At 42.9% G+C, this 128,398-nt stretch overlaps 11 protein-coding genes and 1 long non-coding RNA gene across 27 annotated transcripts; 6 read left to right on the top strand and 6 right to left on the bottom strand.

Annotated features, from left to right (window-relative positions):
• Nucleotides 1-366: 366 nt before the first annotated feature.
• On the bottom strand, nucleotides 367-4,021 carry c16h14orf28 (chromosome 16 C14orf28 homolog). The gene is made up of 5 exons (XM_037071950.1): nucleotides 3,706-4,021; nucleotides 2,958-3,482; nucleotides 2,482-2,571; nucleotides 2,266-2,400; nucleotides 367-1,985 (listed from the first exon to the last, which is right to left on the bottom strand). The coding sequence occupies exons 1-5, from the start codon at nucleotides 3,789-3,791 to the stop codon at nucleotides 1,802-1,804; spliced, it is 1,020 nt and encodes a 339-aa protein (XP_036927845.1). The 5' UTR covers nucleotides 3,792-4,021; the 3' UTR covers nucleotides 367-1,801.
• A 241-nt stretch (nucleotides 4,022-4,262) lies between these two features.
• mthfd1b (methylenetetrahydrofolate dehydrogenase (NADP+ dependent) 1b) lies at nucleotides 4,263-14,739 on the top strand. Its single transcript, XM_037071931.1, has 28 exons — nucleotides 4,263-4,431; nucleotides 6,731-6,815; nucleotides 7,000-7,059; nucleotides 7,167-7,220; nucleotides 7,470-7,606; nucleotides 7,720-7,820; nucleotides 7,938-8,074; nucleotides 8,382-8,493; nucleotides 8,584-8,711; nucleotides 8,992-9,089; nucleotides 9,275-9,448; nucleotides 9,640-9,776; nucleotides 9,870-9,916; nucleotides 10,003-10,110; nucleotides 10,207-10,281; nucleotides 10,372-10,474; nucleotides 10,584-10,660; nucleotides 10,899-11,039; nucleotides 11,126-11,194; nucleotides 11,499-11,610; nucleotides 11,777-11,916; nucleotides 12,341-12,382; nucleotides 12,642-12,742; nucleotides 12,870-13,047; nucleotides 13,264-13,371; nucleotides 13,518-13,670; nucleotides 13,909-14,022; nucleotides 14,117-14,739. Exons 1-27 carry the CDS (start codon nucleotides 4,394-4,396, stop codon nucleotides 13,996-13,998), a joined length of 2,805 nt encoding a protein of 934 aa, XP_036927826.1. The 5' UTR covers nucleotides 4,263-4,393; the 3' UTR covers nucleotides 13,999-14,022; nucleotides 14,117-14,739.
• Nucleotides 14,740-17,175: 2,436 nt separating this feature from the next.
• Nucleotides 17,176-19,136, bottom strand: LOC119004733 (probable H/ACA ribonucleoprotein complex subunit 1). Of its 2 annotated transcripts, none has more exons than XM_037071909.1 (6): nucleotides 18,976-19,136; nucleotides 18,831-18,876; nucleotides 17,765-17,772; nucleotides 17,609-17,680; nucleotides 17,483-17,500; nucleotides 17,176-17,380 (listed from the first exon to the last, which is right to left on the bottom strand). In XM_037071909.1, exons 2-6 carry the CDS (start codon nucleotides 18,838-18,840, stop codon nucleotides 17,264-17,266), a joined length of 225 nt encoding a protein of 74 aa, XP_036927804.1. In that variant the 5' UTR covers nucleotides 18,841-18,876; nucleotides 18,976-19,136; the 3' UTR covers nucleotides 17,176-17,263. The 2 variants fall into 2 exon arrangements, with proteins under 2 accessions (XP_036927804.1, XP_036927805.1); XM_037071910.1 differs by having other exon boundaries at nucleotides 18,969-19,130.
• Nucleotides 19,137-20,535: 1,399 nt separating this feature from the next.
• LOC119004594 (coiled-coil domain-containing protein 9B) lies at nucleotides 20,536-41,316 on the top strand. 9 transcript variants are annotated; one of them, XM_037071651.1, is made up of 15 exons: nucleotides 20,537-21,022; nucleotides 23,168-23,301; nucleotides 26,592-26,699; nucleotides 26,855-26,959; nucleotides 27,120-27,278; nucleotides 28,530-28,673; nucleotides 30,959-31,015; nucleotides 33,704-33,882; nucleotides 35,484-35,533; nucleotides 35,648-35,698; nucleotides 36,279-36,375; nucleotides 37,032-37,065; nucleotides 37,158-37,734; nucleotides 37,815-37,897; nucleotides 38,231-41,316. In XM_037071651.1, the coding sequence occupies exons 2-15, from the start codon at nucleotides 23,290-23,292 to the stop codon at nucleotides 38,255-38,257; spliced, it is 1,683 nt and encodes a 560-aa protein (XP_036927546.1). In that variant the 5' UTR covers nucleotides 20,537-21,022; nucleotides 23,168-23,289; the 3' UTR covers nucleotides 38,258-41,316. The 9 variants fall into 9 exon arrangements, with proteins under 9 accessions (XP_036927542.1, XP_036927546.1, XP_036927544.1 ...); XM_037071647.1 differs by lacking the exon at nucleotides 23,168-23,301 and having other exon boundaries at nucleotides 20,536-21,022; XM_037071649.1 differs by lacking the exon at nucleotides 23,168-23,301 and having other exon boundaries at nucleotides 20,539-21,022; nucleotides 27,123-27,278.
• Nucleotides 41,317-42,288: 972 nt separating this feature from the next.
• Nucleotides 42,289-49,731, bottom strand: LOC119004596. Its single transcript, XM_037071657.1, has one exon. The coding sequence runs from the start codon at nucleotides 48,376-48,378 to the stop codon at nucleotides 47,707-47,709; it is 672 nt and encodes a 223-aa protein (XP_036927552.1). The 5' UTR covers nucleotides 48,379-49,731; the 3' UTR covers nucleotides 42,289-47,706.
• Nucleotides 49,732-52,126: 2,395 nt separating this feature from the next.
• plcb2 (phospholipase C, beta 2) lies at nucleotides 52,127-70,224 on the top strand. Its single transcript, XM_037072249.1, has 32 exons — nucleotides 52,127-52,210; nucleotides 52,478-52,555; nucleotides 53,252-53,320; nucleotides 54,669-54,809; nucleotides 55,170-55,249; nucleotides 55,366-55,419; nucleotides 55,527-55,602; nucleotides 55,783-55,883; nucleotides 56,270-56,430; nucleotides 56,516-56,662; nucleotides 56,753-56,910; nucleotides 57,959-58,041; nucleotides 58,216-58,300; nucleotides 58,694-58,907; nucleotides 59,007-59,089; nucleotides 59,194-59,290; nucleotides 59,428-59,512; nucleotides 59,698-59,822; nucleotides 60,095-60,246; nucleotides 61,081-61,245; nucleotides 61,364-61,463; nucleotides 61,642-61,746; nucleotides 61,910-61,974; nucleotides 62,648-62,738; nucleotides 62,859-63,356; nucleotides 63,550-63,733; nucleotides 64,283-64,424; nucleotides 65,212-65,276; nucleotides 66,199-66,258; nucleotides 66,478-66,535; nucleotides 68,020-68,103; nucleotides 69,406-70,224. The coding sequence occupies exons 1-32, from the start codon at nucleotides 52,127-52,129 to the stop codon at nucleotides 69,574-69,576; spliced, it is 3,861 nt and encodes a 1,286-aa protein (XP_036928144.1). The 3' UTR covers nucleotides 69,577-70,224.
• A 10,610-nt stretch (nucleotides 70,225-80,834) lies between these two features.
• Nucleotides 80,835-83,948, top strand: LOC119004430. Of its 2 annotated transcripts, none has more exons than XR_005070199.1 (4): nucleotides 80,835-80,907; nucleotides 81,506-81,655; nucleotides 83,357-83,442; nucleotides 83,530-83,948. It is a non-coding gene; the product is annotated as an uncharacterized LOC119004430 (long non-coding RNA). The 2 variants fall into 2 exon arrangements; XR_005070198.1 differs by having other exon boundaries at nucleotides 80,870-80,907; nucleotides 81,558-81,655.
• Nucleotides 83,949-84,791: 843 nt separating this feature from the next.
• On the top strand, nucleotides 84,792-87,023 carry LOC119004426 (inversin-A). Its single transcript, XM_037071329.1, has one exon. It carries the CDS (start codon nucleotides 84,965-84,967, stop codon nucleotides 86,579-86,581), a length of 1,617 nt encoding a protein of 538 aa, XP_036927224.1. The 5' UTR covers nucleotides 84,792-84,964; the 3' UTR covers nucleotides 86,582-87,023.
• A 56-nt stretch (nucleotides 87,024-87,079) lies between these two features.
• Nucleotides 87,080-109,997, bottom strand: LOC119004425 (serine/threonine-protein kinase PAK 6). Of its 5 annotated transcripts, XM_037071324.1 has the most exons (10): nucleotides 104,964-105,423; nucleotides 100,043-100,126; nucleotides 96,686-96,933; nucleotides 94,259-94,921; nucleotides 93,187-93,720; nucleotides 91,305-91,438; nucleotides 90,132-90,258; nucleotides 89,922-90,047; nucleotides 89,648-89,782; nucleotides 88,488-88,655 (listed from the first exon to the last, which is right to left on the bottom strand). In XM_037071324.1, exons 3-10 carry the CDS (start codon nucleotides 96,887-96,889, stop codon nucleotides 88,488-88,490), a joined length of 2,091 nt encoding a protein of 696 aa, XP_036927219.1. In that variant the 5' UTR covers nucleotides 96,890-96,933; nucleotides 100,043-100,126; nucleotides 104,964-105,423. The 5 variants fall into 5 exon arrangements, with proteins under 5 accessions (XP_036927223.1, XP_036927219.1, XP_036927222.1 ...); XM_037071327.1 differs by lacking the exons at nucleotides 100,043-100,126; nucleotides 104,964-105,423 and adding an exon at nucleotides 109,395-109,997; XM_037071323.1 differs by lacking the exon at nucleotides 100,043-100,126.
• Nucleotides 109,998-110,132: 135 nt separating this feature from the next.
• Nucleotides 110,133-114,126, bottom strand: bub1bb (BUB1 mitotic checkpoint serine/threonine kinase Bb). Its single transcript, XM_037071330.1, has 9 exons — nucleotides 113,986-114,126; nucleotides 113,263-113,430; nucleotides 113,082-113,141; nucleotides 112,839-112,983; nucleotides 112,553-112,749; nucleotides 112,302-112,465; nucleotides 111,999-112,192; nucleotides 111,811-111,911; nucleotides 110,133-111,088 (listed from the first exon to the last, which is right to left on the bottom strand). The coding sequence occupies exons 2-9, from the start codon at nucleotides 113,403-113,405 to the stop codon at nucleotides 110,800-110,802; spliced, it is 1,293 nt and encodes a 430-aa protein (XP_036927225.1). The 5' UTR covers nucleotides 113,406-113,430; nucleotides 113,986-114,126; the 3' UTR covers nucleotides 110,133-110,799.
• A 49-nt stretch (nucleotides 114,127-114,175) lies between these two features.
• Nucleotides 114,176-118,701, top strand: zfyve19 (zinc finger, FYVE domain containing 19). 2 transcript variants are annotated; one of them, XM_037071332.1, is made up of 12 exons: nucleotides 114,176-114,387; nucleotides 114,483-114,604; nucleotides 114,688-114,741; nucleotides 114,827-114,993; nucleotides 115,118-115,260; nucleotides 115,380-115,488; nucleotides 115,588-115,806; nucleotides 115,941-116,017; nucleotides 116,250-116,351; nucleotides 116,446-116,609; nucleotides 117,047-117,166; nucleotides 117,721-118,701. In XM_037071332.1, the coding sequence occupies exons 1-11, from the start codon at nucleotides 114,334-114,336 to the stop codon at nucleotides 117,123-117,125; spliced, it is 1,290 nt and encodes a 429-aa protein (XP_036927227.1). In that variant the 5' UTR covers nucleotides 114,176-114,333; the 3' UTR covers nucleotides 117,126-117,166; nucleotides 117,721-118,701. The 2 variants fall into 2 exon arrangements, with proteins under 2 accessions (XP_036927227.1, XP_036927226.1); XM_037071331.1 differs by having other exon boundaries at nucleotides 114,177-114,387; nucleotides 117,047-118,701.
• Nucleotides 117,671-126,577, bottom strand: zgc:162989 (uncharacterized protein LOC100037351 homolog). The gene is made up of 4 exons (XM_037071333.1): nucleotides 126,102-126,577; nucleotides 119,940-120,020; nucleotides 119,599-119,631; nucleotides 117,671-119,458 (listed from the first exon to the last, which is right to left on the bottom strand). The coding sequence occupies exons 1-4, from the start codon at nucleotides 126,279-126,281 to the stop codon at nucleotides 119,390-119,392; spliced, it is 363 nt and encodes a 120-aa protein (XP_036927228.1). The 5' UTR covers nucleotides 126,282-126,577; the 3' UTR covers nucleotides 117,671-119,389.
• Nucleotides 126,578-128,398: the final 1,821 nt, after the last annotated feature.

Below are 128,398 nucleotides of genomic sequence, written 5' to 3'. Positions count from 1 at the left end.
GATGTTTGTGTCTGAAAGAAAAAAAAAATCCTTTGAAACTGATGTCAATGTTAGCCAAATGACCACTCTGCTTCTTTTACATTTCCCCCCATTGTGTGTCTGGAGTAAGGTGATGATCTTGAATTTTATATCCTGTGGATTAATACTGGAAGTACAAGATAACCTTAGGTGTAGAAACAGTAGCTTTTCACATTTGCTCATGTTTTGATTGAAGACATTTTACATACATTTTAGTCAGTTTGTGTGGTGCAGTTGTACCCGGTTTAAAATAAATGCCTGCCTTAAAAGGTTACCGTCTGCTTTTATGTGGCTCCCGTTGTACCCATCCATGCAATGCACAAGCTGTGTGAAAAAATAACACCAGTGTACTCCAAAATATTTGTATTTGCATTTCAAAGTCAGTCTCAGTGTAGAAAAACAGCAATTGAAAACTCATCATGATAAAGGATTTACATTTGACAGGATTTCCTTTCCAACATGTCCCTTTGCAGAGGCACTGAGGTTATATAAAAAACAAACATGCAAATACATATTCCCTGTGATAGTGACAGTGGTGTGCTGAGCTAATGCTTAAACTCAAATGCTCAGTGCTCTAGAAGCTAAACAGGTTACATTTAAGCTTGTAATGTCAGAAAAGAGACATTAGGGCTGGTCAATATACCAATATTATATTGTAATATTGGGATATGACATAAGTATCATCCTTTGATACTGATGATGATTTGATACTACCCACTTCATCATTATATCCCCATTACTGATAATTATTTATCAAAAATCTAATTACGTTAAAGGAGCAATATGTAAAGATTAGCTACCTGTTGAATTTGTACGGTCAAAGTAGCTGCCAACTGCCCCTAGCTGCATTCTGTTCCATGACTGTAGTCTCTGTCAGATAGTTAGCTTAGTTAGCAGTGCAGTAAGCTGGACCACCTGGGGAGTTTGGCTGTTTACACTGCTTGCACAGCAGTGCAGCACAGGGCTAGCTGGTTAGCATGCTACTTCAGTGTATATCTCTGCAACAAAATACATACACATTCTCATTGTAACATCAAAACTGTTATGTCTTCACATTCTGTTGATATTTTTGGTTAATTCCTGAATGTTTAAACCAATATACGTATTGCACCTTTAAAGTACAAACAGTCATCCCGAAGATGTTTGCAATTGCGTCCAAAATATTGATATATTTATATTTGATACCCAGTCCTTGCATTTATGAAGTGCTTTTGCTAAGACTATCGCCAAGCCCCATTTCAGACTGCCCTCAATCTTTGTATTTTAACATGTACTCATCATATTAAATGCTTGCCTACAATTTAAACATCTTCAACAACATATTAACCTGACATGAACCTTGGCCTTGTTAAGTTGGACTTCAGACCAAAGTGTAAATAGAAAAAGCACCCTTTTTTATTGTAGGAAAAGGCATAAATGTAAAAAAAAAAAAAAAGAAAAGAAAAGAAAAAAGTTAAACATCAAAATTTGACGGGAATGTGATAGATCATCTCTTGTACGAGGCTGCTTATCAGGTACTCAACTGTATATGCCAAAGATGTGCTTGATTTATGCAAATCAACCTAGAACTATTATAGTCCAATACATTCTTGGATTCCAAGCATGGCCAAAAAGAAGTTATTTCTTTTTGGCACAGTAAGATTTCTGCAAGTGTTCAGGTGGAACATAGGAAGCAATAGCTGACAAGAATTATATTATTTTCTTAAATCAAAATCATAACACGTAATTAAAAGGTATTGCTGTAACGAAAGATTTGTAAGAGGGGTGGACTAATGCTTTGAGTTCACTTGTCAGACGTGCGTATGTAGACCAGAGAGGACAGCAGCAGGAGCTCTGGCGGCTTGTGTAGCAGGATCAGATTGTCTCCCCTCAGACCGTCATAGTGCATCCAGCAGCCGTCTATCTGGAAGGCTGCAGAGTAGTGATGCTCCTCCTTGTTGAAGAGTGTGGCGCCCTCCAGTGAATATCTGTGGAGGAAAAAAGTTGTTTTTTTTTTTAATGCTGACAAGGAAACCAAAAGTAAGAGCATAAATAATAGTGAGGACATTTATTAGTTATAACACAATTTGTTACTGTGTATTTTAAAAACAGCTATACAATAAAGTTATCATTATTATTATAAAGATCAGATCATCCTGTTTTTTTTTGTTTTTTAAAAAATCTTTTTTATCTGTGTCCTGTGTCTGTTTGACTAAAACATGGTAATGAATACCGAGCAAACAGAAACACGACATGGAAGCCTCGTACCTGTGCTGACAGAGAGCCAGATGGTATGGGACATAGGACAGTTCCTCTGACTTCCACTGCTGCATGTTAAGAATGACAAAGGGTGGAGGTCCATGGCAGAAAACCCTCTGAGAGAATTCTCTCAGACCATCACACCTGTTAGAAGCAGATAATTTGTCACGAGGCGGAATAAGACTGAAATGCATTAGAAGATACAACATCCTTCACATGCCTCACCCCAGTTGTGAGCAGAGTACGAGCTTGGGGCAGAAGAACTCGTCTACGGCCGACTGAATGGGGTCTCTGTGAGGCAGCTCATGAGGAGGGCTGCGGGGAAAATATCAGAGTGAGATAAAAATACACAACAACAACACTCTGGTAACTAAGACAGACCTGCTATGTGAAACGAAAAATACCCCAGATTGAAACAATTCATGGATTCTCACAAATTAATGGGTGGAGATCTTTAAAGTTCAAGTCAAGCGGTGCCTAAAATAGAGCTGCACACCAGCTGACCTATATCCCGAGTGATGTTCCAAGTGCTGAAGAGGGCCAACTGCACCAAAGTCCACTAGGAAATTTGATATTTTTAACATCTGATACAGAAAAAAAAAGTAGACAGTTGTTTGTGTAACCCTGTCCTAATGTGAGCAGGGTGAAGTTCACTTTGTGGCACCGGGGTATTACATTGCCTGTGTGCAGTATTATAGTACCTGATGTTGATTGTAGTCTTGATGGACTCCTGGAAGCGGGTTGGGCAGCTCCAGTTGGTGCACAGGCTCTCCTGTATGTTGGACATGAGGTTCTCTAGGTTCTCTGTGAAGTTCCTGTGTTCATTACCAAACAGGTCGATCACCAGCGCTGCCTGGCGGATCTCAGAGCGGTACTGCCTTTTAGACATCCTGTCCCAGATCCACAGCATCTTCACCGTGGTGTAGTCACAGGAGTCCATCAGGTAGAGGAAATGCTCCACAAACGGTTTGCCGAGGAAGACTGCCAGCTCCCTGGGAAAGCCCTGGTTTTCCCGCAGGATCACATACAGGATCATGAGGAAGCCATCGATGGTGCATGTGTTTTTAAGGTTGATTTTCACGTACAGGGGGGTGCATGACAGGGCTTTGCGTCCTGCCTTAATGGTGAGGACGCCACCCCAAGGTAGCACAGGCCTCCAAAAGGAGCGGTCCTCTTCATCATTGCTGTTAATGGAAGCACGAATTTCCTCAAACAACGTCTTAGACCTGAAGCAAAGGAGCAGAAAAGCAGACAAGAGGTGGTCTGTTTAGTTTGGTGTATCGATGGACGTGGACAGTAGAGCCACAGAGGCTATGTAAATAAATGGAAGTTAGCTTCGATAACAAAACAAGTCACGCAATGACGAGTTACGTCCACTAATCCTCCGGGGAACAGACAGAGCCCAAAGAACATGTGTGCTCTACAAATTAGCAGCTGGTCTCGACTTACCTTTCGAAGTGGAGACTGTTCGCAGTGTTTGATATCAGCGTTTGGAAGTCTTCGTTGTCACTCAAAACACAGAGTGTACTCTCCATTGCTCTCTGTATTTCTTCATGTCTTACACCGGATGTAAAGCCAGATATGTAAGTATTGTATCTACTGCACTTTCTAATGAATATTACAATGAAGAAACTTTGTAAGCATGAGAACAAGCTCGATAAAACGTTAAGTTGTCCCTTTGAAAACACTACTGTTGTCTTTTTTTCCCCCCAAGCGGTGTGTAAATAGAGTGCTGCCCTCTGCTGATGCTCAGTGTCGCTCACGTCTGCTGACGTCCCGCCCACTTGTGGGGGTGTTGCAGAACTGGGAACGCCATTGGTTAAAAGGTTAAACTAGCGCGTTATAATAAGTATGTGATTGGCTTACAGAGTTGACAGTAGGCGTGTAAGCCCCGCCCTTTCCCGTCGCCTTGCCCACTCGCGAGGCTACGTCCTACGTCCGACGCTATTCCTGAAAGTTAATACGCAGATTTTCATCGGTGCCGTGGGGCTTTTGAACAGAGCCTGCGTTACCAACTTTGACTCGGCCGCCTTCTCGCTAAACTTAAGTTTTTGGTACGAATCACCACCACGCTCTTCTTCTTGTCAGGCAGCGAGCAGGAGATAACAGCACCCTACAACACTTTCAGCACCAAGAGATGTCGACTCAAATCATAAGCGGGAAAGAGGTTTCAGCGTAAGTTTAATATTTTATCCTGAACGGTTATTAATGCACAGATGGCTAAATGAATGCAACCTACCTGACGAAACATGTGGCTGTGTACTCGCTAACTAAGCAGCTAATTGGCTATCTTAACTAACTTACAGCTGAAGTTAACGTCACTTTTTTACATTGTCCCTGCCTTGTGCACATTTTGCATGCAGTTTTTATTCATAACAGATTCACAACAGTATCATACATTAGTTTGAATTAGTTGTACATGAATGACGCTGTCCACGTGAATGAAGTGTGTTAGCATGTCTAGCTGTTTATTGTTGATAACCAGCTGATAAATCCCAGGGGACTACTTCTAAAGTTGCATGGGGAATTTGTTTTCCTGACGGTTATCTTGATTAGTCCAACGTTAAATGTGTTCAAACTTCATGTACTGACATGTGACTCCTCACAATTTGATAGTACCCCATATGGTTAGGGCCACTGGAAACTTCAGATTGAATGACTGTAAATCCTGCAGCATTATGTAAGAAGCTGTGATGGTGGGATATGATCTTTGCCCTGTTGGACCAGTGACCTCATGTGGTTAGGCTGGCAAACAGCCCTCATAAAACAAGCAGTCATACACTTTTTGTTCTAATGTTTGAGTTCAGTCTGCAAATGGGTTTATTTATGTTTCATAGGCCAAATATTGACTGAATCCAAGTTAAGGCTGAGCTTGTGTATTTGGAAAAGAGACCACGAAGTGTTGGACATTCAGTTGCACGTGCTTGTCACAAGACCTGACAGCCTGCAGCCTGTTAACTTCTCCTCACCGTCCTCATTAGTGTAATTATTTTATGCTGCACGCACAGCCTCTCCACAGATCTGCATGCCTTCAAAATGTAGGCGCATCTAGATTCATTATCTCTGAAGCTCAACAAAAGATGACAGACAGTTCATCGTCCTGGACAAGTGATCCACAGAGACAGAGGTTTATTGATAAGTTAGGAGGAGCAGGTTTGCTATGGGCCCCTATCAAAATGTTTGTTCTTCAGAGGATTTAACACTGTGGCAACAATCAAAGCATGGCAGCACCAGTACTGTGTATTGTATGAATGTCCTTTGTTGATTGGTATATGGTCTTAGTTGATCAGTGACTAGGAAAGAAGATATCAGAACAGACAATTTTTATCATCCGTCATTGTGATGAGGATTGTTATGACTCTGAGTAAAACAGCAACACAGTGCACCTTATATGTCAAATGCTGTGTCAGCAAGTTTCAGTAGTAATGCTACTGTACATTTTTTCCACTATATTGATTAAATAATGTATTGTTATTGTTCCACTCTGCATCTTTGCCTTTTAGAAAAGGTAAGATGTTTTTTCATTTGGAACGGCTGATGTTCTAAATGAAGATCATCCAGAATTTTTTTAAGATTAATGATAACAATAATGATATAGCACTTAACTAAACAGGGATACAAAGTGCTTCACAAAGTGAAAAGAAAGAGCAACAACAAATGAAGAGCTGCAAAAAAACAAACACTAAATGATACAACTAAAAGAAAAACTAAAACATTGTGGGATTAGGTAAAGTTGAGTGGGAGTAAAATGATATTACTCTGTAATAACCCAGTATTTAAGAATTATTTCCTAATTCTTATCCTAATACTGTTTGATAATCCGTTGAACCTTTGGAAATTAAAACACTAATCAAACAAAGGTCACTAGGGAAACAGCACTGTGAGGCTACTTGAAAGGTAGTTCAAATTGGAGTCATGCATCCATATTTAAAAGTAATCAATATTAATCACAACTATCATCATGGCCAATTGAGCTCATGTGACGCACACTGTGTTTTAAACAGGATAATCTGCCTATCTGAGGATCTTTTTAAGTGATCACGTTCTGTCTCTCTGCCACAGTGGATGAGATCAATAAAGCTGGTTAGTTGTATGATTGATTGTGTGAACAGAAGCTAAAGTCCAGTCACTTTGCGTCAGTCCCTCTGTTTAGTCTCTGAGTGGTCGCCTAATCTCCCAATTGTATGGCATCTGATCAGCCACGACTGCCCTAACAAACCATGAAACGCATAAAGATAAAGCAGAGACCAAAGATTGATGGCTGTGGCCTGGAGAATGTTTACCAATTTTAACTGGGAGATATCCAGATGGCATTCATCTGAAAACAAAATCTGCAACCATTACATGGGAAAGAAAATGGATTTCGGCAGTTGGCTTGTGTACCATCTGGTCCTATTCATTTTCTTTGTTATGGTCCACCTGTCACTGCATACAGATTAAAACTCCTGTTGGGATTTTATTCTTCGGTTCACAGGCAGGTGAGGGAACGCTTGAAGAAGGATGTGGAGCAGATGAAACTTCAGGACCCCAACTTCAGACCTGGTTTAGTGGTTTTACAAGTAAGTGTAGAATGGGAAGTTTTTTTAAACTACTTTGTACTTTCTCATGGAGATAAGAAGGTAAGAATTAGGGTCTTGTGAGTGCCATTGTGTTCTTCTGCAAGGTCGGGCTGCACAGTGTGGTTACGAAAAAAATAATATTCCTTCATGCAGGCAGGCAAAGTGATGCTTTGTGTCTTTGCAGGTTGGAGACCGCGATGATTCGAATCTGTACATTAGCATGAAGTTGAAGGCAGCAGCAGAGGTGAAAATATCATTTTGTCGTCATTCCATATTTACACCGCGCTTCTACTTAACACTGCTTGTAATCAGTTCTATTACCCAACCTAATCTCTCCTTCTGTGTACACAGATTGGAATAAATGCCACACATATGAGACTTCCCAAGACTGCAACAGAGGAGGAGGTGAGGATGGATTTGAAATGTTACCATCTTTTGTTCTATTCTTCTGCATGACACACACACAAAATAAGACACTGTTTGATTTTGTTATAGTGCCCAGTAAAGTCTGCAGGTCCTTAAATTATACTGTTAATGATGTTTTCAGCACAGTTAGACTAAAGTGAAGTTTGGGATTTGCCATGCTGTTGGCGCCATAACAAGTTGTAAGGTTAACACAGTAACAAAACTACTTGACTGCATGTCTGTCTGCAGGTTCTTCACAGCATCACAGAGGTGAATGAGAACTCGTCTTTCCACGGCCTCATCGTGCAGCTGCCCTTAGACTCCATCCACAAGATCGACACAGAGAAAGTCACCAATGCTGTGGCCCCAGAGAAGGATGTAGATGGGTAGGCACAGACACTGATTAAAGATTGAGTTGCTTTCTCCTGTTTTGAAGGTTTCTTTGTGTCCTTCAAGTCTGGTTAAAAGAAAAAAAAAATGTGTTCCGGTCCATGCACAGGCTGACTAGCATAAATGCGGGGAAGCTGTCTCGTGGGGACCTGGGCGACTGCTTCATCCCCTGCACACCAAATGGCTGCATGGAGCTGATCAGACAGACTGGTAAACCCATAGCAATTAACACTCCAACACATCCTCTAAGAAGAAGAAAAAAACAAAAAACATCTGTGCTGTGAGGTGAGAATTAATCGATGGATCGTCCACTTCACACGTCTACAGGTGTGTCCGTGGCGGGGAAGAGAGCGGTAGTGATCGGCCGCAGCAAGATTGTGGGCGCACCGATGCACGACCTGCTGCTGTGGAACCATGCCACCGTCACCACCTGCCACTCTAAAACCGCTGATCTACCTGGAGAGGTACATCAGTCACACCTCCACCCCAGTCGCATTAGCCATTATGTGCCCACACATCAAAGCAAGCAGAGACTGTAATGTGAGCTCTGATGTTTTCATGTAGGCGTATTTTATCTGGTGTGAATAGGTTTAGTTCAAACACACCCAGACAGGGCTGTCTTTCCCAAAAAAGCTAACTTTTGAACAAAGACATGTTTCTGAATAGTTATTACTATTATTCTGAATATTATTGGAATTTTAGGGGCCATGTAAACACGGCTGTTGTTACATATTCCGTTCTCTTGTTGTCCATCGCTGTTTTTTCGTCTAGGTTGGCAAAGCAGACATCCTGGTTGTTGGTATTGGGAAAGCAGAGATGGTAAAAGGAGACTGGATCAAGAAGGGAGCAGTGGTCATTGATTGTGGAATCAACCACATTCCAGGTTGGACTTCCTCGAGCTATTCAGTCCACTTTAAAGGTCAGAGGTAACCTTTACGGTGTCTTCATCAGAACTTCTCTCTGTGGCTTTCAGACGAGACTAAAGCAAGTGGGAAGCGGGTGGTGGGGGACGTCCACTACGCCTCAGCTAAGGAGCAGGCCGGCTTCATCACCCCTGTGCCTGGTGGTGTGGGACCCATGACTGTGGCCATGCTGATGGCGGTAAGGTCCTGAACTACACAGTCCCTATTTGTCAGGTGCTTGTTGTTGTGTATGTCATATCAGACCACCTAATAGTGTTAACATTTTTGAGAGCATAACTGGATCTGCACTTTCAGTTATTTTTTCTTGATTTGCCACAATGCTGCAGAATTTTTTTATTGCAGCTAAATTATCTGATGCCTCTGTATTATCTTTGCCTGCATCCAGATTATATGAGAACAGAGAATACAAGATTGTAAAACAAAACAAAAAATGTTGATGTGTTTGTGTGTGTCTTTAGAACACAGTGCTAAGCGCAAAGCGTTTCCTGGACAGCCATAAATCAGGGAAGTGGAACATTTCTTACACCAAGCTCAACCTCCAGAGGCCCGTGCCAAGGTTTGTCTCCTCATTTTCCCTTTCTTAGTCATGTGCTCTGTTAACTTCTCACGGAATGATTTGTTAAATTTAATAATCCAAAAGCAAGATCAGCTGATCTTTTGAACTGCTCACTGAATGTGCTCTTTCAGTCTCTCCTGTTTTCCTCCTTTGTGCAAGTGATTTTGTGTTTTGTCTCCCTACAGCGACATTGTGATTTCACGCTCCTGTGTGCCCAAGCCCATCGACCGCCTAGCAAGAGAGGTGGGCCTGCTGTCCGATGAGGTGGAGCTCTATGGCAAGACTAAGGCCAAGGTCCAGCTGAATATCATAAAACGTCTGCAGGCACAGCCGGACGGCAAATATGTGGTGGTCACTGGGTAGGCAGTCAGCACTTTATCTGCTATACTGTACTTGGCTGTAGGATGCTAGGATTTCTGTCTGGGGAAAGTGTTGAAATTGTTTATAAATTTAGTCTCTGTTTGTACATAAAAATATGCTATTTGTATATGTAATACGGATGAGAAAGTAGACCAGAAGGGCCCTGCTGATGATTTTTTTCTGTCTGCAGAATTACCCCCACCCCTCTTGGTGAAGGAAAGAGCACCACCACCATCGGCTTGGTGCAGGCCTTGGGTGCCCACATGAAGCTCAATGTGTTTGCGTGTGTCCGACAGCCCTCTCAGGGACCCACCTTTGGTATTAAAGGTGAGCTTTGGAGTAAAGTACGTTCACTGAGAGGCTGTTGAAATGGGCGTTTTTGGTGGTTTATGAACCTCCAATTTTGTTTTCTACCTACAGGTGGTGCTGCAGGAGGTGGATACTCTCAAGTCATCCCTATGGAAGAGGTACTACACTGCTGTTTCAAGATAAAAAAAAAAGTTATTTGTTCACGGCCAAGATTGCATTTAATTAATGGGTCTGTTCATTTTAGTTTAACCTCCATCTCACCGGTGACATTCACGCCATCACAGCAGCCAACAACTTGGTGGCTGCAGCCATTGACGCTCGCATGTTCCACGAGGCTACACAATCTGACAAGGTGAGTCCTCCACCTTGTTATTTCTGTCATAATACACTATTTGCAGGTTAGTTAATGGATTGAGATGATTACATCTCTCTCTGTATAAATCCTCAGGCGCTGTATAACCGCCTGGTCCCTCTCAGTGGAGGACAGAGAACTTTCTCCCCCATCCAGATCAACAGACTTAAAGTGAGTGATGGTGTTTTAGGTTTCAGTTTAACTTAACACAGCCCAGAGAAGGACATACTTCTAGTATTTAAGTTTTCTTTATTCATTTAGAAACTAGGCATTGAAAAGACTGATCCCTCCACACTGACTGAGGAAGAGATCACCCGCTTTGCCCGCCTGGACATCGAGCCGAGCTCTGTCACCTGGCAGAGAGGTATGAACACTGAAGACATCTCCTAATACTCATGACCCTTACATTGTCTGCCTCATTAATCTATCTATCTATCCATCTATGCTCATGTGCTTGTTATGTGTTGATTTAGTGTTGGATACTAATGATCGCTTCCTGAGGAAGATCACTATTGGCCAGTCACCAACTGAAAAGGGATACACAAGAGAGGTAAAAAGATCTGTAAAGCTGTTTGTCAATAAATAAGAACCATTTTATGTAATAATAGAAAATCGGAATCAGAAATGCTTAATTGTTCCTGGGGGGAAATTGGGTCACTTTACAGTTGCTTCTGTTCGGTAAAAGAAAGACATATCAGTTTAGATAGATCCTATTGTATCATGTAATCCTCTTTACAATGAAAAATACAATACATTTGACATGCGCTATGTCTCTCTCTATCCTTCAGGCCCAGTTTGATATCACGGTGGCCAGTGAAATCATGGCGGTGCTCGCCCTCACCAGCAGCCTGGAGGACATGCGTCAGCGTCTGGCCAAGATGGTCGTGGCCACCAGCCGCAGCGGAGAGCCCATCACCACTGAGGACCTGGTTAGTGAGCTGGAGTCTCCTCTGTGACCAGACAATCTAAGTACTGTTAAAACAAGGCTGCTATAATGTGTGGTTTCTCTCTGTAGGGTGTGAGTGGTGCTCTAACTGTGCTAATGAAAGATGCCATCAAGCCAAACCTGATGCAGACCTTGGAGGTGGGTGAAACACGCTTTGCTAACCTATAAAACTTCCTTGAAAGAGCTGTACAAGCCAAAAGAAATGAGTGCGAGAGCATTAGAGTATTTTGAGGCATGTTAAAATCATGTGCATTTATAGTCTTAGAGTGCGTTCTATAGACTGATATACCAATCTCCCAATCTGCGATCCATTTGCTTGTTGTTGTTGTGGTTTAAAATGTCTGTTTGTATTTTAATAATCCAAACCTTCCTGCATGCCAGAGGGATGACATTGCCCTGAGTTATGGGTATTGTGTCACATGTGAGTCATCTGAATCTGCAGGGAAACCCTGTGTTTGTCCACGCTGGCCCGTTTGCCAACATCGCCCATGGCAACTCCTCCATCCTGGCTGATAAAATAGCTTTGAAGCTGGTTGGACCCGAGGGCTTTGTAGGTAAGTGGAGCTTAGAAAATAGCTGATAGCATGTTTGCATGGATTTTTCCTGCTTGATCTGGTGCTGCTACCGTGGATGGTTTCCAGTGCTGATTGTACTAATGAGGATGTAGTAGATGTTGTATTGCAGTACCATATCAAAACCATGCTCAATGTTGCCCAACAGTGACTGAGGCTGGCTTCGGTGCTGACATCGGCATGGAGAAGTTCTTCAACATCAAGTGCCGCTACTCAGGCCTGAGACCTCACGTGGTGGTGCTGGTGGCCACTGTCCGAGCCCTGAAGATGCACGGAGGAGGACCAACGGTGGGTTTGCATGAGTTCCCCTCAGCATCCTAATCACAAGATAATTATCTAAAAAAAAGGAAAAACTCATGCTCTGGCTTATTTCTTTTTTCTCTTTTTCTTCTTTTTTTTTTTAAATAAATTTGCATGATGTTGCATTTCTCCATCATGAGCTCTGAGCATCAGCACATCAACACAATCACAAAAAAATTTCCTTCTGCACACAAACAATGTCGCACCCTCCTTGAGGGAATGACAACAAACTGCTGGGATTGTAATTACATCTCCTGCAGTAACAGAGCACTCAAGCACACATTGATAGCATCTTAATAATCCCGAGGCAAACAACTGAGGGAAATCTATTCAAATCTGTCTCTGAAGATTTGGAGATCTCAGTGTTCGAGTATTTGAAGAACTCACTGAATGAAAAAACATTTTCTTCCAGGTCACTGCCGGGATGCCGCTGCCTAAAGAATACATCGAGGAGGTAATGCATAACAACAGCCAACCAAAATATGGTCTTTATTTGTAAAGATATATTTCTGTTGATGAGCTGTAGAATAATGTCAGATATTAATCATTGTGTATTTAATAGATTCTATCTGGACAGCATGGTATGGTGAAAACATTATACAACTATACTATACAGATATTCAAGATAAACAGTCTTCTCTTTTTTAAAAGCAGCTACATTAAACATTTATGTTGACCTATTTAAAAGTGTGTTTACGTGTACTTGCATGTAGAACCTTGAGCTACTGGAGAAGGGCTGCAGCAACATGAGGAAGCAGATAGAGAATGCACAGCACTTTGGCGTGCCCGTGGTGGTGGCTGTAAACAGTTTCAAGTGAGTGATCAAATTGATTGTGTATACTGTAAACAGTCTCTCTGTTGATGAGAGATGACAGAATTATCAGAAAGGTCCTTTACCCTCATATCTCAAATGTCTTCTGTCATCCTGCTTCACACTTCAGGACAGACACTGAGGCTGAGCTGGACTTGGTCTGCAGCATGGCCAAAGCCGCCGGAGCCTTTGACGCTGTGCGCTGCTTCCACTGGGCTGAGGGTGGAGCCGGTGCGGTGGCTCTGGGTCAGGCTGTCCAGAGGGCCTCTGAGGCCCCCAGCAACTTTAAGTTCCTCTATGATTTGGAGGTATGGACCCATCACACCTGCTGTTTTCTTTTCTGTAAATCCCTTGGTTGTTGGAGGTCAAGTACATGGATTAATTTGCCAGAAAATATATATAATCAACAACACTGAAGATAAAAAATAATGTTCTCATCTGGTCTGGTTGGAATTACTGAGTCATCAGATCAACTTAAGACGACTTGACTCACGGCAGTGTGTATACTTCACATTCCTCTCCAGCTCCCCATCGCTGACAAGATTCGAATAATTGGCCAGAAGATCTACGGAGCGGACGACATTGAGCTTCTCCCAGAGGCTCAACACAAGGTGGAGCTCTACACCAAACAGGTCAGCGCCTCTCCTCGATGTGTGTCTGTCATCTGTCTTGTCGGGCCTGTTTTCTGGCTTGTGCTGGCAGTGTAAGTCAGCATTACTGGATGAAGAATCCCTTTGTGTAAGATCCAATAAAGTTCTGTCTCCTTTTCTCCCTGCAGGGTTTCGGCAATCTGCCAATCTGCATGGCGAAGACTCACCTGTCGCTCTCTCACGAAGCAGACAAGAAGGGTGTGCCCACAGGTTTCATCCTGCCAATCAGAGACATTCGAGCCAGTGTGGGCTCCGGCTTCCTGTTCCCACTGGTCGGCACGGTAAGCGTTCTTGTGCGGCAGGTTCATCTCAGGGAAGCCTCAGGGTGGGACTGTCACTGCTCTGCTACTACAAATCACATCATGATATGCACACTTTATTTTGTAAATTTAAGTTTTTGTGTCTGTTTGTTTTGCTACATTATATATGTCTACAATATAACAGCACACGAATGAGTAGAATCAACCATATATAATTGTCTGTGATTTAAAAACGGTATTCCCTCACTGTTTTTCTCAGATGCCCACGATTCCCGGCCTGCCCACCAGGCCTTGTTTCTACGACATCGACCTGGACCCTGAGACTGAGCAGGTTAACGGGCTCTTCTGAAGCAGTGCTCTGCACTGTGTGATGGTGAGGAAGGTAGTCAGGACACACACATACCAGTCTTATACTGGACCAGGCAGTATGACTGTTAATATCTTGCCCTTCTTGTTTGTTTTTATAGATGTGGCCCTGCAACCCCCCCACTGAGCCTTAATGAAATGTGATGGACTAATAACTGGAAGCTCCTTGAGCTGTTTTTGTTTATTGTTTTCCACTCATAGACTGACTTCTGTAAATAATTCATTTGCTTTTTCCAGAAGGCTGCCGTTGGGTAAATCAAGAAACCTAAGTGATCAGAGAACAGTATGTCCCCCCCTGAGAATATGTCCTATTGACAATCCTTAAAGTTACATTACTGCACATGAACAAGCCTCGCTTGTTTCTCCACATTCCAGAACCCCCAACGGCAATAATAAGTCAACTGTTAAGTGACATATCTCAAGTCTTATGTATAGTTTGTGTGCACTACACCGGGAGCGTCTCCTCCAGGCAACAATCCTCTGAATTTCGTGTCTTTGGTTGAATTAATTATTAAAAAAGAGATCATAAAAATAATGCTTCCTTACAAAATGTTTTATAATTTTCATAATTTTGAGCAATCTCACCTGTTCCTGTTTGGCCTGTCCTGTCTGAATGTTTCTAAAATTGTCTAACTTTGCTGCAGCTTCTGCCACTACTTTGTCCTGATGCCTTAAATCCACTGTTTCGTCAGGAAATAATAAAGTGTCTTGATGGAAAGCCACATACTGTAGCAGCCTGATTTATTTGCAGCAGATAACAAGCAATTTTGCATGCATACATTTTCTATTCAGCTGTTAAATTTGAATGGATACAAAGCAAAATGGAAACAGTCAAAATGTATAACTTTCCCATGAGCATTTTCTTTCAACTGAAAAATTTGAGCAAATGTAATGTAGTCGTGTGTTATTAAAAATACCCTCAGGCTCCACTGGGCAGTCACGTTTTGGGAACATTTTATTGGATATGAAGATATTGCTTGTGCTGCCATAAATATTTATCAATGGATAAATATGACAGCGGGGTTGAGTTGGGTCCGATCAGCGTTTTGACTGAAGGAGAGTGACTCAGTGATGCACACACTGTCTGCTGTGAAACAATAACAGATGGCATGTCAGTGTGACAAACTGCACAGAGGACATTAATTATGTAATTTTAAATGTGGGGGAACTAATATTGACAAAAGCTGACTTTTACTGGGAAAATCAAACACAAAAGGCTAAGAGGCGCTTTGAGCTATGCGGCCACGTTGGGTCAAACTACACATGTAATGTAGAATATATAATATATAAATGAAAACTGCAGTAAAACAAAACAAAAACTATGGTGGGAAGAAGCCACAGTGTGGGTGAATATCATGTTTTTACAGACACACCAAAGAATGTTGTCCTGAACACTGTTAATGTTGGGAACAAGAACGATTTACAACAACAACAAAGAATGAACGCTCCTGGTGTCATCTCAAACAGAAGTGCATGCAGTGATACGGGACGAGATCGGCAGTATTCAGCAGTGACTCACTGACAGTTCACCATAATGCTGCTGCAGAAAAATGCCAGCAGGCACTGACACAGATGTTGTTGCTGTTATGGATCCTCTCTGAGGATCAGGTTGTGCCAGTAACTGCACTGAAGCAGTTTAAAGACAAGGTGCTGGACACCTATATGGATCACTATGCGTGGCACTCAGCAGGTCATTATGGAGAGAAAGTTAGGAGATAAGTCTAATAAAGAATTAAGACAAATGTTTTTTTGAAGATGTCACATAGATGCACAAAGGTGACAAAAGGATGGTCTTAAAGGGATGTACACATTTTTTGTTTGATAAGAAGATTGATACCACTCATATACGCCATCAGATATGAAGCTACCAGCAGTTAAATCAGTTTAGTATTAAAAACTAGAAACAGTTGAGAACAACTAGCCTGAAATCTGTCTACTGGCACTGATAAAGCTCATTCATTCACATACTACATAATAGAGGACTATTCTATTCTTCTGAATGGTCATGCACACTTTTAGGCTGCAGGAAGTCCTCTTCACAATTAGGTTTTGTTTTGTATGGTAAGCATCGAGACAAAGACAACTCTGAGCAGCAGTTCAAAAAGAAAATGAGAAATCACAAGCCATTTTAAAAGAAACTGGAAACTCATAATTGGTAGGTTGTTTTTATCCACATTCCAGTGTAAACACCTCATTAAACTGAACAATGAAAAGATGCTGCTATCCACAGACTGTCATCTACGACCTTTATGCAAAAGCGTGTGTCTGCGTACACAATGACTGCACTATACGATTGGATTTGACTAAATGGAAATTTAACGAACTTTCCAAAAAAGAAAATGAAAGCTTTAAACAGGAAAACATCCCGGGGTCAGGTGAGCAGTACTGCCATAAACAAGCAGATATTAACATGCATGTTGCTTCACCATAACTGCGCTTAAAAGATAGGAATTATACAGCAGAGAGAACAGGAATGGCAAGTTCGTCCAGGATTCATTTGAAGAGTGGCAACAGAACACGCTATCAACAGGAACGCATTAAACCAACTTCAGGACCCTCAGTTGTTTATCAGGCTTTGACTAAATTTTTATGTCAATCCGGTCAGACGCTGTAAAGATATTCTGCTCTGGATCTCCTAAATGTTTCCGAAGTTTGATGGGCAGATGGTCATGATGCGCACTGAGCACACTCACACCCCGAAAAGTGCTGCAGACAAACAGAAAGATGACGTTTGAACACAGCACCACCCTTAGGACAGTAATCAGCCCCACTGCAGGTTAGATGTGGTTTTGTGTGTGTATTTTGAATGATTCATTTTATTCACCACAATGATCTGTAGCTCTCCTAGAGCCTGCAGAGATACATTATCCATCCATTGCGTCTTGAGATTATGTAATTGTTCAGTGAGTTGGGTTTTTTTGTTGTTGTTGTTTTCTTGCTTTTTTTTTAACCTTATTTTTGCTTTTATTTCACCAGCTGCTCATCCTATGCAGAGGTTCTCAAAATGTTTGTGTGAGTGCCAGTCAACAATCAGCTGTCTTACAGACTGGTCCTTTAATACACAGAGCTGTGAAAGTGCATCTGTTTTGGACACATGTGTTAAGTGTGGAGTCAGACACTGAAGTTGTATTCATGCGTATAAACAATAAACCAGTCTTGGTTTTCTTTTTCTTGATTTATTTGATAGAGATCTATTTCATTCTTGACAAGCATTATCGAAGAATGGTGGTTAAGTCACGGCCAGGACCTCATTTGCCTCCACGACCTCCGCCACCGCCTCCGCGACCTCCTTCACCGCCTCCATGTCCTCCATGTCCTCCATGTCCTCCATGTCCTCCACGTCCTCCACGACCTCCGCCTCTTCCCTATACAGCCATCAGATCAAATATTGACAAATGTTATTAAAAAAAAAACAGAGATTACCTGCATAGTTTGTTTTTTTATGACAGAGGTAGTAATTCTCCTACCTTTGATTTTTCCCTCCCCTGTAAAAGGTAATGGGAAATAAACACATGAGCAGGTCAAAATCACTCAATCAGCCAGTGAGGCAAAACAGTGTGAAGCACTCTTAAGGAAGATGAAAAATGCCTCACTTTGCCTTTGCTTTCCTCTCCTGAGCCCTCATCTCCTGAGCCCTCCTCCCCTGAGAAATCCTCAGCTTGCGCCTAAGAGAGGGAAACAGCTTCATAAGTACACATTTGCTGTGAAGTCATGGGTCTAAAGCACAGCGAGGATGTAGGATGACTCACCTCTTTGGCTGTGATGGGACGAGAAAAAACAAACAAACAAAGACAAAGTCAGAGATGTGCAGATTAACATAAAATATGGAAATTGCCCCCTACCTAAAAAAAAAAAAAATCATAAAATGCCTCTGCAAGCTACACGAAAGCTGTTTTTCTCCCGTATATATTAATTGTTAAGCCAACTGTTGCTGGTGTTCATGTCAGCAGCAACACTGAACCCAACAGCTGTGAAATGCTGCTCGCCAGGTTGGGCGTTTCCACCAATTAACTGAAGCACAGTGCTCTCACAGTAAAGTAATAATTATTTGCTGCACCCTTGAAATATTTTGGATCGCCTGCCAAAACATTGATTGAGCACAGAAAGATGGGCGAGAGGACTGTTCTATTCTTCTGAATGGTCATGCACGCTTCCAGGCTACAGAAAGTCCTCTTTACAATTAGATATTGATTTGTATCGAAAAGCATCGAGACAAAGACAAGTCTGAGCAGCAGCTCATGAAGAACATAAGAAATCACAAGCCATTTTAAAAGAAATTGCAAACTTATAATCTTCACTGTTATCATCTTTTTTTTCTGTTTGTCTTCTGTTTCTGGATGCATGCCATTCTTCATCTACATGAAGAGATGCTGATATCCACAGACTGTCCTCTGAGACGTTTACGCAAAATCATGTGTCTGCGAACACAATGACTGCGCTGTACGATTGGATTTGACGAATAAGGAAGATAAAAGAAGTTTAAACATTTAAACAGTAAAACAGCAGTAATAACATAATTAATGTAATAATCACTGATTGTTTCATTTTTGGCCACCTACACTTTTCTGTCAAAGACAATTGAAAATCAATCAACCTAATCTAAGTTTTTATCTTTTGGAGCCAATAAAACATCTCAATGTAAATAACACATTTTGTGTCTGAGATATACGTTTGTATCTGTGTTAGAATAGCAGCCATTGAAAGAGGAAAAACATCAATACGAGAGATGACTTCAAACTTTTGAATGGAGCTCTACACAGAACAGTATAATAAAGCATTCTCGAAAACATTTAAAAGTGAATCAAGAAGACTTACGATCACTCATTTTTTCTTGTTGACAAGAGCGGTTGAAAGCCTTTTCCTAAGGGAGAAAGAATAGTTAAATTAAGGATCTTAAAACTGGAATCATTATGTTTCTCGCAGTCATTACAAATAAGCAATAAGCATACTCACTACGTACCTGGTGCAGAGATCAAAATGACTCCTGTTTAATGAGGGTGTACGTCTGTTATTTATGTGGTGCCAGTTGCGATGAAGAATGTGGGTGTGTTTGCTTCATCCATTCAGATGTGTCTGTTTGACGGTTGTGGACAGGTAAGATTTGGGTGAGGCCAGAAAAACAACTGCCAAATGTTTTCTCTCTGAGAGTGATTGACAGATTCTCCTCCAACCCTTAAACGCCCTTCACAGGACACCTAACAGCAGGTGTCCTACCAGGTGAAACCATCCCTGCCTTAATATCAGGGGCCATTTCATGTACACTGGTTCACCTGTGTGTCACACTGATGTCCTGCTGAAAGAAATGATTCTTGCATCTCCTATTTATCTGTCACAGTTTTCTGTAATAGAATGCTGTGTGCAGGGTGTGATGTGTCCTCACAAAAACAAATGCACACAAAGAGAGAAGTGACGTCACTGAGCATAAACACAAAAGCAGCACCACTTGTGACTGAGGCGATCCTGCCAGTGGTGCACGCATGTTTTTTGTTACTTGACTGCATTAACCACCTAGTCAAACTGGAATAAACCACCCTCTGTTTTTGGTATTCATTTACACTAATTATACAGATCACAACTTTTGGACACGCCCGTCACTGTTTTATTGGATTCATAAAAAACTCGATCAGAAACGTCACATGGGGTGATCCAGGTATTGTGCTCCACAGGAGTCAGACAGGTCTCTGACGCGAGATGGCTGAGGTATTTCATTACGTCTACATTCTTATTTAATGAGCTGTCCATTGTTTGGTAAACTGGAGACGTGCAAGAAAATGTTTTGTCTTAATTTAAGTCTTTTAAGCAAAGACGATTACAGACGTTTTTGGATTTGTGCACCAACTCTGGCATACTGCGTGGCTCAGCGTGTCCAAACCTGTCAGACACACACTGTCAAACCATATTAACAGGTGTGACAGATTCTTAAAGTCTGTGCAACAAGTGGAAACAACAGGACTGCATGTGTTTTAGTGTACATTTCTCACAACATATTGCACCTTTGTGACTTTGATGATATTTTTTCAGTTGATCAGGTTATGAAATAAAGTCAAACCAGCAGAATCATGGTCGTGATCAGCGGTGCTCGGATCCCACACGGCTGAGACCATGCAGGAGTGGCTGCGGTACAACTCTGCGAGTGTCTTTAAGTTAAATCATGATCTGTTTAATCACAGACAATGAGCAGGGACCCCTGGTGGTGAGGGCAGCTCAGAGATGACTGAAAAGTTAGGTGAAGGAAACTGATTTTCTGCTTATGTAAAGCAGTGATGCCTGAACATTTGCCGTGCAAATGCTGTTTAATCATATTATACTCACACTTTTGATGATTGTTTGTGTTCTTTGATTTCATCATTATTTGAGATTTATCAGTGCACTGTTGTTATTTACTCCAATTAATCTCCTGTAGACTAAAAGAAAACTTTTCATTTTGAAAATGTTTTTCGCATTCATCGAATACATGTGTTTTAGAAAGTACCCCAAAGTCTGTCAAGCAAAATCAAAGATGTCTTGTTAAAATATTACTTTTATTATGCTGAAAGTCACACATGCAAATAGCATTTAATGACTTAACTGCAATTAGTAATGTAAAAGCAAATAGTACATATATTTACATGTATCACTGTACACAGTCAACTGGTAATCACTTTGACTAATTCTTTACATTCCAGTTACAGTTACACTCTATATTTGATTGTTTAATGGTAATCTATATTCATCCAAACATGCTTTATTCAAAACTAATCATCTTTGTTCATTAGCTTTATATTTCTTCTGTAGTGATACTCTGTAGCTTTCTGTAATTGTTATGGCTGCAGTATTTGCTCGCACACCTCCTCAGTCAGTGTTGAGGGTAAGTTTCAGGAGAGCATGCTGGGAGAGAGGAGGCCTCCTGAGCTCTGAGTTCACGGCCCAGTTCTACAGGGGAGTTGGCGCCACCATGTGGGCACGACGCGGTACTGCACCCTGCTGCTGCTGTTAGCTTGGTGATGCTAGGCGCAGCTAATAAGGAGGTGAGTACAGTGATGCTGTCTGTCTGTTTGATGTTACCTTTGAACTAATTTAACTATGTGGATATATACAACGTAACTGTAAATATGCACAATTTGTAACCCATTTTGACTAAAAATGGATCAGGGTAACAACTTGAATGTTTTGGAGCATAAAAATGGAGATTGGACTTTGCCCCTTCTTGGCCGTCACGGATCAAGCTAATGCTAATGGGTGTAGTGATGTATGGAAATGGAGAAAATTAATTTGCTATTTAGGTTAAAACAAAACTGAAACAACCTATAACCATGATATAAATTAAATTAATTATAATGATAAAAAGTAGCTTACATTAGGAGAAATCAAACTTCATTTGTAAGGAGAATTTAATAATTTTAGCCTGTTAGCTATAACATTAGCTTTAGCCAATTTATGACCAAATAACTAATTAGAATTGAACTAACATTTACAGGTATTTGCAGAGGCATGCCACAATATGGACATTTCATGTCACGATTATAATGGCTAAAGTAGTTGCAATTCATGGTAATATCCAGATAAAAATCAAAATATGCTAAACACTTTTTAAATGGCACTTAAACACAATAGAATCTCTTAACCTTACACTTCCTGGGAAACAAAGATTTTTCAATAATTTTTTATTGCATCGTAGATGAGATGAGACACACATCTTTTTTTTGTTTTTTTTAGTAATGGTGAAAAACAATAAGACACTCTTTAATGAAGTATTTCTAAATCATACATGAAGGAAGGAAGGACATTAGTGGGCAGGGAACCTCATCTACCTGTTGTTCAACTTATTCTGACGTTTTTTTTTTTTTTATCGCAATCTGTGATAAAAACCTTTATATTGTCCCTTTCTGATTCAACTGCAACTGTAGATCATAACTCTAATCACAAGGTTGACAATTATCTAACCACTACTTAGGTCACCATTTATCTAGCACAGTTATTTGCAGGCATTAGTATGTCAGGGGTTGACTCGACATCAGACACAAATATTTCTAGGACATTTCTTATATTAATTCTAAAATAACTGAAATGCTTGTGGGCTGAAACGTTTCGTAAAGAGCTTTGGCTCATTAGCAGGTTTGATCCATGTAGAATGTAAGCTATGGGGGCTCGTGTGGCTAAAAATGTAGCTCAGACTGGTGACTCTCAAAGATGTGTTTGTTTCCATAATGCTCTGGAAATTGCAGAGCACTGACTCTGAGTCTCAAGTGACTGACTTCACCTCTGCTGCTCTCCTTGAGAAGCCTGTGGCATTTGTCCGCCGGGCCGCCTGTGTGCTGCATGTCATTAGCTCTCAGACTTGGCTTTTGCAAAGACAGCACAGCCATGCAAGAAGAATTGTGGGAAATTTGGCATGCGACCCCTCCTCCCCCACTTCACTCTTTAGGAAGCTTCTTTAGTACTCTACACATGTAGACTGGAGCTTGTAGGCAACGCAGCTGTTGTGAGAACAAACAACACAGACATCTCATTTATGATGTCTAGATTTATATAATTTTATATACGAGGATCTCCTATCAGATTGGGAGGGATTCAGAAAGCTTTTTAAAAATGTGTAATTTATTTATTTTGATTAATTAGTTTTGTCCTGTCTCATGTGGTTGAGAAACAAGTATATAAGCCCCCACGCTGTAAACAGACAATACATACCAGTTAATTGAATTTCTACATCACAAAATGAGACAAAAGCATCTGGTTTAGAAAATAATAATAATCAATAAATGTATGGAATATGGACATTGAAATGCTGAAATCATTACACCAGTGAAGCATTTTGATTTGTAAAAAAAGAAATAAGAAAAGGAACCTTATAAATTAGCTGTGGCTGCACAGCATAAAAAAAAAATAAATAAAATCCATTGTCAGTGAAGTAACAGCGTTAATTTACTTCAAAATTCGCGGAGTGTGTGTATTTGGGGAGGGTGACGGGATTTAACCAGCATGCTTTGAGCAGAGGACAAGTGAGGAGGAGAAAGAGCAAGTGCTTTAGAGAAGGCGAGAGGGAGTGAGAGAGCATATGTGCAGGAGGGTGGGAGGGTTGGAGAGAGAGAGGGGGAGAGAGAGAGAGAGAGGGAGAGGACAAGCGGATGGGTGCCGTGAAATCCGTTAACAGGGGAGCTCTGTGCATTTGTTAGACGTCTTGGCCGCCTGCCCAACTTGGCTCATTGTAATCGAGGCATGATCGTCGACTCCAGGCAGCCCTCTCTGCCGCCTCGGCTGCCTCGCGCCTGGACCCAGCCCAGCTCTCACCGCTGACATGGAAAGACCCGTGAGTGCCTTCTCTCTCCTCTCATCCCACACGCCTCAGTGCTCTCTCCCTCTGCTATTAGGTTCCCCCCTCTCCTTCCTCTGCCTCTGTCGCAGATTTAGCTCTGGCTACATGCAGCGTTTCAGTTGTGCCTCTGGATCTTTCTCTCCCCTGCTGACGCTCCTGTAGGTGGCAGGAACGCTGGGTGGGGAGGAAGCCTTGGCAGCTCTCTATCTGCAGGGCCCCCCTCCTCCTCTCTGCCTGCCTGTCCGGGCATGGGTGCCGTCCGCTGGCAGACCCACAGCGTCTCTGTGTGTTTTTGTGTTTGTGCGTGCTATGTGTGCATGTTAGCCCTGCTGCGGCACAGTCACAGAGCCGGCTGGGCTGAACCCAGAGGGGTACCGTGTTCCCCCACTTTGGTCTGAGGAGGCCGTCGTTCGCTTCAAACTCCGCCATTCGGCCTCGCTAAGATCCGGAGTCGGCAGCGTGTCTCTCTCCCTTGCGCCTATTCCTGGTGGTATGTCCTCATGGTCTGTTGTGTTTGGATACCCTGACAACTAGAGGCTGTGAGGTAGCCACTTTGCTGCCTGCTGCCTCTCCGAGTGAGTAAGAACTTTTTTCTCATGCTCATGTTGTCTTTGCAGGTTTGACTCAACTACCTTCAGGATGTGCGGTCTTTGTTGTTCGACCAAAAGTCTGTGCTGATACCTTGCATTTAAACAGGGTTCGATGCCTGTGATGAAGAGTTTTGGGTGCTGTTGTCCGACTCAAACTGTTCAACAACATCTCAGTGGCAGCCAGTCTTTGCAGGCGTAACAGTGGCGCAAATGGAAAAAGCACGAAAGAATTCCTTGCAGTCCCAATGTGATGGTCATTGTGTGCTCGCGAGCCGTGAGTCATCATTCTGTACTAGCAAAATCACATGTAAGTAGCCTTGACTCTCTTGTCGTCACTGGGGCAACAGTGGAGGATGCCTGATTCACGTTGGCATGTCTACTTCCTGAATCTGTCAGGAATGTTTGACCCCTCCGAGTTATTTATACAGCGTGGAGAAGGGGACACTTCAAAATGAATTATGTTTTTCGCAGTTTAAACGAGCTGCAGAGGCAACTTTTCTATTTGACAGCATAGTTGTCACCTTGCCACGGCTGTGAAAAACAACGGATGATGCCAGCATTGATGCAAAATTGGAAACAGTTACGCTGATTGAGCTGAGAGCTCCTTTTTCGACAATGATTGTTGTTTGTTGAGTTTTATCAGAGCACTGTTGTTTGTGTGCTGAATGAAATCTTAGAGACGATATGAAGATGCATTCCCTCAGGTGCTGGTAAGAAATAAGAAAACATCAGATGCCTTTAAACAGCCTCAAACTCCAGCTCTAATTCTGATCCTGTCCTTTTAAAGCTTTGGCACATATTTATCTATCCCATCATTTTCTATCATGGATCCCCAAGAGTTATTATTCTTAAAACCTCTTCAATCTTAAACCACAAGCAGAGGACACAAGAGCATTTTCCTTGAGAGTAGAAATGTTTTCTCTGCTAGTATCATTGCCTGGAGTGCCCTTGAAACAATATGTTACATTTTATATAAGGCAGGAGCTACCTTGTGACTTGCAATGCTGGTATTTCATTTACGCTGGTGGACCAATTTAAAGGAATAGTTCAACATTTTTGGCACATGCATATTAGCTTTCATGGCAGGTGCTAAATGAGACGGTCAATATCTGTATTTTAAATATCAAGCTAAAGTCAGCTGTTGGTTAGTTGAGCACAAATTGCAAATCCGTCTAATAGCTCTTAAGACAAATCCCAGACAGTTCAGATTTGCGGTCAGATGTCCTGCACTTTAGTGCTCAGCACCAGAGTCCTCCAGGGCTGTGTTCTTATCCCCCCTGTTCACACTGTACACCCATGACTGCACTCCCCACATAGAGAGAACTCTGTTGTGTAGTTTGCAGGTGATGGACACCATCATTATTACAAATATCAATGAGAGTTCATATTGGGAAATCGACAACATCAACATCAACATCAACAAAACCAAGGAGCTGATTGTTGATTTTTGAAAAAGGAGGCCCAGAGACAGCCCGCTGTCTGTACAAGTTGTGGTGAAGCAGGTGAACAAATGTGAAACAAGAAGGAGGAAAAAATTCCAATGCTTTCTAGTTCTTGTGAACTTTAACAGGGGAGCAATAGAAAGCATCCTGGCATGGTTCACGCACAGCCCAGGACGGGAATGCTCCACAGTGTGTGATTAAAACCACCTTATCAAGCCTTAGTAATTATTAACCCATCTATATAATTCTCTCTTTTTGTGAATAGCATGTAGGTACTACAGACTTTATTTCATCATACATCACTTTTTGTGAAATGATAAAAATAAATGCATCTTCAATCTTTCAAGTTCACAAGTAGACATTTTTGTTAATTCCACATAAAAACTACTTAGAAACATGTTAAGAATATGTGTGCTTCCTGGTAACTTCCTGGTATCTAATCTAAGTTAATCGTCTGCAAGCTGTAGTTTCATATTTACCCACAGACATGAGATTGATATCAGTCCTCTCAAATAACTCTTGGCAGAAAAGTGAATATGTTTCCTTCCAAAATGTCGTACTGTTCCTTTAAAACAGGCTATAAGTACAGTGGGTTTTATTTAGCTTCTTTCATGGCATCATGGCATGTCTCACACCTGACCTGAAACTCTGGTGATATTGCAGTTTGAAGAGGGCGTCATACTCTCCTAACTCTCGTGCTGCACGGTGAACCACGCTATACCCGCTCTTATCCCTCAGCACCAAAGAGAGACTGCACAGGCAAGACTGGAGAGGGAACATTAAGTTACTGCAGGCTAAAGGAAATGAGATATCCGTGTTGGACATGGTTGATGCCTCCTCGTTATCATTCTGTGATATCCTAATTTGGCCTCTTTTGTGTGTTTGAGCACATTGCTTCCAGTGCAGCAGCACTCTGGTACGTGTCTGCAGTTGTTACAGCGAGTTAGAGAGACAGATTTTCTTAAAAGGAAGTGTTAACATACAGCCAGTTGATGTTACATGAGAGCAGATGGAGATTTTTTTTTGGTATGAGGCCTCTTGTCGTGTGAGGAGGCATGCCCTGCTGACCGCGTTGGGACGTTTTGGATGCTCTGCATACGCATTCTCTCTGTGTAACTGAGCTTCATAATGAATGCTCCATCTGTGGTGGGTGTGAGGGTGTTTTAGTGTTGTGTGTAAATGCAGCACACAGAGTGGTGAGGACTTTAGGGTACTTTTTATTTTACCAATGATGTGATCTTTCTCTTCCCAGACCCCCAGTGACGTGATGCCCAAGAGGGATCATGAGAGGGACCTGGAGCTGGACAAGAAGATCGAGGCCCTCCGCAGGAAGAATGAAGCTCTCATGAAGAGGTACAAGGTAAGGACAAGCGCTCGCAGATAGAGAAGTCCAAACTTTCACTGGTTATCATCAGCTGGGGAAATGCCAGTCGGGGACATGTTTCTTTCATATGAAAGCCTGCAGCTCTCTCAGGCTTCCTGATTAGTTTGTTCTCTTCATTGAGTTGTATCTAGGAGGTGGAGGAGGACAGGAAAAGGGCAGAAGAGGAAGGAATGGCGCTGCAGAGCCGGAAGGGCAAAGCTGATGATCTTACCATCACAATCAGCAAGTCAACCAGTGTGAGTTTTTCAATAAGAGGTGACAGACTTAAACTGTGCTAATCAAAGGCTATGTAATGCCTCACAGGAGAGCATTGTTAATGACCACCCAATTAGTTTCTGAGGATTAGATGCCCAAAACATAATACTAAATATTTTATAATATGTTCTCTTCGGTTAGCAGGATAATCGTGTGGTGGTGACGAAGCCATTTAGCGGTGGGTCGCCAGCTGGGAAAGGACAGCCGGAGGCCGGGCCCGACAGGGGGGAGGAAAGCCCGTCGCCTGGTGCTGGCCGAGGCCACAGGAAGCAGCTAATGGTCACCATGGCTGGCAAAAGGGTAAATACGCTGCAGCGTCAATTTGTGCTCAATACTTTACCTATATCTGCTACTCAGCAGGTGCTTGCCTTCAATTTTTTTTCCAGAAAAGTACTGGTAGTATTTTTGATACTGATTCTGATACCTTGACTTGGATACTGGTTCCTTAACAATGATAACAATTTTATGAAATACATTCTAACAAAAGATTACACTATGCATTTACGTGGTGAGCCCTGTGTCTGGGCGTTACTTGGTGTTTTTATTGCTTTACCTTGAGATTGCTAATCCTGGTGACTGCTAGATCCTGGCACAACAAGCATGCTGCATTCGTATTGGCTCACTGATGCTGATGAGGTTAACTCCTGCTGTAGTGGAAATCGAATGACAAGACATTAGTTGGTATTTGATCGACTGAGGCAGTTTGGTCGGTCCCAGAAAAAGTTTGATACCCAGCTATATTCATATTAATGTTAATATTAAGCACTAAACACAATATTAATTACTTAACATCGTCTGTCTAATACTGCGTCTGTCCAACAAATGTAATTTGTATACTTATCGTGTAATTGACTTAATATGATAATGATATGCTTAATATGCCAGTTTGCGGCATTAACATGCTAATATGCTCTCAATAACAATGCAAAAAATACTGCTGTTTAGAAATGTTTAACATCTTAGTTTTTCACGTTTGCTTCTCAAACCAAAGTTGTTTACTAATTATATTAAAAATGAATTTGCTGGTGGCGCTGGAGAAGTCTGGAGATCATTAGATTACATTCTCAGGGCTCCACTGATATCTTTTCTGATATTTCATGAATATGCGTTCAACCTGGTTGAGCAGGAAAATGGCACATTTAGCATATTTTTATTATATTCAGTCAATTACATAGTTGTTAGTGTTAGACAGACACCTAACCTGCTTTGAGGTCTGTCAGTCTGACAGGCACACTGTGAGCATGGCTTGAAATGTGCAGCTGTGTGAGGCCCAATATGTAATCTTGTTCAATCAGAAAGCTGCTGGATAAAAGCATCAATTTGAGTTGAATCAAAATCATTTCTCCGTCCAGAGAATTTTCTGGCCAGTGGGTGGCAGGGGTACATGTTTTGATTTTTTTCTCATAAACTACTGTTATTTTGCATTACAAATTAATAATTGTATCCTCAAGGTAATTATTATTGTGCACAATTTGGACACGATGAGGGACTCTTATGACACTGCACATTGCCACAGTTATGAAACTCTAATATGTGTAACTGTCTCTCCAGGGTAAGAGGGTGGTGAGTGAGAAGCCGGAGAAGAGGTCGGACGTCAAGAGCCCTACAGATGATGGACAGGCGAAGCGTGTGGTGGAGTCAGCGGGGAGGGGGAAGCAGCCACCTCACATGACCAAAAGAGACACAGCAGCACAGGTGTGAATCAGACACTCTGGACACTCCAGTGATCATACGCTTCAGCACCCACCCTCCAGTCTGCTTCCACTCTCACACTCCCGCCCACCCCTTTGTTCAGTCTCTTCATGCTGCACCAACCCGTTTTACATAGATGTCAGACATGTTGGCTGGACACACCCATCCAGTGATGGAGCACAATAGCTGGTGGACAGGAGGTGGACTGCTGCTGTGACTGACTGGTGTGGGATTAACAAAGGCGACTGCTAATAGAGCTATTGGCTGGGTAGACGCTTCGAAGAAACCAAATCTTAACAAATATAGGAGTCCAAAAAAGGCGTGGATTAGTTTTTTTTTTCTGTGTGTGCAATCCCACTCAGGTCGGATTTTTACATTTTTTTCTCCCTCTGTGAAGCCTTTGTTGTATTTCTAGCCAAAGAAAAATCCCTCAGGTGCTCAGATAGATGCTTTAATAGTGCTCATCCCAACAAAAGACCTTGTTAACATCGACAGCATGAGATCATAGATGCTACATCACTTAGCTCTACGCTGTATTGTAGGGTTCAGATCTCATGTTTAACACAGACAGGCAGAGATACATGTGCACATGCGGTACCCCCGGCTGGGCTGTGAAATGCCACACTGTCACTGACCTTAGGCCTCACTGGTATGCAGAAACTCTGAAACAGCTGCTCTGCCTCAGTCTGACACACACACACATACATCAATGCACTCCACACACGAGCGGCTCAATCAATAAGCTGATGCACTGCACACTGCACAGCTGATCTCCACCACTGTAAACACAGACACAGACTGTTTGTAGGAGGGGTCCCCTAGACACAAAACCAATGGAGCCTCTTCCTAAATTATGTATATGTATTATACATCTGCCTCTGATTGGCTGATCTGAGTAAATGTGCACTAAATGTACGGGCTGAACATGCTGTCCCATTGACTTTATTTCTGGTCTGCCTGTTCTGCCCCCCTTTATTTATCATGTGCACTGAATCAGCACTTGAACAGTAGCCAGCGCTCCAGTGCACCAGTCATCTGTGAATCCCAGAGACCTGGTTTCTGTGTGGTCGCTGTTTACATAACCAGTATCATTTAAGGTTGTTGATGAGAGCGGCGGGGAACGCGCTGCAACAGAGTGTTGAAGGGAGCGGAGAGTGTCATGGATCTATCTGGCAAGTGTAAGAAAAATATTTTTACTGAATAAGATCCACGATAACCTGCACATTGCCCTGCCTCTGAGATATTTTCTAATGAGTGTCTGTGTGTTGGAAACCCTGGGAAACAAATAACGACTCTGTGAGAGGGGTGTGGTTATTTGGCAGCATCCCAGGCAGATTGTAATGCCTGGAAGTAACCCATGACGAGACTGTCAGTTTGCACTCATGAGAGGGGGAGAGAGAGACAAGAGAAAGGAAATGTCGGCTGAGGGAGAGAGGGGAAAAAAACAGCAGGAGAGACATGGGAGATACTCCTGGCAGTCTACCATCTGTTTCCAGCCTCCATTTCTCCTCTCTGGAACCTTAAGTGGCCCGCACTCCTCTGGCACGATTGTTTCCCCATTCCCACCACCCTGAAAGGGCCGATTTGATCTAATTAACATTCGACTGCCTTCTCACTCTGAAAAGGCTCATTATGCTGCCAAAGAGACAGACCTGGCGAGGTGCCAGGAGAGGGGTCAGAGAGGGAGAGGAAGAAGGAGTGAGAGGAGAAAGAAGAAAAGAAGCGAGGTAGTCAGGGGTCTTTTGTGTTTGCCTATAAACCAGACTGTATTCTGGTGTGTAGGAGAGGAGTGTGTATGTGGGTGTCATTGTCTCGGGGTGCTGTAAACCACTCTATTCACCAGTTATTGGCCCCACCATCCACCCCCCTAGCTGTTTAGTGAGAGTGTTGCTGTTAATGGCATCACGGCTCATCCACTGTGCTCACTGGACCACACCTTGTCAGGCAGGGACTACTGAGACACTAAAATTCGCTCAGTTCTTCCTTCATCAAGATAAGCTTCATTTTCCAAACCACTGAAGGTCACCCACCATCAGGGAGCTGCTCTGATGACCTCATTGCAGACCGAAGATTAAAACCCTATGAGCCACATTACGGTGTAGCACCACGAGTCCACTTGGGGGCAGTGTAGGCTTCTTAATCTCAGTGTCTCTCACTTGATTTGCTTTTACTGTTAATGGATGCTGTAATTTGACCCTTTACAAGCATGTTAAACTGGCTGGCAACATGTTGCTGTGTCACCTTTGTTGTTGTTGTGCTCATCTTCCCTTTCATTCCCTTTCTGACAGGATGAAGTTAAACAGAAGCACACTGAGGAGCATCACATGCTTTCAGAGCAATGCCAGGTACAACAACCATACATCTACATCAATGTAGAGATGCATCGATCAATCGGCCAGAGACCTGAATTTGCCCACTTTATGTAATTTGGCTTATTTCTATACCGTGTTTTGCTGTCATTTTTGGTTGCCTTTCTCATTTCGTCTGCTGCTTGTCTGTATTACTTAAATTCACTTAGACTACTTTACTAACTGGGCACTGAATGAAGTAGCTGCAATTCATTTTCAGTTGGATGTTATTTGTGCAAAAACAGTAACAGAGCAATTTATTTAAAGACATGTTTGAGTGAGTGTGAGAGAAGGTCCTGCAGCCTGGGGCAGTTTGGGAGAAGATGTAATGTAATGTTATTTCATACTTTATGTTTAATTTTAAACATAAAAATGTAAATTGTCAAATATAGTTTTTTGAAATTAAGTTTGAATCAGCTAAGAAAATTGCTATTGTTGGTCTTAGATATTCTTACATTTGAATGTCTGAGGTCTTAAACAGTCAAACATATTTATCTTATTGCATTTATCCATCTTTTAATTTCTTTATCTTAAAATCAGTGAAGGTGTTCTGTGTAAAATTCCACTTTTACAATTTTACAAATCGTTAAACCTACTACTGACCCTAAAACACTGACCTGTTGGCAAAATGTAGATTAACAACCATAGAGCTACAGAGAACCTTCCACTGCGATTGACCATATATAGACTGCATACTTTTATACCTGCCAAAGAAATGACTGGTCCAAAGATCTCTCTTAAATTTGGTAAAAAAATGCACATTAACATGCATAATGTCACTATCCCTAAAACAAGCCTTTATTGGGATCGCGGAAAGCCACAGAGAGGGTTTTATCTCAAGCTTGCAATCACATGAGTCACTGAAATGAAAACAAATGTGAAGTACAGGCTTTCTATATGACGGCGCCACTACACAGAGAAATGCAAATACGGCCTCTACCCTCATCACAAACACTCACATGCAGACAGGCACCACACGTTGCCATGCGTCCCCCCCCTTCTCTATTGCCTGTCCCCATCTGCCTCCCGCCGGCTCACGTGTAAACGTTGCTGGAGTAGCTCAGAGCTGTCTCATAGATGAGGCGTGCGATAAACAGGCTAACTGGGGAGGCAGGGAGGACGTGCTTCAAAGGCCTGCTGAACACGCCACATGACAAGTGATGCTGTTCATGCCTCTGTATGCTTTCCCCGCTTCGCAGTCTGAGTGCTCAAGGAAAAACCGTGCTGAGTTAGTTTTTTGGAGGTTGAGGATTCTTGTATGGGGGGGGTGGAGTCAGACAGCCCTTGGCTTTGTTAGCTGTTTTGGTTAACAAATAAACCTCTTCTTGCATTTTCAGGCCTAAACAAGTACAGCTTTGGAGGGTTAAGATGTTCCGCCCTCCAGAATAAGAGCATGATCATTCTTTCACCGTCTACCGATCTTTAATCTATCAGTCCAGCTCTGTCTCAGCTCTGGCTAGACTCATCCACCCCACCTGACAACCTCCCTTCGAGGCCTCACACAGGCGAGAAATTGAAAAGTGCTAATTAGCAGGGCGGCAGGGGTGGCAGCAGCACACGGCCTGTTGGAACATGCGAGAAGCGTCCTCCCTTGTGGCCCCGACGTCCGCCGGGGGGCCAGAGGAGAGGGAGGGGAGAGGAGATGGAAAACAGAGGGATGAGCACAGATGCCATGTTCTCCAATAACTGTACACAGGAAGGCAACATGTTTACTTGGCTGTGATTGGTCCACACCTGAGGCGAAAAACATCACACATCATGGTTTCTTACTGGCTCTGTGCTGTTTTTCTCTCTGGCCAACACAATGTGCAGAGCAGCGTGTAGATTTTTCTTTCCACTTTTACTCAGAAATCTCGCACAATTTTTATTTTTCACAGCAACATCATCTCCCTCCTGCTGCATTGAACACCAGCACTGATGATCATTTTCTTCTCTGAGATTGCTGGTCGTTTTCTCATGATTTCCCCTCGAGCACAGCAGTGTTTATAGCCCTGGTTTGCTGCAGTGCTTTGTAACTAGAGCACACATCCTCTACCCAGCCTCTGTCCCCTTTGATGTGTTAAATAGCCTGCATCACATCTCAGTTTAGTGTTACAGTACAAAGCATTACTTCCTGCTCTCATCACAGTAATCAATAAACAGGTTATGAGGGGGATGGAGGAAGTGGGCCTAATTGCATTGGTTGTCCACTGCAGTTTTCCTGGAATATTGTCTCAAAGAATTTGATTGTCTTCATGGCAGCCAAACAAGAAGCACAAATGGTAGCTGACTGGATTGAATCAACAACCAGAGGCCACTGTTAGTATTTACATTCAGGCAGTGTTTGGCATTTTCCCTAATGTATGAAAATACCAGAGGTCTCCTTGTTTGTTCTCTCTCTGGTGAACCCCTCTGATCTGTATATTGCGCTGTTCCTGTTTAATTATGTGTTTAGAGACGAGAAACCACTCTTGTTTATGACCACCCATGCTTAATGCGTGGCTATTGTTACGCTTGTTCCCTTTGCTGCTCTGATTACTGTGTAGAGTGATGCTTCGGATGTAGTAAAGTGTGACACTGAGCCATGCTGGTGTTTAATTCAGTCACGTTTCAATGCGAGTGCTTCGTGAGTGATAAGTGGACAGTTAGAAATCTACATTAAGAGCTTGTTTTTATGCTTTGAAACACACGTTCCCCTCTGCCCAGGAGCCTGAGAGCCCGCAGGCCAGCACAGACCTCAACATCCCCACATCAAAAGAGGAGCAGGAGGAGTATCTGCGGTGGAAGAAAGAGCGTGAGCAGATCGACCGCGAGAGAGTGGCACGCCACAAAAATGCCAAGGGCCAGTGGAGACGGGCGTGGGACGTGGACAAAACTGACAATATGTAAGACTTCCTAGCAGTCAGGCTTCCTCACACACTTCTGTCATAAATAAAGTCACGTCATGTCAGATTGATTGTCATCTGCAACAGTAATTGTTAAAAGATGAAGAAGAACAACTCCTGTGATCCCACACTACTTCATAACATCATCAAACTACGATCCTTTCGTCATTATTTTGTTTGAGAAACTCCTAGTGGAGAAAATGAAGTTGAGCATGTTTGAATAGTAGGTGCAGGTAGACAGATTTTTTCAGACAGATCCAAGCTAGCTGTTATGCTAGCTCTCTCTGCTAAGTTAAACTGACTGTATTCTGGCTGTAGCTTCATATTTAACAGACAGAGAGTTAAGAGAGAGAGACTAAGATCATAGTTCCCCTTTCACACTGGCACCCAATGGCTTTTGTTTTTAATGGGAATGGGCAAAATCGGCATTCGCCTCTGTGTCAAATGACTCTGTTCTAATCATGGTTGTTTATCGGCTCCAGCTCTGATCATCTGTGACAAAAACACCCCAATAGACAAGCTCACTTTCGCCTCTTAATATGCTATTGACATGTTAAGGTTTAGTCGGCGTGGAGTTAAAAAAGTTGCGAGTGGCTTCCCTGTTTGTACCTAATTCTCGCCAGCTGCCTGATTATTGCTGTGCATGTGCAACTCTCACCGGAGATGAAAAGGAAGCAAGATGTCTCCCTCCCTCCATCTTCAGCTCCAGAAAAAAATCATGCATACAACTTCATTGTAAAAGAAGTTTAATGTCTTCTTGATGCAGTCAGTTTCTTGGCATGTTTGTTATGAGTGTGCAAGAAAAGAAAAAGAGGAAAACGTGTCCACTTTTATTTTTATTTTTATTTTTTTTACTTTTAAGGGATTTATTAAAAGGCTTCATTCACTTTTAAAACGAATGTGGATATTGGACAAACTGTTTCTTTTTTAATCAGCTCATTCATTTGAAGAATCCATTTGTCAAGGTTTCTGAACTACATGAGCTGCCACATGATCACAAGACAAAATTTCATCAAGTCACAGGATGTTGCTAAATCGTTACATCACCAAATAATTATGTTTCCCGGGAAATTCTACCACTGTATGAACAGTGTGTGTCGGTATTTCACTGTAGTCTGGTACTCTGAAATCTGCTTCCCTGTTCATTCTAAGTGTTTGTTAGATTTCAAACAAACCATGCTTGAGTACAAAGAGTGACCAAACTGCAGAGTAAATTAATGGGCTGTTTAAGGGAGCATCAAAATGTAAAGAGACAAGGGAGGAGTGGCTATTTTTAGCTCGGGATAAGAGATGAAATGCCTTGCCTTATTTGGTGAGGCTTTAACAAGGCCCTCGGGTAAGAATAGAAAAGGAAATGTGTTTCTGATTCAACAATTTAGATGGCCTCACTGAATGTGAAACACAACCTCTCACCGCTTCTCCAAAATGTCAAATTTCGGGCATAATAAATGTACAAGTGTGACACTTGAATGTAAGAACAGTCTGTTAATGGGGGTGGATATGGTCTGTTATGTCAGCTAAACAGAAACTGATGAATTATTTTGAGACATGACCAAGACATCGGTTCGTGTTTCTGCCTAAACTGTGAGCTCTCCTTTCAGGTTTTCAGACAAATCCATCCCTGATAGAGACTGGGGACCCTCCAGCCGAGGTAAGATGTTCACACAGTCCAAACCAAGACTGTGGGAGGAACAAGACCTTTTACATCAACATATGATCACAGTTTTCCACCATCAATATTGAATCCCCCTTTTCTTTTTCTCAGGTGGACGAAATGCTAGAAGAGGACAATCCAGGACAGCTGGTGATTCAAGAGGTATCGCACTCTTAGATTGTATTTATCTATGAGCTCAGTGTCCTCAAATCGTCATTCTTTGCTGAAGTCTCAGTGAGTCACTTGGTAAACTGGTGGATTATCATCCAGGAAGAGAAAGGCTGGCAATGTTGGCACTGGCCTTAAAATCATTGGTCTTCTTTTGGAAATTGAAAGACACTTAGAGGTCCAGTATACAGCTGCAGCGATTAATGATATGATCGTTCAAATGAAAGACAATGAACTGCCAACTCTTTTGATAATAAATTAATTGATTTAGTCATTTTTCAAGCAAAACAATGTTCTTATGTTCCTATATTTAGTTGGTTGCCATGTGCAACCATATCGCTAACTGCCATCTCTTTAATGACAGATAATGCACATGTAAATATATATGTATACAATCTGTATGAGTGTACACCCTGCCTGTATATCTCACGATATTTTCGCACAATGCACATTTACATGAACATTGCACAGGTATATCCACACAGATCCAGCCATTGTGGCATTTCTAAACTATTCTATTCTATTTTTATTTTGTTTTAATTGTGCCTTAACTTGCGGCGTTCTTCTGTCCTAGGTCACGAGAAGCGAGGCAAAGACAAAGGAGCCAAGAACGTGCAAGTGATGAGCAGTAAAGCAAAAGGCATAGATCGTCTGACTGGGAGAGCGAGGAGGTCAGTAACAGCTAAACATCACCTCCATCAGTGCCAAGCACAGCCTGATGCTAAAGTTGATTCAGCTATCGAGGTTGTTTCTCACCACAGCCTGTGACTAATGACATATGTGCAGTCAGCGTGGGAAATGATGTTGTTTTCCTGCACTGTGCCCTAATGTACAAATTCCCCTGGTTTCGACAAAGCTTCATTTGGAAGCTGTGGCAGCTAACTAAATAACCCAGAAGGCCTCATTCATGTCTCATTTTCTTTTTCTGCCCGAGCCTCCCTCTGTTGTGAAACAAGCTACTACTGTGCTGGGTGGCAAGGAGGCTTTCAGGCTGTTACACAAGCATTGCTCATAATTTCAAAAAGCCACGAGGCCACAGACCTGGAAGTGAGGCAGTATAGCCTCTCAGTGTGAAAGTGTAATGTGCCAGATGATTTTCTCTCTGATTGAAGTATGTAAGGGTAAGAGGACAGTGCAAAACAGCATTCAGATTGTCCAGACACATTGTTGTAACCATGCTGCCGTACCAGCTGGCAATGGATTGTAAAATAGTGCTAAGCTTTCTATCTGCACCTCTCTCAGCTGGTACTTTCTCTTACTTGACGCTTACTTAGTATGTATTCATTGTTACAGAATAGGCTTTGATAAAAGTCCCTGTATTTTTTAGATGGCAGGTGAATGAAGACGGAGAGAGCCTACAGGTGAGATATCAAACCTGTCTGAGTCTTAACATGGATTGAGTGATGAATGTTACTGAAGAAACAAAAACACCCGATTTGTTCTCATCCTCTAGACTTCTGACACCACATTAGAGGAATTCTTGGAGGAACTTGACGCCCTCACAGAAACTGACCTAGATGATCCGAAAGAGAGGGATTCAAAAATGAAGCTGTCGCCAAGCCCAGACTCACTGAGTGGATCCACTGCTCCTGCGTCAGCTGATACACTGAGAGAGGACTCCCCTACTCAGCTGAAGGCCGAGGTATCATCCCCAAAGAGTTCGGAGAAGAAGGTGCGCTTCTCAGAGGAGCTTGTCCAGGTGGCTCACACGAGGCAAACCACAGGCTCTCAGGACTCGAGCGCGAGCTCTTTAAAAGCTGCCTCACCTAAAAAAAACAAAGGGCCGCAGCAGCCTCTTGAAAGTGCCAAGCAGGACGAGGGCAGTCCTGGTCCTCAGGATCAGGGAGGCGGTCCGTCTGCTCCTCCTGTCGCCCAGCAGCAGGCATCTGAAACTGAATGTACCAGAAAAGACAGCACCCTCCCCACAGCTCCCAGCTCCCCCTCCCCTGAAAAAGCCTGTGCCTCTTTACAGGAGAGCTCTGTCCAGCCTGTAGAGCTTGCCAAGTGCAACATCAGCAACACAAACACAGGTAAGCAATAGCTTCAACAGCCATTACTTTTGTCTGACTTGATGGTATATAAATAAGCTAATGTTGGTTTCCTTTCAAAGAGGAACTGATAGACTCCGGTCTGTCTGTCCTGAGCCTGGAGTCAGGAGAAACACACCCGACACACTCCACCAGCAGTGACAAGGTCAGTGCGAGAGACTGGAGGAGGGATGGGAGAATCAATAGATGTGTAAATGGACTGATGGAGGGGAAGTGCAAATGGATGATGAGTTAAATGGATTAAGGGCGGGGGGGGGAGAGAGAGAGAGAGGCAGTAAATCCACAGCTGTGTAATATCCCATTTTGGTTTAAGTGTATTCACCAACTGTGAGGCCTTTTGGAGTGGAGAGAGAAAACAGTCTCATGAACAAGATAATGTGTAACTGCCTGCTGACATCTTTCATATAGAGAAGTGAATTTAAGCAAAAATATCAGTTGTAATTAATACTTTTCTTTATGTTTTTCTTTTTTTCTGCAGGCGAGAGAGCATGGAAAGATTGTTTGATCGTCCTTTTCGCCATGTAAATACTGAAACCAAATCACAGAAACGCAGAGCCTCACCTCTTTGTATTTGCATCATTTCGCTTCAGGTTGCTCATCTGAGGTACCCTGTGTATGGCTTACACGCTAGACCATGGTTTCATTTCACTGCTGCGTGTCCCAACCTGTGGAAGTTCTTAAATCTCTCAAATTTGACGTAGGAATGGTGACCGTTTTTCCCTGCTCAAATATTTTTTACATCCAAGCACTTTATGAGTATAAAAAGCATGTGTACTGACAAATTATTCTGTGTTAGTATGCGACTTGAGTGCAATATCATTGAATGTTTACATTTTTATGAAAATGTCAAGGTACATATCAGGAGGCTAGCTAATCAGTTACACTTGGTAGCCCCTTGAAAATGGACTTCAGCCACAGTCAAATTATCTAGTGCCTGATTCTGCCTTAGAGGTGTTTTCAATAAATGAAATACAGTCTGTAATATATGATGATAGAGTAGTAACAGACCTACAGTAGAGTCTGAGTTTCTACTCTCAAAACTGTGTGAGTAGGTATTATTTATTAACTGCTTCCAGCATCAGTCAATGGCCTTGTACAAAATCAGAAATCAATACTTCTTGTCTTATTGGCCTTAATGTTTTTATTATCAAGGTCATTTAAAGGGGCACTCCACTAATTTTGTATACAAAGCTCATAGTGTCATAGTGCTGTCTGTCACTACCCGATCTGTACCGGTTGCCCGACCTGTTCTGCACATGCACAAATTGGTCCTGTTGGTTTAAAGTTACCGCAAATGTGCCTGTTCACAAATATTTACTGTGAGCAAAACAAAAAATTATTAGTAATATTTTCTGTTTAATTTTGTGTCTAGTCAATACAAGTAATTCAATGTTTTTAACAAATACGTGTCTAGTTTTCTATTTAATTCAGACATTGAATATTTCTCAATGTATCTTTTTTCTGTATTCTATACTTTTTCTGACTACATTTTTACTATCTGGTTGGTATGAAAGCACCTCTGTTTCTCTCACTCCCTGTGGACTTTATATATCACTGGTAGAGACCAATAGGGTTTTTAAAAAATGTGTAATTTCAGTAAATTATTTATAACACAATAATTAACTATTAAATGTGCAGTGATTTTAGATATTTGTGTAGAACAGATGGGGCAGCTGGTACAGATTGGGCACTGACAATATTATTCAAGTCATCTCAGTTTGGAAATCACAATATTATGACAGCAAGCCCACGTTACAAGCTGGGGGTGTGATGTTTGCCGAGTAAGACGATAATGCTAAGAAATTTGTATCAAGTTGGATTATGGGAAATTAAGTATCCAGTATTTGGAGTTGAGAGAATAAAAGTCAGAGTATCTTGGCTACTGCAACAGAGTTTTAGAGGAATCTTTTTCAAATTTTTGAAAGTAAAGATCAAAATTGCTGGAGTGCCCCTTTAATGTAGAGCTAACATTCAGCTAGTAGCAAAATCTACATTACTAGAAAGCAATCAGTGTCACTGTAGAACTCCGCCTTGCCCTTTGACATATTGTTATTGTGTTGGCACAGTTTCACAGCTGAATCCTAATAATCTGGTCTTCCACATTATTTATTATAATATGTTTATAAGCAATTAATATGAAATTGATATCTGTACTTTTAACAAATATGAATTTAATTTAAACAATAGACAGAACAGACATGAAATACAAAAATAAAACAAATCAGAAATCACTTTGGGAACTAAAACATTGCTTTCTTTAATAGTTCCCCATGCTGTTTTCAAACACATTGTGTTACAGAGTCCTGGTACATAACAGTCTCCACCCTCTTTCTCTGTTGAGGCTTTTGGCCCCTGTGGGACCAACAGACTGGAGATGTTGATAATAAACCATCCAGATCTGTGAGGGCTCAGCCTTCAGTCCACAGTCAAAACACTGGGATTCAGCTGTAATTGTTTTCTTTTATAATCACGAAAGACAGCTGATATTTTTGAAAAAAAAAACTTCATTAAGAATGGCGCCAGCTGTTGTGCCTTGCATCTTGGCTTCTTCAAATACTGAAGGTGCACCTTCATGTCCTGCTTTGTATCAGAACATACAGTAGTGCCAAATGTACTGTACTGACAGTGCAGCAGCAGTATTGATTTTATTTATTTGCCTCTCCATTTGGACAACAGAATGTTAACTATAACCATCTAAAACAGTTTCGAAACAATGTCTACGTGTATTATAGTAGCTGTTTTTTCCTCTGTGACATGTATGAATTTGTTTTCTATTTATTTGACCGTCTGTAATTTTATTTTTGTGGCAACTATTATAGGAGAGGCCTTAAAAGATCTTTGTCCTAAAAGAAGTCTTTGGCTTTCGTCGACGTTACAGTTATACTGTAGTAAACGATTATGTAACCTTAAGTAGAGAACAAAGTAGACATGCTCTGAGCTGCAGAGCCCTGTCAGCTTCAACTGTGGTTACATAAAACACAAGTCATCAGGAATCTAGTAGAAGCACACTGGGAAAACTCTGAAGCGAGTCACAAGCTTTGAGGCCAGTCAGACCACAGGGAACGCGAATGTGCTGTTTTTGACTGGGGGCCTCATTCTATCTGATGTATGGAATTTGAACGGAAAGGAAACATCTGTTTGAAAAGCAGGTCATACAGATTACCTCTGAAATATAAAAAAAAAAAAATCCTGTGGGATTCAATTTAGTAAAAATTTAAATTTAGGACCTATAACCATAGAGCAGTTGTACATTTGTCCTTGTTTAGCACTTGTCCATTTAGTTATTAGACCTCTGCATTAAACGTCAGATTGAAGAGGTGGTTTTGAACATCTTGCTCCACCCGAGCATCCACTGCTCTCCTCCATGCACACTCATAAGGAAGGAAGATTTGTGAGTGCCTGTGTACGAGTGTGTGTCAGTGTGTTATCCCAGCTTTTTACTGTTCAGATTGCTCATGCTAATTTAAATCTGTGTGCAACATAGCTTCATCTACTGTAGAACAATTTTGGAAGGAGGCGTATGGAACACCAATAAAGTTTTTTTCTGTATTTCAAACTCTCAAATCATGACTGGCAGTTGTTTTGTTGCACTGTCACCCTCCCTCCCCCCTGCATCTCACTGATAGGTGACCCTGCAAGAACACCACAAATATGTATGAATCTCTGGAGAGTTTGTATGTTTGTACAAAAAAAAAAAAAACAAGGCCACATTTAAAAATCTAGGGCACACTGCAGCATCAGCCATCTATATAGTTGCTCCTCGGTCCACTGAGTCTTCCTCCATGCTGGATTTGATTAATTTCAGATGAGCTCTCTGCAGGGCTGTCACACTGGAAACGGCTCCCACACAGCCCTACAGGTGGGACCTCCCATAGGTGCTACCATTTTAATTATCTCCTCCCAAGGCTATCTCCATAGCAGCCTCCTGCCACAGAGGCTTTTGGGCTTGTAACCTTCTGCGCAGCGAGTGCAGCGGCCTGACTCTCCTTGAAAAATATGTTTTTTCTTTTTTGAGCACAGGCCTGAAGCTTTTTCACTCCTGCAAATGTTATTATAGTGCACAGCCCATTACACTCCAGGTTCCCTTTGGTGCTAAGCTAACTAATAATTTGAAGGGTCTGACGCAATAGTACACTACAGTGGGGGTGTTGATATTATGGAAATAAGTCCTGTAGGCTGTGTTAGAGGATTGAAGTGCAGTGTAGGATTATGTCAGCTGCACTCTGCAGCAGAGAGAAGCTTCAGAAGCTCGCCTTCCTCAGGAAAAGAAAAAAAAATCAAAAACAGAGCTCAGATTTTTGGTCTTTAAAGCAGTGTGTACTAAGACCTGTCATCGCAGATCACAGAGGATCCTGTTTGTGTGAGCAACAAAAGACTTGTTGTTTGTTGTGCTGGGTTTTGAAATGTGTGGCTTGGAGAAACAGTAGTTATCTCTCAAATCAATGCTCCAAACTAAATCAGGCTATGATGATGCTCGGGGTGAATCTGAACTTTTTACTGCAGCATTCTCTTTTTGGAATCAGTGTAAAACATTGCTCACACAATTAAGTGCAAGATGTGTTGGATGAACAAATTCCCATACATGTCTGGTAAATTTGAAGCTACAGTCACAATAGCGCTTTAGGTTTGTAGGTTGGGCTGCAAAAAACACCAAGTGCCAGGATTTAACAACCTGATGATGGGACTCAATGATCAACTGGCTTCCAAATTGCCCCTTAGAGCTAATGATACATTACTGAGCGCTAGCAACATGTGTCTCGACAACATGACAATAAGCCTCCAGGAAGTCAACACATCCGGGCAAAAATTAGTCCAACACATAACCTCCAGTAAAAACCACAACCTGTGGATTTTACATGTCAGGTTACACAGAGTGAACAACCAAGATATACTGTGTTAATAAGTGAGCTTCAGAGGTGATGGTAGGCGGACTTAGACGCCGCAAGGAACAGCTGAGGTAGACACTCTCCTTTGCCTCTCATCTTTGTGCTAAGCTAACAGGTCTCTAGCTGTGATCTTGTCTTCACCAGACAGATATAACAGTAATATCAATTCTCTCATTTAGCATCGGCTAAAATCTGAATTGCTAAAATGTTCTTCACAGCTGACTCTCGAGGAGGTGTTTCATTACAGCTGATGGATGTAGGTTAAGTGGATGCGAGGTCTGGCCCGGCCCTTCGACCCTGACAGCGCCTCACGCAGGCAGGTTGGCGGTCCCCACTGAGCGTGTGCGTCATCCCCGCAGCCTTGTCATGGCTCAGGATGTAACAGCCATGCCTCAGCAGCTGCCCTGATCGAGGGGGGAGTGTGTGTGTGTGTGTGTGTGTGCGCCCCCCCCCAGCCAGGAGACAGGAGGCAGGGCTGACAAGGTGTCACTGTACTGTCTGACATATTGATCTGCGGTCGGTCTTTTTCTTTAGCGTCATTTAATTACCCCATTCGAATGCCTGTTAGTGTAGACAAAGCTGTAATGTTGGGGATTTATAAATGTACAAAAATGTAATAAGCAGACAGACAGTGTTCTTTCACATCCTGGATGTTGATCACTGGTTTGACATTGTAGACAATGCAAATGAATGTAAACGGAAATATTCCTGTTTGGGATTTAGGTTTTTGCAGCATAAAAGTGAGTATATTATTATTAACGATCATAACTGCTGCTAGCTTGTGACTTCACTTCATGTTCTAAAGAAAAGCTGAATTAGTCGACAATTCTTAATAAGCCAGACATGATGTCACACCTCACAGATACACAGTATAGCCCCAAAGTCATGTAGTTTTCCACTTTAGACCCATTTCGATCTACACAGAATATAATACCATACCCATACCATGCCCTGTGTGTCTTTAACATGTCCTTATGAATATGTGTATGATGCACATCTTCATCACCTATGTCATAGATATTCACAGTTATTGTCTATCCATTGACGACCTGCGTGTCCAGCACTGCAAACCAGCAATGAGAGGAAAATGAACGCTGTGTGTTTTTTCAAAGTTTTGAGACGACATTAATACCAAACTCCCTGAAAGGTGACAACACAACACCTTCCTAGCATACACACACACAGACAGCTACACTTTTGTTTCACCGTAAACAACTCCGCACTTTTGCCCTTCTGTTAATTGAAAAGCTATTGTTCGCTGCCTTCATATTGTTCTCCTGCACTGCAATCATTGCATCATGTTAATATTTCATAACTTTTGAGATGGCGCCTCGCCTCAAAGAATGGGATGTTGAAAGGGCCCGTGATTCCTCCGGCTTTGTTGCAAAGGTCCCTCAGTTGTAGTTTGTCAAATCTGATGGAGAAGTAGTTTCTGAAAAACAGAACTTCATCCCCCTCCATTCAGAAGTATGTTTTTGTTTATTACTTCTGCCATGGAAGTAATGTTTTTGCCTGTATCTGTTTGTTGGTTGGTCGGGGTATGGGCCCAGAATAGACCCTCTTATCTTTTGGTGCAGATCCGGATGAAGGGATGGATCCAGGAATTTCCTCTCACATTCTTTAGCATTGTGAGATAAGGCGTCCCGCCCAACATTTTTGTTTATTTCTCACAGAGTAATGCATGGATCTTGATTAAAAAAAGGGTTTTTTGGTGGCTTGTATCTTTGAGTGAATACAATGTGATGTGGATCCAAAGAAAAAATAAAGCTTTTAAGGCATTTGAAAGAAAAGATGTTTGCATATTCATGGATTCTGGGTCCTTCAATGAGGACAAAGAAGACAGAAGGATGTAAATTGCAGAATCTTAGGCAATTGAACTTCTCTGCATCTTATTCTTCTGATTGGGATCCTCATGCATTGTCATGCTTAGCCTCCTCTGCATTTTCATTTCCGTTATTAGCAGCACAAATCTGAGCGTGTCTTACATTGTCCCACTTTCGATTTGTCTGGATGATGGCACATTTTGCTTAGCCTCTTTTGACAAATCTGGCATTAAAGTGAGCAGAACAGCAGCAATTACCACCATTTAATACCAGCTGTGTCATCAAAAAGAGCAGGGTAAGCAGCCATGACAACTGGCTTTCATATTTTCTTCATGATTTTATGATTACAGTGTGTTCTTTACCTTACCCATTTCTAAGAAACCATGTGAGCCAAAGCCTGGCAAACAAATCCTGTACTGAATTGTGCTGCAACACGTGACTGATTTCACATCAGATAATGCAATCATCTGCCTCGGTCACTGGGTTCAAGAGTCACAGGGTCAGATGCCGTGTCCTGACTCTGACGTGGCCTCCGGCGCTAAGTGTCAGCACTGATGAACTCCTCCATCAATAGGTCGGTCATCACCCCTGTCATATATCACGAGGAGCCATAAGAGGCACTGCAAACACATCTGTCAAGGCTGTCCTATATACAGTGGCCACAGCCGCATTGACAGGCCTGTCATTACGCACGCCGCGTGTCACATTTATCCACTACACACGGCTTGTGTTGTGACAGCAGGGGATGGTTGCGCCTGGTGCTGTCTTCCCCGATGAGTTCGACTTCCTGTTTAGCTCACCACCTTTGGTTCTGAAAATCTGTCATATTGCCACAACAGTGCACGTCAGCACCGCTTAGATCACAGTGAAACAGTACCGAGGCACTAAATGCTCAGGGCCCCCCCCCTCAAAAAAAAAAGAAAAAAAGACTGGCATTGAATGTTTCTGCAAACCATGGATAGATTAAGGCAAGGCCAGCAGGAGTAACAATGCTGAATGCTTCTTGACGACACGTAGGGACAACATGCAGCCAAAAGCGTTGCCATTTTAATGATACGCCGGGACGATTTGCAGCAATGTTTGAAGCAAAACCAGATGTCAAGACTTTTCCCAGCTGTGTTAATGGTTAACAAAGACCAGTAATTCTGATGAGGTGTCAGAAAAGCCTAAAACCAGGTCTTTTTAATGAAACAACGGGATGTTTTCCAGCCATGTTTGCTGCAAAACCACTGGATTTTTCTCTGAATGGGACGTCAGGACATTTTCCAGCCATGTTAGAAACAACAAAGCCTGATATTCATGACGAGATGTCAGGACAACAGCAGTGCCAGACAAGGTATTGTTAATGAGTCATCAGGACATTTTCAGCCATGTTCGTAGTGAAGTCGCTGGATTTTTAAAAATGTAACGTCATGACATTTTCCAGCAGTGTTAGTGACAACAAAATTGGTTGTTTTTGATGAGGGGTGTTTTCAGAGAGACATTGGGACAGTTTGCATCCATATTTGTTGTGACACACTCAGGTAAGCCAAAACATGATCCTTTCCTATCCCTAACCAAGAGGTCTTTTTTTTTTTGCTCAAACCAACCCTTACCATGAGCACAGCATTGTCACAACATAACTTTTAAAACTCAACATAAAATACTTAAAGTTGCACTGTATCAAGTGCAAGGATTCAACATATCCTCGGTTTGCAGAAACCTACACGGCCAGAATGCATTCTGCCGATTGGGTTGGGATGCTCAGCATTGGTAGACCAAGCGGTTTTATTTTCAGTGTGATAGTGAATGATGCTTGTCACCGCCGGCATAGAATCCAAACCTTTCAGGCAAACAGCCCTTCTTTCAGCGAGAGCTGGATCAAAAATAGCACCAAGCGGTATTGTGTAATGTGTTCCTCTCTGTTTTGTACAGTGCAACAACAGAGCTCTTAAATCGATACGCCTCCCTCACATGCTGCACGGGGTGTTTGGTCTTATTCCACTTTATGGTTCTCCACATGTGACTGTGTGAAGAGATTTCAGTGAGGGCTGCAGAGACTGAACCGTGGCAGACGACGAGGAAGATGAATGCCTCTCTGTCCGCCACGAGGAGCAGATAGTCGCTGTGATAACACACTGGACAGCACATTCAGGTGCTTTAAAGGGCCTTCCGCTGAGATGTGATTAAATGTTCAGACCACGAGAATGACCGTAAACTGTAAACTCTTTGCACGTTCTGGGATTTGCACATTATGCATCCCTCTGTTAGCCTCAGCTGACGTAAATTCAACCCGACTTTTCGTTTTGCAGGACAAAAGGTAAGATGTTAGGGAAAAAACCTAACATTCATTTGAATATATATCCGTTCTGGTTCGGAATGGATAAAATATCGGTAACATACAGGATAATGTCAGTGATCGACTCACACTGATCTACTATAAAACCATAGAAATAAACCAATTTTCTAAGGATGTTTATTTGTACCTTGTGATATAGTTATACCTATTATACATACTGTACCTTTAATAAAAATCTAATTACACTAAAAGTTCATCTAGGCCAAAAAGATGTATGCCTGCCCTATATGTACATAACCAAATACACAATACATTTACATGGTTATATGCACATACCTGAGCATAACTCAATAACGCAGGTTCTTCTACTCTGAATCCAGGTTTGATCCATGACAAGAAAACAGCCTATGTTAAAATGCAATCAAATGCAGTATTGATTTTAGACCAGCCGATGAATGGCAGTGATATTAAGCGCTGTATGCCTCTGAGACATATCTGTGTCCTGCAAAAACCAAAAGCATCTCTTGGGCCTGTGTCCCATTCATTTCACAAAAATATCTATGCCAGTGTTGTCCACGCTTACAGGCAGGTTTATGCTGTCCGAGGTAAAAGGAGTCACACATTGATTTAAGGCATACAGAACAAAAAAAAAAAAAAAAAAAAAGGAAAGGAAAGAAAGGAAAAAGCATAGTTGGTGTCGGAGGGGAAACAGTGTTCACTGTAGAAGCGAGGTCTCCTCTTTTCCTTATAGCCACTGGGGGGGTTCAGAGCAAGATGATGGTTAATATGTGCAGTTCAGCATCCGTGCGAGGCTCTGCAGAATGACTTTAAAGACCTGTGGGTTATCCGACCTGCGGCTTTGAGTCTGTAAAACACTCCAATGTTGGGTCAGTCCATGTGTGTGAGTGTGTGTGTGTGTGTGTGTGTGTGAGGGGGGGCGGGGGGGTGCTGGAGGGACGAGGCCCGATCAGTCTCCTCTCAGGCTCGTCGCGGGGGTCGGAGGACCGGCGGCGCGGTCGCCGGTCGCCGGCGCGTCGTCCCGTCTGCGCGCCTCCCTCTCGTCCTCGTCCTCGTCGGGCTCCATGGTGCCTGGCGGGGTGTAGTGGCTCGCCCGGGGTTGAGACGAGCGCGCCTGCCGACCCAAAGTGTCCGATACCTCCGCGCTTGTGTGACCGTGGGTAGACGCGTACAGTCCTCCCTCCTGCTGCGTGTGCGCAATCTCCGCTCCGGCACCGCGCGGGGACACGGCCACGCTCCCGGCTCTGTCGTCCCACTGAAGCGCCCGACTGTGCAGGGTTGTGCCCTGCACGGTCTCGTTGGGAGATGTCTGCGTAGAGTTCAACTCCGTGCCATTGTTGATGCTCGTGGATATATTAGTTGAGATGTTTGCGACGGGGGTGACCTCACCGGGCACTCCAGGCTTCCCCGCGGAAGAGGATGCGCTGGTCGGCTTCCAGATCAGGCTGTAGTAAATTGCCAGGATAATGGCTGCTAAGGACACGGACAACACATATGCAAAAACAGTGGCTAGTCTCACCCACTTCTTGTTAGTCTTAGCAGCCATCTTAGCCTTTTTGTCCCCCGTGTAAGTGGCAGGTTTGCCCCGCTCCATATTGGGCATGAAGTCCCGCTCTCTCATATTGCCCCTATTTTTTCCTCGATGCTCCACCACCCCCTCCGTCTTGAAGCCTTCTTGTTATCCACAATCCAAAAGAAGACAGGAAGCAGGTGGGCTGAGGAGAAAGATGCTGGACCACCTTGGACCGTCAAGGAGCAATTCGCAGCTACGCGGATTTCTCGTAATTCATCGGGTGTCAAAAGCGCTGCGCCTAATTCTCGGCACCCAGTGCAGCATTGCGTTTCATAATGGACATCAGGCATCCACAGGCTGACTGCGCGTTTCAGCATCCGACAGCGGCGGGACAAATGTCTCCCCGGTACGACATATCCAGGGAACAGCTGGCTGTGGGCCCACGGCGAATCCGCAGTAGACGATCTGATTTATTAAAACGATTAAGTGAGATCATACGGTACACAACTGTCCGTCTTATCCAGCAAATGAAGTGGCTGGCTCAGCTAAAAATACAGGAGAGGGGGCGGGCGGTGGCTCTTAAAGAAGCAGCAGCTGTGCAGCAGTCCGAAAAGAAACCCCCCACACACACACACACACACACACACACACACACACACACACAGAACCCACACATCACCTCCACATCAGGATGCGAGCTTGCGCCGCGCACAGTGAGCAGGATGTTGTAGCGGGGATGGACGCTCGGCCGTGAGTGACGCTGCACGGTGTTTATACCTCACCGCCGCGCGCACCCAGGTGGAGCGGGACGCGTGTTGGGTGAGCCAGCCTAATTAATGAAACTCGACTCGGGATTTTGTGAATTATGTAATGCTCTCCCAGTACGCCGGGAAAACTTGCGAGCACAAGCAACAGGCGCGCACGTCAGACGCTCGCCCCATTCACCGTCAGCCTCGAGCTTCATTTCAGCACAGCGGACAGCGCCGGGGATGCGGCGTTACGCACGTGCTCCGGGGAGCTGTGGAGGTGGGACAGGTGGAGCTGAAGGGGGCCAACGACCTCTGACCCGGTGACGTGTCAAAAAAAAAACAAAAAACAAAAAACAGTTTAATTGTACTTAGTTATGGACTCAGTTATGGAGGTCTGAAACAGCCGAGATCCAAAAATAAATAAACAAATGAATAAATGGTTCAGTGAACACAAATGTAATTAAATGCACCTTTATTGGGTCATTGTCTATTTTTAATTAGGTTGTATTGATTTTGGTTTGGAAGGGAGGGGAATAAGCCTGATGCCTTCTTTGACCTCCAGCTTCCGGTCACATCACTCATCTTTTAATGACAAAAAATAGAATAAAACAAATTGTAGGAATGTTTTAGCTTAAACAGTGTGACACAAATTGACGTCTCCATTTTATCTTTTAATTAGCTTTTTAATGAATGTTTTATTTTTGTGTTCACTCCTGAATGTATTTACTTTCTCATTTATTCCCTTATTTATTTACTTATTTTCAAATACATTCATGAAGCATATTTGTGCTGAATTCTTCCCCCTCTGCTTTCCATCCTATATTTTCCACAAACGTATTTATTTTTGGTAGGTTTTTTAAAAGGCAGTTCTGCTTCATTATGCAAATTCGCTTTTTGTTAATTTTACTGTCGCCTTTTTATATCTAACACCCAACCATGTTACAAAGTGAAGAGGAAAAGTGAGGTGAGTAACTGGCAGCTATACGTGCGTTTGGGAGCGTAGTAGATGACTCCCATACACCTGCATTCAGGCGTCTACAGGAAGCTTTATTGTTTCCATTACCATGTTTTATGATATAGACATTGGGAGGAGGAGGATGATCAGCTGTAATGTGGGGATTTCCACCTAGGATAACTGTGTGATGGGTGTATTGGTGTATTTGTATTTTTGTTATAATATTTTTCATTAAAAAAAAGAGTCATATTAAATAAAACATGATATCAAACGTCTCTCCCCGGTGCCTGACTGGCACGATGTTTGCATTAGATTATTGCACAGTCTTTCGGTTTATTTGAATGATATCCAAATGACCATGAATCTTTTGTCCAAACAGTCAGTGAGTGCTCTGCCCTCGGTAATAAATGACACAACATTATTACCCTGGACAGGTGGCTGTGGCAGGATTTGATTAAATAATAGGCTGATGAGTAAGCGAATTTCCAGGTGATTTGCTGTGAATCTAGACTAAAGTGCACGCGGGGCTGCACCACAGCCCGAGTGACATCCTGTCTCCTACATTTCCTGTGTAACTGTTTTAGAGATTCACTTTGCAGCCATGAACCAAAAATCAATACGCTGAAATGATAACTCCGAATCACTGTGTGAAAAGCACTTAATAAAGGGTCAGCTCACCCAAGCAACAAGGAAAACTTTTTCTCGCATCGATAGCGGCGTCCAACTTTGAATGTATTTTCATGTTTCAAAATACCCACGTGTGAGATCCACCCCAATATGATGGAGCTGAGTGTAGTGTCCCGTTGGGTGCTCAAACATTGTTAAATGTGTTACACAGAACACACTGTCAGCACTATTATCAGAAAGTAATTCTGATGGCAATTTTTTGAGAAGTCTGCAAACAGAAGGACTTTCTGATTCCGGGTTTTCTAAGAGGGCAGGACGTGAAACTCTGAGATGCTTTGCAGGAAGTGGATCAGTTGTTTCCAAGGCATGATCAGGGAGGCCCAAAGTGACCACACCATCAGTAAAAATCAATCAGCAGCCTCAGTTCCCTCAGAGACAGAAAAGCAACTTCATCACATAAGTCCTGTCAAAACAAAAAAGCTGCCTCTCAGTGGTCTCAGTGGACAAATAGCAGTTTGAAAACCACTTATCTGGAGATGTAACAAGGCCAAACACTTGAGGTGTTTAAAATTGACAGGACCGACTGGAAATATTCAAGTCTGGGGGTGTTTTCACTCATTTCTTCGGAGGCATGCCTGATTTGCATCTGTGCGGAGAAGGAGTCACACTGCAGCAGCAGGATAATGAGCCCAAGCACACCTCGCAGCTTTGACAGACCTACTTAAGACCTGAGAAGACCAAGGAGTCAGTGGTCTGGACCGTCATGGACGTAACTCCCCCAGCAACCTGACCTCAACCCCACTGAACATTTATGGGTGCACTTGAAGACAGACAAAGCCGAAAACTCTGAGACATGACAACATGCTTTGTGGAACGCTGTCAGATCATGCTGTGATAACATTAGTCATCAGGTTTGTGTCGGGCCGAATATGGATGCTGTCATTAAAGAAACATTATGTAACCATTGCCGCCGTCTGAATATGGTCTATGGCAACACCGCTCAGACAAACAACACACAGAACTGTATTATTATTAGGATGACATCTGCTCATGATTATTTCGGACAGTGGTGCGTGGATGCCTCTGTTACAGTCAGAACGGAGGTATCAGATAGCTTACAATACACAATTAAATCAAATGTGACTTCATCTAGAATATGTTTTCTTGTTTACACTGGGTGAAATAAACCTCCAATATCAGTGAAGTTGGGCAGTCTTTTTTCGTGATACTGTCCGTACAATCTTCAGTTCTGATTCAGGGTCGCCTGAAAGCAGCACTCTCACCTTTAGTCAAGTTACTTGTTTTGTTTTTTGTGTCATCTTCATTTGCAATGCATATTTTTCAGGGTGTGTCCTGAGGACAATAGCCTACCTGAGTCTCGGCACTGAACTCCATTTTAGTGTATGTTTGAATACGGATGGAGGGCTGAGCTAGTTGACGTTTATGATCATGGTGCACACTCAGACAGAGGATGTATTTCAGTCATAGCATCAAACTGTAACAGATGCCCCTCTAGAAGGACAAAATGAACAAGAAAAGACACTTTCTGGAGGCCCCAGAGGTCAAAGACTACCTGGTGAAAGGAGAAAGATTCACCAAATGGTCAGAGGTGAGTAAATATTTCAAGTACATTTCAGAAACTATGCAGCTCTAACAGTGATTTCATTTTTTTTTTGTATCTCATATCCTGATGAGTTCCCACTCTTATGGTTTTAATCACTGATGATAAATTAATGAACTGTTCTGGAAGATATAGTATAAGTAGTCCTGCAGCATATATTATCTAATCAAGCATCAACACACTGCCATCAAGCAGCTCTGTATTAGAGGTTTAAACTCAGTAAATATCCACACTTATTCCCTCATCTCCATCAAGGACTCTACAAAGACTGTTCCTGTCACCATGAAGATGGATCCAAAAGGTTTTTATGTCTACTGGATCAACCAAAGCAAGGTAATCAATATCTAGAGTCTGCAAAGGAAAAAAAAAAAGTGCCCTTGGACAATATGCCATAGGTGTGCTGAGGTGCTGAGAAGCTACGAGAAATGAAATGGCTTCTTGTGCATCAGACAAACACAACCCAACAGATTCAAAGATACATCAAAAAGAGGTAGTCATGTTTCAGTGACTCACAACCAGAGTGTGTAATGTGCCTGTGATCAGGTTCTGCCAAAGCTGTGGGATAGCTCAAAGCTGCAGAGCACCTTCCGGTCCCCGGCAGCTTGTGGAGATTATCGATTGGTGTTGATGTGGGCTCACCATCCTGCCGCACCGTGCTGCTGAGCTGTGAGGCACTCCATCGAGAAGACTATCTGTGCTCCATTTCTCTCCCTCGCTCGCTCATTGAGGCCCCCTCTGGTTTTCCACCACATCACAAAACCAGCGAAGGCCTACACCGAATGTGTGCCTCGTGTGTCTGGGCTCTCGCTGTTGTTGACTTTCAAGTGCTGAAATGTGAAATTTCCCTTCACACTTTTCCCACATGATGTTTCAAGGCATTGCAAGTCAAATATGCCTCACACAAAACGAAGTCAAGCCCCGTAGTTACTGCACTTCACCGAAGGATGACTTGCATCTGAATCCATACTTGGACCGGCGCCTACATGTTGAATTCGGTAGTGGAGATGAATCTGTGCTTCTTGTTTCTAGGAGACAACGTTCCTGGATGTCGCTACTATCAGAGATACCAGAACAGGAAAATATGCAAAACTTCCCAAAGTGAGTACAATGTCATTATCTAATGTACCATTCTGCTCTCTCATTAAGTCAAAGTGGTGTGTTTGTTACGTAAGAATCTCTGCAGGCATGCAAATAGGGTGTCAAGCCCTTCATTTGCCCATTAGTATGAGAGACGTATTTGCATTGCAAAAATGGTAATGGACACATGCACCCGTGGCTATTCACCAAGTGCAGAAACACACAGATGCACACGTACGCAAACAAACATAAACACACACTGAGTCATGATTTGAGATTTCCGCGAGCGAGCTTGTGTGCGCGTTTGTTTGTTTGAGCCGAAAGCTGACAGTTGTAGTTCTTTTTTCCGCTTCCTCGCCGGCCTCCGCAGAGATTTGCAGTATGCAGCCATCGTCATCTCTCACTGAGGGTTCAGAGGTGGAATCTGAAATCTGTTCCCCTCAGGGAGAGCGCGGAGCTCTGCATCATCCCGGCTGGCATGATGTTGGAGGCACATCTTCCTGTCGGGCCCCTGAGGAGTGTTGGGAAAAGCAGCTCCCGTGCTGATGTCTGCTCTGCAAATCTGACAGTAGAAGCGATGAATAGTGGAGCTGCAGAGGCACTGGTGTGCGTGTGTGTGAATGTGTGTGAATTTGTCTCGCTGCGTATAAGCATATGTTTGCATGTCTTGGTCCGCAAATTTGCCTGTGTTAAACAAGCTCCCAAGTGCTAAAGACTAAGCCTGCATTTTACAGTGATGTCTCTGTGTGCCCTACATAACACAAAGAGACCATCAGCTAGAAGACTGGCAATTATCAAGACCAAGTCAGATTTAGAAAATTAGAAGAATTCCATGGTGGAATTAAACCGCCTGAGGAAACGTCTGACTTATAACAATTTTTATGTTGACCTTTCTATATCGCACTGTTGGCTTATCATTATGAAGACATCACATCAGCAGGCCATGCTGATAACTTCAGCTTAGTTCAACCAAAAAAACAAGTATTAGCTGTAGGCTTACATGTACCTTAAGTGTATGAAAGGTCACATTATGATAACAGGGTTTCCTTTGACAACGTCATCGAATTACAGTTCTTACATACAGATATATACATAAAAACATCACAGCTGTGTTTAAAGGGGCAATGTGTAAGAATTTAGTCATGCTACATATTGCACCTTTAAAAAAGTGAAAATAAAATAGAAAATATGTTGTGTCTTTCTTTCGCTTTCTGTTTTTTCTAAAAAATACACACTCTAGCCATATAGATTTTTTTTTTTTACTTTTTACACTGCCGCTCATACCACTTTTGTCCACAGGGGCCGCCAGAATTGTCAGAAAAAAAGTTCCTTGTAGTGAATGTTCTGAGCCGAAGTTTGTCTTTTACAGCACCCCAAGGTCCGCAACGTGTTCAACCTGGACTTCCCCGACAGCAACCATCTCGCCAAAACTCTGACCATTGTCTCGGGCCCGGACACTGTGAATCTGACCTATCATAACTTCTTTGCCTCTAAGGAGAAAGTGACACAGGTAATGAGCTTCTGTGTACGCTGACTCTTTCCTGTGACTTTTCCTGTTTACAGTCCTCCATTAACTGATCCCCCCTGACTGTCCAGACAGCCACAGGCCATTAGCCATTATACAATGAGCCTTTTCTTCGCCCTATAAGCTGACCTCTCTCTCCCTTTTAGCTTTTATCAGATTTTATGACTCCAATATCCGGATTTAATCAACAGTAATGAAATCACAATTGTGCAACGTGCACTGCTCTCATTTCCTGGGGTAATATTATATCAGTGCCCTCTAGTGGTGAGTCTCTGACCATGATGATGACAATTCAAGCACCATTTATGTTGATATTTTAAGTGGTGTCCCTTTTTGTACCAACAGAACTGGGCAAATGACATCCTTTCAATTGCCTACAATGCTGCAAGAAACAACGCGTGTAGGCAGGTCTTCCTGGAGAAAATGTAAGTGAACGTCATGTCATCTGACAGCTCAGCCTGTATTGTTGCTGAGCGCGAACGCAACACCCTTTACTTCCCCCATGTGTGACAGATTATAAGCCTTTGTGTTTCAATCCCAGATACGTCCGCATCTCTCTTCACACCAACAAGGACGGCAAGATTCCCGTGAAAAAGTAGGTTACAGTGCAACCATGTGAAGGTGTGGGACGGCACACAGACGTTTCTTTTGTACAGTGGATTACCATGTTTCCTACTCACTGTTCCGCTGTGTTTTTCTCAGCATTTACAAGATGTTCCCTGCGGATAAGAAGAGGGTGGAGAGTGCCTTGGCATCGGCACACCTCCCTAAAGGAAAGGTTAGGAAATATAGACATTTTGGTGGGTTGTTTGTGTTCTTTCAGTCCATCTACCCTTCAGAGGTTTTTTGTAAAGCTTTTTTTTTTTCACCTCTTCCCACGATGCCATGGTGTTTGTTGTGATTCTTGAGTGTTGTTATAAGGAATAAGGCTCTCATGCAGACTCATTTTACTTTTTAGTATGACACCATGAAGCCTGACGTCTTCACCGAGTCTGCCTTCAAGGCCTTTCTGACGAATCTCTGCCCTCGGCCTGAGATCTACGAGATCTTCACTTCTTAGTGAGTTGGCCTGTCCTGTGCTTCGCTGATTACCACCTGATATGGCTTATATTCCTCACCTTATCTATTTATTTCCATATAAGCACCTACTTTAGCTCAAACCATATGGTATCTGTTTAGCCTTTTCATGCAGTTTCAGAGTATGACAGACTTTCAGTTAAAAAAAAAAACAAAAAAACATGTTCTAATTTGGTAGCATAAAAAAAAAGGAAAACGCCTGCTGTAAATTATATTATTTCAACCTCATGCATGGCCAACCTGAGTCTCCAGTACGTGCGCAAGCTACCTGACGCGGGCTCAGGTGGCCGGTTAGTGAGCCGTAACATAACAGCAGCAACATTGCGCGTAGTGTTGAGGTGACTGTCATGCCTCACTGTGCCCTCCAGCTCCAACAAACCCACCATGACAAAGGAGAATTTCACCAAGTTCCTCAATGAGAAGCAGAGGGACTCCCGGCTCAACGAGGAGCTGTTCCCACGACTGCGGCAGGACCAGATCAAGGCTCTGATCGACAAATATGAGCCGTGCTCCTCCAACACGAACAGAAGTGAGGTTCACTGATGTCGCGTCTATTTTAACGAGGACTTGACAATGCAGTTGTACTTCAGTGTGTCTTTCCTGTACGTCCGCAGATCTGATTTCGCCAGAAGGTCTCCTGTTCTTCCTGATGGGGCCGGAGACATCAGTTGTCATCCAGGACAGGCTGGCCAAGTGTCAGGACATGACCCAACCTTTACCCCACTACTTCATCAAGTCCTCCCACAACACGTACCTGACAGGTTACATACGCCACTTTGATATTAGCTCACGAGTTGTAACGCTGAACATCTGGGAGATTTTTCTGAGTCTTTCTGTGTATCTCCTTGCAGCTGGTCAGTTCTCTGGCGTGTCGTCTCCGGAGATGTACCGCCAGTGTCTGCTGTCCGGCTGCCGCTGTCTGGAGCTGGACTGCTGGAAGGGCAAACCTCCAGATGAAGAGCCCATAATTACCCACGGCTTCACCATGACGACTGAGATCCTCTTCAAGGTGTTTGCACATAGTTTTGGGCACAGTGGTGTTCCACATTCCAATCGAACATTTCACATATTCACATTTTCTTTTCCTTTTTTACATTAACATACTGGCTTTTGCATGCACCAATCATGCTTTTTATATGATTAATTTAGGCACGTGGTTAAAATATTTTCTTTTAGATGTCATTGCAGACTTGATGGGCAGCTAAACTGACATATACCTATGGCTGTAGCCAAGATGTCAAAACTTGTGGGGGACCAAATCTGAGGTGGAAAAAATGTCTCAATATAAAAACTAATATGTTTTTTTTAGCATGTGTTCCCCTAATATGTATTATATTTACAGCCCTGCATATACCAATGAGGAGTATAAACGGTAGTTAAGGAACTTTACAACCAGAAAGTAAAGCAGTATAGGCGATTTATGACAGCCCAGCCCACTTCCACTGAGTACTTTCTGTTGCCTATCATAAATCTTGGACCTTTCCTAGGATCTGGCCTTCCCCTAGTTTCCTGTGTGCTCGGTTCGCATTGTTTCAGTATGATAGCTTTATATATACACTCGCCAGAAGCTGTTCATGCTGACCACACAGTGCAGGAATGTGTCTTTGGTATCAAAAGTTTATTTATTCATACTAACGTGCACATCAAATAGCAAAAGCATGTGAAGGCTCAAAAGTACACAAAAACACACATACACACCCCAGTCATCCTCTCACACTCAACACTTCCTTTTAAGGGCAGGAGGAGCACCACAGTCCCCGGGGCCCAGACACAACACCTCAGTTCAGTTTACTGTCTGCCTCGAGATGTGATAGATTTGGAGCTGACTTCAGGGTCTCTGCATAGAAGCAGCAGTTCTGCCGTCTGTCATGTCGTCTCCCTTTGTGTTTTCAGAGAGTGACGATCGTCTCAGTCTGTCGGTTTCATCCGTTTGTGGGATTTTCATGACATTATTCTGTTCATGCTCACATTTCTTGCTGTCATAATCGAATTCAAATAGAAGTCTAGCTAATGCATAAAAAAACAAAAATGCCCTGTCTCTTTCTGACGTGCGACAGGATGTGATCGAGGCGATTGCTGAGAGCGCCTTCAAGACCTCACAGTACCCCATCATCCTCTCGTTCGAGAACCACGTCGACTCGTAAGACCTGAGCCTTTCCATGACCTCACGCCATGTAACATTATTAACGCAATGTAATAATGCTCCGATGCCATTATCCCACATTGATGGAGCATATTTAGGATGTAACTGAACTCTTCGTTCTGGCAGACAGAGACAGCAGGCCGTGACAGGTGTTACTGTGCTTTATTCCAGGGTGAAACAGCAGGAGAAGATGGCAAACTACTGCAAAACCATATTTGGCGATGCCCTGCTAACAGAGCCGCTGGACAAATATCCTGTGAGTACACTGCTGCAACACAGCTCGCTGTCAAAATGATAGAGTTAGATAAAGTTTATACTGGGAGTTTGTTAAACAGAGGAGTTTGTGATAGATTAGATAAAGGTTTATCCTGTGAGACTCAGCTGAGTCACGCAGTCTAACCACACCAGCACGGAGGCAATTAATAGCAAAGTTCAAGTTTCATGTTTGGCTCCTTTCTTGTCCCTGCCAGACATGACCCTCACAGGCTCCTGTACTCATTAAAGTGATTCATACCAACTGCCAGCATCTGTTCACCTCCTCTCAGTTGTGTGTGTGTTGTTTCGAGGGACATGCATTATGTTTGTATTCCTGAGGCGAAGAGAGGACATCTCAAATGATATGAGGGTTTTATTTATCTGTACCATCCAGCTGAAGCCAGGCCAGCAGATTCCCAGCCCATCTGAGCTCCTGGGCAAGATCCTCATCAAGAACAAGAAGGGCAGCCATGGAAAGCCAACCCAGGCTAAGAAACCCACCGCAGCAGCCGCTGACCAGGCCACAACCACGGCTGCATCCCCCCAGGACCCAAACGCCACATCCCAGGATCCTGCCAACCCAGCGCCCAGCACCCAGGAGAACCAAGGTGCACTAGATGAGCCTCGGGCCACATCAGATTACGTTCCAAAAAAAACCTCTAGTTATTTTTAGGTGTCGCTGACATTATGTTTACATGTTCGACCAGAGGGAGACACAGCTGTGGAGGACACCGAGGAGCAGGAGGACACAGAGGAACAGGATGAGGAGAAAATGAAGACATCAGATGAGGTACAGTGTGCAGCACTGTGTTGACATGACTTATTGCTTCACATCGTCCGTGTCCTGCGAGAACAGTTCAAACATCACTGAACTTCCTGTCGATCCCCCCACAGGGCACGGCCGGACAAGAAGTAACAGCGTATGAGGCGATGTCATCCATAGTCAACTACATCCAGCCCAACAAATTCATCTCTTTTGACAATGCCAGAAGTATGTCTTCCTTAATTTAAACACAGGGCTCAGACAGAAAAGATTTTTACAACACAGACTTTTAAAACACCGACAGGTAGACAAATCAAAGTCATTCTTGAGTTGTGCGATGCTTCCTCTCATTTCTTTCTTCACAGAGAAAAACAAGAGTTACGCCATCTCATCTTTCGTGGAGACCAAAGGGGAGACAATGATTGCCAAGACTGCTGTTGAATTTGTCGAGTATCCTCTGAGAACACTCCACATGTTATCCTGCTCAAAAAAATAAGGCAACCAGTGGTAAACAATCTGATTCAAAATGACACACCAGTACATCAAGATATGGTACTTTGAGCTGCCCTTGATGCTGGTTCACACACCAGTTATGGAGGTATGTAAAACTATGCTTCCTGAACCATATTTCTCAGATACAACAAGAGGCAGATGAGCAGGATCTACCCCAAAGGAACAAGAATGGACTCGTCCAATTACAACCCGCAGCCTTTTTGGAACGTCGGCTGCCAGATGGTGGCGCTCAACTACCAGACGATGGGTAGAAGTGGACGCACGCTGCACTGATAGCTACTTAAAATATCATAAATGTGTCGAGCTGCATGAGGCGATGCAGCCTCTCACTGTTTCTTTTAAATCACCGCTTGGGTCTGATGCGAGGGGTTTTGTTCTGCTTTTCACCACAGCAGGTCAGTGTTGCACCTCTTTGTGCTGCACAGGCCTCTGCTGTGCTCTGCATCCCCAACCCCTCACTGCTGCCCCTCTGTGCTGAAGAGAGGGGGCATGAATGGGTCTATTTGTGCCTATTTTCAGATTTCCCCATGCAGCTGAACATGGCCCTGTTTGAATACAACGGCAGAACGGGCTACTTGCTCAAGCATGATGTTCTGCGTCGCAGCGACAAGAAGTTTGACCCTTTCTGTGACAGGATTGACACCGTTGTGGCAAGCACGTTGACCATAAAGGCAGGTTCACAGCCTTGGTATAATTAGTATGCTCGATTGTGGTGCGTTTGGCATAGGGATTCAAGCATCTGTGCAAAAAACAAACATGATAATATACATAAGTATTAGTTAGCATGCTTACTTAAGATGATATCTTGATATTATTAATATTAATTAAGATAGCTGTAACACATTATATTAAAATCTATGACATAATGTCAAAATTCCTCATGAGTTAAATTCTGTAATGTTCTAAACTGAAATTCTTACATATTGCCCCTTTAGAGCAGCGGGAAAAAACATATTTATCACAATCAGCTTTATTATAAAATCATTTTAATTAATTGAATTTCTCTCAATGCTCTACACAGGAAAGGGTATAAAGCCACCAAAAACAGAATGAATAAAGGGAAAGAATAATAATGGTGGAGAGTAATAATGGTATTGCATTGTGGAGAAAACTGATGCACAAACATTGCAATATGAGTAAAGCAGACATCTGTTTTTGCTCGTCTAAATTGAGCAATAAATTAACTGCAATAGCCTTCGAAAGTGTGTGTGTGTGTGTGTGTGTGTGTGTGTGTGTGTGTGTGTGTGTGTGTGTGTGTGTGTGTGTGTGTGTGTGCAACCATGTACGCTTGCTTTTCCCTCTAGTTTAGAAGCCGAGTCCGTAATAATACAAGCGTCATGCTGAGAGTGATACATGGTTCCAGGTATTCAGCAGACTCTGCATGAGTGAAAACCCGAGCTCTATTTATATCCACTGTGTCCTGAACATGGGTCCACACACAACAGGACACATCCATATTGTTAACCACTTCGTGCATGTATGTCCTCAACTCTCACCTTCAACAGATCTATTCGGGCCAGTTCCTGTCGGACAAGAACGTGAAAACAGGGGTGGAGGTGGAGGTGATCGGGCTGCCGGGAGACCCCAAGAAGAAATATCGCACCAAGTGGTCCCCCACGCCCAACGCCATCAACCCAGTGTGGAATGAGGAGCCTTTTGTCTTTGAGAAAGTGCGTGTCTGTCAACTAATATGGTCAAATATATGTGCGGGCGAACGTGTTTGTGTGAGCTCAGCTGCTGTGCTGCTGCGGTTGGCCTTAATATATTTGTTGTTGTTATGATGGATAGATTCTGCTCCCAGAAATGGCCTCTCTACGAATTGTGGTCCATGAGGAGAACGGTAAATTCTTGGGACACAGAATCATCCCACTTGATGCCATCCAATCAGGTTGGTGAAACTGAGGAAGAAAAAAAAAAAAAAAACACCTCACTTCATGTTTCATCTAATCTGCATATTTCAGAACACCCCTGAGTCATCCAAGGCCGCATAGTGTTCGCTTCGACGTGGATCAGCTGAGCTGCTGCCTTGTTTCTAATTCACCTAAGGTTTGTTTTATGCCGTGCAGGTTTTCATCACATCTGCCTGCGCAGTGAGAGCAACATGCCACTCACTCTGCCTGCCCTCTTTGTGTACATCGAGGTCAAGGACTACATCCCCGCTGCCTTTGCAGGTGCTTGGCTTTTCACTTTGTGGTTTTGGAGAAGCAGTCAGCTATGACTGCATTTTTTTAGTTTGGATGTGCAGAGCTTGGTAGCAATTAGTAATTGTTTTTTTTATGTATGAATTATTGCTATATAGTGCACTGACGTTCATTTGTTTTCATTCCCCCTCAGATTTCACAGATGCCTTGTTCAACCCAACAAAAGGTACAGAAAAGTCCACAAAGACGCCAAAGGAGGTAAGAAAAAGATGCTTAAAGAAGACCTGTTATGGTCTTATCTTTCCTTTAGTGTTCCATGTACGTTCTTACACATGTAAAAGAGCTTGGAAGTAAAAAAAAAAAAAAAAAAAAAAAAGGTCAAAGTCCACACCAACAGAGGCTCCTTCCTCCCACACAAAACAGATCTCCTAAAATGCATCATCAGTAGGCCTGCTTTTAATTCTGCGACTTTGTGACATCACACATGTCACTCTGTCACACACTTGCACAATTAATGCCTTGCATTTTGTCATGTAAGAATTGATTTAGCACATCTGCTCTGTTGCTGTTATCAGTGCTGGCTCAGGCATGTGCGAGCTGACCAATCAGAGCAGACTGAGTATCTGGGAGGGGGGGTCTTAAAGAGACTGAGCTAAAACAGAGCATGTCGGACAGACAGAGGACACAGCGCTGCAACACTGGACAGAATGAGAAAAAAAACGATGTGTTTTTTGAGTACTAAGACATGTAAATCTATTTGAGCAGTAATGCAAAATAAAATAATTAGGAGCATAAGCGAGCATAATATGTCTCCTTTATATCAACAATATCCACAGCTCTCACTTAAACCCTTAACAGCACTAATTAACTTCCTGGAAGATGACCAGCCTTGTTAGATTATGATTTTCCTGTCCTTTTTGTTCACACACAGTCATCTTCCGACTACATTTCTCCCTACGAGATGCCTCTCGTGGTCCAGACCCCCACAGACAAAGCTAAGGAAAGTGAAGCCCCGGCTGCAGGTAATGAAGCTTGTGAAAGCAACATAGTTCAGAGTTTTGGAAGATGCAGAGCTTTGATATGCCTCTTGTAGCAGGTCTTTAGCGTTGAAAGAAGAACATGTGTATGCTCACAACCCCTAGAAACGCCCGCATCCGAACCTACCCCACCAGCTGATGCCAAAGACGAATCACCCCAGCCACCTCCAGAAGCAAGCGCTGAAGAAGGTAAAGAAGAGGCTGAGAGCAAGCCAGACACTGCACAACTTGAGGCAGAACCTCCTCAAACTCCTGGCGACACTCCAGCTGCAGATCCAGCCCCGGATGCAGGAGGCGCCACATCTGAAACCCTTCCTGAAGCCATTCCTCCTCCTGAAGAGGCAGCCCCTGAGAAGGAAGCTGTTGCAGAGCCAGAGAAGGCTCCCGAAACCAATGAGGAGCCTGCCAGTGAATCCAGCACAAACCCTGAATCTGCTTCAGATGATAAACCAGACACAGAAGCTGCCAGTGCTGCTGAAGAGCCTGCTGCTGCTGCTGCTGCTGCTGCTGCTGCTGCTGCTGCTGAGGCCTTGCCCTCTCCATCAAGTTCACCATCTGCAGGATCAGATGACTCATCTCAGCCACCACCGACTTCCAGCGAAGGTAAAACCGTGCTTCATTAGCTGCAGTCATAACAATTTCTCGTTTATCAGTAGACTGTGAAGCAAATTCAGACAAATTCAGACATTTTTATTTTTTTGTTAAACAAACAAGTGTAGTTTGTCAGAAATGCACATCAAATGTCGACAAAGGAGGGTGGATTCTCAGGACAAAGCCCTATGTGTTTCTGCCACAGAGCCTTCGACAGTGACTACCGGAGAACTGACAGAGCACAAGAACTACCTGAAGGTCGTCAAGCGCCAGGAGAGAGAGATGAAGGAAGCAGAAAAGAAGTATCAGAAGAAAGGAGAGGACCTGATTCAGAAATACTCTGACTCCTTCAAGGCCATCAAGAAGAAGGCCTCTCTGAAGAAAAAAGAGTAAGGGGATTTCATTTGTCTGTCATTTGTTGCCACGGTCCTTCTCATAATCAGTTTCTCGCTGAAATATGGCAAGAGAATAAATGCGTTGGCGGAGGAGGGTGTCATGTCATAATTTCGGAGTAGTAAGATCCATCTGTCCAATTGTTTATGTTTAGTCATCCACCAAAGACTGTTCTGTTTCTGACAAAGTAGCAGTGAATTCTACAGCATATTAATATTGTCCCACTAATGAAGTTGTTGTTGTTTTGGTCGGTGTCATTAACGAGATTAGGTTTAGAAGCGCGGAGAATATTCCGCGGCTAATGTGTTTTTCCATCTGAAGCCGAACAACCAAATGAATATGGGCCACGGTGCTTTTCATGCATTGCCTTCCACAATACACTTCAAGGACAGAACATGTGTTATTCAAGGCCAAATCAGCATTGCTGCATCGGATTCCTGGCAACCATGTGATTGTACATTCATTTAACTTTTTGCGGTGTTGTAGATTCTGTTCCCTCTTGCATGAGAGTCCTGTTACGTTGAACTATATTCTGGTTCCTGCAGGGGAGAGGGAAACGCCTCCGACTCCGGTGTGACGACGGAGCGGGTGCAGGATCAGAAAGAAAAGATGCAGGTGGATCTGCAGGCTTTATGGACGGAGCAATGTGATCAGCTGAGGAAGAAGAAAGAGCAGTACGCCACGGAGGTTTGCAAAAATCTGAAGATTAAAGACACAAGTGGTGGAAAATAACTCATAACTCAATATCTTACGGTACTTGAGAACATTTACTAAAGTGCTAAGAGCTGCGTTATAAACTCTCATTATTTCCTCCTTGCCTCGCCTTGCCCTTTCTTATGGTGGCCACCAAAAACTCAGAAGGTCCTCTTTAAAGCCAGCTTTTTTTTCATTTTTATGTATTTTTCTCACTCTGTACCTGAAAGTCAAGATCTCCTCCTCGTCCTATTGTGACCTGTTATGATGTGCTCCTCATCCAGCCACTCTCCTCGCAGGCCACCTTTGAGCTGTCTTTATTACATCTAATGATTCATCCCCAAAATAGAATTCATTTCCATGATTCAGGCAGTATTCACATCTCTCAAGGAGCAACTAATTTTATCTTGCTGCATTGTGTGCCTGCGATCACGGGCGAGCAGCCAGGGCTTTAGAGGCTCTATTGATTACTCACTGGTCCCAGGTGCTCGGGGTGCTCTTTGCATAAGCTTTTAATCTTTACGACACTGAGGGGTCTGAGGTAATTTTTCACCTTTTTTTTTTTTCAAGAGTGTCACCACAGTTTAGACGGTACTCCAGAGTTAGCATGTCGCATGCAGGTCTTGGGCCAAGCGCTCTGGTCAAACTTAAAGCCAGAGTTCACGCAAATTAAACCAACAGCTGAACCTTTGCTCGACACTGTTATTTAGAGCTACTCAATATTCACTTTCTAGCATTGTCTTGACTGTGACTGTGTCACTTCCTTCTGCTCTTGTGACAGAGGCTGGCCAAACTGTTGGAGATGGCTGCAGAGAGACACGCTAGTGAACTGAGGGCCCTGGAGAGGTGTGAGCACACATACAACACTTTTGGGACATGCCGTACAACACTGAGAGCGCAGAGGGCTTTGCTGAGTCTGTCCAATCTGTGCCTTGAGATTTTGGTGACGCTGTGTTTCTGTGTGTTTGTGTGTATCTGACTTATGCCACTTTTGGGGACACACGTCAGACTCAAGACCAGTTAGATGGGGGCAACTGGGGTCAAATGTCCCAAATTTGGCAAATGCAGATTTGTGGTTCACTGGTTAGGATCAGGGTTAGGTTCAGGCAAGCAGCTGCTATGGTTGTAGTTAGGGTCACGTTAGGATGATGTTAGGATTAGGCAAGGGTTGGAATAAGGTTAGGATTAGTTTAGGATTAGGGTTAGGGATAGGCAATAGTCGTTCTAGTTATAGTTAGGGTAAAGCTCTAGGAAATCAAATTTGAATTCCCCAAAAAGACATAAGTGAGATTGTGTGTGTGTGTGTGTGTGTGTGTGTGTGTGTGTGTGTGTGTGTGTGTGTGTGTGTCATCTGAGGTGAAACATTTGACATTTCACGAAGACAATACCTCAAGTAATAAATGAATCACTTCAATTCACAGGTCTTCCAATGTCCTTGGCTGGCTTGTGGTGCTTTGGATGTGTGTGTGTGTGTGTGTGTGTGTGTGTGCTATCCCAAGTCCCCAGCTGGCCGATGGTTATCTCAGGACAACCATTATCCAACAGGTGTTTAAACAGCAGTAGGGAAGCGAAGGCGGCCCTGGTCATCTACCTGCTCACACAGACACTATAACATCACATTAAAGCCTTCCTTTCACTGGAAAGGTCACATCAGAGACACACAGCCCTGCAACTCTTGTTTAAAGGGAAACGATGTTTACAGGGCCACGTCCGATTTTATTGATTTTGAATCATGCATGACTACTCTCGTTCTCTCTTTGTTTTGCAGTGAAATCAAAGACAATAAGAAGAAATCAGCTGCCAAACGTTCAAGCTCAGAGAAAGCAAAGTGAGTTTGGAGGATGACCTTTAATTACATGATATGGACCTTTCGTAGCTGTTCCTCTTACTGAGGTCAAGCTTCATGTTGAAAATGAGAGGAAACAGCGTCTTGGCTTCTTACTCCTCTGCTTTAATGGCGTTCCACATTAAGTCTGGCTTGATTTGAAGTATTTTTTAACATTATGTACCAGAGGTCTAATTGTAAATTATAATTAACTTCACTTAGGCTGAAAAAGGCGATGAGCACAGAGCTGCTGGATGAGCCTAGTCAGTCTGATGAAGCAGTAAGTACTCTTTTAAATTCATTGAAAGAAGCACAAACCTTTTAAGCTTGCATGGGCAATTAAAGCAGCAGTTTGACATCTTTTGAAAGGTACTTAATCACTACCTTGCTGAAAGTTAGATGAGAGGATTGATACCGCTCTCATATTTGTACAGGAAGTGTGAAGCCGGAGCAAACTGCTAGATAGCTTAGCTTAGCAGACATAGCTTAGCTTAAAGACTGGAAACGGTGAGAAACAGCTAGCCTGGAAACATCTCCGACTCCAGTTGAACAAATGACGCCCACCAACATCTTTGAAGAAACTGTCTGCTAGACTTGTTAAGTCATGCTAAGCTAAGCTAACTGGCTGCTGTAGGTAGCTCCATATTTAAGGTGCAGACACGACAGTGGTATCAATTTTCTCATCCAAACGTTCGCAAAAACATCCAGTCCCAAAATGTCAAATTATTCCTTTAACAGAAATAACAATAACCCTTGGCAAACCCCACCTGATTTTGACTGATATAAGTGTAACGGCACTAATGTCAAACCTGACACTTCACATCCACTGTTCAGCACATACTGTATCTGAGAGTGTAACTATGGTTACAAAGAGGACGCATTGTCTACAGATCTGAACAAAACACAGAAAACAATATAACCTGGGGCATGTTACAGCGCTTTCCTTTCATGCAACCCTGCACAGATGTTCACATACACCCACGTGTTCGCTTACAGATGTACACATACTCGCATGTCCATGCATTGTTGAACTGTAAGGACACCGCACACGTGAGCGTTCGCCCCTTAAAGCACCCACGTACGCAAACGCACACCCTTTTACCCATTGAGTGGAGTGCAGCGAGCCCTGTCCATAGGCCAGGCTTGTCCATTACTCAGAAGCTGTTTACAGGGAGAAGGCTAATCCACGTGTGGTCGATGACTCACTGAGCTCTGCCCTTGTTCTTCTGGTAGCTCATCAAGATTCAAGCCTGTTGTTTCTGGGTTAAAGAACCTGGCCACTTCCCTCCTTATCCAGTCCTCTCCCATCGACTCCGTCTGGCTGGCAGCAACCCCTTGTCCCTCCGAGCACCGGGGTCGCATTGCAACTCATTTGGATCTACTTAATCAGCATTCGCCCATTAATTACGACAACTAGTCATAACACATTCACCTTTTCAATCAGCGCAGCCTCAGGGTTGAATGGCTGGGCGCACTAAAGGGTTGCGTAGCTGAAGTGAAGTGAACCTCTTGTGACTTAAATGTATTGATTCTCTCGCTCAGGTTGCACCCCATGGGTACATTCCTCTCCAGATCGACACACACCCACACACACATGCACTCAGGGAGGAACATGAGCTGATGAGCTGCTTATGGACATGCAAACAGTCTTTTATCTCTCCCTTGAAACCTCATGCAGACACGAACAAACTCGCACGGACTGAAAACCACAGATCGATCGTGTTTTTCAGCAGAAACATGTTGTGTTGTACTTCATTGTTACAGTCTTCAGATTACAGCCCGCAGCAAGAGTCTCTGATGAAGAAACAGGCTGCTACACTGGAGGAAATCAAGACCATGACTAATCAGGTACACACTGTCACAAGGATACACTTGTTTTAGACACTAAACCAGGAACTAAAATGTCTTTTTGCACATTCTTGTTTGCCGTGCATATAGAGATCCGTGAAGACGCTGCAAATAACATCAGTAACAGAATTACCAAGCAACAATATTTTGGGTTTTTTGTGACCTGACAGTAATGTGCAGTAAATTTACTCCCTGCTCCCTCCAGACAGAAAGCAGGTTTTTTGTTCCTGAGTTCATCAAAAGGTTTGTGGTCCCCTGGGAAAGTTCCTTTGGTGTAAATGAATGCATTTTTTCCCTTGCGACTTACAACAACCTTCATAACTCTCCACAAGTTTCCCACATCTGCTCTGCCCACGGCCTTGCTGGCGCATGGCTGAGGGCAGTGACGGTATAGTTGTGACATCACAACATCATGGAAGTCCTGGCGGCTTGTTTAAAGGCACACTTTCTGAATTTGGACCAAGACCTGGTTTATAATTAAACAAGACATTGTAATCTCACTTTCTACAATGTGGGACCTTTAATGAAAAACAAAGTCACACAATATAATGACTTACCCACATGAATTGGTAGGGGTCTCCACAAAGTACTTTGAATTCAATTACAAACACACACACACATCTAAAGTCCAAACCAGGTCAACAACAAATTCCCTGTTTTTGAAATACGTTGTCTGTGGCCATCTGTCCATTCAGTGCCTAGACGTAATGTTGATGACACATCCAGTTTGGGCGCTTGAGAAAGTACAGATCGAGCTCCCACCGCTGCAAATGATGTCACAGCACTTCGACGACAATGCTTTGCTTTGATTTGGCAAAATCTTGGCAGTTGACATTGAAAAAGAGGTGTTAGATGGTTCACGCATTGACGTTTGAACACCAGATGGATGATGTGTTTTTGTGTCTCACCAGTCGAATTTTACAAATGCAGTTTTTGAAACAGTGGGAGGAATTCAAGAGAGCGCCGAGCAACAAGCTTATCACCGCCGCATGTCTTTAACATCATTGATTGAGTATTGAGCCGTTTTTGAGCCGTAATATGGGAACATCGCCACATTATTAAACATCCTTAGAATAGCTCATCATCACTCTTATTTAAAATCAATCTATGCCATCTGGGTTCAAGCCAGTTCTCTGGCTCTGGCTTTGCAAAGATCTTTAGTTTTACTAGCGCCAATACCCAAATCCATTCTCTAAAGATTATGATAAACACCTGGCAGAGAAAAGCAAAGTGTGAAAATGTCAACGTGTCCTTTCGACAAGCCCACCACCTCTGACTGACCTTAAGCCCCTGTGTCTGCAGCTCAATCAGGAGGCCTTGAAGGAGCACGAGCAGAAGCTGAGGTCCCTGCCGGCAGAGGTGAGGGAAGCAGTCAATGTCTGTGTGGGGGCCCACTTTCCCGAGCTGGTCGATCAAGCTGGAGACAAGAAGGTGGAGGGAGTGGGCTTCTATGGAGATGTCTTCCTGGGATAGATGTGCCAACTCTAATATCTTATATCAGCCTGTTACATAACCTACAATCTGAGCAGAACATTGTAATAGTGGACCATTATTCAGTTAGGGCAGCTTTGTGTGATATTTCAATTTAGAGGCACTATTCATAGAGGGATTTGAGAGTTTAAAGCCATAATGATATTTTCATGAATGTCCTGTAGTGCAAACGTTAGACAATTTGGACATTTTCTGTGTGACTCTTTGTGTCTCCTCCTTTTGACCAATCAAAAAATAGACCTAATAGAGCGACAAATATCTGCCACTTGAAAGCACATCACTAAAAGCCTTAGTCTGATGCCCGCACTCCCCTTTGCTGTCCTCTTAATGAGTTCCAAAATGGGAATAAGTGTAGCAAGAAAAATATAGCCGCAAAAATGGGTTAGCAGAGACTGCAGGCTGAATCGAGACAATGACTACATCTGTCACACGCGATGTGTGATGCCCAGTGATGCCACAGAAAAGCATTCGCACTGAGATTGAGGGGTGTTGTTGCAAGGAAAAAGGCAGAAAAGGGTTATATTTACTCTATAACTGGGTCAACTGTAGTATTAGTTCCATGGTGATGCAATATTCCTCTTGCAGTCTTGTGAAGAAGAGTCTTTAATAAAATGTCATTTGTGCAGTACATTTTTGTGGGGTTTTTTTCTTCCATGGAAACTTAACTGAATATGTCTACATCCCGGTCAGAGTTTGATCGCAGGAATATGAACAAATAGAGAAAAATAGAAATAATATGATACAGATATATAAAATATGGTTACTAATTGCTCAATTCTGTCAAGAAGCAATACATGCCATTTACTGTTTGCTGCTTTGCATTTCAGAAATGTGTTTACGTGTACATCTTCTATCAGAGCCCTCCAGCTGGCATAACCGGGTGTCTGCGGCCATGATTTGATATGTACATATGCAAAACATAACTGGAAAACACGCGCCTAACAAAATGATCACTAAGCAGGATACTAATCTGTATGTAATAATCTTTTTTCATGAGAGGCCTGTTTCGGAAGCGCATTTCCTGCTAGTTTAGGAATTAAACATACATAAACAACATACCTTTTCTTAAAGGCATGCTGAATTAAACTGAGTTAGAAGAATTTAAGTGGAACAGTCAAAGTATGATACAAAAAAAAAAAAGCTTTTATGGTTGGCTGAGGTAAAGTACTGTAGTTGGTGTGTTTAGGAAAGCAAAACTTGATGGGGCACAGGACTGGAGCGTTAGTGGCAGCCATTGTATATCCTGGTGCATCCAACTCCATATATTCACGTACCAGTGGTAGACAGAAACACTCATCACCAGCTGATGTTGTCGTGGCTGTTAATGAGTGTTTCCATCCACTCATTAACAGCCTTTCACCTTGTCAGTCTGTGTGGGTACTACCATTAAAGCGGCTTTGAACACTTTAGCAGTCTGTCTGTCTCTCTGTCTGTGCAGATTTTATCACAACGATAGTGTCAAAAATCCTGCAGCATACAGTCGGTATGTATCAAAGGATTGCAGGTGTGTGGTTGCGATCAGAGTGAAAACTGAGTTTGAAGATGGGTGCGTTCAGAGCGAGGGTGATGGAAGGGGGTAGAAAGAAGGAACGGGCCATTAGACTCGCTGTATATTCATGGCAGACATTCCTTTTTTTATGCAGTCACAAAACATTACAGGTGTAGCTGAGATCAAATTGAAGGCCGAGGTCGAACATGAATGTGGACCCAAGATTACTGAGCGCTCATGTAATAATGTAGCACTGACTGTCACTTTTGAAGCATTTTACTTCTGATTCCTTTGGTTTTTGTGACCTTATGCAAAATTAGCCTCACGACTGCACAATAGAGGCGCGATCGAATTAAAGGTCGAGTTGGAAGATAGGTGTGTCCAAACCAATAAGTACCCAGTGAGCATTTTTCACAGTTTATTTGAAATATGTTTATCTCAGTGATCATTACTCATGTGTTTAACACCTGTGTAGAATAACATCAGATTATTGTCATCACATTTAGAATTATTTTGGTTGCTTTATCTGATTTTTCCAACAAATACATCACAACAGGTAGCAATCAACTGGACTTTTTTTTTACCATCAGCAGACACAAAAAAACATGTAACGAGGATTTCACTGTGAAAGGCAAACATTTATCATATACACAATTAGTTGATCATTTAAAAAAAACCTGAGCACAGCGGGCTGAAGGTGTCAGTCAATTATGGAAACACAGGATCCTCGTACCATTTTGCATCTTAATAATAATGATATGCTCACGTGACATTGTTGGTGTGTTTGATTTAGGTGACTGGCATTCTAGTGCATTATGCTTTATTTTGCATTTTTGCTGCGTCAGTCAGCATGCTGATGTTCAACAGTTACAATGTTGACCATCTTCACCATCTCTGCTTTACAGCATGGGCTAATAAGGATGAAACACAAGCTAAGTTGGGAAGGCCATGAGTTTAGCAGGTTATTGAGTCATCAAACCAAATGTTGGATATCCAGTCGTTGTTGGGATATTTCAGCAAAGCGGGACACCGACTGACAGAGCAGCATTACCATGTGTGGACCCAGGCTGTTACCATGGCTGGTATCCAAAGGAAATGCTGCAAATCCTCAGTTATTTTCGTGGTTCTCCATGTTACTGCGAAGCAAACGCCATGTTCCTGATCTGATTTTGCTTCGCTTTGTTTGTTTTGTGCCAGGAAAGGGTAGGGCGGTGATAGGTTAGGGTAGGAGGGAGAGAAAAGGAGGACAGAGAGAGAGAGAGAGGGTGAGGGAGAGGGATTTATTGTGTCTCTCTTCTTTGCCTTCTACTCTTACCGTCTTCCATCCGTGTTGGCACAGTCAAGAGGACACAGCTTCAACAGCACTGTAGTCTGAATTTATGGGTAATGAAATATTATATCATAGTATAATACAATAATAATTCTGAGCGCAAAACCCTAACCACGGACAGTGTTGGGCTTTAATTGTTACAGTCAACAGACTCTTCAAAGTGACAGGAGACCGTGGTGATGACAAAATGTGCTATGGTCTGAACACTCGACTCATGCCTTACAACATATTAACCCAGAGCGCACAAAAAACAAGTCTGTAATGAATATGATGATAGCTAAAGCACTCATCAGTTTCTCAGAGAGTTGTTTGTATAATTAAGAGGTAGCTGTATAGAAAATATATGATTATGTTTCTAGCTTCTTCTTTGAAGTTACTACAGACACCAGCTTTCACAAATATTAACCCATATGGTTAGAGATGAGGTCAGAGGATAACTACAGTTGTGAGGATTCATCCTCTGGGAACCATGATTGTCCGTACAGTGTCCATCATGTGGAGAGTCCCCTCACAGTGTATTTACTCACATCAGTGTATGTCTGTGTCTGAATGCCTTCTTTAGATAGAGTAAACTTATTAACCCTCTATGGCATGCATCCAATTATTAGTATTATATCCACCCAAAGACTGCATTTAATGCTTCATTTACACTACAACACTCCAGTGATGTTATCGTGTTATTGAAGAAATAATTGTTGTGTTTTCCACAACAGGCATGCCAATCAATGCTCATCAGTATCGACAAAACACAATCTCTCTGTCCTTGATTTTGTGGAGCCGGAGAGATAAACAAGATAATAAGGATTAATTAGGCTACTTATTTATACAGTAAATTGCAATATTTACTCAAAAGAGCAGGATCATTTGATCTTCGTTCTGTTAATAAGTTAGTCGCGGCACAGACGAGATTATCGAGGTGTGAGGATGGAGCTGAAGACTGGAGAGGGAACTGACTGGATGAAAGGTAAAAGAAGAGGAAGAGTTCCAGCATTACTCATATGGTTACTGCATACCAAATGCAAACATGTACTTTGAATTGTTTGCATTCGTTTTGACAGTTATTTAGTTGCACATAAATTGATAGTAAATAACTTCTACAATTCAGCTTGTACAGAGTTTCTCTGCTCCTTATAATTTCTTTCAACTGGAATTCCAAAGCTGATAATACTGCATCTACCGTTAAGTCTACCTAAAATATCAACTTTATCTTACATCCTTATGTCATTTCATGGCTGTAAACAACAGCTAAGCATTTTTTGAATGAAGACTAGACTACTGCCTTGTGTGTGTGTGTGTGTGGTTGTGAGCCCTTAATACTGATCAATATCTGCTTGTGACCATATGTAACAGAGTGCATGTCTGAGAGTCAAGTTGACGACTGATTTTCCCGTTTCATTAAAAAAATGTCTAAGGTCCTGAAGAAGTAAAAATTACACAGTATTTCACATGAAAAAATGAGTTGAGTCTGGGAAAAGGGATGATATCGAGGAACAAAATTAAAATGAGATTTAGTCTTACTTTCTACCCAATGCTCTTGCTCTGCTCATCTAATAAGCCTGTAAATTACAGCAGGAAGGCGCACATGTATTTTTAAAAAAGTACATATTAATGACAAAAAACTGAATACAAGAGAAGAGTCCAGTGGCTCCAACAGCAGCAGAGTGAAGAGCAGTTGGTACATCGCTTTCTCTCTCTGGGCATTGCCTCAAAACTCTACATTTGCCAGTGCAATTTGGCAAATTATGATATGAGTGATTCATAATACCACATAATTGCAGTGTCTTTTCGCTCCATCTAATATAAGAACCGCAAGTGCTCTTTTCAAAACAGAGACGTAATGAAGGCACGTGGACTGAAGAGAATGAAGGGAAATTTGGATTTTAAAAAAAAAGTTCTTTCAGCTCCAGATATAGTACATCTCATGACCAAAATGAATGAGATGCTTTAGTTTCTTCAAGTGTTTACACACGTGCGCGCGTTCGTTAATGAACGCGGCTCCTCTCTGACTCACCATCCAGAGCAATCTGTCCGTTTTTCTCGTTTCCTTTTCGGTTTGACACCCTGCTTCTCAATCAAGCCACATGACTGACATTTAAAAGTGGAGGATCTGGACGAGCCACGTCTGGGAGACACAGCCTGTGCCTGAGAGTCCTGCCACCTCATGCACGGCACAGATGAACTGTGAGTTTTAGAGTGTGAAATCAGTCAGCCCTGAATCAGAGGGGCTGGTAATGTTACATAAGACGGAGAGAAAATTCAACAGCTCCATCTCGTACCAGCTGGAGAGGGATGGCCTGAGCGGGATCTTTAACCACCGGGCAAGACAGAGGCGATTGAAAGAAGGACGGAAGTGTTTCCGGTCACACACACCCATGCACACAAAATTACATAGCAGACTCTGGAGCAGATGTTTTGTACAATTCCCAAAGCGTGCATGTTCAGAAACAATACATGAGATGAAAATAGAGCTAGGAGAAGGTGAAAGTGGGGATACCAAAGATGATAAAGCCAAACCTTTAAATACTAGTATTTTAATAGCAGTTAAGATGCAATATGGAATACAAAATACAGAATATAGTGGAAAATTTGGTGCATGTTTTGGGTATCTGGAAAGCTCAAACAGGTGCTGTATATACATTTTGTTTCAAAGGGGTTTAAATATATATCCTCTTAATGTGAAAACCTTTATATAGCGAAAATATTGTTTGTGAAAGGCATTTACCAGTTTTAATCCCTGGAAATGTATGTCAAATTATCCTAAAATGCGTATCCCAGTCTTGCCCAAAGTAAATGAAGCTGAATAAGAGTACAGGCATGGATTGGGGCTCTTTTGAAAGGTTAAAATCTACCTACATTTTTAAATGCAAAACTGATAACAATATCACTGAAAATGAACACATAACACTTGTTCTTCTGAGCAAGTATTCAGGCACCTGGCAAAAAAACAACAACACAGCAGCCGTCAGTGCAGAGCATTGACCATGGCTGAGTAGTGAGCTGTTAGTTTTTCTCTTTTGTTGTCTGTGTTCAATCAGTCTATATTTATCCTTAGAAACACCACAGAGGAATGAAGCCATGCAATTTAAAAGACGCATTTCTGAACAATGTTGTAGCGTATCATTAAAAAATGCACGAGTAAAACAACATCGGCAGAGGATAGAGATGCTGTATTGCAGAATGAGGTCAGTGTGAAATTCATGTGAGGAGCGAGCTACTTTTCTCATGCACTTGTTGTTTCCTGTGCGAGGAAGCAAGCCTGACCCACAGGAGGTGGGGAGTCGTGATCTATAGTCCATCTTGGCTTGAAGTGGATGCCATCCTGGATGAATATTAAGCACCCACACCACCCACATACACACCACCTGCTGCTCGGTCACAGGCTGCATGTGTGTTTGTTGGATCATTCTGTGGGCTGCATACTGCACATACTCGCACTGCTTTCAAGGCATTGCCAGGAAAAGAATTTTCAATAAAATACTGATATATTACATGCATACGTCACAAAGCTGCAGGACTTTTTTTTTTGTTCCAAGATACATTACACAATCCCATTCAAGTCATGATTGTCATATGGGATTAGCATCCCAAAGAGTACACTTGGAGGCTCATATCCCTGCATCCTCTCCTGTGTGTCACATGAATGAGCTCTGAGGACCTGTGAGAGGCGCCTCCACCTTCTCACTGATGCAAATTTCAAACTTCCTACGTGCGTTGAGGTTATAGTGCTTACATTTGGAGCAACACACAGACCCACAAAATTAGACGCAGACACCTACAAACGCTAAGCCAGCACCAGACAGCACTCACATGGCTACTTGAATTCTGATTCTCCTGTTCCCCGGGCAGTTTTGGAGATCAGAGTCATTCCATCAGGCCAAGTTTCGGATTTATTCTGGCTCTTCTCACCATTTGGATAAATTGTTGCCTGGTGATATCTCCATTACAGCCTTTAGCTCTCTGGGGGAGGAGGGAGCATCTGCCTCACCGTGAGTTAAGAGGACTGAGACACAAGAGTCATTTGACAGCTGACTGCACTGTTATGTAACTGTAAGGATGCCTGATTTGGGCTAATGAGAGAACATAACGATCTACAGAGTGCACGTGTTCCTGCAGTTCATGGCACGAGGGGACATAAAACACTGTTGAATAAATAAATCAATCAATTTGATAGGTTGAAGTTTGTTTGAACTTAAAAGGTTTCATTAATTATATTATTAGATTCATTTGGCATTGCTGATAGTCACTTTTTTAAAAAATCACTTTTGAACTAAGGTGAGAAAAAAACTTTTCAAGGACTCAAAATCAAATCTAAACAACAACATTCAGGAACATTCATTTTTAACCAGGTGGCAACTTCTAGGGGCCATCGTTACTGGAGCAAAGAAGGCAGTCAGGCAGAGTACTATAAAGAGTGAAAGCCACAATTTGTGTCTAGTGTTAAAGCAAAAACTCAACAGTGAGTTATTTGTAACTGTAAGCTGAAGTTACATACATTTCATAGTGATTTTAAGCAGAGTCACAATGTTTTCCTAAACCTAACCACACTTATGAAGCTTACAAAGGTAACATAATCCTTCTGCCTGCAGAGTCTCAAAATCCACAGTCTCTCTCTATATATTTGATAATAAACTTGCATTTGTTATGTTGATTTTAGATATTCTTGATTTATTCTATGCAACATCAATTACATACCTGTCATATCCCTGTCATATATGTGTTTTTCTGAAGTTCCTTCAATTTGTTTTCCCTGCTAAAAGGGGGGAATTTTTACTTACTTGATCCGAGGGTCTAAGGACAGAGGGTGTACAATATATAGATTGCAAAACTTCCTGAGGCAATGTGATTTGTGATTTTGGGCTGTATCAATAAAACTGACAGATAAAAAAAAAAAAAAAAAAAAAAAACTGACAAAATGTCTCCCGTGAAAACATGCTTCTTGTGTCAAGCTCTCATCATTTTGTACGGTCAAACATCGAAATGAATCAGCAATGAACAAAACCCATTTTTGAGGTAAATGAATCAAAATACTGTCTTTGCTTGAATAAATTCTGGTGGTATTAAACAGTCTTTCTTGAGTGTATGTACCCTTTTTCAACCTGCTTGAAGATGTCCTCGAATCTGCACTGAGCACACTTGTTTTGTTACCAGAAGAGCAGAAGAGTCTTTTCAACCTTACCACGTTTTTAAAAGAAACCCTGCTTCATGAGGCAGCAGCTGACAGGAATAGCAGGTGAGGAAAAGTTCATGAGACGCAGTAACACCCACTATGTCATGACAACATGCATTTTATGCTATGCACTTAAGGCAGGTGAGTCACAAAGTGCCTCTTTTCAGACTAATAACAGACTTGCCGGGGGCTCATTTGATTGGAAGCTTGCTTTTACTCAAAGCTACACTACAGTACGTTGAGTATAGCTAAAAAGCTAAAACGAGCAACAGGAGCCAGTATGAAGGTGAAAGCTGAACAACGTGAGTGGCAGAGCATGTGGAGGAGAGAATGGATAACTGTGGGCTTCAGGGCCATTAGTTCATTTTTAGTTCCTCCAGAGAACACAGAGGGCTGTCAGTTACCAAACTATCTTGACATGAAGTTTGACTGATGCAGTCTGTTACAGGTTCCACGTAGACATGAAATATCAAATATTTCAATTAAAAAAATGTGTCAAAAAAACAAAAAGGATGGGTTTCCTTTTTAACTCTGAAGGCCATAAAGTGATGGACTGTCAGCAGTCGACACATCTTGTGAAATGAATCCTGGCGTCTGTTATTGTCTTAAAACCCACAGGCACTTTTTTTTCTGATTTCTCCTCTGACCCAGCCACACCTGCTGTTTGCTGCTGCTGCTCCCTTCGTGGATGTGACTGTATGGCAGACGTTTACTCCAGGTGCAGCTTAGTGTTACCCATCTCCGCACAATGTGGCCATCAAACAAATACATTTGTTATCCATTTGTGCAATTTATTGAGCTGTCAGAGGTGAGCGGGCCTGCAAGGCCACAAATAGGGCCTGTCAGGTGGGAGATGGAGCGGGAGCTCTCTGGTCCTCCATCTCTTCCGCATCATTGCAGGGAAGGAATTTCCATCAGACCTGATAGATTAAGGAGGTGGTACAGGTGGCTCATGGGAAACAGCACCGAGGCTCAGCCTGGCAAAAGCGTTTGTTGACAAGGAATCAAGTCCTCTTGTTCAACAGGAAACCAGTATTAAGTTTGATTATCCTGGAACATCTGTGTTGTTTTTAGAGACAACCATCGAGAAACGAGGCTTTGCTAACAAGCACACTTTCCTGGATTTTATTTTTTATTTCTTCAATGACACTTATTATATCTGACTTTTAAGTGAAAGTGAAAGAAGTGTTGACTGTGAAGGGAAATGCAAATACAGCTAAATGCTAATGTAGGATTACTGACAGATTCACACCAGCAATATGTATATATATATATATATATATATATATATATATATATATATATATAAAAAACACCTTGACATTTTTTTGGAAATATGCTTCGCTTTTGTCCTGAGAGTTAGACAAACATTACAACCCTGTATTTATCCACTAATGATGAAACTAGAACCAGGAGTCGAGCAGCTTATCTTCACATAATGATTTTAAGTTGCTGTAAACTGTTGTAAGTCCAGTAATACAACTGCCACCACCAAAAAAATCTAAAGACTAATATTTTTAGCGTTTCTACATCTTGGTTTGTCTAAAGGGTGAACAAATGAGATACAATATATCAATTACTGATCCAAAGTGTGGACACAGAAAGGCCAGCTGTTTCACGCTGCTTTCAATCTTTATGCCACACACCAGAGACTTTCAAAGGGTATTTCCCAAGATTTCAAACCATTCCTTTAACATGTCGATGTTTCACAGGTATGTTAGCAATGGTCACCGTCATCTTTCTTATTTTGGTGTGTTAGCATGCTGTCATTCAGCACTAAATACAAAGTCATCAGAATGTATCCTTGAGGAAACATGAATGTCTGTATATTTAACGACAATCCATCCAATAGAGATATTTACACCTAGACTGAAGTGGTGGACCAACCTAAAAACATGCCATGAGTACAGCTAAAACATGGTGAAATATCTTATGCAGTGTAGATACTTGGGAGGAGTGAAGTACGCCACAATCTGTATCTGTGCCTGTTCACACAACTCAATTATCTGTGTCGGTGTCTGCACTCATGAATGTGGCTTAAACAGAAAGACTTTGTGACTAACAAGAAGTTCTCAGTTTAAGCCTGAAATCACATTGCGTTTCGTTCATTGGTTCCATCCACGCAAAAGCCACTTAAAAATTCTGTCACTGGTTGCATCGAGCACTTCCCCTGAGCACAACTGCTTTCTCTCTTGAACTCTTCTCATCCCCTGATGGGTCGTGGTGCAGGAACACATGCAGGCCAGTCACGCTGTGGCTGCTAATTCTCTGTTGTCAAAAGTGTCTTCGTCTGAGAACAGATATTAAACCCCCTCTAAATCCTGTTTACCATCTGGCTGTGGCAGCCCGACTAGCCTGAGTCAGGGCGATAATTGACGAGAGCAGAGAGAGCATAGGCACAGAGGGGCCCGCCTCATGGCCAATAACATATCAGTGGCCCCCAGTGAGTGGCAGCTCCTGGTGGTGCGCTGTCAGGGTCTTCAGCAGCAACCCTGTAACTCTATGTAATTGTGCTCTCTCCAGCTCTGCCTTGCTATCTCTACTTGGTCTTGTGACTGAGCTGAAAAATCTAACAATGTCTCCCTTCGTCGAGATTTTTGTCCTCCTCCGAATTAACGCTGTAAACAACAGCAAAGTGACTTTCATTAGGGTTAGGGGTTCATTAGATTTGAATATATTCTGCTGATTAACATGACATTTCCTTTCTGCAGTGGGACAACCACAGTGACCTCACATCAACCTGAGCGATGATACAAACACAACGCGGGTACACAGTGACAGCAGGCCAGCTGCTGCTTCGTTCCTGGAACGGAAGGCATGTGAAATCTGAATTCAACCTCCGACTGCGGTGTCCTTGTATCAAATCAAAGGGGCATTATAGGAACTGAATGGATGCGGAGACACATGATTGTTGTCGCCGAATACGGATGCATCAATTTAGCGCTTTTGTCCCTGCAGGAGTTGTTATCCCCCTCCGCTCAGATGACAGAGCTACCTGTGTTAAGATCGTTACATAACCGCGAGGAAACAAAGTCAGTGTGATTTGATATTTGGACAAAAGATGGGAGCAAGAAAAAACAAAGTCTGTAATAATAGTGACATGTGCTTGGAATCTCATCAGGGCAGAGATTAGAACTTGATTAGGTTAATTGTAGCTCATATTGTTCTGTGTGCAGGGAATGGAAAACAAAAGGTCACCGCGAGCCGCATCCTGTTTTTCACAGTGCAAGGCAGGTGAAAGCCTAAACCACGTCATCCTCAGGTGTGCTCAATTAGCGGGCAGAAGATGAAGTAGTCCATGGAGGATGGGGGCATGTTGAGTCACTGGTAAGAAAACATTTTTAGTCACACGGAGTGGGCCCAGTTGAATCTGGTCTCCGTTTTCCTGCCGTCCCTTCATGCACTAATTCAGCCCCAGGTGTTAGCACCTAAGTGGAGTTACCAAGGGGTTTAGCGCGGTGCTTTGTTTCCATTTGCAAGTTTTTTCTCCAAGAACCTTTGTTGATTTTGAGGCGATGAAAGTGCATTCTCCCCGGTGACTAATTAAGACATTTAGGGCTGCGGATAACACCTTAACTTGACACGAGCTTTAATTTCTAATCAGGCATTCAAAGTGGCTCCTGCCTGGGCCAGGCCTGCAATGAATGGGAGATCACGCATTTACCATGACATGTCTGCTTTATTGCATACATCTGACCAATTAGTAATTCTCATGGCACCGACTCATCCACATTTCATTCATTTCTGCTCGCTCCATTTTTAACATTCACTGAAAGGATGGTAGAGGGGTTAAGGTTTTATGTCACAGCACGAATTTGCATCTCTATTACTAGCCATGTATATTTAGCTGATGATACACTTTTCTTGAGCCGATGACCCTGCGATAGTTGCTGGTCGCAAGCTACTTATCATCATGCATATTTAGGTTTTTGTCACCATTTTGCTTGGCATCAACGGTTAATGCTTGAAAAACACAGAGGGGATGACAAAGGGCATCTAGAGGAAGAAGAGGAAGCTGCCAGTCATCTCCTAACGACATTGGAGTTCATCTGACATCGCCTCAACCTGCTCAAAGGTGGTTCGTGTGCTTTGACCCAGCTTGACGTGTTAAGCTGGTAACAGAAACACAAGTCAGCATGGTATGGTTTGACGCTTTGCGACAAAAGGTGCCAATGGAAAAGCCTGACATTAAAACCCCATTAAAGTTTGTTTGTATATGTATTAATCACCTCTTTTTTTGGCCATATGTGAGCTGATTCTAATGTGATGTGAAAAATAAGACCTTCCCCATAGCTAATGTTAGTGTAGGATTTTAAGGAACACAAAATTCTACTTCATTTTTAATTTTTCAATGAATTAATTCATTCAATTTTAGTTTTTGTCCTGGACATACTCATCATTAATTCTGTAGGTCTTCGACAATACACTGTTATCACTGTAATCAATAACCAAATAATGTTACTAATTAATGATGGAAATATTGTTACTTTTAAATGATCACTCCTGGGTTGGAAGAAATATAGTGAAGCAAACAAATCAGCTTGAAGTAGTTATATCCATTATAAAAAATGTAATTACTCTGATGAAAATATAAAAAGGTACGTGTAGCAAAGAGATAGCCACACCCTGGGAACTATTTCAGGAAGCCTATTAATCCTGAACTCTTTCTTAAAAAAACTAAGCGCCCCAGCAGAAAACGTCACCCCACATACAGAAAATCAGTAGTTGGGGCCAACACAATAACTCAAGCACAGCTCCTGGCCTGCCTGCGGGGATGCATTCAGTCCACGCAGCTCAAATCTATTTCTGGATGAACTGCCCTCTGAAAAGGCAGCCAAAGTCTCAAAGCGTTCAAACTGGAACAGCTGATAAGAAGCCTCAAAGTGTTATCAAGCTCTGTGCAATGCTTGCTGTCTGTTTTATCAGTTTTTAATCATAGAGGTGTTCTCCAATTTATTAAACATTTACCCTCCAAGTGTCTCGACAGTACTTAGCTGACGCTTGAGTCTGTGGTATGTAGGTGTGCTCAAAATTAGCCTCTCATGAAGAAGACTGATGAACATTTAGGACATAATAATGGCCTTATTGCTTGGAAAGTGTCCTTAAATTTCCACTGTCACTGGTAAGTACTTGTAAGGTGTCACTTTATTGACATGTATGTTTTATATAAAAGACCGAATCCCCTAGGCTTGAGGCTAGAGCAGAGGTTTTCAAAGATGGTGGTGAGCCTTTTTCCAGGTGTCTTAAATGGGCACCTCTAGTGCAGTTCAGTGTTGACCAGTACATCTGCTGATCCATCCTTACAGCTGGACTTCAGCTGAAGAATATCTTCCTGAGCAAAACATGGAGGTATCAAAAACTTTATTCTCAAGTTAAATTTTGTAGGCTTTTTGTCAAAGAAACCAGGTTGACTTGTGCTAACTTTCGGGTTAGCCTGCAAAAATCATCCCTGCCACCCATGCAGAACCCTATACTGTGATTTATTACAAATACTTGTAATGTTAATCTCATCAGTTAGCAAAAGTTAGCTTCCTAATGTTCTAAATGGATATGTTTAACATAAAGTAGAGTATCATCAGCATGTTTGTCTGAGGTTAGCATTTTTCCTGAGACCACTTGCTAGCATGGCTGTCGACCCCTGGCCCCTCATAATACTATACAGATCTGTATGTTCCATTCATCTCACCAGTCTGCATCCTCACTAATTCAATTTTACCATTTTACCATTAGGATTGCATTCAGTCTCCTTTCTACTGATGTTATATATGCTTTGAAGGCAGACCATCACTCCTGAGGACATGACACATGTGGATCTGGACATTGTGAAGATAAATCTAAATAGTTGCATCTCTGGCATTAAAGGTACTTATATTGCCATGGTATAACCTTGTTATAAAAAGATGTGGCAATGAAATGACTTTATGATGAGAAAGATGTCTGTATTTACAGAGCGCGCTCCATCTGCTGAAAGACACCCAGGAGGAAGTGCAGGTCTGTTGATGAATTTCAGCCATGTTTTGATGAGTGAATGGCTCTCAGCGCTCTATAAAGGACCCACTGAGGGGTTTGATGAAGCCGGATGGTGAACAGTGAGGAAGGCAGAACCCCGGCAATGTTTCTCTCACCTCCGCCGTTTGGCACAGTTTTGGTCCTGCTGAGATTTATATTAGCAATTGAAATTAAAGTCTGGCCATGTGGAGGAGAAACAGCTGCACACAGCTGCATATTTTCACATTTATACACAACGTGCATGATGAAAAAGGGTTGAAATGTGGTGCTTTTGACAAAATTAGTGGTGAATTTAGCAAGTATCAAAAAAAATAAGTTTGAAGATAGACATATTGGAGAAATAGAAAAATAAAAAAAATGAATTAATTACAAGAACAGAGTGGACCTGTTTCTTTAACATGGCACATGATAGGCATACTCCCACATTACAACACTACAACGCTGCCACTGCTGTTTATCTAGTAAGCAACAGATAAGCATGCTGATATCCCCATACATAGTGTGATCTTGTCACTAAATCTTCCTGATTAAAAGGATTCGAGTCAGTAAGAGGACTGGACTGTATAACAGAGAGCTCTCTTATCACATCAGTTGGGCACAGGGCTTTTTTTCAGTCCAATAAAGCAATAAAACAAGGTTTTTACTGCCTTATTTCTGTGGAGGTCATGGGTTTTGGTACTTTCCATGACAAAAAAAAAAAAGAAGTTTAATATGTTGCACCGTGTTGAGATTTCTGGAGGAAGCAAACTGCAAGCAGAACCACAGTGTGGATGGGTGGATGGATGGATGCAGCATTTAAAAGGCACATTGGTGAAAATAAATAAATAAATAAAGCTATTCATCATTGTTGATTCGCCCTCCCTCCCTTTGAAGTGAGCTATCAAATCCTCATTTCAGTCTCACCACAAACCTTTGGTAAGATGCCAGTAATGCCTAACTAAAAATGATTCTCCATGTGTGTATTTTTGACTACTCTATCAGCAGCAGGAATTTGTTAATTGAATTAGTTTGCGTCAAGGAAAAGTAAAAAACTCACACACCTCACATGAAAAACACTTGACGTGTTTTTCTCCTTGGGTAATTATTCCGTTCAAATAGCATATATTTCTCTCCAGGCAGAGTGCTTGGGCTGAATGGATGCTGCCACTGCATAATGGTCCTCAGACGTTTGTTTCCTAGGCAACGTGGGGAGGGCATTTGGAGAGGGAGGTATAAAAACACTGGCAGCTGCTCTCTGAGTCTTACTCTGAGGTAAATGCACTCGCTGTCAACACACGGAGAGCCTCTGAGAACTTGCCGCACACTTTCTCTCCCTATTTGTCACATCCTCCCTCGGCTCACTTGAAGGCTCGGCTCAACAAGTAGCCGTTCAAGAATGATGCGACCCAAAGATTTACGCCAGGGCTCTGGCACCAAGACCTTCCTAGACGCCATGCATGGTGGTAAAGTCCACCTGGCGCGCTTCATCCTGGACGCCTTGGACGGACGCATCATCAACTCCAAGACAGAAAACAGCCGCACCCCGCTCATGTACGCCGTCTGCCTGCAAGACCCTGGGACCAGGGCCAAGTTCACCCGTCTGCTGCTGGAGAAAGGGGCGGATGTCAACTGCCAGGATGAGGATGGTCGCACGGCTCTGAGCAATGCCTGCGAGATGGGTCACCTGGACGTGGTTAAGCTTCTAGTGCAGTTCAATGCTGACCCGGACGTCTCTGACGCCTGGGGTAACAGCGCTCTGATGTATGCTGCCTTTTCTGGGCACAGCCAGGTTGTTGAGTTCCTGGTCCGGGCTTTCAAAAGAATGGGACTGAGGCTGGACAGAACCAACCATGCTGGTCACTCAGCCATCGAAGTGGCTAACTTCTTTGGACACAAGCAGTGCGTGCAGATTCTGAACTTTCCTTGCAGGAGGGGTGTTAGCACAGATGATCCCCTTGCTGACTCGGGTACCATCGGTGCAGCAGAGTGCCGGCTGCCCAACAGGCTCCCCAGGCACGTTCTGGAGAGGTTCTCCAAGCAGGTGAAAAACAATGAAGACCAATTGCCCGGGGTGTTTCAGAGACAGCCGAAGATCGGAGACAGCAGCGGGATATGGAACCGCTTCAGATGTCCCAGGAGCCAGTCTCAAGAGGACAGTCATCGCCACAGCTGGGCTCTGCCTCCTCAGATAGAGAAAAGCCAGATCGAGGGGGATCACAGCGTTCTTTTCACCGCCAAACAACTGCAAAACTGTCAGCTTAGAGACCTCAGAGGGGCTAAAACACTGAACTCTCTGCCTGAGCCAAGCCAGAAAGATGTCAGCCGAGACCCTGGACTCCAAGAGGAAACACCCGTAACTTTTCCTCCCTGGGGGAAAGCGAAGTCGTTCAACATGGACCTCCTGAGCAGCAGAAAGCAGTCCTATCAGGGTGATGTGTGTGACATGAGTCTGTCAGCCAGCAAATTAAAGAGAGCCTCGCTTCAGGATGAGAGATGTCTGATAGACAAGATGGAATGTCAAGGGAACACCCGGGGCCTGACAAACGATGCTGACAAAACTGTCTCCATGCCAAAACCTCTTTTAAGCGGCAAGAGTCAGCCCGTGAGAGCACTCGAGGAGAATGTCAAATCACAGAAAGAAGAGGCTAATGACACAGCCCCATCCAGCAGAAGAGAGCAGCAGAAGCGAGGGAGCCTCGGCCCAATCGGCAGACACAACAAACTGCTGTTTGCCAGAGGGGAGCTGGAGTCAGGGAAGATCCCGAGCCATACGCCGGGGCTCATGGGTCTTGGGACCAGGCTGCTGCGTCGATTCACCGCGCCGGAGTTCATGAGAATGGTTATAGACTGTTCGGCGGGCTCCGCGAACGGCAGAGGGAGGATGTCCCGCTCCGAAACCTTCCCCCTCTCTCACACACACCAGCAGGTCAACAGCCAGCCGAGCGTCGACAGCATCAGCGGAGTGAAGTGTGAGTTTGAAAGCTGCTCGTCTCAGTCCGCCCTCGAAGAATAAGGACAATGTCTAGTGACAGAAATGGCTGGTGGGCAAATTTTTACAGCACTTAAAATTCTGACAGCGCAGTTTGACTGCCTGACAAATATATTCTATTTACTAGGAGAAACAATAATCCTCTGCTTATGTTGCAGTTTAATAGTTTTTTTCAATGTTTATCAATAAAAAAAAATGAGGGTTTTAAAGCTAATTGTTCAGTTGCATACAATTTTGCTATTCTATATTTGAGCTCATTTATAAAATCAACATGATATCCATCTGTGAGCTACCGGATACAACTATTTTTTTTTCACATATATAAAATTTATATTGTATGGATTTCAATGTATTTGATATTGCTTCTGTGTTTATAAGAAACATTGTATGTATTTTGCTCAAAGATATTCAGTAAGCGTGCAATGTATGTTTCAGACTGAATACCTAATAAAAACCAGCTGTTCAACCCATAATTCATGCATGCTCGTGTGTAAAGGAGGTCTGAGAGGAGGTCATGAGAGGTCTGATTCAATATGCATCGTTTATTGATTTATACAAAATTAAAATGTGTAATCCTCTTTTCATGAATGATCCACACAGAGATAGAAATACATGAAACATGTCAACATGTGTCAGCCCGTGTCCGAATACAAAGACTATGTGCAAAGTGTTTCTCAGCAGGTAGACATCCTGCAGCATCACATGCCAGGCCTGTGTGCTTTATCTAGGCAAACAAATGCAAATACAGTCATACACACCTTGATGAGGAGCGACACGCACGACTTGTGGTTCTTAAAAAGTCTGTCACAATACAAAGAGGGCCGAGATGTCGCCTCACACACATCCATGTGCCCATGTGCTCGAACACACACACGCAAACACACACACACACGCAAACACACACACGCACACACACACATGCACACGTACATACAACTATACACTCACATTTTCAGTAAAGAAAAGTAAAATTTTTAATTCATCTCATATAATTTACTGCAGGTAATCAGCAGGAATGTGGACCTAATATTCAGTATCTTTTATTTACATTATTAATTTATCTGCTTATGTTTCAAGTCCGTACTTAATAATAAAACCTTATTTGCGACTTCACATCATACAAACGACCCACAACACCTTTTGGAAAGAAAGAATAAATATGAAAAAGAGGAACATGGTACTGGTGATTTTCCAATAGCCCAAGTGTAGCAGCTGGGCTTTCATCCACCCATTTATTATGCTAATAAAGGAGAATTGTCTTTCACATCCCAGTTTGGTACATATTCAAGCATTCACATCAGGCCAGGTGTGCCTCCGTTTGGCCATGCAAAGAGTCTACTGTCAGTGTTTGTGGAGTGTACTGACCGGGTTGTTGTCCAGTGTCCAAAACAGGGAGTGTGAGTGTGCAGAGGTACCTTCTTTAATAATGTCACAATGAGCTACTGTAGTCCGAGCCTAACACCAGCTCTATAAGCTTTACACGGCTGGTAATAATGCCCACTATGAACACTATAAAGAATCTTTAGAGTAGCGCGTGTTCATTACATATAGTTACATGGAATATAGATTTTTGCTATCAGCTGATATGCACCATGTAGTGTTGTGTTGAATCCCACTGAATGTCACAGGAGGCCAATCTGTAATCGGACTGAGCCGAGTTGAGAGGTGAAGAACTGCATGCTGCCTTTAACTCACTCCTAAAGTGCTTCTCTCATGCCCGAGACCATGCGGTGTCCGTCAAGCCAGACTTGCCGTCCTGCAACCATCACTCCGGCAGCAACACGCTGTCTTTCTGGGTCTGCTTCTCTGCAGCTGATCGCCCGCAGGCTTTGGGTGCTACTAGAGGAGTCGGACCCCGGTGCTTGTCATCGTCCGAGGCCTGGACAGGTCAGACTGAAGGTGGGTGTTGGGGAGCGGGTGCACCCCGTGGTCAGCAACGGGACATGCGCTTGCGGTACTGCTCCACCAGTGGGACCAGGCACTGAGGTGAGCCGCTCTGCAGCAGGAAGGGGTGCTCCAGCAGGTCGGTGGCGCTGGACCGCTCTAGGGGGTCCCGAGTCAGCATACGGTCCAGGAAGTCTTTTAGGACTGGGGAGACCTGGACCACAGAGCATTAGGTGCACATTAAGTATAATTATTATGGAAGTAAAGTAACAAGTTGCAGTGGAATATATTAGAAACATTGTCTTATTCTTTTTCTATTTTTTAGAAACTTGAAGTCATAACACTCAAGATGGCATCTGTTTGACAACCATGCTAGCAACCCTGTGAAATTTTTCCTGGGAGCAGTGTTGTGTTGAGCTAAATACAAATGTCAATAATTGTTAAAAAAAAAACAAAAAAAACAAAAAAACAAAACATTCTTTTAAGGTTGTCAAAAGTATCAATACCTCTTTACAATAAGATTTACAATAAGATTTTTAACACAAGACTGCACAGATAGTAACATTATTACTGTTGGTATGTGCTCAGTGACTCAGCGCTGTGTACAGGTTGTTAATTTTGAAAATGAGAAGCAGAACATTTTTTGAAGATTTTGTGAATTGTTGTGAATTACATGAAGTTAAATAAATATTTTGTGTTATTGAGTGTATCATTCAAATAACTTGGTGTTAACTTTCCCTGTTCCTTTAACCCCAAAGGGAGCCTACTCAGATTTTGTATCACATTTAGATAATGTCAGTGGTTGAAACAGTTTACCAATGGAAACAATGTCCAACATATTTCATGCTATTAATAATAAACCCATAATTGATTGTTAAGGTAGCCGATCATTAACTAAAGAAACTGCTTTAAGTTTGCATCCAAGTATGTGGGAATGTCACTTGTGTATTTAGTCAGAAAGTATTGAACAAAGCAAAAGCCTGACCTGATGATGGTGCTAGAGGAATACGGTTCATCCAGCGGGTGGCATGAACGTCTGTTACAAAGTTTATAGCAATCCTGCCAGTAGTTGTTCACATATTTCAGTCTGGATCGAGCTGGTGAGCTAAAACACCTACACTGCCATCTGTAGCGTCACATTGCTAACATGGATAAATACACATATCACCTTTTAAAGAACAAACTGTGTCCATCTGTTTCTCGTACCTGGCTGACATTTCGTACACTTGGTGCTGGCTCATCCCTCAGTCTCTTCATCGCTGCTACAGGGGTTTCACTGAAGTAAGGGGGCTCTCCATCCACCATCTCCACCACCATGATTCCCATCGACCAGACATCCACCTGGAGCACCATCAAACGGTCAAATTACAGTGTGTGACAGATCCTAAGGTACAGATTGCCACCGTTGGCATTTACGCTATGTGAGAGTGACCACCGCTGCTACTCAGCGTGGCGTGCATGTGAATTCGCGCCTCCTCACCTCAGTGCCATATGGTGATTTGGAGATGACCTCAGGTGCCATCCAATAGGGTGTCCCCACGAGTGACTTCCTCTTAGGGATGTCTTTGCTGATCTGAGCACAGAAGCCAAAGTCTGAAAGCTTGACCTGCGGGGGAAGAGAGAACACTTGTATCACTGAGAAAGAAACAAAGAAATAAAGCGAGAAACAAAGAAAGGAAACATATCATACCCGTCCGTCTAAAGTGAGCAGTATAGAGTCGCTCTTGATGTCCCTGTGGATGACTCCCTGTGAATGAAGATAGGCCAGGGCTTGCAGAACAGCTTCACACACTGTGGCAATCTGCTCCTCACTCAGCCTGCAGGACACGCACACAATTACACACAAACACACAAACAGATTTTTACATTAACATTTCACACTTTTCCATTACTAGTTGCAACAGATCAAAAGCCGAGAAAGCTGAAATTCAATGATTCACCATTAAAGGCAACGGTAGGGAGTGCAAGGTTCAGAAAAACAACTCCCACACAGCAGAATGACCCACAGAATATGCTCAGTCCTCTGCAATGTTTAATATTACTATGATATTTTACAAATGCAACATAAAGCAACAGCTAGCAAGGTCAGTGTACCACAAACAAGGGTAACGGTAGGTAACTCTTACCTAACAGTTGGCTGAATTATCCCACACATGATTCTCATCACATCGAAAAACTGTATTAGATAACCACAGCTTCTTAATTCAGACAGACTTCAAAGGGGCTAAATAAAAAAATATTGAGCCAGGAAAAGCAGAAGATGCAAAGGGACTCTTATTCTTGATTGCTCTGTCAATACGCTGATTATCTTAGTTTTTGACGAACAGTGGCTGTGACAGCTGGCTCCTTCTATATGTCATCCAGCTTGACAGAAATTGTTTCATCCCTTCGAGTCAAGAGATCTGACCTTGAGGTCATCCCATGGAGATCGAGCCAGCCATCTGTTAATAATGTAAAATACATTGACAGCTAAAAAACAAACACACCCCGGCAACATCCATCTCCTTCCTGCCCGTCGATATGTTTCCCTTATTTTTTATGTTTGGCCCCTGGACAACGTGACAGCATCGGTAAATCAAATTCTCAACCAAAATCGACTCCCCGCATGGTATCCAAACATGCATATATTTGATTATGTGATTGAATTATTACTTTTCCCCAGAGAAGAGCAGCTGAATGACAGTCTTTGTGGGTCTTTTCGAGCTGTTGGTATCAACACTGATCACTCAGCAGTCGATACCACACCACCCCCTTGTGGATGATTTACGTTATCATACTTAAAGATGATATCATAACTAAACAGAGTGCACTGACGCAGATTTCACAAGAGGGAACGAGATGATTTGGTGGATCCTGCTCGTACCTGGTTTCGGACACGATGTTGGTCAGCGCTCCACCCTGCAAGTACTCCATGATGACCCACAGCTCCTCCTCCACCAGGGCTGACTTGAACATCTCCACCACGTTCCTGTGCTGATAGTCCCTCATGATGACCACCTGCAGCACAAAACGTTCACAATGCACCAGCGTATTTGTTAAGGGATGTTACCAACAACGCCACATTTGGGTTTTCGGACACTGAAAGAGTTCTCAAGCAATTCAGTGGTGCAATAAAGCTAGGGAGAGACTGTTTCAAAGAGGAATCGATGCTGCACAGGCCAAGACATCCTGACTTTTACTTCTTTAATATGGATCATGCTCTGACTACGCAACTCAATAGTGTCTTTGATTACAGATCCTGCTTGGTAAACACCCACCTCTTTCAGTGTCTCCAAGCCAAAGCCAAGATAACCCTCCAGAGCCACAGAAGATGTTATACAACTGTTTTTACAGGCTGAGCAGCACTCCCAATGATGAGCAAAACTAATTTCCTGTGCAAAATCAAAACAGTGCCCCCTTGGAAAATTATCAGTTGATCCTGGTGTATATCCCATATATGGGGCTAATATGACTCACTTTTATAGGTCATGCTGACGTTGCACATGCCGCCTCTGCTGTAAAGATTCTTGGAAACAGGTACTCGTGCAATACTTTGAATTAACCATTACTGCAGCTTTATATTAATCAAATCAAATTCTTGTCTCCAAGTCTGACCCAGACCTTTGGTCATAAATCTGGACATAGGTGCATCCATTTAAAAACTGCAGAGGGATCTAATGTAGATCAAGGGCAACTTTCTGGCTGGACCAAACCACGCTAGATATTCCATGTTTGTGTACATGTGTGAAATGATATCCTCCAAGGAAACTCTTACTTTCTGTGTTTGTTTTCAGTTGGACTCTGAGACAATAATTTGAAATTTTTAATACAGAAATCCTGTTTATTTGGAAAGCTGTAGGACGCTTGTGTAGCTTGCCCAGATCAATATATGATGCTTACTGTGAGACCCAGTTTCACAAAGGTCATACTTTTGAAAAAGTAAAAACATTGTGCTAAAATATTACATCAGTAAAAGTGAAAGTCATTAGACGAAATCAATAGTTAAGTCTTAAAATACTTCATATTAAGAGCTTAAATATCGAAGGTAATTTCCTAGAAATAAATGTTCTTCAAGTAAAAGTAAAGTATTTATATATTGTCATGGTCTGAGTTTTTGGTTTACTTATTTCCCGTTTTGTTTTGTAGTTCTCTCCACATACGTCATGTTTTGCTTTTCACTTCCTTCCTTTTCTTGCTTTTTCCCCCCATCACCTATGATTCATTTGTTTATTAGTCCCTGTCTATTTAAGCCTGTGTTTCTCTTTCTCTTACACTTTTTCAGTTCATCTGTTCTGTTTCCCCATGTCAGTCCTGTTGCTCCTGTGCTCTTTGTCTTCCTGCCTGGGTTCCCGGTGCTTCTTTGGTTTGTATCTTTTTATCTTTTGTATACTTAACTCTCAGATTTGTCCCTGCCTGATTCTTATGATTTTGTTGCCTTTTGTATTTGCATTTTGTGTTTTTATATTTTGTAGCTTGGACTTTGGACGATTGGTGTCTGCTTCTGTTGTTATCTGCTGGCCAATACAATAAATTAATTTTAAAATGCACAACAATACAATGTACTTACATTCAATTCCATCACTGAACATATCCAAATTTTTGGGAAATACGCCAGGTTGAAATAAAACCAAATTAAACTTTAAATTTCAGAACTAAAAAATGGCAAGACTTAGGTTTCCTTAGATTTGTTGCTGTAAACATGCATGCATAACTTTTGTGTTGCATTTTTTTATGGGAATTGCTTTGTGCCAAGCTGGATACTCTACCTCATTAAAGAGCAACTCTCTCCTCTGCTGCCGCCGCAGGTCCATCATCTTCACCGCCACCTGCCTGCCACTGTGCTTCTCCGTAGCGATACACACCACCCCCGTCGAGCCCTCCCCAATCTTTACAAAGTTCTCCAGGTAAGACCGCGGATCGCCTTTGTCCACCACCATCTGCAGCGCCGCCTTGAACTGTTCGTGAGTGACTTTGGGTGGGTCTGGCGGTGGTCTGGGCGAAGGATGCTGTGGGGGTCTGAAGGCAGGGGAGCAGGTGCCTGGAGGGCTGGTGGCGAGCGAGCCTGTAGGGGAGGGTCGAGGTTGGGAAGGGCTGTCCTGGCGAGGGTAGGGAGGATTCGGGCATCCGGAGTGTCTGAGGAAGGGGTCGGGCCCGTTTGGCCTCAGTCCCATGTTGGGAGACAGGCCCAGCGTGTAGCTAGCTGACGAGCGAACAGTGCGCTGGGGTCTGATGCCGCCCACAAGAGGACTGCTGTTGCCAGTGGGCAGGAAGCCGGAGTGGTACCTCACTGCCGACTCCGCCTGCAAGATAAGAGTAAATGGGTGAGTAACATTAAGGGAGAGAGCTGAGAGAGAGTTGGCCGCTTGCCTGGGGTCCGAGACCTGCGTTAAAAGTGAATGTAAATCAAGTCCTTCACTCCCACTCTGCATCCACTTCACCTGATACGACCCATGTAGGGATGTTGCTATATGGACCCAAGTGTCTCACTAAGATCTTGCCAAACACACCGTTTCTCAACTTTAACAACCCCACTGGCACTTTAAACACACATTTCATATTTAATGTTAGAGTTACATAAAACACCCAACCCCAACTTTAATCACCTTTAGTGTAAAAGTCAGTCGATATGCAGCCTCGCTGAAGTTTCCACTACCTCAGCAGGAAAATGATCCCCTATCAATTCCTGACAAAAATCTTGTATTTAATGGATTCAGAGCTCATGCAAAAGCATGCCGTGCACTAATAAGATGATGTACATGATGCTAGCAGAAGTATGCATATATTGTGTCTCCTGCGAATGATGCATAATGAAACTGCACACTGTAGTGCCAGGCTTACTTTCAGGTCATAGGAGGAGAATGGCCGCCCGGGGCTATTCTGTGGGTGCATGTACATCGGAGGGTTGGGCCGGAGTTCCGCGGTGACTGTCATCTGATCTCCATGAGGCTGCTGTATAGTCATTGCTGGGCTGTAAAAGCAAGCTATAGGTCTCTGACTTGGAGGCATTCCCCTGGGCAGCTGGAAATCTCGCTTCCATATCACTCTCTCCTGAGGGCTGCCCACCTCACCACTCATATAAGCCCCGTGACTTAGCATCGGGATGTTCTGGGACTGGGGCGGTTGCGATGGTCCCTCCGGGGAGGTGATGCCGACTTCATAGGTGGACTTGGCTTTTGGCAGGATCCCATTGGGCTGCAGAGTGATGCTCTTCTTCATGCCCAAGTAGGGCGTGTTGGTCTCGCTGTGGATGTTCCGGGTTCTGTCCCTCCAGTCGTCTTGACCCGCATCGTCCTCGTCCTCGTCGTCCTGCGTCAGGCCTTCGTACTGGTAAGGGTCTCCCTCATTCACCTCCCCCAGCCTTCCCAAAGACTGCGCCCTCTTCCTGGCTGAGGGGCTGCTCTTCCTCAAAGAGTTGGAGCTGGTCACAGACAGACGGCTCATGTCATTGATCATGGCTGTGATGTAGTCTCCGTGACCGATCATGCTCCCACGCACAATGGTCTGAAAAAGGAGGAAGCGTTCATCACTGTGTGCATGCCACGATCACATTATAGAAGGATTTCAGAGTGAAAGGAATAATGAGGGTGACATAACCATTGCTCAGAGGCGAGTTAAATTTAGACTTGAGAATCTGTAAAGGACATCTTTGTCATTCCTCAAAGACAGTGACTTAAATCATTTCCCTTGTGGCCTATTTTGACAATGCACTGACAAATATACCAAATGTTTCAAGAGGCACACTACAAATATAGAGCCTCTGCAACTATTAATATGTTACGATTATCAGACACTTAAGTTAACTGTTCCAATGACCTTTCAGATGGTATGCATCAAGGCATTAGAAAAACAAAGGCTGAAACGTGCCCTGACAGAAAATGATCAAACTTATGATCCTATTATAGCCAGAATATTGTTACTGTAGTAACAGACTGCATGGTGGCTCATTAGTCCCTCTCAGGGTAGAGTCATGTTCAGTTCACAGCCAGTCAACAGCCTCTCCTGTTTCCCTGGTTCGGTGCCATTACATCTGCACAGGGGGTAGAGGTCAGATGACACTCCATCTACTGTAGCACCTCTGAGAGAGGACAGAATGACAAGTGATAATGGCCTTGGTGAGGCATGCCATTTTAAAGAGTTTGAAACATATATGTATATATATATATATATATATATATATATATATATATTCCCCAGAATCAATTCACAAATTCCTCCCTTTGTGTTCAAATCAGAGCAATAATCTGAAGCAGCCTTTTGCATTTGGAAGATGACAGTCATCTTGATGACACTATTGAAACCACAAGCCCTGTAAAGCATCTGTAGAAATTCTCATTCTCGTACAGGATTAAATAAAGCTCTGGCTTGTTTGTATTTCTTTAAACTGATCACAAATGTCTCTGGTAGCGCTAAGCCCAGGATGTAGCGAAATAATCACCGATAGTGACAAATCTGGTGGGACAACAGGGCATATTTCAGGGCAAAACAACACTTTGATAACTCGTTAGCTATGGTTAGCATTCAACCACTTCCCAGCTAACATAATCACTTGACTATATCCAGTATGTTTCACCTCCAGGCTTAAAAAAAAAAAACAAAAAAAAGTGTCCGAGATGTGTTGGACTCTAGCTAGCAAAATGCTGACATGATGGCTCTCATATTGATCAGCACAAATCACATCAGCACATTAATGAAATGTTGGTGTTTTTCTCAATTTTCTTTCCTGTAGGGTCAAACACAGCCTCGACAGTGCACTCAGTGAGGCGTGGATATCCTTAGATTTGCAGCCTTTATCACTCACTGGCATTTCCTTTGCTGTACCTGCACTTTTTATCCCTTCTGCTTGACATCTGTGGGAAGGCACCATGGACTGTTATTAATTGCCTGTGTGGAGTAATAAATCTTGTGGCCCCTCTGAGCATTCAACATTGTACAGTCAGTGTACACAGCAGGGTCATTAGCCAAGCCCCATGATAGATAAGAAAGCAAAAAGACGGGGGAGGGGTGCAGGCCTTCCTTTCACCACGTCATCAGAGGATTATGGCATTTTCTGAGACAGCAGAATCCCTCTGCAGCACTGAGGGACTCTTCTGCATCAATAAAACTAGTAGCATATGTTTATGCATAAGCCTCTCTGAGATTAAAAAGCTAAATATGAGAAGGAAAACTCATCACAATAGCTTAATGAGGATCTTGTTGAATGGTGATGGTGATCAGCTCAAAGTGAGGTCAATGGATCAATAGAGTTCAGTGGAAGGTGGGGTGTACCTTCTTTGGCCTCAGCTCCACTTCGGTGATCCTGGAAGGGTCCACCATTGGCTTTGGCCTGCGCAGGTTCTCTATCAGGCTTTGCCATTGTGTCGGCAGGCCCACGAAGCAGCCGTGCTTGGCGTCGAAGGAGGTGTGGACACGATGTTCAAAGTTCTTTGGCGCTGATATCTCAGGCCTCTTCTTTTTCTTCTTGCGAAACATCCTCAAGTCCACGAGGGCGACAGCTTGGCCTCTTCAAAATGTCCCTGTAGAGAAAAGCATTGAGCCTTTTAATAAACTGCACTCAAATTACACACAGCACATGTTCAAGTAACTGTAATCTTGTCATTTAAATATAAGCAAATCTCCTGCTGCGGTGATCAAAAAGATGTTCTCCGACCAGGTGTATTCAAATTTAATCTGACAACAGATGATCCCTCCACGTGGGAGAAAGTGTTCAAACAGCTCATCTAAAAAGCTGTTCCATGTCTGGGATGTGTGTGTGTGTGTCCCACGCTGCCGTGCTGGCTGTCACGAGCTTGTGCCTGTGAGAATGGCTCCAAGGAGAGTGGATGGATTTGTAAGCACATGTGTAATGAAGGATATCTGGTCAATTAAGGCTTATTCATTCTCTGTGCCATTTTACTGATGAGCACGCGGCCGTGCTGGCCAGCACCCACAGGCTTTCAGTGCATTAGCAGGACAAGGAGTACAACACACAGACACGCACTCATGCACACACACATCCACACAAACACAAATATATTGTGGCAGGATATCCTTCATGAACCCTTCATACCCCGTCCTAATTAGTAGCTTGTGTGCCCTTGATTGCAGAGAGAGCTAACCACTTAATCCGTGGGTGGATGGTCCTGAATTCGAGCCACTAACTCGGGTCAACCATATGTTAAGCTTCACATTTTTTTAAGTGTAGGGACAAAATTAAATACAATTTATACATGTTATTTCCTCAGCTGCACAGCTGTACTAGGAGATAATCACTCAAATGTAAGTCCCATGATTAGTATTAATACTGTTTCCTGTAGCTCACGGAATGGAGGACGTTCCAGCTAGCCATGCTAGCAGCCAGGCTCAGGGGATTGCAAGTGCTGGTCTTTTGGTTGTTTCATGACAGGACACGAGAGGAGACGACAAGTGATGTAATAAGCTGTACTCGATGACATGGAATAAACATGGCTGCCGCCATGCATATTTCATGCCAGTGGTCTGGTAAATCATGCACAGCAAAGTGCTTAGAATATGAGGGATGTTGGAGAACAGTACACATCTACTGCATCTGTAAAGTCATCCGTGGTGTAAGTGCGGCTGCAGCTTTGAGCAAAGGTTTTGCTTTTTTTTTTTTTTTTGCTCGTGATGGCGATGTCGGGCAGTCGGTTCAAGTCCAGACGGAAAAATCTTGATGACCATCGTCATAGCTGTAACTACTTAGCTGATTCCTATTGTGATATGCTGCCCCCTGTTTGTTCTGGGTATGAATTGTACAGCCGGCCAATTCTTACATACTGCACCTTTAAGTGTTTAAGTACTTTTAACTTTAATATCAACAAGCACTGTACATCAAGTGGCTGCCTGTAGTTGAATGCGCCCTGCCTGCTACTAACGCTTCAGTTCAAAGCACCACTGTGCCTTCGTACAGCCTCACATAGCCACTGGCCTGATGTATGTGACCAGTGCAGAGGCCTGCAAGATGCCCCCTAGAATATCAGATACAATCTCCCATCATGCACTGTGAAATGGTGGGAGTTGAGTAAATGAGTTTTGCAGTCGCCCGCAGCACAGCAGGGTGATCACGCTGGCAGCCTCTCCTCTCCCCACCTCCGTCCTCAGATCAGCATGGCTCTAATCGGCGTCGGCGACACCTGTTACGAGGTGCTACATCATTGACAACCCCACGCCACCCCCCCGCCCCCCACCACCGCATCACCAGAAGGTAGCAGGAGGTCAGGCCCACTGGTCACATCAGCTAAAATCCGCCTCATTACAGGAAGGCGGGTTAAGGACGACAGAGAAGGGGGGAAGGGGGGTGTGTCGCCCTCCAAGGATAATTCAATCACATGGCTAATATGCTAAGTGTTGCATAAGCGCATCACTCTGTGCTCTCCCTATGTACATAATGTGGTGCTGGGAAGGACTTTAATTCTATCTGACAGGGACATTATGGTGTGAGGGCTCTCAGGAGGGGGGAACAGGAGCTGGGGCCAAGATTACAGTCAGACCCGGACATATCAGAGAGACAGGGACCCAGTTTCCTTCCCTAAGACACTGAAAGGCTTTTAACCACCAAATGTGGCTGCTTTTTGGATGACCAACGCCTGAGAAAACAGAGGAGGGCTATCTATGTTTTTTTTTCTTCTTTTCTTTCTTTTTCAGCTTCCTAAGAGACTGTCCGCTTATATAGCTTGGTTTGGATGTGCAGATGTTGGCATCGCCTGAACAAATATTTACTCATGTATCTTTTTACAAGCAGATCAATCAATATTTACTCATGAGTCAAATGCAAACTGCTACAGTCCTCTGCTGCCAGCAATAACAGGGCGATTCAGGCGCAAATAGGATGGCATTTCTGTGGGACTTTATCAAGATTCCTCCGAGAGCAGAGCATATCACAGCATTCATTATTCATTCTCGAACACGGTTCCCCCTTTGAAGACTCAAACTAGCCACTGTTAATATTAAAGGCACAAACACACACAAACACTTGGTTGATTCACGCCAGGGCAAAATCAAATATACAGCTGATGCAATCATTGAGTTACGAGCTTTGATCACATGCAACTGGCCTTACACTGACCTCTCCGACTCCACCAAGCTTCTGACTGTCTTGATAACAATATGCTATTGAATTCCAAGACCCCCTCGCATAATACGTATGCGTGGAGCTGAACTTGCACTGCACATAATCAGGCTTTCTGGTCACATCCCCCCCGTAAACTGCAGGGACTTGACCCTATGCCTCAGTGGCTTGTCTTGAATCTATCAAAGTGCTGAGGCAAAACTAAGCCCGCCGCTGTCAGGGAATATGAAGAGCCGAAAAAAGGATGAGGTCACTTCGAAATTGTGCTACATTAGGTGTTATTTCTACAACTGTGGGTAGGAGCAAAAAAAAAAAAAAATTAAACAGATCCAAGCGTGCGACCGGCAAACCCACAAATCACGTCACCGGGACATAAAAATCTCACTCACCGAAAATCACATGAGCATAAAGCTGTTTGTGGCAAGTCGGCTTGTGAAGTCTGACTCAACAAAAAACAAACAAACAAAAAAAAGACGATGGAGCGTGCAAATTGTGTAAAACATGCATCCCATTTTCTCTGCAAGAATCCACACTTAATCGCAGCGACGCTCCAGCCTTACCCCCCGCACAGCTGAGCAGAGAGTCTTCACCTGGGTCTCTCACGCCACGCAGAAATGCAACCAGGCAATCCATATGTTTTCCACCTACAACATTACAGAAGAGGAGAGGGCATGCTCGAATTCCTGTCATGTTCAGATCACCCCGAGCAGGAGTTGTGGATGAGTGGGAGGAGATCAGCAGATAGGAGAGATATTGGATTTGCTCGATGTTAGCGCTCCGAGCTCTGTTGAATGATTTTTTTTTTTCCTGTTTGCCCTGATTTCTGCCTCTATCTTTTTGTGTTGGCATGCATGCAGAAATGTAGTTAGAGCGCAGGTGACTGTGCTCGCAGGATTAGTATGGTGTTCAGTCCTTCACTGATCTAATTTTAGGACACATCATGCACAACTTTCATGAAATTTTGTATGACATTCATAGTCCCCAGAAGATGAATTTAGAGACCATCTTAGGCCACTTACAATATTGACATTTCTACAATGCTTGTTGATATTACATATCACATTGGATATTACATTGATAATACATATTTAGGCATGAGTTTTGTAGCAGGAGGTGGAGGGTATGTTGGTGGAATGGGAAGGCCGCTTAGACAGTGACTGTATTTCAAGACTGTATTTCAACAATTGTTTTGTCATTTGTCATTTTTGTGTCAAACCACTAGATATTTTTCAGGAGACCCTGGGAAGATTTCCAATGTGTTTTTTGGTGACAAAAACCAGATATTTTTGGCAGGAAGTCAGGACATTTCCAGCCGTGTTTGTGGCGACAAAAGCAGGTATATAAAATCAAAACATGATGTTTTCCTAACCCTAAGTGTTTTATGTGCCCAGACCTAACAGAAGCTTGAGCACAGATTTGACCCAACATGAAACTGAAACCTAAAGAAATGTTAACTGTCAACAGAAAGATATGTTAAGTGTCAACATATCTGTGGTTTGTGGAACTGTACACTGTCAACATTTATTTTGGTCACTGGGTTATTGGTGATCACCAGCCTTTTCTGCTATTTAGCATTCTAACATGCTAAACTATGATGAATATTATAATTGTTATTGTGTGCATGTTAGCATGCTGGTGTTAGCGTTTAGCTCTAAGCACCACTGTGCCTTATGGGGCTAATGTGTAGGATTTAGTTGCATCTCATGTTGAGTTTCAACCTACTGAACACGTCTCCCTTTACACACCCCTATGGTGGCAGCTTAAAACACAAAAAACGTAGTTTGTTGTGTTTGGTTTGTCCATTCAGGGCTACTGTAGAAGCATGGACTCTGTGGGATGTGACCTGCTCCCTCTCTAGGTTCAAAAGGCTCATTCTAAAGAAATGAAAACACAATTCTTAGTTTCAGTGACGATGAAAACATACTTATGAATATGAAATTCCATGTCTGCCCCTAAGTCTCCCTCAACCCTGCACACTGGATGTTTAAGAAAAGTCTCGCTGAGCTGTTAGCATAGCTGAATGCTCTTATTCTTGTTCATTGATTTACAGGTTAAATTATAATTAAAATTGATTCACAAAATAATAGAATTGAACTATTCCCTTTCAGCTGACATTGCCCTGATAATAACTGATGACAGCCTCACAGAGCCATAAGCCACATTGGCTTGTTTAAAAATGTAGCAGAATGCTTAGAATTTCGGGAGGCTTAGGAGCAAAAAGAAAAGTACAGGGTGAAGATGCGTGCCATTTCTTTCCAAAGTGGTCATACAACTTTCTCAGTCCTCGATGTATTTGTATCGCTAATAAAAGCTCCACTCAGGGGTAAGGACACAATGTGGAGCACATGCAAGGGCATGTTAGGGTGAATGTTGTGGACTAGTTTCTGGAGAAGAAGTGAAGTATCAGGCCAAGTAAAGGTGCAGAGAGCGTGCAAATGACACTAAAAAAAGACAAGGCAAATCATATTCAGTGAAACAGCCAATTATGTCCATATTCTGCGTTTACACTGAGTCTGTAAAATAGGACATTAAGCGTGGATGACCCACATTTTAACAGAAGACTTCATTGATGTTGACATATCTTGGGGTATTTAAAATGTCACGTAACTCGCAGCGATGCGTCATGTGTAAAACCTCCCCTCAAACCTTTTTATCAAGCGGTGCAAGTCAGATGTCGCCGCAATTCTGAGAAAGTAAAAAAAAAATGAGAGAGCTTGTCTGTCACTTTCTCATGTGCTGAATGAGTAAGAAAGGGCCCCGGGATCCAGAGCAAATATGGCGAAACGTGATGTCCGTGCCCAACAATGTGGGCTGTCAGTTCTTCAAGGGCAAACATCTGCGCAGGAGTGCACATCAGTCCCGTGTTAATATTGACAGGAGGAAACAAGAAAATGAGAGGTCGAGACGGCGGGAGGAGAAAAGAGCGGGGGAGGAGAGGGGGAGTCTGGACACTCAGATGTAGTGACAGAAAAAGAGATGGAGAAGATGAAGGGGAGGAAAGCGAGAGCACGGACAGAGGAAAGTATAAGGACAGATATCAAAAGTGTCAGCGCCCCAAAAATTAGTGTTCACATGTCTGAATATGTTCTGTTGTAAAAGATGTAACCTCTTTCCCCCATCATCTTGAGCGGCTCTGTTCGCAGTAAACAAGCGAAGGGGATTTGAGGACATCAGCGCAAGCACATACATCATTCCGTCACCTGACATAATGGCGCTGATTCTCCCAGATGGGGAAATGGACAAGAAAAGCAGTTTGTTCCTGCCCTGAAGTGACAACTGTGGACATAAATGCACAGTAAAAGCAATAGTCTCTATCTCCTCCTAACACCTTCACATAATGACATTGTAAAAGGCAACACTTCTAGCGTCCCGGGGCTTTTATGGGATGTTCTATTGATGCTGACACATCACAAGGAAAAACACACTCCTAACTCAGGAAGTATGCAGTGTAACAATATGCATACTAAAGGCTGGAGTCAGGAGAGTAGGGAAATGCAGCACTGACCGACACTCTGTTTAATTAAAGATCCTCTTGGCTCTCACAAGTGCTTTGAACAATTTGACGCTGTGCTGATAGAGACATATGATCAGCCTGGACCAATGGTACGAGCCCAACTCTTCTCTCTTGGGTCTAATTTATTGATGCGCCGGGCCCTGGTGCAAGCTTTACTGTACGCTCATGTGCTTATGAAAGCTTTGATTTATATTTTTTTTAGCCCAGGCCTCAGCGTGTCTCTCCCAGGGACAAAGCGCCAACCATTTTTAACCTCAGCTTCCTTCACAGTATCAATCTGCACCGACTCTGCTGCCCTCCTCTGTCACCCGGCATGGGTGCTGTTCCAGCCCAGAGAGGGGAATCATGGCACGCTGTCCCAATTTGGACTCAGAGCCTGTTTTAATCCTTAGTGCTTGACGTCTCGTGGCCGGTGGCAACGCTAAGCTGGTAATGCACGCTGTCCTTCGCTGACATGAACATGACACGAGCATTCCTGAAAACAATCACAAAAACGGCGGGGGGCACATGAAAATGATGTGCCACCTTCACTTGCGTGCTGCGTTTGAGGTCCCCTATCACTTCCTGTCCTGTCAGCGTCCCGAGTACATGCACAAGGGTTTGTGCTGCCAGTTTGTGTTGAGTGCGAGAGCAAGATGGGCAACGCAAGACGGCCTTAAAAAAGGAAAAGGACGACTTTGGAAGACGCGCATATCGTCCTCAGTGGAGCAGATGTCCAGCTGTGTGTGTGTCTGTGTGTCTGTGTGTGCGTGCATGCACCAAAGAGACCTTCTCTGTCACCTCCTCTACCCTTTCTCTCCTCCTGCTTGAATATCAATGAGTAACTTGAGACACAAACACATGGTAGTTTAAGAATCGCCTCACTGACATCATCGTCATACCCCCGATCATCATCGCGCTTCTGGTCGATCTGATCTTAAGCGCTGATCCCTTACGGCCTGATAACACAAGGTGCACAGCTCTTAAGCAGCTGCATGAATGTTGTGACTGTGCCAGTGTAAAATGAGTGCTAAAACTAAAATCCATACACTTCTTTAACACGCCTAAGCTCGAATTGATTTGGGATTTCAGCCTCTATCAGTGAGACTAATAGAGAGACAGTACAGACCTGTTTTCACCAACACAGGGCAGATCACTTGCGTCTTAATGTTTAAAATTCAGAATCAAACAGATTACAGTTCAAACATCGCCTCCCACGCGTTATGCAAGCGCTCATACAACAGGTTCTCCAATGATTACATTCACCGAGTAAATGTTGTTACAAAAATATGTCACATGTCGGTCTCCTCTCCTCTCCTGTGACTGTTTTTTCCAACAGCATCCCTTCACTGAAGTGTGTAGCAGCTCCAGTCCTCACACACTGGTAGGACCGGAGAGATCACCTGAGAACTCAAGCCTACACACACACACTAGTATACACAAATGGTACGGACGGGAAGCTTCTGTCCACAGTGCCCGTAGCAAGTGGCACAGTCTGTGTTTGTCAGGTGGGATCCGTCTGGAAGACCGTTTTAGAGATTGTTGCATCCTTTTTTTTTTTTTTTCCCGTGAAATAGAGGTTGGGGGCAGGAGCAGGGAGAGAGATGGGGGGTTGTGGGGATTTTGAGAAGGAGGGGTGAGCAGAAGGTGAAGGCTCCATCACTGAATACATCCAGAAACCCTCACTGTCTTCCCTTTTTCTCTCGCTTTTCAACCCCCACATCAGCACCAGGCTGCACTGCATTCCGCTCACAGCCGCTCCACCTCCTTCTTCTTCTCCATCCACCACGACTGATGCCTACCGATGGCACACACACTAGCATGCTCTTTATCAATGACGTTAAGCCTCTTTTCCTGTCCCCCTCCACCCCCCACCCCCTCCTCTTTACCCCAATCTCCCTGCTATGGAGCGAGGAAACGGGGCTCTGGGGGGATAAATCACTGTTAGAAGAAGGGAGAGGGAAAAAAAAATCAGTCATCCCCCTTACCTTGCTGTCCAGTGAAGAGGAGAGCCTCTCTCCACCAGGAAGGATTGGAAGCCAGAGTGCGCACACACACACACACACACACGCGCGCTCACATACACTATTATCTGCCGCTCACTCACATTCACACACACGCATGCACTCACACACGGACATGCACGCTCCCCCTCTCGTACACACAGCGACGAGGAGGGCTGGCTCTCAAGCGAACGCACACTGCAGGCTGCCGCTTGCCTGGGAAAGCCTGATGCGTTCCTCCCTCCAGGCAGAAGCACACACTGCCATCTCAAAGGCTCTTTGTTGGGGCTGATTCATCGCCGGCTCCGTGGCAGAGTGCTGGTCGGTGTAGCGGTGCCTGATCCTGGGGACACAGGGTGAACCGTGCAAAGGAGGGACAAAGCCATGAAGAGGAAAGGCAGCATCCAGGAGGAGAGACTATCACGGCCCCATACAGCTCCTTCCATCCCCCCCTCTCCTTCTCCCTCTCCTGCTCTGGCTCACTGTCTCTCTCTCTCTCTCTCGCTCGCTCTCACACACACACTCCCTCCCACCTCTCTCTCTCTCTCTCTCTCTCTCTCTCTTTATCACTTCCCTCCTTCTCCTCCTCCCACTCCCTCATTGGGCTGCAAATGAATTGATAGCAGTGAGTGTATGTGTGTGTGCGTGTGTGTGTTTAAGCTGGTTTCCAGTGACTGTAAGAAGAGGAGAGGCTCCCATACACCTCATCACCTGGGATACCTTTCATCTACCCCGCCCTCTATCTCTCCCTCTGTTCTCCTTTGCACCTAATGTGGGTGACATGAGAACACGAGGGCGCTGCGTTCGCCCAGCGTGCTGCTGTTCAGTCAAATGCATTATCCATGGAATGACGGGGTCAGGGACGGCAGATGGCGGGAGGGGTCGCCGTGCTTGTATGCGTGCGTAAAGACGGGGTGCAATCCTCATCCCCACAATCTGTTTGCGAGTCCGCTGTGACCCAAAAATGGCCACAAGAAACTGAAGTTTGCAACACTGCGTCCTCATTATGTGACTGAAACATTCCCCTCTCTTTTCACCACAATCATTTCCTGAATAATTCATACTGCAGCTAAGACCAGACACAAAGAAGGAAAATGTATTAGGGTCAAGTCGTGCGGAAATGGCTCGCAGAGTGAGTCAGATTTAGGGCACACATGTAGCGCATGGCGTTCTGATATGAGACACGCAACGGCACTACTAGCAGGCTTAAATAATGATGTCCCTCCTTACACATCAAATAAAGTCAAGTGAAAAAGACTCCTCTGAGGGCAATCTGCATAATAATGACAGATTTCCCTGTTGGGGGTATAGCACACTTGCCCCCTCTCGACCACTCTTACTTGTCAGCATTATTGTCACAGATATTTATTGGCTTGGCTACATTTTACGGCCTCGCATGACTTAGTTTCTTGATTTCCTTTGAGCTGTGAACAGCAATAAACGGCCTTGTAATAGGTGTCTTCATGTGAAAAAACTGGTAGTCATCACCAAAAGTCTCCTGTTTACTCAGGCAATCCAATGGGCCGTTTGTACTCACACTCAAATTGCTTTGTGGCCAGTATGAAGGGAAGCTGTCGGGGTCAAGAGGTTGATTAATGTAACATTTCTGTCTTTATGGCAGAGTTTACTGAGCCTGAGCAGTTTTTCTCTGCAGAACAGCAAATGCATGATATTTTATATGGAGGGTAAACTTTGCCAAAAAGAAGAGCATCTCTTGTTTCTATTAGCCTTACAACTATATTTTCTTATTATATCAACTGCAATGCTGCAATGATGACTTTATTTCAAAATTAAATACATTTTATTGATGACTGAGTTTATTACAAAAATATGAACTTGTATCTATTTATTAAGTTTTTGTAATCTATCTATTTGAAATTAAATTTTATTTTAAAAAGTCAATATGTTGACTTTGTCATTATTATTAGTCTAGTCCTCAAAGTACTTTGAATAAATTAGGGTAAAAAAAAATCTGATTTTGATCTGAAGACTAAATAAAACTGTACTTATGTGCCTGATTTTAGAGTGTATAATGACAGTTTTATGCGTAAAAAAATAAATGCAACAGTAGCCAAATAATTACAAGGAAGTCCTTTACAAATTGTGTATTTAAGGACATGTTATATTCATATTTTCTTCTTTTGTTAGTATAATAATGATTATATCAATATCAATTATGAATAATTGATTTTTTTTTCAAACACATCACTATGGAAAGACTGAGTTACTGAGTAACTAATGCTGACTATGATTGCCCTTAGCTCATGAAGGACTAAAAGGGTTTATTCAAATGCATTTGTCAGCTTTACTGTCAGACTTAATGATCTTGCTTAAGCATCTCCTTAACAACATTGACCCCCCATTTGGATAAATAGTGGGAAAATAGCCTGTAATGTAAAAGAGGGCTTACAGTGAAAAAAGAAGTATTAAACCACTATGTCATTAAAATGAAAGCCCAGGGGCCACATAAGTGATACTGCCTTAATTGTTTGCATTTCAATTCAGTCTATTGTTTCTGTTGAATCTGTGAGGATTACACCAGGGGTTACCAGGGTTCAACCTATACAGCTAAAGCAAATGTAATTTCTTGTGAAAATCCATTGACATTTACAGATGACCTATAAATCCATTTTAATTCTGTAGCAGTAAGACAACTAACGCTTTTTCATTCTCGCGCTTGCTCACCGATAATGTTATATGTACGTAAACCTGTTTCTGCCCAGAAAAGACAAGAAAACAGATCACAAGTCAAATTAAAAACAAAAACCCTCAAGGTACTGTAAGTCACAATTATGAGGTAATATGTCACAACTATGACTTATTAAGTCATAATCATGTGATGGAAAGTATCAAATATTGATAAAAACACAAACATGGGGTGGTAACATCTGGATCACATGGTAATACCAGTCCCCTCCGAATAGGGCAACGCATTGGCTTTACGTAGCGCTGTGGTCCAGGGGGAACACTGTTTTGATTTACTGTGTACTTGCTGTATTGAAATGACAATATAGGCCATCTACAGTCATAATGTTGACCTACTATATCAACATTTCTGACAATCAGAACTATATATATAAAAAAGACTTTGTAAATGAAGTTTAGAATTGACTGACCCACTCCACATGTGTTACAAGCATAAATAAGTAGCAGTAAATCAAGTGAAAGATGCTTTGTGGCTGCACTTGAACAAGACAACCTTTTGTCACTGTTAACCTTCTCTGTCGTCACTTTTAAACGTCATTATAAATCGATCACACAGTACAGCTGTTAAGCATATTATGAGCCGCGATCAAATATCATACTTGTTTAGTTGTCCGACAACAGAAAACAGATTTTTTGTTAGTTTGTTCTTTTGAATCTGTTTGGGTGAAACATGGTGGAATTTTGCCGTTACGGACATGGCAGATTAGCATAGGAATTAGGATCACAGACAAACTACAAATGAATAATATGTGTGTGCAGGTCATAGTGGTGATGTAAGAATAGAGTTTAGGCGACACACGTTACAGAGTTCTCGTTCCTGACTGGATGAGGTGGGCAGGGATGCAAGAAGATCTATTTTCTATTTTACTGCATGAGTGAGGCGAGGGGAGACCATACAGTCCGCACATAATGACAGTGATTACTGTTGGAATATAGAGATATTCAAAACTTATTTAAATTTGTTTTTTTAAATACACTATTTACAGCAGCTTTAAGAACTGCAAAGCTTCAACAGAAAAAGTGAGAGTCAACATTATGAAATAGTAGATGTTTTTTATTAGTAAACTCAGAAATTTTGCATCTAGTTTCATTTCATTTGCTCTAATGAGCTTCCATACTCCCCCCGCAGAAATTGGTCTCATGATGTGATGGTGCATTTTGGAAATTCCCCCCCCCCCCCTCCTCCTTCTTGCCTGGCCAGCCAAGAGCAGTTCACCTCGATATGAAATACTTCAGAGCGAGGCAACAGAGACTTGGGGAAGATGACTTTCTGTGAACTGGTGCATGCAAGTAAACACGGTAAAAATAGGTTAAGAGCTCCGGCCTGAAACATGGCCCACACAGAGCGTCTGAGTGTTCTTGTCCATCAGAGCAACGGTGCTGGACAAAAAGCTCTTCTCTGAGGGGCCCTGTCCAAAGCGCATTAAGGAAAAGGTAGCCTGCTTCCACCATCTGTCCGCTGCAGTAAGAGAAAGCTATGGATTTTCTGTCTGAGGCGCTATCGGAGTCACTAGCCGCTCGCTTCCGCCGGGATGAGCTTTTAATAAGTCCGTGCCAAACAGCGCGCCGTGGAGGACGCATTACGATGTGGTTATGCTGTGTTATTATGAAAGGGGAGTGCGACGTGTTGCCTATCGTTTATCACTGTATTCCAGCCGCTCTCTCGGTGCTAAGCCTAACACTCAAAGCAGGGACAGTTTGGGAACTCACCAGTTGAGGGGATCTCGGCTGACAGTGTCATATCTCCAGTATGAGATTACAGTGCGCTCCTCCAGTGGCTCCACGCTGCACCGCGGCACGTCGGGAGAGTGACCTCTTGGGGATGACCGAGGTTTGTGCTGGCCGCCACTGCTGCAAAGGCTGGATTTCACTTGCTAATGAGCCCAGCCACCTATCTCCCAGCCATTCATCACCGCCTGCCCCGGCGAGCTGCCTGCGTGTGAAGTACATCCCATCATCACTGTAGATTAGGTTCACTCCCACCACTCCAGTCAGCGGGCTCCTGGGTAACCTCTCCTTGGACAATGATTAACATGTGGGCCAGCTGAATGCATGATTTGCTGCTGAATATGTTATGCCTGGTGGTTAAGTGTTGGGATTCTTTTTTTCTTTCTTTTTTTTTAAAAAAAAGCACAAGAATAAACTTCAGCGAGGGACTTAAATTAAGTCACTTCATTAGAATAAGGATCATAATGATGGCATTTATGACCACTTAATGCAGATTGTTCCTACTGTTTTGTTTTGTTTTTTTTTACTCATGCCCGCTCTTAATATTGCAGCAGCAGATTGCAGTCAACACTAAATTGTTCTAGGGCCCCATTAGTAATACAAATATCATTACCATACTTTCCCCTTGCATGCCCCCTGCTGACAGTGCATTACTAGAATCTCCCTCAGCCTAAAACACACACACACACACACACACACAATTCCACTATTCATCCGCCAGACGTTTTAACAAGTTTATTGAACACCAGTGACACATGGCCTAGAAGGGACATTTCACTCAGACTGAGAGATGAAACCCTGTTAAATCTCCTCACTGAGGCCATCGTTCAGCTGTGCTGGATTGTACTAAAATACCTGTTTTACAACTGAATAAAAAAGCAGCACAAACATAAAAAACGTTGTTCTTAAGAACAATACAGTTAAGAAAAATGGGGGGAAAAAAATAGTGAAATCAGACTTGTGCTGTGGTAGAAAAGCATGTTTAGTATTTACAAACAGTGGACACATGACAGGTACAATCCAGTAGCGTTTTAGATAAGACTATGACACTTATTTTACTTAAATTACTAAAGTTTAGTTGAAATTGTGTAGACGTTATTCCACGTTGGGCCTAGTTTGTCAAATTTTGTACCAGAAAGAGTTTTTTGTATTTTATCCAGTCCAACAGAACTAAAATAACAAGTCTTCAGTTCAAAGTGATTTTATGAACCCGTTTGTATTCTTTACCTTTCTGAGTAACTGAATCTCAATAAACAAACACGTTTATAGCAGGATAACACACAATACATAAAAGTAATGACATGATACTTGCATGTAAAGTTCTGTCTAAATGAAAGTAAAACTCCATAAAAAAAGCAATATCAAATCTTCAGTCTTCTTAGATGTATCAGTTTGAAGCATTGGCACTAGCTTTATCTGTTTGACCTCTGACTTCCAATGATTCCTGTGCCATCTTTTTGAAGTAGCGTTCAGCCCGCACTTCCTCAAAGCAGAACTCGGTGGCGCCGCTGAGCAGCAGCTCTTTACAGTACATGCTCTGCTCTTGAGGTTTTCCTGATTCTGCCTTCTGCTGTTGCTGATGGTGCTCCTGTAGTCTCTTTAGAGGGGTTTCCTCTCTGCAGGGCTTACGAGACGATAAAACTGTGTTCACCGCCGGATTGATCTTACATGGAGTCCTGAGGATGAGATATGGGAGATGCCATCAGAGAAATGTTACTGACATAGCCTGTAAAGTCTTATAACTTAGACATTTATGAATATGGTTAACACTTACATTTGTTTTTGTTATTATTAAAGTAATAAACTAGTGATGACTCCCAAATGACCACAACACACAATGTGGTATAGACTGTTTTGTCTGAACATCCCCCCAAGTTTTTATTTTAACATACATCAAGGAAATTTTAACTGGTTATGAAACACTTCCAACTGAATTGTGATGACTCTATATGACCTACAAAAGCAAACGAGACCATCAGTGAGATGACTGACTTTTTCTCTGCAATTAAAATAGTTAATCTTCATGCCTGTTGGGTGTGATTCCAACTTATCTGGGTCAGGTGGGTGATAAAATCAAAATTAAACTATGTTTTATAACAGAGTATTCAGGGGGTTCAGAGCTTGAGGAGAGAAGCTTCTCTGTAACCTGGTGGTACATAACAGCATTCAAAAAAAAAAAAATCATTGTTTCATCTTTGTCATCTTTCGTCTCACAGAGACAGAATCAAAAATACTTGCGATGAGAAAAGCAGGATCACAGTTACAGGAACCTCTTTATTTCATTATCTAACTTCAGAAACATGTTGCTTGAATGTCTGATGAGTAAAGTAAATGTTCTGCAAATAAATACAGTTACTCAAAGCTGCTGATAAAAACAAGATTCTTGTGGTTAACTCACATTGTTGGAGGCTGGTCTGTCTCCTCCACAAATGGTTGGAAGGTGGGTTTGGGAGGTGGTGGGGCCATAATAGTACGTCCATATTTAGACTTCTGGGGCAGCTGTGGTACAAACGCATACACAAAATCAATTCATATCACTGGGTTACATTCCACACATTTAAAATCTAATAACACAGCACCTCATACCTTGACATCACACCATCTTTCAGGCCTCTGCTCATTCTCCTTTGCCTTTGAGGTAGGAGGGGCCACCCAGGACTCCAACTTGGGCTCCGAAGGGCCGGCACTTTGTGTCTTGGTCTCATCAAAAATCACTAACCGACTATTTGAAGCATTGCCAAGGACGGGGGCACCATGTGACAGTAAGCCTCCAGAAATACCTGTTCACAAAAGCCATTAAAAAACAAAATTAAACAACTTTTTTAAAAAAGATAATGCTACAATTCATTATGAGCTGGAGCAACAGTAATATCAGCTTTGTGTGCTTACTTCTAATTGCATGCCCAGTTCTGTTGACTGGGGCAATAGCCTTTTTCTTCCCTCTATGTTTGAGGTCGGCAAGAGAAACTCTCTCGAGTTGTTTAGGTTCATTGTCGCTGTCATCCTCTTCCACATTCATCATCACCTGTCGGGACACTCGTGCCTGCAAAGCCCTAAAAACAACGATCCAGAAAATTGTGACCATGCCGATATTTTGCATTTTCAAACTATATCTGACACTTAGCTGACAGAATCCATACTTGTGAAACTGTTGGAGCTTATCATGCGGTTCGGCACACTTCTTGAATCCTTCCTGGTAGACCAGGTCTGCTTTGCGACAGTTTCCCTGATTCTCATATTCCTCAGACCAAGCGATGTAGAGGGATGCCTGTGTCACTCCGATTCCCTGCGCTTGCATGTACCTGTAAATGTCCAAGGGCTCGGTGCAGTTCTCTGCCTAATGACACACAGGCATGGTCAAAGTTAATAATGCTGAATCAGTTATCAAAGGAGCACAAACAGTCAGAGGTCAAATATTAAACGTACAAATTTGATCCAGAGGTCAACATAGCGAGGGTCGTTGTGATATTTCTTTTCGTCTGTGAATCTCGTCACAACCTGTTCCAGCAGTGTGCCGAGATTGCTCTCCTTTCCTCCCTGGGGGAAGGTTTGCTCTGTCCACTTAATATAGCTGTAAAAGACAGAATTAAGTGAGGAATAAACATTACGTTCCTTTGATTGCACAATGGCACATATGAACATATGTTACTGTTCACATATTTGATTTACCGGTCCCAGACATCAAGTGGATCATCTCCTTCATACATTCGCACTTCAGATTCAAACGCCCTGGAAAAACAAAAGAAACAAACAAGAAACCTCCATCATCTACTGCTGGTAAAAAGTGTTGAACAGAAACTGCTGTCACACTATCCTGTGGGAAGTGCAATGGTAAAAAGATCATCCATACTGTCTCTGCTGGTTGATGGCAGAGCTGACTCCATCCTGTTGTTGACTGAGCGCCTGATGTAAGGCTGATATGGCTCTGCCACGCCGCAGTGGCTGGATGTTTTCTTTGCTTAGCTCCCATTCCACATCTCCTCCCTCTGCCATTCTGGAATTTTAAACAGCAAGATGCCTACGGACCAGAGGACACACAGACACAAATGCATCAGTCATTTTTAGGTAATTCAAGTCATCACCATCATCTCTTCTTGCACTCCACACTGGTGATCTTTATGCTCAATAGAATTCACATAAAAGGCTCATGTCCCCTAACTTCTGATTAGGATAATGGATTTATCTTTTAAGCTATTTATGAAGAAAACATCTGAAACATTCTGGGGTTTCAGCTTCTCCAACATGAAGATTTGGATTTTTTTTTCTGTTTTGCATAAGTGCAAAATATATTTAAATAACAATGTTGGTCAGACAAAACAAGACACCTCAAAACATCATCATCGTATTTGTTAGGCGTCTCATCTTACTCTATTCTGACGGACAACTGAGATATTTCCAGTGTGGTTTTTTTCTCTCTAACGTTAACGAGTGCATGACGTGGGGAGCTAACACACTAGCTAGCTAACATTAGCTTTAGTGCGACAGTTTTTGTCGTTGTTCGCAATATTAGCAGACTTTGCAAGTCACAGATGAAAACAAAACTGCCAATCTGCCAAATAGTGTTTTTTCATACCGCTTTCAAGCCTCCTACGTCCCCTTTCCTGATGATTAAAGCTACAACGTTGCTACAACGACGCTGCTCAGGAGTCGGTTACTGTGTTTTGAACAAGGACCGCGAGAGAATTTGGAGAAAGCTGATTGGAGGAACCAGAAACCGGAAGATGTAAATTGACGCCACAGCACTACTTCCGCTGTGGTTCCTGTTTTGATTAAAGCAACGTTGAAAGGTTGGAATAGGAAGCTAGCTTCCAGAATAATCTTAGCAGACTCGTTTTATATGTTTTTTTTAAAGATAATTGCCCACTACAGTAATATTAGCCGATTATAATCGCCTGTCTCATGTCGTTCTACACGTGTCGACATGGACAACCGTTGTTATTCTTGTGCATCAAAGTTCAGTCTCTTCAAGAAGGAGGTAAGACCTTTCTGGCTTATATCAGACACATAGCTATACATATTAAACGTTGAAGGTAAATTAACGGTGCAGTTTATGTTGAAATGTGTCCACAGCTGGGCTGTAAGAGCTGCGGCCGCGCCTTCTGCTCCAGCTGCTTGACTTTCAGTGCAGTGGTGCCTCGCTGTGGCAACACCCAGCAGAAAGTCTGCAAACAGTGCCATGGTAATCTGACAAGGTAAAGGTCACACCGTGATAATGGATAACAATATGGCCATTAATAAGTATTAATAAGGTTTCTTGCTTATCTTTCTTTTTTAGTGGGGGATCTTCCAATGACACTGGAAAATGGTCTCCTCCTGAAAATTACAAAAAGTCAGTGTATGACAAATTCTGAAAAAACTGACGCTTTGTCAGCACAGCAGTATCATGGCGTCTAAAGTTCATGTTTCCTTCATAGACGGGTTGCTGCATTTGAGGCTAAACAGCAGGGGCAGACGACACAGTCTCTGGCACATGGAAGCAATAGGAACAGCAAAGCAGGCCATGCACCAACCAGAGGCCTGAGTAAAGAAGATCAGGCTATTGCTGAAAGACTTCAAAAGCTGAAGGAGGACTCTATGCCAAGTTAGTATTTTTTTTGTTTTGTTTTTTGAGCAGCTGCCATTTTGATTTAAGCTGAAAAATACAATAACAATATCTTTTCTCTAAACAAAAGCCATTACAATATCTCCTCCCCCTTTATCTTTAGAGTCTGTCCCTTCTGAGAAAGAGCTTGAGTCTCGCCTTGCTGCTCTGAAAGCTCCCAGCCAGCCAGTGCCTTCTGCGAGGGAGATGGAGGACCGTCTGGCAGTTCTTCGTGGTGTGCCTCCACCATCCCAAGCTCCTCCACCTGTGAGCTAAGCCTCCTCCTCCTTGTTTGTGGCAATTTGGTCCTTACATTCAGATGTAACTGTATGCTAAATACTTTGCCATGATTGCTTACCAGTGTACTTGTGTGCTCATCTGTGCAGGTGCATCGGCCTCCAGATAACAGGACCCAGACGGAACAAGCCAATGATCTGATTACTCAGATGGCAGATGAAGTTGCCATAGATGACCAGCAATCAAATCCTGAATGCAGTAAGATGTTACTCATCATGTTATAGTGAAACACATAATGATATGTTATGACTGCATTCTGACACTAAAATCTGCGCCAAACTATGAACACCTCTGCAGGTGTAGACAGCCGTATGAATGATCTCAACAAGGGGGAGGGTGGCACATTGGATGAGAATTTGGATGAGAACCAGGACGAGGTCAAGCAGCTGGAGGTTGAGAAGGCCCGTCTGCTGGAGGAAGCCATGGAGGAGCTGAGGAAGGAACACCATTCCCAGGATCAGGTCCTCGACATGGCCAAGAGGCTGGCTCAGCTGAAGGGGCAGGACCCAGACAAAGGTACCCTCACACACAAAGATCTTAGTGTACATCCTCCTTAACTTTGTCTTGTATCCTCACTTTCTCATCAGAATATCAGAAAATAGCTCTAACCGTGGCAGAAGTCAATGTTGTTTTTGTTATGTCATTTTTAGTTACTATGGAGGACTTCCAGCATCCTGACAGTGATGAGGAGACTGAAGAAGAAGCTGTGATGAGAGTATTAAAACAGGTCTGGGACTTAATGCAAGTTCATAGTTTAATTTAGATTATAGTAAATCTTACTTGGTAAACTCATTTCTACTGACTGCGTATCACTCTCTTAAAGATGATAGCAAAGCAACCTGGACCAGTTCAGCAGGCCACAAGGGGCTGCTATTTTGCCATTTTAATAATTTGTGCTGTGAATTGGAGGAGATGTTCTGAAATTCCTGCTTTTCTGATTTCATTCTGTTTTTGTTCAGCTCTCTGAAGAGGCTGCACTGGATGAAGCCAGTGGCTACAACATACCGTTAGAACAGAGCGGACCAAAGAACACCGAAAAGAAAAAAACTTCCAAGAAACCGGTAATTAAAATCAGCCTAAATACAAAATCATACATCTTTAAAGGCTATTAAAGAGAATAACATTTAACCTCTTTTTATCTGATCCATTTTAAAGACCCAGGCTCAAGTACCCAAGAGTAGGATTTCACCAGCTGCTGTTGCACATCCACCATCAGACAGTGATGAGGAAGAGCTCCCGTGGTGCTGCATCTGTAATGCAGACGCCACTCTTCGCTGTCACACTTGTGATGGAGACCTATACTGCAACCGCTGCTTCAGGTAGCATAACATACAGATGGGTGACATTTTCAAGGAAAGACAGACATGAACCTCCAAGTTTCTGGAGCTATTTCCATTTTCCCTACACATGTTCAATTGATCCACATTGTTTTTATTGTCATCAGATCATCCATTGACCCCTTGTGTCTCGTATGAAAGTATCTGCATTGTTTATGATTCTCTGCTCATTCATTAAGATTTTCCCTCTGATTTGTCCCTTGCTGTGTATTAATCTTACAAAGTGCAACAGTGATTCTGTTTTTTGTCTCATAGTGGACCTTTCATGAAAATCTTTGCTCTGATGCCCAAGAAAGATGATTTGGAATGTATACCATGACCCAGATAGATTGTAGGCAGGCTGCTGACATACTGTTAAGCAGCATGCATATAAAGTATTTAGTGTGATGAATTATCAATTTGCTCTCTCATCTCCCCAGGGAAGGCCATGATGAATACGACAGGAAGGAGCATCGCACCAGTAACTACACGGCACCAAAGAAGAAGAGGAAGACATGATAGTGAGACTGTGCTGTAGCTGTTTGCCTCGTCAGGCTCTGGTCAGTCATTACAGTTAGACTTGTGCTTTTGACTTAAGTGACCTATTATTGTAAAAGAAACAGTGTCTCAGAAGAAAACGCTACCTATTATCCAATGCAAGCCAGACTTTAACCCCAGTTTATCTTATCTATCCAAACTAAAGTGTAGACCGCAGGAAGAGCAGCATCTGCTTTCTGTAATTACTAACAGATGAACTCAACAAATCAAAAACAATGGGTATGCAATTAATTTATGGCAATGCAAAGACTAGAAATAGACTAACGATAAATAAGATCTGTAAAATATGAACAATGGAGCCTATTTTTTCTGTAATGTACAAAAATAGAGGCTGGTAGAAAGTGTTGGTGTTGTAGCAAAACTGCTCAGCTTCTGTACACAGGAAAGTTTTAAGCTGTCCAACTACATAAGACGCTTGAAGCCTTTTTATTATGTCACTTGTTCTACTTCCCAGAGGCAACAAAGGCTCATCTTAGATGCACTTTGCTCTTGTCACCATTTGATTCTTTTTTTTTTTTTTTTTTTTATGCCCTTCTAATTTTCACGACATATACAGAAAGCAGACGCATCACGAGCTCATCTGGGATGATGTACAATCCCAGACTGCTGTCAGCTCTGGACTGAAGAAGCACAGAGGAGTCAGTATAAAAGGATTACTGAGGGCTTTGTTTTCTTTTGGCAGGCACTGCAGTTGCTCTTGTAATCTATGTTTGGCTGCGAGTCTGACATGAGTATTGCCTTTCTTGTCCTTGTGTGTAATTTCATTATAACGGATGCGAAATGCGCGAGGCGCCGTGTCACATATTTTAGGCAGCACTGCATTCGTTTTTTAGTTGATTAAAAATACACTGAAGCCTTGTTTTTAATCACTTGACAAACATTTCCCTGGCTGGCAGGCCATGTCAGGATGGTATGGACAGGGTAGTGTCAGAGATGTACTGTAAGAGTGGAAAGAGGGGGGAGCGAACAGAGCAAATTACTATAATGGAGCCCTTAGCCGAAAGACCCTCTGTGTATGACAGGGAGAAGGCCAGAGTGCAGTTTCATCAGTGTGCATTAATGTCAGGCTAACTGAGGAGAAACCATAATTACACTCTCCTCTGGGGGCTTGCTCCATTAAGGTTCGTATGGATGGTTACTGTGTTTGCCTTTTCTGGCCATGTCAGACGTACGCCACAGACAGGAAATGGATGGAGGATAATGGATGCATACTTAATGGACCTTCCTGCCACTGTGTTTACTCCTAGACCCGACATGTCATCGTCTCCTTTGTTTCCATCACTCTGTTGAAATATTTACGGTGTAAAACAAAAGCTTGAGTTCTGGGAAGGACGTGACGACAGCCGAGCTACAGTAGAGTTTTGTATTTGTCTCTGGACAGTAGCACATAAGCAGTCTGTAAAAGAAAATAAGTGTGTTAGCGCAGTAATAATGGGCTGGTCATAGTAGGATCGTTTACGTGGTATTTTAAGTTGATGGGTGTAATGGACATGTCAATATTTATTTGTATGTGTGGAATAAATGATACCTGATGATACCTTTGCTGTTTGTCAGTCCCATTGTCAAGAGTGAGACTAGAGCTGCAAAGATTGCATTCATTTTTTGATAGTCCATTAATCGAATTGAGTATTTTTTTTTAAATATCTGATTCCAGCTTCTCAAATGTGAATATTGTCTGGTTCTTTACTCCTCTGAAATCATAAACTGAATATTTTTGGGTTGATAAATGAAGATGTCATCTCGGGCTTTGGGAGAATCTTTTTTCAACAGTTTCTGATATTTTATAGACCTAACAAGCGATCAACCAGAAAAATAATGTACAGATTAGTCGACAATTAACAATACCGATGGTTGCAGGTTTTTAGAATTCATCCACAGCCTTGTCTTGAAAATGATCAATTTTATTTTGACATACAACACTGTTATCAGAACAAAAATATTTATGTACATAAATAGGCAACCGAAAATGTACAGTCTTGCACGTCCATCTGAGTAATAGACAATAGAACGTTTATCACATGTGCCTTATTATTGGTATGTTTATGGGAAACAAAATGTTACAGCAGTCCAAAAATTAAAGGGAAATGGTGAAAATAAAAAAAATGCTGACCCTGGAAGGGAAAGAGTCCCACAGACACGTGAACCGCACATAAAGGCATCCAAACAGTTAACGCATGGGAGGATAAGAGGCTCCGTATTGTCTCAATTCTTTATTTGACCTAGAATTATTTCTTCAAGGGACCTGACATCTTGCGTAGACCCTTTATCCTGTACAGCAGCCCGTTGATAAAATCCTGTGGGGGGAGATAGAGAAATTAGATTTTTTGTTTTACAGACTAGACAAGACATCAGTAATGTGAAGAAGTGAAATTCATTCCTCTGTTAAATATTGCTTGTGTATAGTTTCATCTGAGTAGATTTTTTTTTTTCTCACCTCTTTTGGCTTTCCGCATTCCTGCAACAACTCCTAACAGGGATTGCAAACACAGGAAGACTCACTACCCACATTGGACATTTCTTTTTCTCTGCAAACATTGCAACACTGGATTCCAGCGAGGGTCAACTGCTTGTTAAGCCATTATTACAACGCATTGCAAATAGTTAGGTTTGCACAAAGGTGCAGCAAGGTGTTAAAAGGTTCAAATGCTCAGGTTGACCTTTGTTTGAAGAACTCTTGTTTTAGGTGCCAATACATTACTGAATATATAAATAACAAGAAAGGCAAGGTGAATAATGGCTAGAAAATGTAAATGTCCTTGAGTTGCTCAATCTTACCTGCAGACGTGATCTCTGCCCCTCGTCTGTCAGCTCCAGGAGCTCATCTATGTCAATCTCTAACTCTGGAATCTCTTCTTCCTGTAAAAACAGCAACACACAAAAGTTAGAGCCCTTGGTTGATATTCCTTTATTACTATATTGCCCACACTTTATTTTATTTCTGCTCGTGCTACAGACGCTCTTGTTTCATGTGGGCTTCTTGCCATTCTCTCGCTCACACAGCGGTAAGGCTGTCCACGCGCCTGAGCCGAGTCATTCAGGAAAGAAGGGGTGTAAAGCTGTGATCCAGGATGTGATGCAACATGGCAGGGGTTTCAGAAATGAAATCCTCGCACTATGGTGTATAAGCTGTTGGTCTGTAGAGATTTAAAGAGTTGACACTGTACTTTTTTTATTTGTAGTCAGTCACCTGAGTTAATAGTGTTTGCTGAATTTGTTAAGTTACGAATCAACACATTTTCTCTTCCTTAATAATGTCTCATAACAATGATGTGATTGACGATGCGCTGAACACGAGGGTGCTGAGGCGTGAAGGCAGCAGGGCTCCAGGAGGCCACACTTGCCACATGCCATCATCACATTTTCATGCATGGTTTACTCGGCTAGCATTTAGCTGAGCCATTGCTGGGAGGTTATTTCCAGTTGAAATGTTTTCTAAAGAATATACTTTTCACGGCTATGTCGTCACACACTGTGTGTATCTGATACAAACTGGTGGTCCCCACAAACCGCCTTTCTAAAATCTTAGAAAAAAAACAGTTGCTGGCAGCACTTTGGAAGATCAGTGCCAACCTCATGTAAAGATTGTTAAAAAAAAAAAAAAAAAAAAGTACAGAGTCTCCACCCATGAAAAGCAAATATAGAAAAGTAATCAGTTCGTATCACAAGCTCCCATCCATCGTTTAGCTCCATTGCCAGAGGGAATGAACAGTGCTGCTCAGTGGATGAGTCCTGGACACGGAGATATCTGGAGTCAGCAGGTGTACACTCATATCTGACAAGTGGGGCCTCTTTTTAAGAGGAATATTTTCCGGCTGGGGAGTTTTCACGGCTGCTGAGGATGGGGCTCGCACTGCTTTCTGGACGAGGAGAGAGCTAATCAATGTGGAAGTGCTGAGTGGCGGAATAGATGGGCCCTCCTCCAGAGTCCCCTGTGCCTGCTCTAATTGATACACGCTGCCAGTTTGGACCCCCGCGTGATTTTGCTGATGTCTGCAGGACACATGATGAACATTGCTCTGTGCTGTGTGGGCTTTACCAGCTCGGCTGTGGGTGGTTGTTCTGTGTTTTTTTTTTTTTGGTTTGTGTATTGTGTGTCAAATGGTTGGGCCAGTGATTACCAACCAGGGGTATTTGTACCCCATGGGGTTCTTCTGTTGCCAGAGAATGAAAAAAAATAAAAAATAAATGTAATGATTAGACTCAAAGTACATCCACATTTTTAATCTGCAGTAAAAAATTATTTAGGCTTGAAAAGGTTTAATAGATCCATGATCGCCTGGTGGCCATCTTCCTCTAACATCACACTCAGGGTGAATGCTGTGATAATGTTATACGACGGTGTTCCAGGTTTCATGTCCTGTAAAGGGAGGGAACCTGTCAAATTGTCGTCAGTTTACCACCTGCCAATTTAACAGCAACTGAAAAGATGATGGACAGTGAAAATCTGGAGGGACATCGGGCCTTATTTCCAGATAAAACAATATATTTAATTAGCCATTACCTTCCTATAGGAAATGGCTTATGTTAGCAATCCACTGCTTCCCAGCTGACACAATAGTTTGATTAACTAAAAATGTATCTTTACATCTGCTGTCAAATTAGATGTATTTTCCTCTCCCGCTTGGCACATACATTACGGAACTAAAATAATGTGTGGTTGTACGCGGCTCTATTGATTAATGTCGATGTTAGAAGTACTTACTCGCGTTATTAGGATTAATAATACATTCACATTAATTGCACAGAACTTTAAATGGCCATCTAGAATGGCATATTCAGTTAGTAAAAGGATGAAGGTGAAAATGAAACCTGCATAAGTACTACATTAGTGATGAGTATGTACAGGGATATACTTTATGGGCTTTAACACCCCACTGCCTGTGACTGCGTGACCATGCAGAGCACCACTGAATGTCAATGAGAGGAATATGAGCAATTACTGTGAAGAAATACGATGACCCTTCCCGAAACTTTTCAGTATTTCATATTGGACGCGGTCGCAATTTTCAGCTTGTTGAGAGTTACCTCATTGTCAGAGGAAAATTGCATTTTAACGAGGCCTCGGGGCAGAAATGTCTCAGCAGCACTTTTTGAAGTTAAAAGCAACAGACTGGAGCTAAAATGAATGTTGGCACTAACGCTGGAATTCATGAATATCAAAGTAGCTCTCCGAGGATTGCAGTTTTAGACGGGCGATACAGATGCAGTCTCAATAGCAGCTGGATTTTGTCAAGACGTGATGCCCTCGATTAGAATTTATAATTCAGAAACGGGAAAGTTGTAGCAGTGTAATGGCGTGACCTATTTTTTAGGGTTTGGGACTCACATTCCAGAGCAGCAGCACGATCTTTTAAACTTTTATTTTAACATCTCTTTGACATGTTTTATTTATGTTGATTGTTACAAGTTCTTGTTGTTCTCTGTCTTGTGGCGCTTCTTGAGTGGTTGCATTTGATTTTTATCATTTTTCCAAGAAATGCTTTAAATATGAATTAAGTTTACTAAAAATTGCCCTGAGGATGACAAATTGATTCGTCCATTGATCCAGCCAAGTGCAACAGTTTCAACCAATGGGAGATTTCTGATCTACTAGCAAAACTGTCATGAATTGGAGTATTGATATCCACAGGCCCCAGTGAATAGCTCCTAATGATTTTGGACACACACACACCCCTCTCCGATATGTCATCTAGGGCACCCCTCAGGTCCAAATGTGCCCTTGCCCTTTGCAAGGTATATTGAAATAAATGATTTTCATGGGCAGTGAGTTTGAAGAGCAAAGCCCAGCACAATATATACGGACAGGTTACCAAATATTCGCTCATTCAAGCTCCACAGAAACAGAGCTGTATTGATTGCGGTGAGCCGTTGACCTTAATCACTTCCATCAGGTCCTATATTATTTATTGTCCATACATAACACATTTTAAATGGAAACCAACACATTACCAGGAAGTTTACTCAACATGGTCATTCCCTCACGAACGGATCTGAGCCCAGTTGGTTGTTATGTAACTTCTCCTGAGGGCCTGCCTTGAGCTCAGTGTATGAGTTTTGGAAACAAGAAATTTGCTGTAGATATTCATAATCCATAAAAGATGAATGATTTTATATTCGGTCTTTCAGTGACCTAGATTCTTGTGCCGGGTCGGTTTCTTCATTAGGTTGGTTGCTCGGTTTAACCCCTCTTTAATATCATGGTTGGAATGAGGCAACTAGCAGTGTGTAGCCTGTTATTATTGCGAAATTTTGGAATATGAAAACTCTCGTGTCTGAACACCAAATACTGTGCTACACCCAGCAACCGTTTAGCTTAGCTTAGCATGACAATTGCACGTGGGGAAACTCCTATTAAACAAGATATAACATCATAAATTGTAATTGTACCTTGCAGATTATTTAAGACTCTGTTCATTCAAACTAAAACATTAAGAAAAAATGCTTTAGTTAGCTAAAGTTTGATGGTAGTGGACAGATTTGTAAACCTCATATATAGCAATGCTAGGAGTTTCCCTTTTTTTCAGTCTTTATGCTAAGCTAAGCTAACCGGCAGTTGGATGTAGCTGCATACTGAAAAGAAAGATATGAGAGTAGTTGATTTTCTCATCTAACTCTGGAACGGAGAACCAATCAGCATTCTTTTCCAGCTAAAACTATTATTTTAAGGGATTTTGTTTCACAATATTCTTCATATTCCTGACAAGTAAGTGTTAAATAATGTTATTCAATCACCCGTTAAGGGAGAAAATACTGGAAAAAACAACATAGTTTGGTTCCACTGCGCACACTATAGTGTTTGCTATTATAATGTAAAGGAAACCATGCCCAGGAAATCCAGCTGTTTTGAGAAGATGCCAGCATGTGTTTTATTTATCAGACTCTACCCTTTTCCTGTCACGAGTCACAAGCTCGTCATAAACTTTACTGAGTGAGTCGTGTGACTGGCAAAACATTTCTAGTTCTGTCCTGCAGTCCAGTCACTGAAAAGTCCTTAAAGTCTTGTGAATGTTGGGAAAACGTATCTGGCTTCTGGGTTACTATATTAGCCTAACCACTGCTCAAGAAGTCTAACTGAGAGCTGTTTTTCACACCTCTTTTTTAGCTTATCATTTCTCAAAAGGTGTGAAGTTTGCAGTGAAGGTGGCCGCTCCGGACCGAGGCAGCAAATGTATGAATTAGAGATGCGGCTAAATAATTCAGGTGGTGACACAGGGGACTGATGGTAAATGCTTCCACGCGGAAGACTCGGAGAACCAACAGAGTAACCTTCCCCTGAGCCCATGCAAAATTCATTACACTGGCCAGTGCACATGGACAAGTCACGGCTGATTCTGCACAAGTGGCTAATGCAAATATCCTGTCCATCCCAACCCCAAGACAAGCCTTCATTTCCATATGTGAAGGACGTAGACTGTTCTCGGGGAAATTGTGCAGAAGAGGAACTTCTGTTTGCTTCAACTCTAGTAATCATCTCATCAATCATACCTAGATCCAATCATTCCGCTTGTATGGGTCTGTGCCGTGCATGCGCTGCACAGTGATCCTCATATTGAGTTATGCTGGAACCACAACACAAAAGTGCCGGAATAATCGTATGTTTCTGGGACAAGATCAAACGAGCACACAGAGAAAAGACTTCGGATCTGTTTCTGTTATCCACATGTCCTGGTTTCCACTAATGTGATTTATTCCACCCTCGGCTTTTTACAAGCATATTATCATATATTACCACAGGGGAGAAGGCTTGGGATGTGAATGGAGTAAAGCTCATAAAATAAGCATTGTGATGGGGAAAATAATAGCATAATCAACTACAACTGAAGCGTTTTAGATTTAAAACAACTAGGTTTAACCCTCCTATCTACCCGTGCGCAGAAATGTTCCCAGCTCACGTTCTGCAGCATTAGTACGTATGCAAAGGGCTCCCTGCCAGTGTAAGGGGATGCCAGACAGAGAGGTGGCTACTGGCCGTCTGCAGCCAAGGGTCCCCGTGCAGTTGTTTCACATGAGAGACAATTTGTCTCTGCCGTCTCTTTCGCCCATGAAACAGAGGCGGTGTTGTCATCTGATCTGCCTCGTCATTAGGAAGCTCATGCTCCCTAAACAGACACCTCCAATTCCACCGTGCCATGCTGCCTCTTGTGGGCGAGGAGACATCTGTTGCCATGGTTTCCCCTCGGAGAATGCCAAGCAAATCAATATGGAGCCTCTGACATAATTGGATTGTATCCCACAGTACAGGAGTGGAGTTATGAAGGGTGTTTGTGTGAGAACGAGTGGGAGCTTACTGTTGTCTAATCACGATCCGCTGTACATACACTGAACATTACCACCTATGCAACAAGGCCATTGATTACGCACACTTGTTTTTACGTAACACACACTGTAAGTGAGCGTGTCCACATGAATGTGTCTGCAAAGATAGAGACGGGGCACGTCCACGGGCAAGTCCTGGTGCCACCATTACAGCAGGACGTAAACACTGTTTCATTTTGTATCACTTTCTCTGGCACTTTATTACTTTATCACAGAGTTCCAGGAATATTGTTTTGACCCTGTTCCTCCTCAGTATTGTTTGCGTCTCGTGACGCTGTCTCCTCAACTGGATGCCTTAATCGTCAATTTAGCCACATGTTGCAACATACTTCCCGGTGACTTTAAAATCGGACATCAGATCATCTTATCACAGGCTCTGAACACCAGGTTGCACGTCGAACAGCTGATACTGCAGCCGGGTTGATGACACATCAGGGCTTGTGTGCAGCCTTCCAGCACTTCCCTCCCACCCACTCCTCTTTAATGTCTCTGTAATCTCTTACACATGACGGATAGCCCACCACAGACACTTCAGTGGATCAGTGCAGCTCCTTCCCCTCTCCTCCTTCCTCAGTGTGTGTGTGTGTGTGTGTCTGTGTGTGTGAGCCAGCCCTACCCTACCTCACAGTCAAACAGCAGGTGCAGCTGCCCGTCGATCCACTCCTCAATATCCAGCCTCCTCTGCAGGTCCTTGCGGTTGTATTTGACCGTCAGCTTGCCCAACTTGCGGTGGGCCGGCTCTTCTGTCTTGTCCCCCGCCTGGAACATCACCCTGGACTGGGTGCTTGGCTCTGACGCCATGGCTGCCACGGCCTCAGGAGAACCGTGGAAACACACTGAGCTCTCTCTCTCTCTCTCACACACACACACACACACACACACTCACAGACAGAAAGACCCGCTGGCTGTGACAGCTCTGTCTATATCTCTGCTCTTCCTGCGGTCTGCTGTTCCCACGCGTATCTCCTGTTATCTTGTTGAGTGTTCGTGCTCTCCCCCTCTGTAACGCCGGCTCTGGTTCTGTCTCTCTCTCTCTCTCTCTCTCTCTCTCTCTCTCTCTCTCTCTCTGAGGCTTACTGTCTTGCTTCTCCTTCCCTCCTCCTCTTGCAACACCCACTGGCTGCACTATCAGGAGGATGGTAATGAGATATGCCTCCGTGCGTGCATGTGTGAGACTGTGCATGCATTTGTGTGTTTGTGTGTGTGCGCACGCACCTGATGGGGTGTGTGTTTGCTTTTTGCTCTCTTCCCTTTATGTTATAGTAGGTGGGAGAGCATAGGTCAATTACAGCGATAAAAACTGGAGAAAGGTTAAGAAGGCAGCCACAGCAATCAAGGTTTGGACTGTTACTCTGGCTGAAAAATATGCAAGTGTGTCTTATTGATGTTAAAAGTGTTTGCTTTTATTCTTTTTCTTTTTTAGGCTGTGTCATCGGAAACATCTGCATTCCAACACACATATTAATATTATTCACTCAGGAAGAGTATCTAAAGTATTTATCTGCTGACAAAGTCAAAAGGGTTTGACGTGCTTAGGGCCCTTCTGTTCACAAACACGTCCAACAATAGCCGGGTCTCCCCTGACAGGTGAGCCAGGGTTCCTCTAGTGTGATAGCTGCCTCGTCCTTTATAACAGGCATTATCAGGTGTACGTTTAATAAGCCTTGAAGTCAAATTGGCATCCTCAGTTACGCACCCGTGAATAATGGATGAACAGGAGAGGAGTGTTTGGGGCTGCTTAGAAGTCAAATGTCAAATAAAAGTCTCGAAATTGTCAATGTTTGCGGTCCCAAACGTCAACATTGGCACATCACCCAAGGTCAGAAATTCACAGTTGTAGCTCCCGGCGCCAAATTATTACAGTTGAGACAACGGAGACGACAGAGCAGCAGAGTTTCCACAGATCCTATTACGATATGAATAATGGGGTTCAGTTTTTTGTTTTGGCAGGGACTATCAATCAGCCATTCCTGCGCGTGTTCACCCACTGATGCACCGTCTGTTACAAACACTGAATTATTGAGTGCCTCCAGCAGCTCACCTTTCCAGGCAAACAAATTCATTCATCTCGTCTTATGCTACTCGGTTCAGCACCATCGGCTTGGGACTTGGACCGGAGACCCGTGTGAGGGCTTCTCACCTCGGACCCAGCCAGGTGACACCCTGGAAGGGAAAGCAGAGGCAGGAAATGAGCTTGACCTGTTGCTCTTTTAGCGTCACTGTTGGATGAAGATGTAACATCTGACTGTCAGGACAGGAAACTGTTGAGTTTTTCTTCCCTTTTTTTTTTCAATTCACGTTCAATTATCCTCTGGCTAAATTTGGCCGGAACAATGATTCACTTTAAATCCCTTGACAAATTCATCTAATTGGATGACAGAGCGACCACTTCCTGTTTCACCTTGTATTCTACGTTGTTGATAACATAAAGGGTGGCCTCATGACTCAACACATACTGAAATTGGATGACTCAGCGCATGAATCATCCTTGGTATCACTGCTGTTGCAAAGAGGATATCTGGGTTCCTGTCAATTATAGTAGGCCATGTTAATGACCACACTGTATGTGTGACAGAATGAGTTAATATTCATGTTTTACAAAGCTTTGAGAAAAATAACAATATACCTTTCACCTGCAGCTACTTCCTCTGCTGTCAGTGGGATCATACTGCCACCTTCTGGATTAAAGCTTGTAAAGTGAAAGCTGAAAACACTTTGGACTCGCTTTCTTGGACATATTTAAAGAAAATCTAAATCAACTTTTCGTTTTGTTTTGTTTTTTTTTCTCTCTCTCTTATTCATCTTTTAATATTGTCACGCTGCACTCACATTGGCATACAGTGCTCTTTGCTTGAAAAGTGCCGTACAGCTTGTATATACTGTAGATATTGTATGTTATTGGTCACTGTCGCTTTCTT

This window comes from Acanthopagrus latus, chromosome 16, assembly GCF_904848185.1.
Source record: "Acanthopagrus latus isolate v.2019 chromosome 16, fAcaLat1.1, whole genome shotgun sequence".
Taxonomy (NCBI): domain Eukaryota; kingdom Metazoa; phylum Chordata; class Actinopteri; order Spariformes; family Sparidae; genus Acanthopagrus; species Acanthopagrus latus.
Note: the sequence above shows the minus strand (reverse complement) of the source record. Positions and strands in the feature narration are given on the sequence as shown.

Coding starts and splice junctions, on each gene's coding strand:
- c16h14orf28 (XM_037071950.1), bottom strand. CDS start 3,791: ATGGAGAGTACACTCTGTGTTTTGAGTGACAACGAAGACTTCCAAACG. Junction 2,572..2,957: donor AAGACTACAATCAACATCAG/GTACTATAATAC, acceptor TTTTCCCCGCAG/CCCTCCTCATGAGCTGCCTC. Junction 2,401..2,481: donor GTACTCTGCTCACAACTGGG/GTGAGGCATGTG, acceptor TGCTTCTAACAG/GTGTGATGGTCTGAGAGAAT.
- mthfd1b (XM_037071931.1), top strand. CDS start 4,394: ATGTCGACTCAAATCATAAGCGGGAAAGAGGTTTCAGC. Junction 7,060..7,166: donor AGTTGAAGGCAGCAGCAGAG/GTGAAAATATCA, acceptor CTGTGTACACAG/ATTGGAATAAATGCCACACA. Junction 10,475..10,583: donor CTCTGTCACCTGGCAGAGAG/GTATGAACACTG, acceptor GTGTTGATTTAG/TGTTGGATACTAATGATCGC.
- LOC119004594 (XM_037071647.1), top strand. CDS start 20,999: ATGCTAGGCGCAGCTAATAAGGAG. Junction 21,023..26,591: donor TAGGCGCAGCTAATAAGGAG/GTGAGTACAGTG, acceptor TTCTCTTCCCAG/ACCCCCAGTGACGTGATGCC. Junction 35,534..35,647: donor CTGGGGACCCTCCAGCCGAG/GTAAGATGTTCA, acceptor TCTTTTTCTCAG/GTGGACGAAATGCTAGAAGA.
- LOC119004596 (XM_037071657.1), bottom strand. CDS start 48,378: ATGAGAGAGCGGGACTTCATGCCCAATATGGAGCGGGGCAAACCTGCC.
- plcb2 (XM_037072249.1), top strand. CDS start 52,127: ATGAACAAGAAAAGACACTTTCTGGAGGCCCCAGAGGTCAAAGACTAC. Junction 56,663..56,752: donor CCACAACACGTACCTGACAG/GTTACATACGCC, acceptor ATCTCCTTGCAG/CTGGTCAGTTCTCTGGCGTG. Junction 63,734..64,282: donor GCCTCTCTGAAGAAAAAAGA/GTAAGGGGATTT, acceptor TGGTTCCTGCAG/GGGAGAGGGAAACGCCTCCG.
- LOC119004426 (XM_037071329.1), top strand. CDS start 84,965: ATGATGCGACCCAAAGATTTACGCCAGGGCTCTGGCACCAAGACCTTC.
- LOC119004425 (XM_037071327.1), bottom strand. CDS start 96,889: ATGTTTCGCAAGAAGAAAAAGAAGAGGCCTGAGATATCAGCGCCAAAG. Junction 94,922..96,685: donor TGGAGCTGAGGCCAAAGAAG/GTACACCCCACC, acceptor CTCCTTTTTCAG/ACCATTGTGCGTGGGAGCAT. Junction 90,259..91,304: donor AACATCGTGTCCGAAACCAG/GTACGAGCAGGA, acceptor CGTGTCCTGCAG/GCTGAGTGAGGAGCAGATTG.
- bub1bb (XM_037071330.1), bottom strand. CDS start 113,405: ATGGCAGAGGGAGGAGATGTGGAATGGGAGCTAAGCAAAGAAAACATC. Junction 112,984..113,081: donor CCACTTGATGTCTGGGACCG/GTAAATCAAATA, acceptor TGTCTTTTACAG/CTATATTAAGTGGACAGAGC. Junction 112,193..112,301: donor AACTGGGCATGCAATTAGAA/GTAAGCACACAA, acceptor TTTTGTGAACAG/GTATTTCTGGAGGCTTACTG.
- zfyve19 (XM_037071332.1), top strand. CDS start 114,334: ATGGACAACCGTTGTTATTCTTGTGCATCAAAGTTCAGTCTCTTCAAG. Junction 114,742..114,826: donor CCTCCTGAAAATTACAAAAA/GTCAGTGTATGA, acceptor TTTCCTTCATAG/ACGGGTTGCTGCATTTGAGG. Junction 115,489..115,587: donor GCAATCAAATCCTGAATGCA/GTAAGATGTTAC, acceptor ACACCTCTGCAG/GTGTAGACAGCCGTATGAAT.
- zgc:162989 (XM_037071333.1), bottom strand. CDS start 126,281: ATGGCGTCAGAGCCAAGCACCCAGTCCAGGGTGATGTTCCAGGCGGGG. Junction 120,021..126,101: donor ACCTGCTGTTTGACTGTGAG/GTAGGGTAGGGC, acceptor CTGTTTTTACAG/GAAGAAGAGATTCCAGAGTT. Junction 119,632..119,939: donor GGCAGAGATCACGTCTGCAG/GTAAGATTGAGC, acceptor AATCCCTGTTAG/GAGTTGTTGCAGGAATGCGG.